This window comes from Heterocephalus glaber, unplaced genomic scaffold (assembly GCF_053883595.1).
Source record: "Heterocephalus glaber isolate CG9 unplaced genomic scaffold, H.glaber_assembly_v1.0 deba00000281, whole genome shotgun sequence".
NCBI classification, from domain to species: Eukaryota; Metazoa; Chordata; class Mammalia; order Rodentia; family Bathyergidae; genus Heterocephalus; species Heterocephalus glaber.
Genome location: NW_028258139.1, coordinates 23,157,985 through 23,302,163, shown reverse-complemented (window position 1 = coordinate 23,302,163; position 144,179 = coordinate 23,157,985). Strand labels below are relative to the sequence as shown.

The following is a 144,179-nucleotide window of genomic DNA, read 5'->3' as shown; positions in this document are numbered from 1 at the left end:
TATCTTATTTCTCCATCCATTTTGAAAGATAGTTTTGGAGGGTACATCAATCTGGGTTGGAGGCTGTTTTCTTTCAGGGCTTGGAATATGTCACCCCAAGCTCTTCTTGCCTTGATGGTTTGACCAACTGTTCTCTTCTTAAGTTTCTACTTAAGATTAATGAAAATACATGTTCACAATAGATTTGTACATACAGGTTGACTGTCCCTTTTCTGAAATTCTTGGGACCAGAATGTTTCATATTTTCATTTGAAATCCACTTGATCTGCAAAGAGGATAGCTACTCCTGCTTTTTTTTACGGGTTCCTGTCCCATGGAGTATTATTTTCCACCCTTTAACTTGCAGACTATGAGTTTCTTTTTGAATTAAATGTCTTTCTTGTATGGAGCATATTGTTGGATCTTGCTTCTTGACCCATTCTACCAGTATATTTCTTTTCATTGGTGAATTAAAACCATTAACATTGATGGTTGTAACTCATACATATTGACTTATCTTTGTCATGACTTTTTCTGTTTACTGGATTCTCCCCCTTTGGATTTAATTTCTTCTCGTGGCCGACGGATTCATTCTACTAAGCTTCCTGGGCTTGTGATCCTTGTTATCCTTTCCTAGGATATTGTCTAAAATTTTTTGGAGTGCTGGTTTGGTATTCATGAAGTTCCTAAGGTGCTCTTTGTCATGAAAGTATCTTATTTCTCCATCAATTTTGAAAGATAATTTTGCAGTGTACATCAATCTGGGTTGGAGACTGTTTTCCTTTAGGGCTTGAAATACACACTCCAGGCTCTTCTTGCCTTGAGGGTTTGCATTGAGAATTCTGCTGTGATTCTGATGGGCCTTCCTTTGCATGTGCTTTGTTTCTTTTCTCTAACTGCTTGTAGAACTTCGTTTTTCTGTTGGATTTCTGGAATCTTAACAATTACATGCCTTTGTATAGATTTTTTTTGATCAAGGCTACCTGGAGTCCTATATGCCTCACTTATATGTATGTCACGTTGTTTTCCCCTCCTTGGGAAGTTTTCTGCCGTCACTTCTGTGAACAGTTTTTTTATGTCATCTGCACTTTCTCCTTTTTCTTCATTGACTCCAGTCAGTCTTATATTATTCTTCTTTGCATCATCTAGCAGCGGCTGGATTGATTTCTCATGGTCCCCCTTACAATTTTAAAGAAGGTTTTCTTTTCCTGGTCACTAATTGAAACCTTACCTTCTATATCTGAAATTCTGTTCTCACATTGGTTCATTCTGCTGCATAGACTTTCAATGGAGTTTTTAATCTCCTGGAAGTGTTTTTGTATGTTTTATGGATTCCTTTTGTTTCCTATGTCGGGATTCCATCATGTTCCTCAGCTCTTCTATTTTTGATCTGTGTCCTCTCTAGATTTATTAATCATATCTTGCACAATGGGCACAATCTGTGCTGTTATCTGAGAAATTATTTCTGATTTCATTTTTTCCAGATCCTCTTTTGTTGCCAGTTCAGGGAGTCCAGGTGGTTGCATATCACAGTGTTCCATCTTATTTTCCTTTGAGGTTGTTTTAGGTGATCTGGACGTCTGGTTTTGAGACTTGTTTACATGTCTTCTCATTTCAACGGAGTTGTGGGGGGGCGGGCCTGGTGCTGGTGCCAGCATGGCTTACCTTGTCTCTGCTGGTGGGGGTGGTATGGCAGCCTGGAAGCCTCCTCCTGTGCACTGGGAGTGGCTCACCTCCTCTGTGCTGCTGGGGGTGAGCATTTATTATTTACAAAGCGCAGTAGGGGGCATAAAGGCAGATGTGAGGTATAGGGGGACGTAAGGCACCAATGAACCAGGCTCTAAAAGGGAGGAATGATGCTTTCTTGTGAAGGGCAGGGCACAGCTAACGAGCCACCTGTGTTATTTTTAGCTAACATTTGATCTTGGAGAATGACTGCACAGAGTCATAGTTCCTCAGCTGTTTTGTCATCTTGCTATTAGAGACGCCACAATCTCATCGATCATTAAGACCTCAATTGTGACCATTGGCACAGGGAATTCCATATGGCTATTCCATAGCCAGCTGAAAGCTCATTTAGCAAGTCACACGTAGGCCTTGGAATGACTCATGATTTTAGTCAATAGTCGAATTACAAGCCAATTTGATAATATCTTAAAGCCTGCTCAGTGCAGTTTCAAGCTGGTCTACTCCTGTAAACATGTACTAATAAAATAAAAATTGAGAAGAAAAAATTAAGTACTGAACTTGTAAAGCACCAGTCAGCTGCCTATCTGTATATATTTGCCTATTCTAAACATTTCCTATGAGCAGTATCTTATGATATGTGGGCCATTTTGTCTGGTTTCATTCACTTAGCATGTTTTCAAGGTCATCCATACTGCAACAAACATCAGACCTTTATTACTTTCATGGCCTAATAATACACTGTTGTGCCATATACCACAGTTCATCCATTCATTAGTTGATGAACATGTAGGTTGTTGCTTCTGCTTTTGTCTGGTTACATAATGCTGTGAGAATTGTTTGTATACAAGTTTGTGAACATGTTTTCATTTGGAGAATGTACTACAGTGGAAGTGCTCTGTGTAACTTTTTGATGAACTGCTAGATTGTTTTCCAAAATGACTGCACCATCTCCTACTAGCAGTATGTGAAATTCTGATTTCTACACACCCCACCAACGTTGTTTTTTGTCTTTTTTATGACAGCTATTCCAGTCAGAGTGAACTAACATCTTGTTTTAATTTGAATTTCTCAGTAATGATGTTGATCATCTTTCCATGTATATATTGGCCATTTTATGTCTTTGTAGAAATACCTACTCAAATCTGTTACCCATTTCCTAACAGAGTTGTCTTCATTGTTTCATATTAGCTTCCTAATGGGCGTAGGTAGCACTCTTGTCTTGTCCTGAGTCTGCTCTTCCCAATTAATTTTTTGTATTTTGCCAGGTTGGTCTTCATGAAGTACAGGAAACTCTCAGACTTTCCTACACAAAATAGAGCCCAAACTTCTTTGCTCAATATCCTAGCATGTTCTCCATCTAACTCCAGACATTCTGCCTCCCGAGGAAGGGACTGACCCTTGCCTGAGTCCCACTTTGGACTTGATGGACTTGAGGTGCCTGTGGGGCAGCCAGGTGACATTAACAAGAGGAAAGGTGAATATTTAGGGCCACAGCTGAGAGAATCAGCAGTGACTGGGAAGTCAAAAATCACATTAAAAATAAGAGAAAGTGAGATGAATGAGGGATTACAAGGTGCAGGACTCGTGAAAAACAGACACCTGGGCCATGTAGCTTTAGAAAAAGGATCTGCAAAAGGGTCCTGGGAAAACATTCTGAGCAATGGGAAGAACTTCTTGTTCAAGTGTTTGCCTGCTCCCTTTTTCAAAATATTTTCTTAGAAAAGGACTTGAGATCTGAAGATGGGCTAGAAAGCATATAAACTAACAGAGGAAAAGAACCTCTATTTCTCTTATCACTGGTTTATACTGTGGTGGGAAGGGGCGCATCAGAATCCTGTGCTTTCTGAGAAAGTATCACCCCTAATTTACCTTCTGGTTCTAGCTCTTAAAGACTCAGCCTACAGCGTAGTTGTGCTGTGAAGATTATTGTACTGAGGGTCTGGATGTCCCCAGCCCTCTGCATTGCTTCTGGGCTTGGAGAAGCAATGTAAATCCTCTCAGGTTACTTACTGCAGTTGCTGTATGAAAGCCCTTTGTCTCTGACCAACGTCGCCTCTGTCTCTCATCAGCGTCCACAACTGCACTAACCTGTGAAGTTGTCAGTGTTCTTGACTCACCAACAGAGTGACGGGGAGGTGGGAGAAGAAAAGGTACCAAACAACTGCCTTGGACAGCAGGAAAGTCAGCCAACTTACTAAGTAAAGGTTGAGTCTCCCTTGAGGTTTTATGGTCATGAACATCAAGTGAAATGAGTCTGCTCAGGTGCACTTTTCCCTCAGCAACACTCATCCTCATCAGGTGAGGCTGTGGAGGAGGTCACCTGTGTTGCTGGCCTAGCAGTGACTGCTGCAGGGAGTGGACACTTAGCTAACTTTTGTGGGGTTACAGGAAGGAAGGAGGACCCAGGCAGCAAGCAGCTTATTAGTGGCAGCAAATGCCATTGCCATCTGTGACATGCATCTGCTTTTCCATTTTAATGACTGATAAAACTTGGTATTTCTCTCCCTGTCTGTCTCTGTCTCTGTCTCTCTCTCTCTCTGTTTTCCTCCTTACCCCTTTCCTCCCTACCTCTCCCCCTACTTTTCCTCCCATGGTGTCTTGACACTTACTTCTTGATTTGCCAAGTTCAGAGCACTTTCATACCATGCAAAGGTCAGTAAACCCTGCATGCCTTAGAAGCTCTGCTTTCCCCTGTGTCTGCAGAGCAGGCAGAAATGCAGGATTGTCTCACCACAGGACCCATGAGTTTTGAGCCTTGAGAGCCAAAGACATGATGCAAACCACAGAGTCTGTGTCCCCATCAAGTGCTAATGGAGGCTTTTGTAGCGCTTTGCCTTTTTCCTGCTGTACAGTAAGATCTCTGTAACTACTGGATGAGTGGGTGGGTAGATGGATGTTTAGAACTTCAGTTTGGTTTTTTGGGGGATTTTTTTGGTACCTGGGATCGAACTCGGGACCTTGCGTTTTCGAGGCAGGTGGCAGAACCACTGAGCTAAATCCCTGACCCAGACCTTCAGTTTTTTATAATTATGATAAATGGTAGAGGGGGGCCTTTGCACTCCCAAAATTCCAGTCACTGGGATAAACCTTATTTTTAAAAACTCAAGTTCAGTGATTCTCACGGTGGCAAATAGCTGGGGTCTAGAACTAGGGTCACCCATTTTAGGGCACCTACCAGGAGAGCTGCCCTCTCACTCCACAGCAAGCATCATAAGTAGGTTCTTGGTGATCCAGAAGTCACTGAATATACTCCAATTGTTTTAATAAAAGAAAAAACGTAGCTTTCACTGGTTAGAAAGTTTGAGATATTTTTTTCCTCTGTCGTGTCTGTCATCTCACCATTACAATCTACTCATGCACCAGTATTTACAACTAAACATTTAGTAAAAGCAAACAGAGGTCACGGATTGGAATATTTATTGGGGAGCCATTGTGCACCTGGAACATTGAGAAGTATGTATCATCCAACCTCTCGTGGTGCCCCAGGCACAAGAACTGACAAACAGCAGGACCCATGTGGCCAGGCAATTCGCTGGCTCTGTCCCTCGGAGCCTCTGCCAAGGTTGCATTGGACAGACAGGACTGCAGGGCAGAACTGCAGGGTATGTCAGCCGTGCTCTCTGGGGTCTAACTTCCATGGGGCGGCCTGGCCACCACGGGACCAAGCGGCCGTCTCAGAAATCCGCTCCTTCTGAGGCCTTCTGTGTGAAGTGTGGCCTCCTCACTGTTCTCCTCAGAGCTGGAGCCAACAGAGGAGGCCGAGGACCCTCCCAGCACACTGTCCTCGCACAGCGTCTGCTTGCCTTGGCACTCGCGTCCATCTAGTGACTTCAGACTTTGGTTAAAGGAGGCGGAGGCCATGCACTCGGCCGCTGTCTGGTCACAGGCACAGAGCAGCTTCTCACACAGGCTCTGCCCTACACCTAGGAGGACAAGAACAGAATGGTGGGTGTGAGGCATCACACGGAGCACAGGACCTCCATGGTCGCCTGCTCACCTGCAGCCCTGCCCCACAGCCTGTGTCCCTTTCCTCCATGAGATCTAGGTACACTCTAATGGTAGTAATCCAGCCTTCCCCTCCACCAGGAATAACTTGTTTTCTCCCAGTGGACTCACCGTCCTCTACCTAGATTCAGCTTGGCATCTCCTCCTCCAGAATGCTTCCCAGAGCACCGGGCTAGAGGAAGTATCTTTCCTATGGGCGCCCATGAGCCCACCGAGGCTCTTTCTCCACAGCAGGTTACGAGATAATCACACTGCAGAGTAGCTGTCTACTTCAATTTCTGCTTTTCCATCTCGATGAACAGAGAACACTGAATGCGGACCTCACCTGTCCAGGCACCTAACTTTTATCCTCAGCTAGTATTTCCTGTGTTCGCATTGGGAACTATTTGTTGGCTGAAGTAGTTAAGTCTTTGGATGACCATTTCTCCGTTTGTCAGATGGAACTTCTTGTCTACCCTACTCTACTATTAGGTCATAAAATACAGGATGGTTATATGTAAATTATATGTAAATTTAGGGTAATATGTCTGAAAGTCTGCCCATTGAGAACAGACTTGTACTAAAAAATTACTTGTTTATCCGAAATTCAGATTTACCTAGGCTTCATGCATTCTTGTTTGCTAGCTCTGGCAAATCTGCCCTTTTTTAATGCCTAGATTGCATGCAAGAGGGTAGCTTGTTGAAAATGCTGGGCATAGATGGGCTTTCTGCAAACAGAGTCCTCTGTGTCTATAGTTTTCATTGAAGCTAAAGGACTATGTTTTGCATCCAATCTTACTGTGAAGTGTTCATCGTTTTTTCTGTTTCCACCACATGGCCTTTATCACCACATGGCCCCCAGATATGCTGGTTGCATTCTAGCAGGAAGAAACAGAAGGAAGAGAAGGTAATGTAGCTGGGGCCAGGGCAGAGTGAGACATACTGAAGCCTGGGCTCCAGGGTGACTGTGTCCTTCCCCTGCACTTACGATGGCAACAGCACATGCCAGGCACCAAGCGGCCTTCATTTTCCATCACCAGAACCTGGCACTTGGCCCAAGACCCAGTGCTCCCAGCTCAGAGGGCCCAGACCGCATGCTGTGCAGGGGTCCCACTGCAGTGCTGCTCTCGCAGATCCTGAGCTACTGGAGGGCAGAGAAGGAACCTCCAGCCCCTCGGTGTGGCCTCAATCTGTGTCATTCCTGGGCTCTAAACCCAGTCCTGGCTCCTCTCCCCTGTAGGAAGACACGTCACTGTCTTCATTTTGCTCATGGGTCTTTTTGAGCTTTTGATCTTATGCCTGCCTGTCCACCCCAGCTTCTCCCTCTACCACAATCAGGCCTTCATCTCTACCTTCTGCTCCAGCATTACAGACACCGTGTTACTCCTAAACTGCCGAGCACTGCTAAGACATAGTGTTTCTCCTTTCCCTTTCCTTGGACTTCTCGTTTGCTCTTTGACTCCTGTCAAATCTTACCACCCTGCCAACTGCTCCCACAATCTCGGGCCCTCCCTGGCATGCTGCAGACTCGAAATTCCTTCCCCTGGCCCCAGAACACCTGTCAGCACACACCTCAGGGAGCACAGAGGTGCAGCCTCTCTCTCCCTCCAGGGTGGGAGCTATTCCAGGCAGGGTCATGCAGGTTTGTTACTTTCCTAATCACCAGTGAGGGTTTGTTGGGGAAGGGGATAGCTGGCTGGATGAGTGCCATGTAGCACACAGCTCCCAGGACGTGCCAGCCGTAAACGACAGCACAGAGCGAGACGGCATGGTGAGAGACAGCAGAGGCGGGAGGAGAAAGAAGAAAGGCCCAGCCAGTGGCTTCCCAGACAAACACGAGGAGAACAAATGCTTTCAGGGCTCTTGTGAGATTTCAAGGGAAGCATCTTCTTTTAAGTTGCAAAGTATGAGGGAAATGTATCTTCCGTCATGTTTGAAGAAGGAAGAGCAGCTGAGTGTGTACAGAGCCAGCTCTAAAGCGAGCTCTGATGTGCTCACCACAGGGAGGCAATTTTCAGACTATCCCAGCTGGAGGCCTTGGATGCTACGGAAGAGCCCGGTTTCCACTCCAGGGAGGAGAGGAGCTGAGGGCCCTCCTCTCCCTTTAACCAGAGCTGCCCCTCTTCTAATGGGGTTCCTTAGAAGTCCTCATTGAGAAAGGGCCTACTTCTTAGGAACAGATGGGGGAAGGTGAAGAGCCCATGGGAGACCTCAGCATGTTTCCCAGTTCCCTTTCTTCTGCCTGTGTCACCTGGGGCCTCGTAATCTCTGCAAAGTGGGAGGAACATGAGCGCTGCCTCTCATGGGGTTGCCAGGTTGCTCCAGGGGCTTTCACCCAGCTTGGTGACTTAAGGCCACTGGCTCAGGCTCTGGAAGCAGAGCCAGGCAGTGGAACAGGTGCAGGATGTGGGTCTCCGCCTTGGGAAGAGCATGCAGTTGTGTTATAGATGAAGATGTGCTGGGCAGACAACCAGACGCTGAGCTCCGGCCGGCCGGATGCCCACCTGCAGGAGGGGAGAACTCACCGCCTGGCCAACAGCACTTACACTTGGGTGTGTGGTCCACGCACAGCACCTCAGACCGAGGACGCTTCTCCAGCAGGCAGCCCAGCCTCCTCACCTGCTCCAGGCAGCAGTGATGGGACAGGCAGCACCTAAGACCAAGGCAACCCTTTACCACCTGGAGCTCTGATACCCAGGCCTGCTTCTCCCACACTCCCTGGAGGAGCGGGAGAAACCAGTGCCTCCCACCCAGTGCACACGGTGCTGACGAATACAGCCCAGGCCCATTCTGTGTGGTTGGTTGGGCTGCGTACTGCTCAAAGATGTCTTCTCTAAGGCAGCATCCGTCACACTGGTGCACCTTATTATTTAGGGTTTTCTTCTTGTGGTCTCAGTATGACACCGTTGATGGCAAACATGGTTGATTTGCATTTTTATTACAGCAGCAGATGGAGTCTTTCAGGAAGGGATACCTGCTGTTTTTTCTTCTTACAGGAAGGCTCCCTGTGGGCTAGCAATGCCCCTACTGTATCCTGCCTTTCTCAAAGCAGAATAGCTGACCTCACATCTTCAGGGCACCCTCCCGAGCCCTCGGCCTCTATGAATAAGAACTGCTTCTGGGGCCGAGTCCAGCCCAGGGCCTCAGTGAGCCTGGGAAGGAATCGTATCTTGCTTTTAGATGCCCCCACCTGGCCGACACAGACCCCATCTTTAGAGTTCCCCAGCCAGGCCAGATGGACATCTTAGCATGGCGGCATGGCTCCAGCGTGTAGGAGCTAAGTCTTCTCTCTCCAACTCTTCCTTGTCCTTTAATACTCTCAGCACCCCTTGGAGACCTGCAGCTTTTTGCTTTTTTCTTCTTCTTCAGTACTGGAGATTGAACCCAGGGCCTTTGCACTGAGCTACATTCTCAGCCTTTTTAATATATTTAAAAAAAATTTTTTTTGCGGTACCAAGGATCGAACTCAGGACCTCGCACTTGCGAGGTAGGTGTGGTGCCATTGAGCTAAATCCCCAGCCCTATTTTCTTTTTAATTTTGAGATAAGGTCTCGCTAAATTTCCCAGGCTGGATTGGAAATTGCAATCCTCCTGCCTCATCCTCCCAGAGTGCTTGGATTACAAGTGTGCACCACCATGCCCATCCTCTCTTGCAGCTTTTAACAGTCCAGGTATCAGCTATACTGACCTTATTGCCTGCAGTGGGGGGACCACCCACCTCGAATGCTCACATTGCCCAGTGGCAAAGGTCAGTGCCTGCTGCACCAGGCTGCTGCCATACAGAGTCACAGGATCCCATGTGAACATTCGCCAGGATGGGGCGGGAAGCACTTCACATGACACTTACACCCCACAATCAGTGGGTCAGAGACCGTGGACATTCTCTCAGCAATCACTGATGTGGTCCCTAGTGCACCTGCAGTTGGAAACACACTCCTGGGAGACGCAGTACCAGCGTGACTAACCCCACTAGCAAGGGCTCCTCCTGTGGTGTTCAGTCTTCTGGTTTCTTACAATGGCTGCCAGGAAGCCATTTCACACCTCCCTTGGCTGACTGGTCGTAGTTCCTATTTTTGTGAAATATGGTCAATGTCGACCTTCAACATCATCCCCACTTCTTCTCAGAGACTGTAGTTGGCCAGGTTCCTATCTGGGTCTTCTCACTGGGCTATGGACTCAGGAATCTAGACACTGTTGGCATAAAATTTGCTACAGTTTCCTTTATTTCTTTTTCAGTAATGGGGACTAAACCCAGGGCATTCACACTGAGCTTCTTCCCCAGCCCTTTTTTATTTTTACTTTTTATTTTGAGACAGCATCTCACTAAATTGATAGGTTGCCCAGGGTGGGTTTGAATTTACGAACCTCCTGCCTCGGCCTCCCAGAGTGCTGGGATTATAGCCGTGTGCCACCATGCCTGGCTCAGCAAAAGCTTCCTTAGGATCTCCAGGTACAAGGTAAGTTTTGAAGGTTGCCCCCAGTTTCTAGCCCTGGAAGCCCACACAGGCTGGACAATAGCTCAGCCTGATGGTGAACTTGGGGGGAAGCACCAGGGTGGAGGTGGGCAGTAGGCTATAGCCCAGTAATCTTGCCCCCAGACACTCCTTGGCCTACAGCAGCCCATGTCCTCCATATTCCTGCCATTACCACATCCTTTGCCGAATTATAGTTAGCTTTGTCTTTTTCTCCTCTCAACTTCGACCGCGACTGTTGATCTTGCTGTGACAACCACACCACGGTTCACAAAGGACACACACCCTGCCCATGGCAGATCTTTCCAGTCTTTGAAGTTGCCAACTTTACTTTCTGAGTATTTCTCAAACTCGGGTGAAGACTCCCATGGTTTCCTTTGTTTCTTCTATTCCATTTGCTACATTGGGCAGTATTTTTGTCCATTTGTCCATCTCTTCACCAATCAAAACCTCTATTGGACCCAAGCATTTCTTTGTTTGTTTTTTCTGCATCATTTAGCTATAATCGTTTTGTAACTCCAGTGCCTAGCATAGAGCCTGGCACAGAATAAAACCACAGAAAATCCGGGTTGAATGCATTTATAAATGAATGAATAAGTTAATATATGCATTGGTGAAAATTCTTCCAAAAGTGATAGACACAAAACTTGGAAGTTTTACATAACAGTTGTTGAGAAGCTGATTTCCGTGTGGCCTTCTGCGGGCAAACCAAGGGGACAAACAAATTCTACATGTTAGTTACTGCAAACTGGGTCAGTGGGGTGGGGTGGAGTGTCTGCCCCTCGGCTGTCATAGGGGAGGAGCACTTGTGGTTTTGCTTAGGGTCTCTAGCCTCCCAAATCAAGAGATACAGATCTGTCTGTCTTGCTCTGTCCTAGATGAATGACCTCAGGTACATCACAGTAGGCCTCAACTGCTCATCAGGAAAATGGGCCCATATGCCATTAAGCCACTCTGCAAGAGAAGAAATGCACAGAGGAAGGTCTCCGAACCTAAAGCACAGTCCAGCGGAGACGAGGGCTCTGCAAGTGCAGGCAGTACTGGCGTCAGTTGGAAGCCTCCCTCACCCAGCCATACCTGTCCAGGGCATCCCTCGGCTCGCCTCGTCCTTCTCGGCCGCAGTAACAGCCATGATATTCGAACTCCTCTGGGCACCGGGACGTCAGACAGAAGAGCATCTCTCCAAGCTGCTCCATCACCTGAGTGTCATCCTCGCTTCCCACATGCAGAAAGGTGAATCTGTCGCAGGCTGATTGGGGACAAGGACTCTCAGGGGAGCAAGGGAGGCCAGAGCAGCATGCCAGGCTGCACAAGGACAGAAGGACACAAGGAGGCACCAGGGAACCCGGTCCCCCAGCTCGGATTGCCACTCTGCTGAGAGAATGGACTCTACAGGGTGCACTGTGTCTGGGAGAGAAAGCCTTTCCCGCCCAACTTCTAATTCTCCACCAGACCCACATAAAATCCCTGGAGGGCTGGGGTTGATCAGGACCAGAGATGGTCTCTGTACCACACAGTAACACTGGGCACAGCCTCGCCTCCTGGGGAGCCCTGTCCTCTTGGGCTTTGGGGGCCACATCCAGTTAGCACACTTGATGGGCTGCATTTCAGATCCTTTGATTTTTTTCTCCATCTCTGGCTTCAATGTGTGTGAGTCTGTCTGTCTGTCTGTCTTCCCCTATCTTCCTCCTCTGCTCCAGCTGTCAAGCGCAGCTGTCTTCAGAGCTCTGTGCTGGATTCAGAGCAGGCTTGCTCAGCTGTCATTCAAGTCCACCTCCGGGTCCAGCTGCCTGTGACCCTCACAGGAGGAGCAGGGCTCTTGGTCAGCATCAGAGGAGGAGGGGACATGGGGAGGACTGTGAGCTCCTGTCCCAGGCTTAGCCTCACAGCAGCAGAGCAGCAACAGACAAGCCGCATCCCCTTGAGCCCACTGTGCTCATTCAGGAAGGGGAGGACGCCTTCTGGTCACACCCATGAGAGGTCACAGTCGGAGAAGAAGGCTTAAGGTGCTCTGTGAAAGCCAAGCATTGAATCGGGGGCAGGGAGGATGGAGCCTCCTCTGATCTCTGACTTCAGCTTACCTCTGCTGGTAGTTTCCACAGGACGGCTTTCAATGGATGATGCCACCAACCCCGAAGAGTTACTGCCAGCAGGGCCAAGGGTCACAGCCTTAGCTGTGGCAACGATCTCAGCAGACCCTGCAAATGCACACCTTGCTGGCTCAGATTTCAAAGGGGCTTGAGAAGAGATCTGCTCATGGACACAGGGTCAATGTCAAGTGCAGATGGGTACATCAGAACATGAAATAATAGCAGAGTGTTCCTCACCCTCAGCTGGCAGGCATCAAGGCAGGTTCCAGGGGTCCACGAAGTCTACAACAGCATTCCCAACAGTCATTTTATGACTGCCTCAATGTGGACATGAGCAGTGATCATTAATTGTGACTGTCAATTTGACTGTACTAAGAAATTGCTAGCAGATTAGCAAAGCACATTTCTGTTTGTGTCTGAGGGGTGTTTCCCGAGGTGATTGCCATGTAGGCCAGCAAACTGGGGAGGGAGACACACTGTGACCATGGGTGGCATCAACCAATAGGCTTACAGCCCATAGGGAACAAAAGTGAGAAAAGGGAACCAGAGAGAAAAGGGACAAGAACACACCCTTCCAGGTCACACCCCGGGACCCCCCTCCTCATCCACCTCCTGATGGCAGATTCAACCATGAATTTGTAAGCCATGCGGTCCCTTTGCAAATGCCCACCTCTGAGCACAGGAGACTTTCAGGAACCTTCTACATCTACATCAAAATAGGAGTCTACTCTAGACCACCTGGAAGGCAGCTCATGAGGGGCAGTGTGGCAGCTGCCCAAGCCTGTGTCTGTGCCCTTTTACAATTGTGCACCTGCTGAGTGACTATGCCAGGGTGGCGAACCTATGGCACATGGGCCGCAGTGGATATGCAGCTCTCTCTCTGTTGGCACAAGAGCCAAGTCTATGAGGTTTTTTTTCTCTCTCTAAACTACAACCTCAGTATTCAGGTTTAATGGCAAGGTTGGCACTTGGTGATAAATGAGTGGGTTGGGGGTTGCAGTTTGGGTACTTGATCCCTAAAAGGCCTGTGGACTATGCTCCCATCAAGTGAACAGGCAAAGCAAATGGTGGTAAGAGAGTCAGCCACCTCACAGGACACGATTTTGTGTCCTCTGCCTCCACCCCTCTATTTCCTGATTGAGCCCTTCAACAGCTTCTCAGCCTATTCAGAATTAAATGCAGGTCCTTCTGTGACCTGAAGGCTGGTCGGTTATGTCCTTTGTCCAGTGATTCCATTTCTAGGCATCTGACCTGATGAATTAATCCTAAACAGGTTAGCTTAAATAAAGTGCACATCCATTATACATAATAACAAAAAGCTCTGGGAGGCTGCAGTAGGAGGGTCACAGGCAAGCCCAGCCTGGGCATCTTAGTGACTTACTGAGACCCTGTCTCGAAATAAGAAATTAAAACAGGGCTAGGATGCAGCTCAGTGTGAAGGCCCCAGTTTCAATCTCTGGTGCCTCATTAAAATAAATAGTTGTAAATATTTGGTTAAATAAATTATGTTTCCACATAAAGAATCATTATACAGCTACGACTCATGTTGCATAAAATATTTGTCTGGGAAGAGCATTACACTGTATTAATAATAGAACTCAGACTGAAAATCACAGCCATCAGATGAACTTGAGTTCATCCTATTTATGCCCATTGATTCACTTTGCGGGGAGGAGACTAGAAAAACTAGCTTCAGATATTAAAAGTGTCTATCTTTATATTGGGGAATTACAAGTGAATTAAATTGAAAACTAAATACAGTTTTCCGCATTTTTCTAAATGCATCTATCTGTTCACAAGATAATTTTCCATTTCTTCCTGCTAATGGATCTTTTAATTTCATTTGTGTACATTTTTATGGATGGGATGTAAAAGTAAATTGGTTTCAGTGATTGCTTCCATTTGGGGCATAGCCCCAGGGTTCATTTGCAATGTATTGATTTTGTAGATATACGGAACACAATGACATGCAAAAAGGCAGGAAGAACCAAGGATGCCTACCTGGAGCAGGTGTGGCCTCAGCAGCTTCCATGCCTTGCAGATCCTGTCTTGGCCCTGGAAGAGAAGAAGGAAGGGAGGCAGGTAAGTGCCACCTCGGGCCTGCAGCCGTTGATATTCTGAGGTGCAGGGGGCCCATGAGCTGCCCGCTGTCCTGGTCCACCTGCGAGAGTGACATTCCCTAAGACAGCTGGTGACATCAGGGGTCCTGCAGAGCAAAGGGACCCCCATCACAAAGGCTTACTGTCAGGCGGAAGCAAGCGAGTGCACTGAAAAACACAGGGACTGTGGCTTCTCCAGAATTTGAAGAGAAAAAAGTAAAAGAAAACATAAGTTTGAACAGAGGAGCATGTAGGCTACAGGCAGCAGAGTTGGAGCGATCGGCCTGGTTTTCTGTGTGACTCTAGGAAAGCCTCGGGGCCTCCCTCCGCGTCTCTGTAGAGAGTTCTCCGCAGCTATTAAGCTCCCACTGCGTGCCACATACTCTGGCAACAAGGGCTTCTTTCTATTAACTCAGTGAGAGACAACCCCACGAGTTGGCAGCGTTGTGCTCCCCCTCCTTCAGAGGGGAGGAAGGGGACACCCAGGAGAGTAAGGTCACTTGTTCAAGGTCACAGAGCTAGAAAGCAGCAGGAAGCAAACCCAGGCCACCTCAGGCCCTATGCTAGTCCACATTTTCACTTATGGCCGCGCCACACAGAACAGGAGATGGTGAGCAAAACTTTCTCAGGACAAGGAGGAGCTGCCTGCCATCGAACGCACCCCAAATCAGACAGTGACGGTGCTTTATGAAGATCGAGTTCACTGATGTGGACACAAATACCCTACCAAAGAGAGAGGATCTAGACCACCCTAAATTGGGACTGGTTATTCTCTTCAAAAACAGAGCCTGGCTAGTATAATCCCAGTTCTCTGGGAAGCTGAAGCAGGAAGATCGAAGTACACACCTCACCTGGGAAACTTAGTGATTTTTAATATATTGAAAAGGGGCTAAGGAGTTAGCTCAGTGAGAAGGCCTTGGGTTCAATTCCTAGCACTGCCAGGAAAAAAAGGGAAAGCTATGCACTCAGATCCAAGGACTGCTAAGCCAGGCCACCTGCACAAATGACACTGGCCCTTGTCTGTGACATGAGTCTGATGATGGGCCCTGCAGGGCCAGGGAGGATGTACTCAGAGAGGGCACGTGAGGGGTGTCGGAGCCATCAACACCAAAGAACCCATTTACTTATTCTGAGGAATCAGCAAAGAGTTATTATCAGTTACTTACCTTTGTCAATAAAGGATCCATGGTTCTAATCACTTCAAGGAAAGTAAGTGGTTAGGTTAATTCTGCTGATGTAATTTGACATAGATACTTTCAGGTCAGACCATGTGCCCCATAAGTCACTCCTGGGTCATGGGAAGAAAACAGTCTCACAGCCCAAAACCTGAGGTCAGAGGCCAGGCCACCAAGCTACTCACTGGATGACTTTGAATTTCTAAGCTCGCTGAGCCTTGGTGTCCTACATATTCTGTAAAATGGGTATAACAGGATCTCTTCCAGCCCCCACTGAGACGAGGTCACCAGAACTGAACCCCCCCACCACCCCCCCGGCCCGAAGTTCCTTCTCTTACCTGTTCTCCCAAGAGTGGTCAGTCTCTCAGCTCTGGTCTCAGCAGCCACTGTGAAAAGAAAACCCCTGGCTTCAGGTATGGACCCACTGGGTGCCCAAGCCAGGCAGAGGTCAGCTGCAGGAGAAATGGGTCTGGACCAGAAGAGAAATCCCGTGGCAACACAGTCAGGGACTGGCTGCTTGTTGGTGCTCAAATAGGACCTCAGGGCACAGGGACCAAGCCAGGGCCAGGCCTGAGTGCAGGCAGAAAGAACAGCAAGTGGCACCTCTGGCAGTGAAGTTAGAAAGGCCTCTGGGAAGGTACCTGTGAGGTAGTGTGGTCTAGAATTAAGGACAGAGCACTGTGGTCTCAGTCCCAGCCCTGCTACTCAGCTGTGTTTCGGACAATTTCTTTCTGCATCTCAATTAACTTTCTCAAAATGGAGATTGCACCAATTATTTCCTTGGACTATATGAGCATAAATGAGATTACATGTTTCCAGCAAATGCTCCAGCACTGCTTTTGTGGTATGTGCTGTTTTGTGGAGCTACACTAGAAGTCCCGGAAGACACAGGACCCGAATCTCCTGTCACTTTCATTTCACCCTCAGCCACACTGAGGAACAGCCACAGTCGTGCCTTTTCCAGGGCTGGTGAACTGTGGCCTGGCCCGCAGCCCATTTTTGTGAACAGAGTTCTCCTGCAGCACAGCGTCTGCTACTCGTGTAAATCATCTAAGGCTGCTTTCGTGCTTAAATAGCAGAGGTGAGTAGAGACAGATTCCACGGCCCACAAAGTCCAAAATGGTTAGTCTCTGGCCCTTTGAAGAAGTTTGCTGATCCCACTGTCTATAAATGAAGGAAGTGGGGCTTTGATCGGTTAAAACACTGTTCCTCAGTCACATGGCCGGAAAAGGTTCTATCTCATTTCTGGTTCCATTCTCAAGCCTCATTGTGTCCTTGCATGATGGCAAGGATGGTGACAAGCTCTGCTTCTTGCCCTCTCAAGCTCTCCCAGCCGGACTAGTGGGATTCTTTCAGAGCCTGTGATCAGGCGACCTGTCTGGGGGACACTGGCACGCACTGGCGAGGCCATGGGTGTGAGCACATGTGTGTACACCCACTCCCTTCCTCCAATTGGATCTTAGACTCCTTGGAGAACCCGAGTGCCTTTGCATCTTTCCCAGAGATAAATGCTGCACTTTCTTTATGCCACAAGGTGGTCAGAGCTAAGCCTGAAGCACTCAAATGTTGAACAATGTACTGATTTGTGAATATTTTGTGATTGTTCGATGGGGCCATGAAGCCCAAAGCTGACCCTGTGTTTGGAGCTGAACAATTGTCCCCAAGAGAATGGAACTTGCTGCTGTCAGTCATGCTAGGCATGGTCCTTGCTTGGGCTGAAAATACAGTGAAAATTTCCCTCTGGGCCTGGCCCCCAAGGCTTGGGTATGTGGGAGCTATTGGAGATGAGATGCCCTTCGCCAGTCGAGGGACAGTCAGGCATCAGCCAGACCATGGGCTTTGCTTCTGTCCTCCTGCTGCAGCAACAGTGGCAACAGAGGAGAGAAGGAGCAGACTCTGGGAAGTAAAGGGCAGATGACCTCCCTAGGGGCAGCTGATCAGTAAAAATGCGCACTTTGCATGCTGCCTGTGATTCCACAGGGTGGGAACCAAAGTATAAGACAAAGCTGAGGGAGTAGGGAAGAGACATGGGGGTCATGAAGAACCCAAGCAGGGGCTCTGGAATACACTGGAGTCTGCTCCATAACAAAGCAGGCAGGGGATACCTTAGGGGATCTGGTGCCAACAAGTCAGGGGAGGGCACAAATGAGAGAGAGATGTTGGGGAACAGCCAGCCCCCTTCTGCTCACCTTCTCCTGAGAGCACTGTCAGGCTGGTGTCCGTGGGTTCTGCAGGAACCACTGGGAAAAGAGACCCTCAAATAGAAATGACCAATGCAGCAAGTGTCGGAGAACAGAATGGGGACTGCTGGACCAAGGGAGGAGAGGCTGAGAAAGGTTCCACCAGGGAAAAACTGTTCCTTCTGTCTGAGGGGTCCCTCATGCTCTTAGACCTCCTGGAACATGGGCAGCCGGCAAGGCCAGAGCTCTGGAGGAGCCATAGCCACTGCTGGGTTTTGAGGGAGAAGGAGGTCTCTGCCAGACAAGGCTTAAAGGAATGGAAAGGCTGCAACTCCCAGGGTATTGCAATCCAAAAACAACCTTGTTCATGAGGGAGGGCAGATGGCAGAGAAAGAGAGCACTGGATCCAGAAGGCACAGCGATACAACATATATGCATACACACTTCACAGACACATTCATAGACCCCCACAATGCACCCCTATGTGCTGGCGCACACACACACACACACACACACACACACACACACACCTGCCCAGGCATACCCCACACACATGTACACACACACGTACCTATACCCTGACAATACCTGACACCTACACACACACACACACACACACACACACACACACACACCAGCTTGCTCTTTAACAAACACTGAACAGCTATTTCTGAGAGAGATGGCCCTGCCTGGGGAGAGGAGAGGTGATCTGCCACAGAGCATCTTGGACTTCCCAGCCCCAGGGCCCAGAGGCATTGGATCTGAAAGGTTGTGGACTCTGGTAAACAAGGAATGGCAGGTGCAAACTATATTCTGTGTTTTTCCTAAGACTCATATTTTAAAGAGAGACTCATCCTTTGCTTAGTTCAGCGGACAATTCCTAAGAACCCACCCTGTCCCAAAGAGACACACTTGGCAACCATCTTCCCCTCTACCAGCCCCACCAGACCCAGACTTCTGCTATGGGTTTTGGGGAGCATGTGGAGGAAGGGCGGGTGGCAGGATAGGTCTGCTCCTGGGAGGCCACCACATCCGGGAGCTCAGCCAGCACAAGGTCTTGTCCTGGTCGCACTGCATATTAAGGCTCTTGACTATCAAGTGAGAAGGGTGCACATCCTCTCTGGATTAAGTTTACACCTTGATCCAGTGCATGGCTAGGTCCATCTGTGGAGACCACCCGCATCCAGTAGCAAGGGACCGAGTTTGCACTAGGGCCAGTGGAGGGGAGATGTTTGACATGGGCTTATCTGAAATGATTTCCGGTCTCCTGGTCAGAGAAGTAGGGCTGGGCACAGTGCTGTAGATTGCTCCAGCCTTGGCCAGACAGGCTTGGCAGAAGACGTGGTTCTACCTGCTCTCACCAGCATCCGCCCTCCTCTCCCCTGGGAGCCCTCTTCCCCGGGAGCCTAACCTCCAGGCAGCAGTGTTGCCAGCTCTTTCTGGCTGGTTGTCTCTGAAAGGAAAACACAGAGGAAAGTCTGTTCAGGGCATGGGATATGGGGGTGTGAAGGTGTTGATGTTGCCATCTGCAGATGCCCAGCACTGGTTGGTCTCACACCAGCTCCTACACCCATCATCAGCCCCACCTTGGGGGCAGAGCCTGTTCTTCCTACCTGGAGTCTGAGCCAGGCAGAAGGAGGGGTCCAGGAGGTTCAGGGAGGAGTTGATGCTGGACCGAGCCAAGCACTCTATGGCGGCCTTGTCACAGGTGCACAGCAGGTGCTCACACAGGTCCTCGGACTCTGCAAGAGCAAGGCAGAGCACGGTGGCAAGATTCCCGCGAATCCCAAGAGTTCATGTGCGTTTCTGAATGTCACTCTCCTCTGCCTCATCATGTTCATGTCACTGCCACCTGCTTGGTTGGGCCGACCAGCTTGGGGTCACACCCAAGTCACCTGGCCATCCTATGGGCTTCACGACAACGGACTGAGAATCTGACCAGTCTCCACCTCTGCACTCCACCATCCACTCCTGCCTGATTGTGTCAGTAGCCTCCTAATCAGTCTCCTGGCTCCTCCCCTGTATCCAGTCTGTTCTCGTCCAGGAGCCAGAAGAATGTTCTGGAACTGTCAAGGGCACGGGTGTAGCTCCATGATAGAGTGCTTGCCTAGCCTTCCCAAGGCCCTGGGTTCAATTCCTAGTATAGCTCCAAAACAAACAAATGAAAACTCAGATCAAAGCGTTGTTTACCCGTTCAGAAGCCTCCCAGTGGCTTCCCAATGTCGCCTAGGAGATGCCAGAGCATTGTTTGCCTCCCCTCCGTCTCTTTCTTTTCCAGCACCCCTCTGTCCTTGCTGCTTCTCAAGCACACCGGGCACCCAGAGCCTCAGGGCCCATCCCTGTGCTCCCAGCTGGCACTGCCCTTCCCCCGACAGCCCCCGAAGCCACGGGATGCCTCCACCTCTTCCCAGGTCTTAGCCCAGCCCTCATGGCCTCTTCCTATTAAGGGGAGCCACCTTCCTAGCCCATCTGAGCTTTTCCCTGACGTAATTTCCTCCACACCTCGTTACCACCTCACATACTGTGTCACTTGTCTCCGGTAAGTGTCTGCTCCGTGAGGACAGTGCAGGGTCTGGAGGTGCCCCGCACAGAGACAATGGCCTTCTGCTGGTGTAGATGCTCAACACCTATCTGTGAGTGAATGGATGGATTCCGTTTTCTGTGCTCCCTGGGCACCTTCCCTAGTGGCTCATACCTGGCTCCCTTCCTTTTCTGCTGTTCCATGCTCCAGTCTGTCCTTGTGACCTGGCCTTGGGAGTCAAGTGGAGACTTTGGTTCTGTGATGCAGCAACTGTGTGACTTTGGGTCAGTTACCTAACTGCTCTTAGCTTTCATCTCCTTGTCTGAACATTGCAGGTGATGGTCCCCTCTAACAGGGCTGTCCGGAAGACCAGAGCTGCCATGTGCAGAGATCATGGGATACAACAGGCAGGTATACAGATGGCTCCAGCCTCTTACCCCCAGCACGCTCCATTGCTTCTCCCTTCTGTCCTTTGCCTACTCCCCTTCTTCTACCAGGATTGCCCAGAAATAGGAAACAAAATTCCCAGTGTCACAAAGTCAACAGTGTGGACAGCTGAGATTTTAATTTTCACGTGTCTGTGTCTAATTCTTACAAAGAGTTGCCACCATGAGCCTGTTTCTCTCAGAACTACCACCTCCATGTACGCTGCCAAATTCCTAACATGTGCTAAAAACTACATTAATCATTGTAAAGCACCACTTAATTTAATTTCCATAACATCTCCCTGAAGGAGGCTATGTCCTTCCCATCTTGAGTTCAGAGGGATAAGGTAACTGCTCCCCTGTTACACAATGCCTAAGCAGCAAGCGCTAGACCTTTTACAAGTCCTCAGGGTTGCTACAAGTATAAAATTGTAAGTCAGACACTTTTCAAAGTACATATGGCCAATAAGTACAAGGGAAAAGTTCAGCATCTTTGGTCATTAGAAAAATACAAACAAGTCAACACTGAAATTCCATCTTACTCCAGAAAGAAGGGGTATTCACCATGAACTCAAAAAACAATAAATGATGGCAAAGCTGTAGGGAAAAAGGAACCATTGTACACTGTTGGTGGGAATGGCAGACAGTACAACCACTATGGAAATCAGTAGGAAGAGTCCCCCCAAAATTAAAAATAGAGATTCCATCTGACCCAGCTATACCTCTTCTGTGTATCTTTCCAAAAGAGTGGACGATATCATACTACAAGGATATATGTATACCCATGTTTATGGCAGCACAACTCCTAATAGCTAAATCTTGGAAAGGCTTACATGTCCATGAACAAATGAAGAGCTAAAGAGAATGAGGTAGTTATACAGAATGGAGTACTACTCAGCCACAAAAATAGGTACATTTGAGTCATCTGTAGGAAAATGGATGCAGCTTGAGACCATAATGCTAAGTGAAATAAATTAGACACAGTAGGTTAAATAGCATATGCTTAGTTTCTCTTACATAAGAAACCTAAAGTCTAAGTCATTTAAAGAGTCAAGCAAGAGGCAAGTGATAGGAAACAGGAAGACAGTCTCTATGGAGATGGGAAGGGGATCTGGGGGACAGGGAGACAGGAGGGAGAAGAGGGGCAGGGCAAGTAAGAAGGAAAGGACCAAGATGTGGTAATCATATGTGCCAGTTCCCCACAGTGAAGGTACTTACTATGTGTTGCAAACGTACATCAATAAAAAGGGAAAATTGTAAGCCAGATTTTCTGCTGATCACGTATTGCTTCAATTAAAACAGATGGATTACACAGAGGTGAAGGTGCCACCCATCCTGCCTCAGGTGCCTAAGAGCCAGCATTGATGTTGCCAGCCGAGATGGTGATGGTGCAGGTGGGCCTGGAAGCCCTCAGATGCTCACCACATGTGATCTGCTTGCCGACACAGTCCACATCTGCACTGAGCTTGGCGGGGTCTTGGAGACAGCCCATCTCGGCGGCATCCTCATAGCACCTGCGGTGCTGGAAGCAGCAGCTGTTGGCCAGGGAAAAGGGGTGTGCTGAGAGCAGAGTTAGCGAGGGGAGAGGCAGCTGCCAGGAGCATCCGGTCTCTGGGTGGTCTGTGGTAGTGGTCTGCATGTGAACACACACACACATCATCATCATCATCATCATCATCATCATCATCATCATCATCATCATCTGCCACCTCACAAGCTCAGGTGGCAGATCTGTATTGCCCCTGTCTTACATGGGGGTGTCTGTAACCAGCAAGAGGGCCCTGGTTCTCAGAGCTTGGGATGTAGTCAAAGATGGCTCAGGAGGCAGTGAAGATTAAGCTTGGCCTGGTTCCTCATTTGAATGATAAATGTTTAGATGCTCCACTGATCACCACTTCCTGTCACTGTCCACAGGCAATGTCTCCATCTCTGCCTGGCCTCACACAGCACTGACTTCATTACCGCACCCCTGTTTGTTGATGGTGGCAGACGCAGCTCTATGATTTGCTAGGACTGACCAGGAAAAACAGTCAAGGCCATGTCGGGGTGTAACCTAACACTTGAAGGGAAAGTACTGACTCATGAGATGTCCTGGTCAAAGTTATGGATATCAGCAACTGTACAATAAATGGAAAGAAGAGGCAGATAGTCAGCAAAAATGACCTCCCCATTCTGTGTGTGATCCCTGCAGCACTTGGGGACAGGTGGTTTTATTCAGATTAAAAATCCACCTGTTTCTCTTTGTGTCCACACCAGGTATTTGGGATTTGCCACTTATGGCAGGCAAATGGAGAAAGAGGAAAGAGCAAGCCTTGTATTCTAAAGGTGAGGAATTGGTCCTGCGTGAAGGCTTGGCCTGGACGCCATCCCTTTGCAGTCATGAACAGGACAGCCTTTCCACAGGTCAGCTCGGGTTATCTCGGACAGTGTTATCACAGGGGACATGAAGGGGAGCACCGGGGTGGAAACGTGGCTTCTTTAGGGCCAGCGAGGGGAAGGAACTTCCATGAGGTCACACAGCAAGTTAGTGGTAGAGTCAGGGGACTGTTTTGACAGAGAATCCTAGTATACATCAGGCCCAGAGCAAAGTAGAGAACTAAAATACTATTGACCAGAAGAGGGTGTTTAGCTGCTTTAAGCAAAGAATGAAGCATGAATGAGACAATGGAAAGAATCAGGCGAGACTTCATTCTCTGCAAACTTTGACTGTAAATGGAAAACTGCTGGCTAAGGAGAGTGGGAGGCTCTGGGATCCAGTTGGCCTCGTGAGCCTTCAACAGTGTCTGCAGACCAGCCCGGGAGAAGGGTGGTGACTCAGTAGGCAGTGGGCACACAGCTGATGCCCAGCCTGGGAGTCCCTGCGTCTGGGCCATGAAGGGAAGGGTGGTGACTCTCCACTGCTCTTCCCCTATCAGGGAGCTTGCATTGTGGGGAGGGGGCTGCCCCCAACAAGCCACCAGCCCTGCCACTTCTGCGGGGGAGGGGGCTGCCTGGACTCTGAAGCCAGAAGTGGAGGATCTGAATCTGGTCTCCACTGATACCTGGGACTTGTCTGGGGCAAGTTATTTACCTCTCTTCAAAACAACTTTATTTATAATGAGTCTTGGAGATATTCACCAAGAATACAAGGGGTGATCAACATATATGGTTAATGTGTCAATTTAAACATTTATTAAAAGACGCATTGCTATTAATCTCCCTCTTGAAATATCCCCCTCACTTCTAAGACTCTTATCCCATGTTCTTGGTACTTTCTGAAGCAGTTCTGGAAGTCCTCTCTTGTGAGTGTCTGTATGAAAAGCAATCAAACCTACAGTGAATTCTGCTATTGAGGTGATCCAACTGAAAGGCAGGCTGGTAGAAACATTATGATGCGTCCTCATCCACCTTATTCTCCAGATCTGGCACTGTGCAACTTCTTGCTCTTCCCCAAAGTCAAAATGACCATGAAAAGTCAATGTTTAATCAATTCATAACATGGAGGCAACCATAACAGAACAACTAAAGATGCAAAAGAGGACTTCAGAACCGCTTTAGAAAGTGGCAAGAATGGTGGGATAAGTGTGTTCAAGCGAGCTGAAATATTTGAGAAAGGTTAATGGAAATGTATTTTTTTACTGTAATATTTTATAAAAAATTTTAAACACTATCTTTCTGTCACTCCTTGTAGGTAACATTCTTGCACATTCTAGGGCCTGTTCTAGGGACTTTATATTTAATGAGCTGGCTGTGAATGGAGAGTCTCAGGTCCGGGTCCCAGGCAGGACCCCTGTGCTGGGCTTGGAGAAGTTAAGATGAAGCCGACATAGGCTCTTCAAGAGGATGATGTGAACTGCAGGGCCTGAAGTTGGGCTGGCAAAGAACTCCCAATACCCAGACACCTTTTCAGCAGGAAGAGACACATGTGCTCCATAACCCGCCTAAGGTCAAGATGGTCACAGAGCAAGCTAACGCTGAAACTGGGAAGTCAGGTGGCTCTGGCAATACAGACAAGGCATCAGTGGAAAACATTGCAAAAAAGAAAAAATATACACAGACTGGTGAGGACTTTGGATAAGCCACTGAATTGTTCATGCTACCTGACCCACAAGAGTTTCTTGGATTCAAGGAAATGTCTATCTAGATCCTACTACCAGATAGGCACTCGATAAATGGTTGCAGTTATTTTTGGAATCTAGAGTGCAAATGCAAGGTCCTCTGGGAGTTTGGAAATCCCTGTCCCCATCCATCTAACTGTGCAGAGTAACCAAAATTTGGTTCAGCCCACTGTTCAGCCAGTTTGGGGTTATTGGTCCTTTGATCCTTTCTTTTAGGTTGGAGCCAGGGATGAATTCCTGTTTCATCTGTTTGACATCTAGGTTTAGAAGGTTGTTGTAACAAATAAGGGACATAGCAAAGGAGGGCCTGAAAGGAAAACGCACTCCCTAAGATGCCCCGGTCCTTGCAGAACCAACCTGTTCCCCCTGAATATCAGCGACCTTGAAAGTCGGGTTGCTTGTGGTTCCCAAAGGGGGAAACTGCTTTTTTGGTCTAGAGGCAACTTGCACTCTGTCTTGCAAATCCAGAAGTGGGACAGATTGGTTATTTAATTCTAAAGCCATTATTCTTTGTCAATTAAGAATATGTGACTTTTTAATTCATTGCTTTAATTATTTTTCATCTGGAGATTGTCAGCCTCGCCAGCCAGCTGATGCACCAAGGGGCTTCCTCCTGGGGTCAGTGCTGGGAGTACAGAGTGTGGCGAGAACCCCTCCAAGGACATGGAGGAGAGAGAAGGTGGGTGCTGTTCACCCATCCTTGCCTGTGAAGTGGGTGCAGGAAAGAGAGCCCCAGATGTCTGGGGAGCTCAGAGGCTGCCCTGGCACCTAGGAGTCAAAGCACACAGAGAGGGGTCCTCCAAGAGCAATGCCAGGGTGGCTGTGGGCCATCCAGTTGTCACCAAGGGGATTCTTTCCCTACCTGCTGTGAGCCCATACAGGTGAGAGGACCGGGTTTGGCCCCAGTGTAACATCAGCTGGGTGGGAAGCGATCCCCAAGGGCTCATTGTTGATGGCTTGATCCCAATACAGCAGTACTCAGAGGGGGCCCTAGAGGTGTGTACATCATCGGTGGATGGACACAGTAATGCAATCACAGTCCAGTGGGCTATCAGGAACTCATGGCTGGCTGGAGAACTGTGGCCCTTGCTCCTTCTTCTGTGGCTCTTCCCTACCGCTTTGCTTCCCGGATGCCATGTGCTAAGGAGCTTCCCTTCACCATGCCCTCCCACAGTCACATTTCTTCCTCAGAGCCTGAAAACCATGAACCAAATCTGTGAGCCACTAGAAAACTTTCCTCCTTTAAATTGATTTTCCCAAGTGTTTTGTCACTGTAATGAAGATCTGATACTTCATTGCCAATCTTGGTGGGGTGTTTGAATTTATACTGCCTTGAATGTAGGGACAGAGCACATCTGTATTGGCCACTTATTTTTTATTTTATTCCCCAGTAGACATTTCTGTCTTCAAGGCAGAAGTAGAATTCTATTGATCTCAGCCACAGTGCTTATATATTTCCTGTTTGGGGTTTATATTTGTTGAAAGTTGAATAGAAACCTTCAAGGTCACCTTAACTCTGGTGGCTAAAACTGCTTCATATGAAAAATAATTCTTGGAGCCGGGGATTTAGCTCAGTGGTTCCGGTGCCTGCCTTGCAAGCACAAGGTCCCAAATTCGATCCCCAGTAGCCTCCCCCCACAAAAATTCTTAACTTTGTTATGCAAAATATACAATTTTTTTTGTGGGGGGAGCTTGTTTAAAACTCATATTTCCAGGTTTCACCTAATGGTACCCTAAGTCAAGTGGCCTGGGATGGATTTCAGGAATCCACATTTTAATGGCTTGCTGAGTGGTTCTGGTACAGGTGGATCCAACCTCCGAGAAACACTGCAATGCAGCTTTGCATATTGGTCCTGACACAGGCTCCTGGTAATCGCTAGAGTAGAAACAGAACATGTATTCCATGGCAGAGGGAGAGAGGGAACCAGTCACCTGCTGGTTGGTAATGGAAAAAGACTTCTTCTGAGTCCCTAGTCCTGGCCACTCGCTACAGCTGAGCTCTGTCCAAGGTACCAGCCAGGCTCCCAGGTGCTCCCTGTGGATCCTGCTCACCTGTCAGGTTCATCCACAGGCAGCCCTTCCATCTCAAACCTGCAGGCACAGCCATAGTCCTCAAAGTCCCGGGGACAAAAACCAGCCACGCACTGCATGCCGTTCACGAATTGGAGCAGGAGCGGGAAGTTGCTGAAGACGGCCTGCAGCCAGCTGAAGTGGGGGCCCAGGCAGTCTGGAGGGGAGAAGGACAAGACCCCATCTCGTCAACTTCCTACATTTGGGACTGATGGGGCATCCGTCTCAGCATCGTAAGCACCTGCTGAGCACTCAGTGCTGTTCTAGAAACTAGGAAGCAGGCTTATAAGCCACGGTCCCACTGGTTGGCTACCTAACAACTATTTGTTTCTTCTTTCTTGATAACGAAAACTGGCAAGGGCTCAGAGAAGGTGAATCTTCTCCCTAAGTTTGTAATATGATCATTCTCAGCTGGTCATGGTAATCCCATGCTTCCATGCCAGTGGTTGGTCTAGGGCTAGCATATGACCCAGACCTAGCCAAAAATAAAGATAGATAGACCTGCAGACAGAGAGACAGACAGATGTCTGTTAAAGAATTCTGGAAAATATTCATTGTCTAATAGAGAATAAAGACATATAAAAAAGATCCTTTTTCAAATATATGTGTATTGTGACTGGAACTATAGCAACCACATCGAAACCATGAGACTCAAAGCCTAAATTAAACAAACTAGCAAACTAACAAGCCTGAAATGCTCAAGGTGGCAGTGGAGCAAGTTAGAGTGAGCCTTCTGGATCTCTGAAACCTGAGTTGAATTACTGCACCAGCTCTGGTACCTTCAGACCAGTAGAGTGAGATAATGAAGTGTCTATGATTTGAGGCACTATTAGTTTGCCAAATGGATCTCAAATGACACAGTGCTGGCACCATAAAAAAACCATAAGCCAGTGTAGAAAGAAAAGGGGTATAAACATACAATTTTGAGCACTTACTGTGTGCCAGAACTGCTCTAGCTAGTTTCAATAGAACAATAGTTAAGATTGATAGAGCGTTTAACATGTTAGAAGGAGTTTCCTTTGTCTACTGTGCCATAAACTTCATATTAGCCCTGCCAGGTAGATACTGTGTTTCTCCATTTCACAGGTGAAGACACTAAAGGTTGGGGACTTGCACAAGCCACCCACCAGGGATAGTAGTTTTCTCTAAAATTGGCAAGAAACAAAAATGGCCAGAAAACAATATTCAATGTTTCTGATTGTAAACTTCATGCTCATTCTCCCCATTCTCTATCTTGGTGATCAGGGGCCACTAGATGAGGTTACCTCATACTACTGATAATGAACAGAGTTGAAAGAGGGATCTGGGGAGATCAAGGAGCAGACTCTGGGGACCAGGTCTACCTGACTGTTCTAGTCTCCTCCCATCTCATTCAAACTTCCTTTTACAGGTTTTGTTTGCATAAAGCCTTGCCAGAAACAGAAATGATTCTATGCTGATGAACAAAGCCTCTCTGAAGTTTGCCCCTATATGTGTTTATGTACATAAGCTTTTCATTCAAGAATGCACTGGGCAGCTGCACTTGGTCATGCACACATTTCACATGTAGCATCACACCCAGCATGGTCCAACCCAGCAGCAGTTCCCACTATCCTCATTCAAGCCAATCATAGTCTCATCTTACTTTGAGGTGCTGTTTTCAGTTGGTGGTAGGGACCATCATGGTGTCCCAGTAGCTGCATAATAGATATAAAGTGATAAGTGGAATTGCTTGACAGACTTTAAAATCTTATGCTTCTGTGTGTACTTAGTAGGTGGTGGGGGATAAAACTACTTTGGTGTAGGGGCTCAGCTCTGGACTCAGAAGAGTGGCTCCCTTCCAGCTGTGTGGCCTTGGCCCAGTCATTTAGCTCTCTTAGGGTCACTTTTCTGTCTTATAAAACGGGGCACCACTCCCCTCCTGGCAGATCTGTAGGCAGAACAGTGAAGTAAGGAATATGAAGGCACATGGTAAGTCAGTGACTCACAGGAAACAAAACCATCCCTGCCCTTGTCAGACCCTATGACATGTCGGGAGTTGGGTGGGGAGGCAGCTACTCAGAGGCAGAGACAAGGCCCTGGTCATTTCCTCAGATTTCTTAAACATACTCCATGCCTGACACTTGGCAGATAAAAGCAATTTCTCTTTAACTTACCAAATATTTCAGCCACACTTTCCACATTCTTAAACACCCCATTGAAGATTGTGATATCTAAGTGGAAAAAAGGGAGAAGTCATCAAAGAGGCATGTTTTCTCCCTTTCCTTACTCCTTATCTAGCACAGTCAAACCTTTTCTCCTTTTCAAAGGACAAATTTGACCTTAAAGTAACTTTCTTGGATGCAGGTTACCATGGAAACCTGGTAAAGATGAACTGTGAACTATGTTGCTAGGCAACATTGCTCAGTGGTAAAATTGGCCCCTGGATGGTAAAGTGTATCGGGACAGGAAGAAACCATGAACTATAGCTGCTGTTGCAATATCCTCATCTTAGGGTCTCTAAGTCAGTGTGGTGACTCTTGTACCTGGGCTTATTTCTACTGGGCATCCTGGATAATATAGCTATGGATTTCACTAGGGATCTTGGTTCCTGAGGAGGATGAAGCTCCCAGGCCTTTGCTGCTCTGTGGTTGCTCTGTGGGAGACCCAGGCCCTCATCCCTGAGCTGCTGTGTGGAGTGCTTGAGGGCTCCACTCCTCCTGTTGAAGAGGGGTGGCAAGAGTCTACAGGTGGGTTCGACACCAACGAGACTACTGGAGAAATGCTTCTGAGGCCCCTTTGAACCACTTTACTCACAAATGTCACACAAGTAAGGGGCTGTAAGGTACATTCAGAAGGGTCATTTTCTCTGCCAATATCCTAGACAACTTTGTACGCAGGTCCCAAGAAAAGTTCGGAGAATTCTTACTCGTATTTTTTGACAGTCCTGGAGTCAGCTCCTGTGGGAGTTGTGGGGTATCCAGAGCATGGCCTCCTATAAATGAGAGAGAGAGAGAGAGAGAGAGAGAGGGAGAGAGAGGGAAGAACAGTCAGCACAAACATTGCTACCACCCCTTTCTGGGCAAGACACAGAGGTGACAACCAGAAAGACAGTGAGGATGCCTGAACATCCAACTCCATCCTTGTTTTGTCAGTGCCTGCCATGTGCTGGATGTGTATGGGAGCTCATAAAGGAGTGGCTGGGTAGCCCTGGTGTTTTGGGGTGACTAGCCTTCACAGTGGCATTCTGGCTGGGGATAGACAGATTTGGGGACTTTTTTGAAGTTGTCTTTGCATATGAAGCATACAATTCTATTTAGATGCATCTTTGTGTTGGAGTTTCTCAAGATTAACACCGGTGGAAAGAAGTAAAGGCGGGGAGGGGCCTCCCACGAAGAACTGTATAACTGAATATGAGGAGTTTCCCCATCATTGAAGTTATCCGGGATTCAGGCTCATCGCAGTTTCTGATCCTCACTCAAGTTTGATCCAGATAGTTTGGTGTGGGAATCATAAAAAATCATAAAAGCAGTTTGAACAAGCTCTGCAGCTAGTTATGAAGCTGATTGTTTTGAAGTCATACTTTGGACAATGTTTCTTCGAGGTATAATGACAATAGGGTGAGGGTCCCACACCCAGACTCGAATGTGGCCACCACCTGGCCAGCACTTCCTCAGGCTGGGCACATAGGTGAAGCCTGGACACAGTGGACAGAGATGGGAGCTGGAGCCCCAGTTTGGCCACAAACCTGTCCCCTGAAGGTTCATTCTCACATTTCCTCCCCTTGGTATGAAGCATGTGGGCGGTCAGAAACTGTCAGAAGACTTTTGTCTCTCTTCACCAAGTGGACAGCGGAGTAGCCCAGCCTGTCAGCTTGTCATTCTTCAGAAACCTTGTCTAACTGAAAGCAGCAAGAACAGGTGTTCATGGAAGCAGGTGAGGCGAACCTGCTCAGGAGGGCAGCCCGGGTTATGCCTGACGTGGTCCTGCTTGGCTTTCAATTCTCAGCCTCACGTGCAGTCTGTAGGGTTGGAAAGTGTTCTGTGGAGGTTGCCTTATAGACATCACAGTAGACAATGTTCAGCAGCATCTCTGGCCTCTGCCCACTGGGTGCCAGTTTTAACCTCCAGCCAGTGGTGCTGGGTGAGGGTATATATGCATGCGTGTGTGTGCACGTGTGCGTGTGCATGTGCAAAGGCACCACCAGTTAAAATCCATCAGCTAAAAGGAAGGGACCTGGGTGGGAGAGTGATCCTGGCAGACAGGGCCAGGGCCAGCTCTCTGGCCCTCAGCTCTGTTTTCCCTTCGGCTAATGTTCTGAAGCTGCCACTTTCATTGTCCTCTAATCAGTCTTTCCCTTTGGAGTTCCAGAGACCTGGCCAGGGGAGTCCCTGGCCCTCATTCCCAGCCTGCTCTGATCTAAGGTTGGGGCAGGTGCAACCTCCCTAGACTCCGGCTCATTCCCTGTGAAACAAGCGAAGCAGGGTCTGATGTCACCTGGGCCTTTCCAGATGGAAAGACGAGGACCCTAGACTCTGCCCGTGAGACACCCACTGATGCAGGAGAAGAACCGCCAAGGGGCAGCGTGTGGCTCAGAGGAGCTTCTCGAGGTCAGCGGGGGGCATTTGGAGATGATTTGGGGCAATAAAGAGTTTCTCAGGCAAGAAACATGGGGAAAAGGTAGAAGCAAAGAGATACTGCTGTGAAAATGTGCATCACGTTTGGGGGTCCTCAGTGGGTGGGCACAGCGGGGACCATGAGTGGCCTGGCTGAAACCCCCCCCCCCGTACAAATCTTTCCTCACTTCTTCTTCCAACCCTGGGGGACTACGGGCTCACTGCCAGTCCTCTGGCCTCCCATGCCCTGCACCTAACACAACACTTTTCATGCTGATCCCCAGCGATCCTTTATTTCTCTCTCCCTCCCATTAGACTGTGAGTCTCATAAGGCCAGGGACCTCCTCATTGCTGTGGCTCCAGGTCTGTCCAGGGCTGGGGTTCGGGAAGGGAGGATAAAGCTGTAATAGCAGAGGAGCAGAAGGACCAAGTGCCTCAGAAGAAAGGATTTCAGCTCTCGGAGGTTTGTCCTTATTGAAGGAAGGTCAAGGCTCCTGTGCTGTTCAAGAGAAGGCCTGGGGCCAATCGCAATGCCGCACCTGTCTCATCCTCCCCCAGGGGCCAGGAGATTCAGTAAAACTGAGGCTTGGCCCTGCATGCCCATGTCTCCTGACCCAGCATGGTGGACTTTCCCCAGTTTGGCCCCTGTGGCCTCTGCCCAGTCACAGCTCACCTTGGACCTCACACCCTGCCATGCTCGAAGGTTTCTGGCAGTGCAGACATGAAGTTTCTTCCCACCCTTGCTTGTGCTGTCCCCTGGGCCTGGAGTCACTCTTTGCCCTGCTAACTCCCCATGGCTGCCCCCAGCCAGCCACTCAGCAGGGCAGGCAGATCACTGAGGGCGGTCCTGGACTCAGGACTGCTCAGGCGACTCTGCCTAGGTGGCCTTGTGGCACTGTCCTTAGATTCCGCAGCAGTCCTGGGTGCCTCTCCCTCCCTGCAGCCCTGTTCTCCCTCACTGAGAGCTGTTCCATGCTTTCCCAGCCTTTCCTGGTGGCCACTTCGTTTTTTCATCAGAAGAGATTCTTCTAATGAAACTTTGGTGGGCTCCTTCTGGGATTGGTGTCCATTCCTTGGAAGACCTGGATGAAAACACTTTTGGGGGCAAAAGCCTCAGGAACAGCCCTTTCCCCCTTCAGTGTCCTATCTTGGTGGTGGTAGTGACTCACTCCCTGCAAAACTGGGGCTGTGAGTGCAGAACATTCAAAGCATACATGAATCTGTATGTTTGCATTTAAATTCTCTATGGCTACTATTTTTCTAATGGTAGATGTTTATTTTTAAGAGTAAAATCAAGGAATCCCAAAAGTCTTTGTCAAACAATTTTTAATAACAGGAGATATTTGTATTATTGCAATGTAGTACCAACCAGTGAAAGAGGAAAAAGAAACAGAGCAAGAAGAATAAGGAGGAAAATGTTTAATGATCTCAACTTTATGGAAAAATAGAAAAATGAAAAATGCATGTAAGTGGAGTGGGAGATGTTCAAGGGACAGTTTTGAGGAAAGGGAAATTTATTGCTTTTAAAATGTTAGTTAGCAAAGAAAATAAGCTTTAAAAAATTAGAAAAAATGGTTGTGGTGGGTAAAATATTATTTGAAAGACAAAACAGGGAAGAGACTGAAAGAAAAACTATGGAATACAGTATTTCCCATTTTTTTCCATCAGAAATGAGGCATGGAATTTGATTAGGCCTAACTGAGGTCTGGATAAAGACTGAGCTGCTGATACCAGCTCAGATTGCCTGGCAGTAGGACCCAAATCAGGGCAGAATGTTTAATCATGAAAAAGCATACAAGAAAGAAGGAAGGAATCAATGAGTGGTTGATCTGTGGTCTGAGAGGGAAGGACTGAGATGGACCTACAGGAAAGGCTTTGAGTCTTATGGTGAATGGGTAGGTTGTGATTTTAACTTGCAAACTTCAACCCACAGTGCAAACCTCTTGTACTGTTGCCTAACTTGGGTCATGGTCAACAGATGGTCAGTAAACATTTGTGGATTCACACTGCATCTTTCAATGCTGCTGTTGGAAGGGCAGCCCCTGAGTGGAGGGTCAGCATGTTGGTCCAGGGTTTCCCTCAATATGAGAAGTGTTATGGTTGGTATTTAGATGTCCCTGAAAGCCTCATTCACTCATTGGTGAGGCTTCTCAGTGGTGGCTGGATCTAGGGTGTGTGGATATGGATTAAGGGTGTGTGATAACTAAATTGGTTTAGCATAGTTCTGGGTGTGGGTAATGGGGAGCTCCTCTCTGGGTGTGGGTGGCACCAACCGATAGGCTTGTATCCTGGATGGAATAGAAAGGGAAAGATGGAAGGCAGGCTACTGCTGCTGTTCACTGCTTGCTGCCTTCTACCTCCCTTGCCATGGACTGTTTCTCCTCTGTGATGCCACTCTGCCATGCCACCCTGCCTTGGAGCTGATTATGGACTGAAACGTCTACAATCTGTGAGCTGAAATAAACTGCTTTAACTTTGGTTGTCTTGTATTTTTTCTCAGCAACAAGAATATAAATAAGACAAGAAAGAAGATAAAAAATGCCCACGTTATTGACTGATGCTAACTACTGTGGGCCCACCAGGTGGAAGGAAGAGCAGCAAGGCCAGGCAATTGAGAGTTGCACAAACACTCAATCAAGGAAGCAAGTAGGAAAGGGGCCAGAAGCTCAGGTTCCTAGCTGAGGCTCCAGGTGAACTTGACATTGCTACCCAGGTTGCCAAGGAGCGTGCTCAGGTGTCTTCAGGTTTTGGTGGTTTGGGACTCACTTTATTTTATTTTTTAATTTTTTGATTTTTTGAGATAAGGTCTCACTACGTAGTTCAGGCTGGCCATCAACTTACTATATAGCCTTGGCTGGGCTTGAACTTGCAATGATCCTCCTCCTTCAGCTTTCTGAGTGCTGGGATTACAGGTGTGCACCACCGTGCTTGGCTTGGGGCTCACTTTAGAAGGTGAGGATGGAAGTGTTAGTTTTTGCCATGGTGCACACCAGCCCAGGGGGAGGGAGACTGCTATATGTCAATGTGGTGGTTATAGGGCAATGTCAACTTGATTGGCTTTGGATCCACTTAGGGCATTGTTGGACCGCACTTCTTGGTGTGTCTGGGTGGGTCATGGAGGCATAACTTGGGCACTATATATAGGCCTTTGCCCCTTCTTCTCTAGTGTTCTTCTCCTGCTCTACTTCTCAGCTATTATGAACTGCAAGGTACACTGCACTTTTCTTCCATGATGTTTCTGCTTTGGAGACAGTCAACTGAACATGGACTGAATCCCCTGAAAACATGAGCCCCAAAACCTCTTCTCTTTAAGTTGTGGGTATTTTTATTGTGCCACAGTGACAAAAAACTGACTAAACTTGTCAGCAAGCCCAACATGCTGCAAGGAAATCAGCAAACCAAGGCACAGTAGCTGCTGATCACAGGTGAGCCGCACTTTGGAGTGAAGGGATGTTTCTAACCTTAGTCTCTAAGATCACCTTGCTCTTTGGCCCACCTCATTCTCTGCTCGATCTCCCATACCACACTTGCAGGTACTGGAGAGTGTGCTCAAAGATTAACAACAGAATGCAAGGAAACCTACAGGTGTTAGAATATTCGATTTCCATCACTCAGGCAGAAAGGTGAAAAACTACTAATAAGTAAATAGATGGAATTTGCTAATTCCTCCTAATGTTCCTATTTAGTAATTACATGCTACCCTGGAAAAGCGTTAAATGTCATTACTTACCAACCCAGGGAACCATTAGTGCACTGACTAGGAGAGGTACAATCATAGCAGACAGCACAGGACGGGGCTCAGGCATTGGCAGCAGCAGCATCCTGGGAGAGAGTACAGGGGGTTATAACAATTTCGCTCTTGGAACGGCACAAAAGAAGCAGCAGGAACCTTTTCCTTTCTTTGTGCTACAAGATAAGTGGTGAAAGGAGAAAGTCGAAGAGGGTTTCTGTCCCTGCTTCACCACTAACTAGCAGCTTGGCATTAAGGAGATCACGTTTGGCTGAGTCACGTAGAAGACGCCAAATCACCCCGCTGCAGACAGGCAGGTCTGCCCACACCCTGCCGAGGTCCCCAGTCCCGCGGAACACACGCCGAATCAGCCCGCTGCAGACAGGCAGGTCTGTGCACGCCTTACCGAGGTCCTGAGTCACGCGGAAGACACCGAATCACCCCACTGCAGACAGGCAGCCACCTGATTCCACATTACCAAGGCGCAGAGGACACCAGACCACCAGACCAAGGTACTGAGTCCCACTGTTCCCAGCCCAGAGGTAGGGGCTTCTGAGCCGTCGTCCCACTGCTCCTGGTCCAGAGGAAGGGGCTTCCCGGTCACCATCCCTCCCGCTGCTCCCAGCCCAGAGGAAAGGGCTTTTGGGTCACCATCCTTACCACTACTCCCGGCCCATGTCCCACCTCACCCAGCTCAGAGGAGGTAATCCATGCAGGTGCTAACAGCCCCCCGCCCCAGTCAAAATGAGAAAACACATAAATAAGTCTCAAAACCAGACTTGCAGATCACCTACAGCAACCCCAAAAGGAAATGAGATGGAACACTCTGATACTCAACCACCTGGACCCACTGAACTGGTAACGAAAGGGGATCTGGAAAAAATGAAATCAGAAATAATTTCTCAGATAACAGGAGAAATTGTGCCCCTAGTGCAAGACATGATTAATAAATCTAGAGAGGAGCTCAGGAACATGATGGAATCCCAACATAAGAAACAAATGGAATCCATAAAACAGTTGCAAATAGATTTCCAGGATATGAAAAACTCCATTGAAAGTCTACACAGCAGAATGAGCCAGTGTGAGGACAGAATTTCAGATATAGAAGATAAGATTGCAATTAGTGACCAGGAAAAGAAAAATTGCTTCAAAATTACAAGGGAACATGAGAAATCAATCTAGCAGCTGCTAGATGATGCAAAGAAAAATAACATAAGACTGATTGGGCTCAATGAAGAAACAGGAGAGAGGGCAGATGACATAAAAAATCTCTTCACAGAAATAATGGCAGAAAACTTCCCAAGCAGGGGAAAAGAGCTTGACATACAGATAAGTGAGGCATATAGGACTCCAAATAGCCTTGATCAAAAAAAATCTACACATAGGCATATAATTGTTAAGATTCCAGAAACACAACAGAAGAACAAAGTTCTCCAAGCAGTCAGAGAAAAGAAACAAATCACATACACAGGAAAGCCCATCAGAATCACAGCAGACTTCTCAACACAAACCATCAAGGCAAGAAGAGCTTGGAGTGACATATTCCAAGCCCTAAGAGAAAATAGCCTCCAACCCAGACTGATGTACCCTCCAAAACTATTTTTCAAAATGGATGGAGAAATAAGATACTTTCATGACAAAGAGCACCTTAGGAACTTTGTGAATACCAAACCAGCACTCCAAAGAATTTTACACAATATCCTAGGAACAGACATTGAGGATCACAACCCCAGGAAGCAAAGCAGAATGAACCCATCTGACATGACAAGAAATTAAATGGAAAGGGGGAGAATGCAACAAAAAGAAAAGGACATGGCAATGACAAGTCAATACGTTTCAGTTATAACCATCAATGTTAATGGTCTCAATTCACCAATCAAAAGAAATAGACTGGCAGAATGGGTCAAGAAGCAAAATCCAACAATATGCTGCATACAAGAAACACACTTAATTCAAAAGGAAACTCATGGACTGAAAGTTAAAGGGTGGAAAACAATACTGCATGTGACAGGAACCCAAAAAAAAAGCAGGAGTAGCTATCCTCTTGGCAGATCAAGTAGATTTCAAACCAACACTAATTAAGAGAGATGAAGAAGGACACTACATCCTTGTAAAGGGAAGAATCCAAGAGGAAGAGATGACAATCATAAATATCTATGCACCAAACAGTATAAACAGTATGCACCCAACTATATAAAACAAATACTAAAGGACATGAAAAGCCATATATGCACTAATATAATTGTAGTGGGGGATCTCAACACCCCACTGTCACAAATAGATAGATTAACTAGACTAAAACTAAGTAATGAAATACTAGAACTCAATCGAACTCTTGAACAAATGAACTTAACAGATGTTTACAGAGTCTTCCACCCCACAAAATCAGAATACACATTCTTCTCAGCTGCACATGGGTCATTCTCCAAAATAGACCACATACTCACACATAGACCATGTTTAAGTAAGTGCAAAGGAATTGAAGTTATCCCCTGTATATTATCAGACCATAGTGTGATGAAATTGGAGATCCATAGCAAAAGAAACTCAAAAAATTTCATAAATACATGGAAATTGAACAACACACTTCTGAATAACCAATGGGTCACAGAGGAAATTAAAGAAGAAATCACACAGTTCCTTCAATTAAATGACAATGACAATACAACATATCGGAATCTATGGGACACAATGAAAGCAGTCTTATGAGAGAAATTCATAGCAGTGAATATGCATATTAGGAAAACAGAACCAGCCCATTTAAAGAACCTGATGCTGAACCTCAAGGTTCTAGAAAAAGAAGAGCAAGACAACCCCAAAGCTCATACAAGGGAAGAAATTATAAAGATCAGAGGAGAAATCAATGCAATGGAGACTAAGAGAATGATACAAAAAATCAATGAAGCCAAGAGTTCGTTCTTTGAAAGAATCAACAAAATTGATAAACCTTTAGTCAACCTTGTCAGAAAAAGGAAAGAAAAGGCCCAAATCCATGCAATTAGGAATGAAAAGGGTGAAATGACAACAGACCCAGCAGAAATCCAGAGGATCATCAATACCTACTTCAAGAACCTATACACCAATAAGATGGACAACACAGAAGAAATGGACAGATTCCTAGATACATAGGAATTACCAAAGTTGAACGAAGAAGACCTAAAAATTCTGAACAACCCAATATCAAGCAATGAAATTGAAAACGTAATTAAAAACTTATCACCTAAGAAAAGCCCGGGCCCTGATGGCTTCACTGCTGAATTCTACAAGACATTTAGAGAGGAACTGCTGCTGCTACTGTTTAAACTCTTCAATGAAATTGAAAGAGAAGCAATCCTCCCAAATTCATTCCTGGAAGCAAGCATCACCTTGATCCCCAAAGCAGAGAAAGACCCAACTGAAAAAGAGAACTATAGGCCAATCTCACTAATGAATATAGATGCAAAAATCCTTAAGAAGATACTGGCAAACAGAATGCAGAAGATCATCAAGAAGATCATACACCCTGATCAAGTGGGATTCATCCCAGGGATGCAGGGATGGTTCAATGTACGAAAATCAATTAATGTAATACAGTATATCAATAGAGCCAAGGACAAAAACCATATGATTATCACCATAGATGCAGAAAAAGCGTTTGACAAAATCCAACATGCATTTATGATAAAAAACCCTACAAAAAATTGGAATAGATGGTCTCTACCTCAAACTGATAGAAGCCATCTATGAAAAACCAACAGCCAATATCATATTAAATGGTCAAAAACAAATCCTTCACACTCAAATCAGGAACAAGACAAGGATGTCCACTATCACCATTCTTGTTCAATATAGTTCTGGAAACATTAGCCACGGCAATTAGACAAGAGAAAGAAATAAAAGGAATAAAGATAGGAAATGAAGAAGTCAAATGTCATTATTTGCAGATGACATGATAATCTATATAGAAGACCCCAAGAACTCCACCAAAAGTCTTCTAGACTTAATAACCAAATTCAGTCAAGTAGCTGGTTACAGGGTTAACACACAAAAATCAATAGCTTTCCTCTACACGAATGACAGACTCATTGAGAGAGAAATAGGGCAAATAATTCCTTTCATAATAGCATCCAAAAAACTGAAATACCTAGGAATCATCCTAACAAAAGAAATCAAAGACCTCTTCTCTGAAAACTATGGCACTCTGAAAAGAGAGATTGAAGATGATATCAGAAAATGGACAGACATCCCCTGCTCCTGGGTAGGAAGGATTAATATAGTGAAAATGGCCATACTTCCAAAACTGCTATATAGATTTAATGCAAGTTCAATTGAGATCCCAGCAGTATAGACCTCGAGAAAACAATCCAAAAATTCATTTGGAACAAGAAGAGACCCAGAACAGCAAAAGCAATTCTAGGTAACAGAGACATGGCAGGGGGTATCACAATCCCCAACCTGAAACTCTACTACAAAGCTACTGTGATAGAAACATCATGGTACTGGCAAAGAAACAGACTTGAGGTCCAGTGGAACCGATTAGAAGATGCAGAAACAACGCCAGACACACTCAGCCATCTCATCTTCGATAAAGGAGCCAAACACCCTCACTGGAGGAAAGATAGCCTCTTTAATAAATGGTGCTGGAAAAATTAGGCTTCAACTTGCCAAAGACTAAAACTAGACCTGTATCTCTCACCATGCACTAAACTAAAATCAAAATGGATTAAAGATCTAAATATTAAAATAGAAACTCTGAACCAGTTGGAACAGAGGTTAGGTAGAACCCTTGAAGACATCGGTGTAGGAAAAGATTTTATGAACAAAACCTCAGTTGCCCGTGAACTAGCACAAACAATCAACAAATGGGATCTCTTCTTATTAAAAAGCTTCTGCACAGCAAGAGAAACCACCAGCAGTGTGAAGAGACAACCCACAATGTGGGAAAAAATCTTCACCTGCTCTTCCTCAGACAAAGGTCTACTATCTCGAATCTATAAAGAACTTAAAAAGATCAGATCTCTCAAATTTAAAGACCCAATCCAAAAATGGGCATCTGAAATGAACAGACATTTCTCAGACAAAGAAGTAGAAATAGCAAATAAATACATGAAAAAATGTTCAACGTCACTGGTCATTCAAGAGATGCAAATGAAAACAACGCTGAGATTCCACTTCACTCCAGAAAGAATGGCTGCTATCATGAAATCAACCAATAACAAATGCTGGCAGGGCTGTGGAGAAAAAGGAACCCTGCTCCACTGCTGGTGGGAGTGTAGACTGGTGCAAGCAATGTAGAAATCAGTATGGAGATACCTCAAAGAACTAGGACTGGAAGTCCCATTTGACCCCGCTATTCCACTGCTGGGGATCTTCTCCAAAGAATTAAAAGAATCATACCACAGTGATATATGTGCACCCATGTTCATAGCAGCGCAGTTTGTGATAGCTAAAACTTGGAAGCAGCCCAAATGCCCATCAACTGGAGACTGGATAAAGAAAATGTGGTTTTTAATAAAATAATACTCAACCATAAAAAATGAGAAATTAGAGACATTTATAGCTAAGTGGATGCACATTGAGGCAATACTCTTAAGTGAAATAAATAGGACACACATGTGTAAATACCGAATAGTTTCTCTTGTTTGAGAAACTGAAAGTGTAAATAAGGACTAAATGTATAATAGGTCATGTGAAATAGGAAGAAAAGGGGCAAAGGGGAAGGAAGTGGGAGGGCTAAGGGAAAGGATAGAAGGGAATGGGATTAATAGGAGAAAATGGAAAAATAGGAACAAAATCTTTGTAAATAGGGAGGACTGGAGGGGTTGAAGGGAGGGCTGGGCAAAGGTGAAAAACAAGAACCAAAAGAGACTATGTAAAGGTGCAAATTTCCAATGATGAATGTCATTCTATTGTATACCTAAAATGTACCAATGATTAGAATGAATAATCGATAATGAAAAATAGGAAGAAAAGGTCCAAAGGGGTAGGGGTAGTGGGAGGCACAGGGGAAAGGAAAGAAGGGAAAGGAAAAAATGATGAGAAATGGAAAAAATGGAAATAAAGTCTTTGTAAATAGGGAAGGGTGGAGGGCCTGGAGGGCTAGGAATGGGGAAAAAATAAGAACCAAGATGCATCATGTAAAGGTACAATTCCCAATGAGAAATGTAATTGTGCTGTATACCTACAAGGTACCAATAAAAGAATTTAATACAAAAAAAAAAAAAAAGATCAGGTTTGCACTTGGAAACTCCGTTTATCCATCTGTACAGTAGAAACTTAACGTAGAGCTCCTTGAGGACACGGCTGTGATTTCACTTATTTATTTTCTGGTCATTTATTGGAGGCCTGCTGTGTGTGGGTGTCAGGGATTCCTAATTTTTTGAGGACACCTTGGGCAGGAGGGCTTTGAATCACTCGCTCCACGTGTGAATACATTTGGCGACCGCGTGGTGGCGCTGCCTGCTAGCAAGCACTGCTTTCAGCAGCCTCTCTGCCTTGGCTCAAGGGATGCGCCTCACAGCTTGCTCTGGGCCAAAGGGATGAGATGGGCAGAGCCCGGGAATCCCTGTGCTCAGCTCAGTAAATACTTAGCTTCAGTAGATCGTCTCAGGCCTGTCAACCACACATTTAGTAGGGAAGAGGAAGAAAAGACCGGAGGATTTTAAAATAATTCTACTCTCTGGGAAATAACTCCTTAAGGAATGGAGGATGGTTGTTTCACTTGTGTATGTTCTGCTTCCGATTGTGTTTTTAGGACAAAGCATGAAGGGCAACACAGAGTGATCCGCACTCCTCCAGGGGCACATATAGGGCTGCCAGGGAGGGTGGTACATGTTGTGCACTACACCAGGATGCCCGCTAACGGGGAAACTGGGGCTGAAATAGAGCCAGCTCCTGAGCTGCCCCCTTGTAGAGCTCCATCAAGCTGGAGAAGGGAGCGTTTTCTGAAATGCGTTATCCTGGAGGTAAGGCTGCCCCGAGTCCTGGTTGCCATCGTCCCATCGGCCATGCGTAGGGCTTGGTATTGGGGAAGGTGAGTCAGGGGAAACACACCATGGACTGTAGGGTCGCTGCTCCTGAACCCATCCCAAGGCCGAGCGCGGCAGCCTCTGGTGGCTACAAAATGAATTTTGTTGAGTGAATGAGGGGAGGGTGTGAGATCTTTGGATGTCTCTCTCAGCTCGGGCACTCCTTCATAATCCGGCAGTCCGATTTTCCCTGGGCTCAACCCTCTGCTCGTAATCTACTTTAGCCACACAAATTCCTAAATCAGGTTCACTTTCAAGGTAAGACAGGTTCTTTGATTACTCTGTGGAGATTCAGCTCTGAGTGACTTATTCTCAGGCCTGAAACCAGGCTGCCAGGGAAGCGTGAGGCACGTGGAGCCCCAGTGGACAGTGGCCTCCCCTGGGGACTTCAATGACGGACACTGGAAGGCCATTCAGAGGAGCCAGCGACCCCTGCGAAGTCAGCCCCACGAGACTGCGGCCAAAGTGGCCTTGGGCGATTCAGTCAGTACCTGGCCCTTGCTCTGTCACATGGGTTATTTGTCACTGTCTCAGTGGAGGGAAGGCCGGGGAAGGGTGTGGGCATCATCTAGTCCAAATGCAAACTTTGCAGATGAGATCACTGAGGCTCAGAGGCTAGAAAAGGTGGCAAGAGTGCCCCTCTTCCTAGGGCTCTTGGCTCCCAGCCCAGTGCCAGTGCACTAACAGCCCCTACCCGAGAGGCTGCTGAGAGCCAGGGTGAGTCAGTCCGTGCGCGAGGTTCTGGTTGCAGGACCCAACGCGGAGAGTCTGCTGTAAAGCGTTAGAAATTGCTGTCTCGGCCCCTGGCACAGGTAAAGGCGCCGTGAGTAGCAGTGCTCCAGACGAAGACCTCAGTGCTGCTCCCTCCTCGCCTTTGAGGAATGAAGGAGGGCTTGGTTTACTGCAGCGGAGCCCTGCCCTTTTCCTCTTGCGACACAAATCTGAGGGTGGCCGCTGCCCGGGGTCTCCCCGGAGCTCGGAGAAGATGGGCTGAGGCACTGCTTGTTGGACTTGAGTGAGCAAAGGTGGCCTGAATACAGACAACCTTGACTCTGCTGCAGTTTATTTTTAAAAAGCAATTTATTTATTTTTTGGTGGTACCAGGGATCGAACTCAGGACCTTGCCTTTACGAGGCAGGTGCAGTGCAACTGACCTAAATTCCTGGCTAAAAAGCAATTTATAGGGTGGGGCCAATAGGGTCTTGTTGAATGGGATCAGAGTTTCGGTTGGGGAATATCAAAAAGTTGTGACAGAGGATGGTAGGTGCGGTTGTTCGAGTATGCGAGTGTAATGCGGTTGAACTATACACTGAAAAGTGGCTAAGATGGTAAATTTCGTCCTATGTATGTATATTGTGCCACAAATTTTTAAAAAGAATCTTTAGGCTTCAGGACCTTGTTTCTTGCATTTATCAGGTCTTTTTTTCTTCGTGTTGGATTTCCCCAAGAGCACGTCCCGCACATGTCTAGGAAAGGCACCCTGGGGCTTCCCCCTCAGCTGCCTGGGTTCCAGCTGGGCTGCGAGGCTGAGGGCAGAGAGCGCCACCCACCGGCCGACTGCCGCAAGGGGCTCTGCTGCAGGGGCGCCGTGCAATCCGTGAGCAAGGCCTCCAGCTGAGCTCCTCCAGGCCAATCTAATTTAAGGTTCTGCTCCGTGGACGCTACCTTAAGCTTCCTGGCCAGCCAGGCGATCCCAAATAAGCAGCCTAGTCCTCATTCTCTGTACATGCAGCACAATTATCGGGGACTTTGGCTCGGGAGGACCCAGGAGTGGCCAGCTCCTCCCTGAATGGGGAAGATCCTGAGGTAAAAACTCCTTGCTGAGCCAAGAAAAGAGGAGTCCCGGTGCCAGCCACAAGGTGGCAGCACGTGGCCAGTCCTGCAGGCTGCTGCTAAAATCCCTGCCCTTCTGTTGGCCTGGTGAAGTGCCCTTGTGCTGCGGCCAGCTGGAAGGCGCTGTCCTGGGCAGCGCTGTCCCTGTAGGGGGGAGAGGGACCCAGGCCTGGCCTTTTCTCTATGTCTCTGCTTGTGGGGTACAGAGCCATGCGCCTCACTGCCTGGAGCTCATTTCCCTGGCCACCAACAGGCGCCCAGAGGTGTCTTTCCAACAGGGCGCTGTGAAGACTAAGCGGGACCCGTCTGGCTGAGGCAGAACGCCAAGCCCTGTAGCTCTCCGAGCTCAGGGAGGGGTGACTGGGGGGACGACTGGAGTTCCACACCAGGGCCCTGGGGTCAGATTGGGCTTCAGGTTTCCAGGACCCTTGCTGATGTGCTATGTGGGATTTCCCCCCAGGGAAATTAGCCAGGTGCTCTCCGCCTGCAGCCTGTCTCCTCAGGCAAGAGCTCAGGGTGCCGCTGGGTTTCCGGCCACACCGGAAGTAACAGTCAGGGCCCCAACAGTCCTGAAGGTCGTCTTTCCTCCCTTCCTATCTGGCTCCTTCCGTACCTACATCCACTCTCTCTCTATCTCTCCCTTTTCCCCTTCCCTTCCTCCCTCCTGCCTCCCTCTCTTCCACCATCCATTCCACTTTTCTTTCCTCATTTCTGCCCTCTTGTTCTGTACTTCTCATCCTCCATCCACTTAACTTTGCATTCCTCCCTCCCCGCTTTCCCTTCCCCGCCATCTCCATCCCTCTCCCTCCGGCTCCCACACCTTCAAGAGAAACAGGAGCTTGCTTACCGTGCGGCGTGACTCAAAGACTGTTGGACCAGCGATGTGAGGCTCTGAGCAGATGGAGGCTGAATCCTTTATATATCAAGGAAAGACCCCTGGTCATGTGAGACCTACGCCCACCCCATCAAGGAGACAGCCTCTCAGGAAGGCTGGTGAGGGGAGGCCCCCTAATGCTATGGCTTGGCACAGGTGAAGGCTGCATAGTGAGAGGCCCATCCTGAGCCTTGCAGGAGATGGGTCTAATTAGAGAACAATGGCAGCCCTGTTCCATGCCACCCCACCTCCCCACCTGGCCGCAGGGACCCACGGGCTCAGGGATTATGTCTCAGGCCATCAGGCAACTCTGGGGGATGAAAGATGGTGCAAGTCACAGGGCTGCCTTGCCAGAGAAAGGGCTGGCTTTGTCTGTCCCAGTTGATTGTTCATCAGGAGGCTCTTTGGGATGGTTCTTATGTGCTCCTGACCTTGGACCTGGGAATTTGATGCCTCTTTCCTTTAGAGGTTTCCTGCCCAGTCAAGGGGTAGAATGGAGGAGGGCTTCATAATCAGATGTCTTAGGTCCCACTGCCAGCCCTGCTGTGGAGAGCAGTGTGACCTCGAACCCCTCACTGCTCAGTGTTGGCTTCCTAATCCATTAAATGGGTGCAGTCTGTGAGGTGGGAGATAGCTATGTGCAATGAGTGGTGTAGGCCTCTTCTGGGCCGGGTTCCTCTCCTCTGCTCTCCATGTCCCCTTGTGAATGGTTTTTGCTCTTGAACTTAGAGAACCGACCTTTATTGGGTGTCTAGCATGTACCACGAATTTCTCACCATGCTTTCCAGGACCCGCCCTTGCCATTCTATGGCTGGCTGTCAGACCATCGCTGGCTGCTCTGTGATCCTGGGAGAAATGGAGCCTTGGGGACCCTTTTATGGCAAGAACAATGGTACCATCATGCCTGACGCATTTGTCCAACCTCCCCTGCCCTGGGTCACCTCTGGGCACTGGCCACAAACCTCTGGGCCGCGGTTTCATCACCGTCTCCTGCAGAAGTGGGGCTCACAGACAGCTCCCCAGCCTGGCCGAGCCTCTGCACTGAAAGGCCTCTGAGACAACAGCTCTGAGTGTGGTAGGGCGCCAGTCTGCAGATCTTACCTGCTGCAGGCAGCCCAGGCCGCTCCTGTTTTGAGGACCGAGGCTGCTCAGCACTGGTCCTGCCCGTGCCCCGAGGGGACACCACCTCTGGGCTGTGGAGCCCAGGGGCACACGTGGTTCAGTGTGCACAATGTGTCTCCTAGGCTCAGCTGCCGCACAGTGCTGAGGTGCAGTCACAACCCACCAGGGAGCCCCCTCTAGGCCTTCTGTGGGTGTGGGAGGCTTCTCCCCAGAGCCCACACCAAGCAGCTGTCTTCACCTTAGCACTGTTACCCTGTTTTGCCAAATCATTCTCTGTGGTGGGTCCTCTCCTGCACCTCTCAGCCATGAAGGCTCTGCCCACTGAATGCCATCAGCACTCCCCAGCCCTCACCCCACTGAGCTGTGGCAAGAAAATGTCCCTGGATTTTGCCAAATGTCCCCTGGGTGGCTGAGCTGGCCCTGATTGTGAGGCACTGGCCTCTAATATCCCCGCTCCTGCAGCTTTCCCTTCTCTGTTGGTGGAACAGAGTTAGAGTCCAATTTCGCAAGAACTCAGGCCTTTAGAAAAGAGAATTGAAAATCACAGATTTTATCACAAGAGCAGCTGAGTCCGTCACTCATACAAACCCCACCCCATGGCCTGTGCAGAAAAGAGGAGACACAAGTACCATAAACTCAGACTCAGCCAGCAGGCAAGAGACACTGACATAATTCTCCATCCCCTCCTCCTCTCCCTCTCCCCATCATCCATCTCCCTCTCAGCCCTCCCTCTTTTCTTTGTCAGCAGAGCTCATTTGGCGGGGATGAATGAAACAGACGGAAATGCACCTGCAGGTGACTTGCAGACATGACATGACGTATGAGACCACACAGTCACCTCCACCAGTGAAGCATCTAGTGGTTCCACCTCCCAGCGCATCTGTTAAGCCATGCTGGCTGCACAGGCACGAACTGGAACTCAAGCTGCAGTCACCCAGAGGCCTCCCCTTGGCCCTGAGTCAGGAAGTACTCAGCTCAGGAGGGGCCCACCTTGGGCCCAGGGAAGGGGGTGGACTCTGATGATCGCCTTACGCTGTGGCCCTGGTTAGCCCTGCCGTGGCTGCCGCTGTGACAGGTGGCATGGTGGTAGAAAGCTGGTCCCACTCGATTTTTCCTGTGCTCGGAGCCTTTGCTCCTAATGCCGGGTCAGACCCTTGTCCACATTTTCGCTCAGTCATTATCTCAAAGAATGGGGCAGTGGAGTCTACATGGGCTGACCCTGAGCAAACAGCATTGCTTTTCGGTCCAGGCCAGCAGTCTGTCCTCCCACTTCCCTGTGATAAGTTACTCTGTAAGAACCAAGGTATCCTTGCCAACCCACGGTCCTTAATATCAGCTTCTTCCATGAGGAAGTTCTCATCAGAGTCATCCATGCCTAATGAAAGGGACTGTTCCTTTTATTTTGATCCAGGAAGGAGTCTCTTTGCCCTGGAAAATTTGCTGTGTCCACCTCATCTTTGCAGACTAAAGGGCTTTTTGCAGGGCCCAAAGTCATGATGACAAGTGTCTATGAATTAGACATTGGATAATTTTGAGGGTCTCTTTGGTGTTCTGGAAACTAAAAAGGAAGCTGTCGAAGTGAACTGGCAGGGAGGTACCTAACCACTCCTCCCCAGAGACTGCCTTTTACATAGATAGGGCCAGGACACTCACACGTCCTGTTTTGTACTTGGATTTTGAACAGAAAGTGACTTTTCTCACCAAAGGGCCACCATAGATCACCAAGGAGTAGAAAACTGAGGCCTGGGCAGAGTGTTAAGGTGGATCCCCAGGCACACCAGGACCAAAGCTCTCCCTGGCGAGGAAGGAAAAAAGGATCCATGAAAACAGCACCTGCCTAGTAATGCTTTCACAGAGCCTGCTATCTGAACTGGAGCACCAGCAGACATGGAAATAGTGACGAGGGACTTGACCTAAAAAAGAGAGCAAGCAGATTCTTTGATCCTGTAGCATCAGTTTGACTTCAGGAGGCGCTGGACCTGGAGTGAGCAAGTTCAGCCACACAGGCACTCCAGCCCTACATGGCTGGCCTTTAATAAAATCCTCAGACTCCAGGCTCATGTGCTTCCCGGGAGACCATGATCCATGCACACTGCTGAGGGGGGAAAGTGCAGGCTGTGTCACCCAGGGAGGGAAGAGCCCTGAGGCCTTGTGCCTGGGCTCTCCTGGGTGCCGCTGTTCATGCCTTTTACATTTGCAGGTGTCTCTGCATCCCTTTGCTATAGTAAGCGGTAAGTATGAATGCAGCAGTTGTTTTCACTAGTGAATCACTGAGCCAGAGGATGCTCTTGGGGACCTTGGAGGCAGTGGGATGCACAGAAGAGGAATGGAGACAAGATGTCAGCTGAGACATCTCTCTACGCCTCCTTCTGATGAAAGTTTCCATCATCTCTTACCTAAGGGTTTGAAAGATTCTCTAGATCCTGTAGTATGGCAAGTCAGATTAGTTGTGCATAATACAGTTTTAGTTAACTGAATAACAAAATCATATGTGCTTTTCTCCAGAGTATAGATTCAGTTTTTTTCTCTTCAATTTATCCTTTGAAGTCCTGCCCTTAAGTCACTGCAGGCATGGTGTCAGAGTTTCTGAGTTGGACTGGTGTGTTTGGAAAAGTGTGCACACCCTTGCCTGATTATCCATTACTGAATGGTTGCAAACATTATAGGGATTTCTTGAGCATAGACATTAGGTTCCCATGACTGAAGCAGGTAGGGGAGTACAGCGTCACTGCATTAATCGTGAGGCCTCTACCTTCAATACTGTACACAGGTCCAAAGGGCAGAAAAAGGGACAACTTCCAAAAAGAAACACTTTCAATCCATGGATGATCTAGCTGGAGCCTGTGTGATGGAGTTGGGACAAGCCCAAGGGGAAGAGTTGCTGCCTGAAGTCCTTGCTTGGTCCTCACACTGACTTGCAGATGTTCTCCAGGCATTTCTGCTTCAAGGCTGGAAGAGCAAGAAGGAGGAGTTCAGAGTGCTGAGACGGGAGCATTGGAGACTTTGCCTTGAACTCTGACAGGGACCAGGACCCCAGTCAGGGTGAGTTACAGAGTAAAAAGGACTCATGCAGGACCCCCTTGCTATTTAGCAAGTGAACGGAGGAAGGAGCCACCCATATTTCTATATTCTTCACTTACTGTTCTTTTCCCAATACCCAGTTAAATCTAACTCATCTCCCCAGTTTGCAAGACACTAATTTACCCTTATTAATGTATTATTCAATAAATGTAATCAGCTGTGTACATAGAGGTTTTAGTGTGGCAAGGACCAAAGAGAAGCTATTGACTTACGTATTTGCGAGATGCTCTATTCCCTCTCCCCATACCAAGTGAAAGGTTTTCTCTCTTTGGCTTCTCAACCTCTCACTCCCAATGCCTGGCTCTTGCAGGGCCTCGTGAAGGTAATGGTAGAAAGAGAAGACAGAACAAGTGAAAGGCTAAATCTGCATAACAGTGAAGGACAGAGCTGGGGAGGGTGGTGGATGCCAATAGTCCAAGCCCTTTGGGAAACTGAGGCAGGAGGATCAAAAGTTTGAGCCCAGCTTGGGCAACTTAGAGACTTAGTGAGACCCCGGTTCAAAATAAAAAATAACAAGGGCTGGGGACGTAGCTCAGTGTGATGGTCCTGGGTTCAATCCCCAGTGTCTCTGGGAGAAGGGAGTGGAATAAGCAGGGGACATGTATGGAAACAATGAGAAGCACCAGAGGCTTGACTTTAAGAGTTTTGAGTGCTAGGTTGGGAAGTGAAGCTTAGGGAGAGGCTGGAAGAGAGTAGCTTATGAGAAGCAAGGATAATTCAGGGTGAAAAGAATGAGGACAGCGCCTAACCAATGTTGGCGTGGGTCCCATGGATCCCATTTGATGTCCTTTAAGAACCATTAAGAAAGACTGAGCAAGACTTTCTTAAGAAAGACTAAACTGGACTTTTTGGGTTTTTGTTTATTCATTAACAGTAACACATCACCAAGACCGGGCCATATGAGGACCCAGTTCATACCTGGATTACATTAAAAAGGGATTTTCCAGAGTTCAATGTATTCTGTGATTTCTGGAGTCCTACAGCCCCCTGACCAGATAGCCCAAGTGGATGGCGCTGTAAAACACCACACTATTGACTTGGGGACCAGCAGACAACAAGCCACTTCTGTTCGTAGGAGTAGGAGGAAGAAACAAAGGTGACACCAGGCATTTCTATGGGTAGATGAGGCTTTGAAGCCATTGAGATGGGGCAGGGCACCATAGATCCCATGTCTAGGACTTCATGCTGTTTCTGCTCCCTGAATTATTTCTGTACATTTCCTGTTGGGTGGGAATTTCAGTGTTGATGTGGTGATTTGTCTTCCCTTCTGCTTTTGCTTGTCTTTTTAGCTTGCATGGAGGCTCAGAGGCTGAGTATCTTGCCTGAGTTCACATGGAGGGTAACCTTCTTGCAGTTGGCTGAAGAATCGGACATTGCCTAGGCCCTCTTCGTCTATGCTCAGTGGTGACTAGATGACCTGTGGAGGTCCTGAGATCCCAGCTGAGGCAGGACAAGCTCTCAGGGTCCCAGCACCTCCCTGGCCCATGGGAGATGTGTCACTGTAGTTACAGCAGGGTCAAGATGGGCACTTACTGTGCGAGTGGGACACCCTCTTCACCATCTGACAGATGAAGGTTGCGTTCTTCAGAAACCAGGAATAATACTCCAGGCAGTACCTAAGATTTAAGTCAGAGTTGGGAGCAATCACTGTCCCGTGCAGCTACTAGGGGACAGGCAGAATGAAAGGGGTCACTATGTAAATATGAAGGCATGGCCAGTTATCCCAGCAAGGACCCTTGTTCATCTTTGTAGGGTCTGAGAGGAAAGGTAAGGAAAGAGGCTGGATGGGGAAGAGCTCAGACTTTGGGGCAGGAAGACTTGTTTTTAGTCCTAGCTCCACTATTTATTAAGATGGCAACATCCTTGCCTAGCCTGATGGAGGTGTGACAATGAAATGGAATGAAACAACATGCCTAGATGTCCCTTGTCCCTGCACTGCAATGGCAGGGCCAGGAAGATCTAAAACTCTGTTGGAGCACCCACTATTATGCTAGGTGTTTGGATCAGATCAGAGCCACCAAGCCACTGCAGAGTCATAAACATCCTGGACCCAGCAGGAGCCACGGACACGTGACTGCCACGTGGGCACCAGGACAGAAAGCACCCTGCAAGGAGGGAAGGCTTGTCCCAAGGATGATGCTAAAGAACCTACATAGGAAAAATTTTCAAGAGAGGGCTATAAGAGAGAGAGAGAACTGGGGGGTGGGGGAAGAAGTTTAGGAAATCATAGTTTAAGAACTGACAAAATGAAGGGCTGGATTTAGGGGTCCTGCATGTTTTATTGTTTCTGAACAAGACAGTGGAAAGCCTGAAGAAACTTGTAAGAAGTAACTCGGGCACAGTCAAATGTTCTACCCCTTACTGTACCATGTGGCATCTCATCTGAGTAAGGCAAAGTACAGACAAAGAGGTTAATAAAGAATGGATAGAAGGAAACATGGGAATGGATCTCCTGCAGATGTGAAGGGGTCAAAGAGAACAAGGATAAAGGACAAGGGAAGGGGAATGAGCAGAATGAAGACAAGCCATGTACAGGAACCTAATAACCTCAATGAATAGAAACATCATGTGCCATAAACATGAACTGAGATTAATCCTATCAACAAGAATGAAAATGGGGAAGGGGAATTAGAGGAGGAGGGAGGGAAGGAAGGGGAAGGGATTAAAAAAAGAAACGAGGTGTACTATGTACATGGACCTACTTCTCAAGACGATTGTGAACTGTATGTACTGCAATCATTACTAGTAAAAAAAAAAAAGAAGTAACCCAGGTTCTTGAAAGGGTGAGGTTGTTTTGAATAGGAATACCTGTCAGAAATAGGGGTCCACCCTTGCAGCTGCAGTCACACTGAACATCCCAGTGACCATAAAATGCTCCATGCTGTCTTCCATATATTTTTTTTTTGGTACAGGGGATCAAACCCAGGACCTTGCACTTGCAAGGCAGGAGGTGGCACCGCTGAGCTAAATCCTCAGCTTTCCATCCTATCTTCCCATGTGCTTGTCCTATGGTCTGGAGTTGCCTCTCACGTTTTCTGCCTGGGAAACTCTCATTCCTCCCTCACACCCTATTATTTCCTCTGCGGTCTCTCAGCATATGATTCAGGATTTGCTACCACACTCGGCATGGCTGGCTTGAAATCTGTCTCTTTATATTGCCAGCCTCCCCACTACACAATGGGGATTATTCTGACTCAAAGGCTACCTTTTCCACAAACATTCTTAGGGCTCTATTTACACTATGAGATTCTTGTCTGGCATTCAGTGTTTGTACAGATGCTTCCTTCCTATAAATTTAAGTTCAAAGCTTCTCTCAGCAAATTTCTGCCTTCCTCACTTATTATCTCATGAATATTTGCAACGTGGATATTTTCAAATGTGATGTTTTCCAAGGGGCTGTGACTTGCAGATTTTTGCCTGGGTGCCAGACTTGCTTACCACCAACTCTATTTTACTTTGTGTTCATGACCATCTTTTCTAACTTTGAAATCTTCAGTTTCTGGACCTACTTATGATTTACTTCTTTATTCCCTGGCTTAATGTAGTACATGGCTGATATACCACAGAGACTTAATACATATTGTTGATTTAAAGAGTGAGAGAAAGATCTAATATAGTGAGCTGCTCCTAGATAATACAGGAAGTATTCCTTTGAAGATTTCCTCTCCTTTAGGACTCAGCTTTGCCATGGAGAAAGCTGAGCCTTGCTGCTCACACCTTGGGTCTATTGATCCTGCTTATTACCCCTCAGTATGGAGAGAACATTCACATTGTCTAAGGGACTCGAGATCAAGGCCAAAAAGAGGTGAGGAGACAGGTTGTAAGCCTGGGCATAAGACATAGAGAATGGACTTACTGAGGAATCTCATGAGCAGGTTTGAAAATGACATTAAAGCTCTGAGAACTGGCCTCTAGACCGCAGGCACAGGGGTATTCATCTTTGTTGTTTGGGTCTGGATTTACAGCCAAGAATAAATCCCAGAGGACAGAATAGTATATTAATATCTAGGGGGTAGGAAAATGTCCATGTTTAGACCTTCTTCATAATGTTGTCGGCCTTATAATTCTATTTAACAAGCATCTCATTTAACGGTCTGGTGACTGCTTGGGATTTATGAGAGAGCTGCAGTTTAGACAGACATGTGCTTTGGCCAGTCTGTCCCAGAAGATGTCACCAGGCTGAGGGCATTGGGATTCAAGAACCATTCACAAGGTCCGTGAAGTATGATGCTGGGATTTCAATTGGGATTGCATTGAATCCATATAGCAGTTTTGGAAGGATGGCCATTTTCACTATGTTGATCCTTCCTACCCAGGAGCAAGGGATCTCTTTCCATTTTCTGATATTGTCTTCAATCTTTCTTTTCAGAGTGCTGTAGTTTTCAGAGAAGAGGTCTTTGATTTCTTTTGTTAGGTTGATTCCTAGGTATTTCAGTTTTTTGGATGCTATTGTGAAAGGAATTATTTGCCCTATTTCTGTCTCAGTGAGTCTGTCATTCGTGTAGAGGAAAGCTATTGATTTTTGTGCATTGACCTTGTATCCAGCTACTCTACTGAATTGGTTATTAAGCCTAGAAGACTTTTGGTGGTGTTCTTAGGGTCTTCTATATAGAGTATCACATCTGCATATAATATCTCCAGTCATCTGCAAATAATGACTGGAGACTGGATAAAGAAAATGTGTTTTTTTAAAAATAAAATGGAGTACTACTCAGTCATAAAAATGAGAAATTAGAGACATTTATAGCTAAATGGATGCACATTGAGGGGATACTTTTAAGTGAAATAAATAGGACACACGTGTAAATACCAAATCATTTCTCTAGTGTGAGGAACTGAAAGTGTAAATAAGGACTAAAAGGTATAATATATAATGTGAAATAGGAAGAAAAGGGCCAAAGGGGAAGGGGAAGTGGGAGGGTAGGGGAATGGAAAGGAGGGAATGGAATTAATATGAGAAAATGAAAAAATGGAAACAAAGTCTTTGTAAATAGGGAGGGATGGAGGGGTTGAAAGGAGGGCAGGGGAAGGGGGAAAAATAGAACCAAGAGAGATTATGTAAAGGTGAAAATTTCCAATGATGAAAGTCATTATATTGTATACCTAAAATGTCCCAATAAAATAAAAAAATAAAAAAAAAGAACCATTCACAGCCCTGGTAAGTGGGCTGGGGATTTAGCTCAGTGGTTCGGCCACCTGCCTCCCAAGCGAAAGGTTCTGAGTTCGATCCCTGGTACCAAAACAAATAAACAAACACATAAACAAAGTCCTGGTTAGTAATTCTACCTGCCACAGTGCAGTCCATCTTCACTCCACTCTACTCCTCTGCACTCAACCCATTTCACCACAACCTAACTCAACACAGTTTAGTTTATCTCAATGCAACTTAGCTCAGCTCTACCCAAGTCAACACAATTCCCCTCAGTTCTACTGACCTTCACTCAGTTTAACACAAATTCAACTGAGCTCAACTGCAATTATTGGATCTGGCCTTGCACTTGGTTCTGGAAACACAGAAGTGAATCAGGCCCCATTGTAGCTGTCAAGAAAGGGGCAGTCTAGTACAAGACTCACTGGAGAGTCCATCCCTTGAGGTAGCCCCTGTCACCTGTCTGTGGGTAATTTGATGTATGGCTACCTTGTGACCTACAGAAAAAGCCACACAGAATAAGGAGCCTATAAGTACTGGGTGTGAAAATGAGCAAGCAGCACGGTTACCTCACAGACTCTGTCATAGGATTCCACCTCCGGCTCCCACAGAGGCATTGCTGGAAGAAGCGACACAGCTCCATCAGGCAAGGGTTGAGCTTCTGCAAAGCCAGGGTGATGGGGGCAGCTGTCATGGTCCCCTCTTTGAGGAGTGGCTGAGGACACCCTAGAAGATGTAACCTCAGAGCAGTCAAACCAAGAAGAGTTCAGCAAACATCTTTCCATGGTTAAGGTTTGTGCCAGGTCAAGATGCCCTTGCCTACTCTCAGGTGACTCTGAGACAGCAGTAAACAGACTGTGGCTTTATCATTGGTAATTTGAGGGTCTCAAGAGGTAGGTAAAGAGGTAGGGACCAGCTTCCTGGAGGAAATCAGAAGTGGTTTTCCTGAGGAGCATGTTTGAATCTAACAGGTCGAGTACAAATGCATCAGGTGGAGGGCCTTTCTGGTGGAAGGGATGGCTTGCTAAGGAGAAGTGGAGAATACTATGAGTCCAAGGGTATGGGTGTGTGTGTGTGTGTGTGTGTGTGTGTGTGTGTGTTTGTGTGCGCACTTGAGTGTGTGCAAAGAAGAGGGAAAAAAGTGCAGGTGAAAGATGAACCTGGCAAGCCAAGCCATTGTAGAACTGGACTCTGGATTTGTTGAAGATTAGTTATGTTGCAGTGAGTCAGATTTTCACTGTTGTTTAAATGTGAATTTTAGGAGAAGAAAGAAAATAATGAGAAGATTTTTTAAAAATTTCATCTCTGGGATCTCCCAAAGCTGGGACAGCTTCCTATGACAATACCTGTGCTTCCTTACGTGGAAACTAAAGAGACACATACCCATTATATAGGGCGGCTGGGAAAATTGAGTGACTCAGTTTACACACACATACTACCAAGTTCCTGCCACGCAATGATCAATAAATAATAGCTATTATTTTTATTAAAAATTTAAGAGGCATCTACTGTTTGCCAAGCTCTGCTAATAGACACCAGAGATGTAATAATGAATAAGAAGGAAGACAGCCTTTCTCTCACTGAGCTTACATGACGGTGACCTACAGGTTATGTTAGGATATTAACAATCCTCATACAGCCAAGGGGATGATCACTGTGAGAAAAATTATCTCTTGGAGTAGGCAAAAAGGAAACCTGGTGTCCTTGTAGTGCAGTTCTGATTATTGTCTAGCAAACCCTCTGTAGATTATCTGATTACACAGGGTGTGGACCTTTGACTGACATCCTAAACACAGAGTTTACAGCTCTGGAGGGGTAGAGGTCAACTGATAGCCATCATTCTTGTCTGAAAGCAATGTAAATAATACCTGTCTATAGCAATACAAACAAATTTTGTCTGATAAATGTACAATTGATATAGCTACAAGCTATGGGATATCAGTTAATGAACTGATTTGAAGTTTTGTTTATAAATGCCTGTTCATCAAGTTTCCTATTTAATGAGTGTTAACATCTTCCTGGTTTCCTATTTAATTAAGGAGTTGAATGATATCGTTGACATGTTGACACGTGTTCATTCCACATTTTTATGTCTTTTTTACAGTTTAAAAATTATAATTTATCAGTAATATATTAAGTGGAAAGGGAGCTCATAATATTAGAGAAGACTTCACAAAAACATTTTATCCTGAGTCAAGTAGAACATTAAACCCATCAGCACACTGATCAGTTTCCATTAATGTGTCAAGACATTTTTCTCTAATGTTTATTGAGTACTTGTTAAGAATCAAGTCCTAAACTTTTAAAATATGTATTGTCTCATTTAATTCTTATAAGAACTTAGGATGTAGCTATCTGAAGTACTATTTTATAGAAGAGGATGCTGAGGGCCCAAGTGACTGCATCTGACTCCCTTATGTAGCAGGAACCCAGCCTGCAAGCCCTGATGCTGGGGCCATGGACCAATCACCGTATTTTACTGCATTAACATAGTTAACATCTCCAAGGCTTGATTTCCACAGCCCACTCCTCCCTGCATCATCATCCTTCTCCAACCCAGGAACAATGCTCAGGAAGTCCACTCAGTCTTTCCAGTCCAGTCTGACCTTTGGTTCCCTCCTGATGTTCACTTCCACTGTCCCCATGTACTCTTGATTCTGTCTCTCAGCAATACCTGAGTCACCGGGTCTGCACGGTCACTTAGCTCCAGCCCATCCTCAGCACAAATGCTTCCTCACCACTTTCCCTGCTCTCAGCCTCTCCTCTCTGCAGCCCCAGAAATCCCTCTGCAGCACAAACCCAGTCCCACAGCTGTCTGCTGCCTCAGAAGAGGCCGTGCTCTTTGAGATGTGGCCCACCTTGGTGATTCTGCCCTTCCTCACCTCTCAGGGCTCTCAGCCATCACAACTGCAGCCACAGAGGACTCTGTTGTCCAAGGAAGCCTCAGTGCTTCTGGGCCACAGAAGCTAAGCTGAAGCTAAGCCTCTGAGAGGTGCATGTTGGAAGGCAGGGTTGTTCTGAGGCACTTTCTCAGGCAGACTCTGGAGTGATCCCTCCCTCCAGCAGCCATCTCCTCTCTCTGAATGCATGTGGTGTTTACCTTTCGCATGAACCTTATGCGTTCTTCCTTTCACTGCAGTTTTTGTGCCTAGTCCACATCTCGGGTTAGGTAACATGGAAGGACAAGATGAGCACAGGCTTCAGAATCAGATGCAGCTTAGCTTAAAACTCAGTCTGGGCTGGCATTGTAGCTCAATGGTAGAGAGCTGGCTTAGTGTACACAAGCCCCTGGGTTCAATCTTTATTACCATGAAACAACACAAAAAGTCTTGCATCTCTTTATCTGTAGGACTCGTCAGAATTGCATAATGAAGATAATGTTACCTACCTTGCAGAATTATTAGAGAAGGTAAAAATAATCCCATCACCATGTCTGAAACAGAGTGGGAACTCAGGAAATAATCCATTAAAGGAATGAATGAGTGATTAAAAAAGACTCTATTGATGATACTTTTGTGGATGTGCAGAACAGTTTATTTAAAGATAGCAAACTCTTTATTTTGTAATTACATCTTTCATTAGATAGATGATGAATGGATACATATGGAAATAGATAAATTGATAGATATAGGTAGACATAGATTGATATAGATAGCTGGATAGAGATAAGACATATCTATGAGATAATAGATGAGGGAGGAATGAGTGAGTGGATGGATAAATAGATGGAGATAGGGTTTTAGATATAGTTATGCATATGAACAGATGTAGATGATAGACATAGAGAGACAGAGACAGAGACAGAGAGACAGATACAGAGATAGAGACGTAGACATAGACGTAGACGTAGATGTAGACATAGACGTAGATGTAGAGGTAGACAGAGTCAGCTTGTTTTCTAGAACTCAGCCAAACACCAGCCCCTGTCTGCACTGCTGTTGTGTTTGCCTAGAACTCCTGGGGAAAGGACTATAATTTCCTTTGGCAGCATAATCATATCTTAGTGTCTGAAAGCCCCATTCACCATTCATGGCCTGCTGCAAGAGGCCATGGGAGATCTGAGGCGATAAGAACAAGTCGACTGTGAGGGCTCCAGCAATTTAATAAAGTCTGATGACATATGACTGAACAGTCCGGAGCATTCAGGAAACTGGTATAAAAAGGCAGGAGGAGGAGCCCGAGGACCCAACCAGCCTTAAAGGACTCACTTTGTTTCAAGTCCTTTCTTCGGGAAACTGGCTAGCAGAAAAGAGGACAGTGAGACATACAAAAAAGGTGGAGACAGCAAAATCCAAAGAAACTCAAGTTTCAGGGGGTGCTGAAAACTCAGCTACAGGCCCAGTGTTTTTTCCTTAGATCCACGAAAATTAAGCAGGCAGGGATGGGGTGAGCAGAGTGTCCCTTACAAGAGAACTACAGTAAATCACAGCCAGCAACTGGGGCCTGGGGTTGGAGTTGTCGTTCTTTCCTCTCCTCCCTGCCAGCAACCATGCCTATCCTAGTGGCCGCTGCCATATGCAAAGCCCCAGCACCTGCCCTACAGATGCTCAACCAAGAAGAGTTGACTGGATTAAATTACACAGAGCCACACAATCCCAGACCACTACCAAACACATTATCTTGCTTGACACAAAACCATGCCGAAATGAAAAAAATACCACATGATTCTAGTGCTCACATAATTGAAACTTTTTGCTTTCCAGCTGAAGAAACTGAATCCTGGCAGCTGAATGCTGGAAGCCACCTGACCAGTCAGTCAGTCGTTGCACTGAGATTTGCATCCTAGCCGTCTGACTCTCAATTTCTCAAACACACCCCTCTTTGTTACACTGCCCAACCTCCTTCAGAATAAACATGAGTGAAAGCAATGATGGGATGTTGCCACTCACTTGATGCTTGGTGCAGAGCCAGGACCCAGGCTGGCTTTTTCCCAGGGGTGGGCAGCCACTCTGCAGGGGGATCACCTGCACAAGGCAAGAACAGCCATTTGCAGATCAAAATGAGACAACACAACCAGAGAATCCAAAACCATTCGGGACAAATAGTTCACCGCCAAGGGGAAGTGATTTGTCCAGTTTAACAAGGCAATTTAGCAGCACAGCAAGGCTCATCAACCCTTCTTCTGCCTCTTTTCCTGAGCTCATTAATAAGGTCTATCACTGGCTTCCTTCGTGCACTGACACCCCACCCCTCTGTGTCCCTGTCCCCATGCTGTGTGCTTCCCCTGTGGCTTTGAGTTGCTTTTTCCAGTGGTGTGTTTGTTCTCACCTGTTTGCAGATCTTTCGGAGCTGGTGCCTTGGTTGGACTCAGAGTCTGCGTGCTAGCTGTGACTGTTCCTGGGATGAGAGTGAGCAACGTGAGCCTACACCACTTCAAGAGGAGCTGAACTGGACGCTACGCCTTGTGCTGCCCATTTGGTGCCAACCCAACCAGCGGTGTTCACTAAGCCAGGTATCGGAGGGTGCTAAGGATGTGGAAATAAGTAAGAAACAGAGCCCACCATGGAGGTTCTCTGAGTATAGAGAAGGGAGGAGACAAATTCCTCAGTTAGGGTAGGACAGTGTGATGGGCGTCACTGGGACCAGCTGATGTCAGTAAGATGTGCAGGAGAGGGACCATATTAAAGATGTGGAGCAAGAAGTGTGCAGGCAGGGGGCTTCTGGGCAAGTGGGAAATAGTCTTGGTGTACACACAGACCCCATCCCCATCCAGTAATCGGCCAAGCAATTATTTTCATGATGGACCATGGGCTCAGCTCAACAATTTTTTAAAAATCATGTTCTTAAAGTCTTGGTTTAAGGACCACTTCAGGACCCCATCCTTGGTGTCAAGAGGCTGGCCACTGGCAAAGCTAGTGAAGCAACCTTCTCCTGGGGAGCAAGGGGGAGGGGACTAAGTAGGCACTGTCACTGCGGGAGGAGAGGCAAGGAGGGTGAGACTGAGGAACAGCTGCCCAGTCCCTAGGCCCCAGTTTAGACTGAGACGTGGCTGGAGGGCTAGGGAGGAGAAGGGGCCGCCTGGGCCTGGAGTCAGAAGAGGGAGGAGGGGTGGGAGGCTGAGAAGTGGGTTGGCAGCAGAGCCTGGGCTCCACACCCCAGAGGTGGAAAACTCCTCCCTCCTGGCCTGGTGTGGGGTCTGCGGGTTTTGCAGTGTTGAGCTCCACAGGGCCCCTGCACCCAGCTGCCTCCCCAGAACTTTTCATTGTTTTGTTTTGAGACAGGGTCTTGTCAAGTCACTAAATTGCCCAGGTTGGCCTTATCCTCCTGCCTCAGCCTTCCTGAGTGCTGCAATTACAGGTGTGCACCACTGTACCCAGCCTGCGTCTTTTCTGCATTTCCTGCATTCTGTAGTATCCTTAAGGCTTGCTGCACAACGGTGTTTCTGTGTGGTTCTGAAGCTGAGCAGCCTTGGCCACACCCCAGCAGAGCTACTCACCTGTGACTGCCATTAACAGTCTGACTAAAGGCTAAAGAATCTAGGATCAGGAGGAAAGGGACCCTGGCCAAAGGCAGGTAGTGCTCTCCTCTGGCCACAGTGGCACTGGGCATGGGCAGGGTAGCAGTTGGGCCATTGACTAAGTGTTTCCCAGGTGCTGCACACTGAGCCCAGTGCCTTGCAGGCATCCCCTACTGTAACTATCATGGCAACTATGGCATCTTCAGTCCACTGATGGGAAAACCAGGACTCAGGTGAAGGAGACTGCCTCCTGTGTGCACCATGTCGGCATACATACATTCACACATATATGAATCACACTCGACAACTCTTCTCCCACTTTTGAGAATTGAAGCTTTTCTCCTTACATGGTTATATGTTATTTACACGTTTGCGTGTGATTAATGTGCATGTCAAGTTAAATTGTGTACACATAATGTAGAAGTAATTAACATAATCCGAAAGACAGTTGACTGGAGTAAACAGTGTCACTTCTCCTGGGCACTACTTAATGGACAGAGAAATGAGGAAAAGGAAAATCTGGACATGAGTTTTCATAAAGGATAGAGGGGGTGAGAGATTCTTGTGAGGAGGAAGTGTCCATTCACTCATCTAATCAGTCAAAAATGAGAAGAAAAGGGGGAAGAAGAAGAAAGAAAAAGAAGAGAAAATTTGCTTTATGATCATTAGTTATATTTCTCCCTTATATTATACATGTGTGTTATATTTCAAAATTTAGATTTTTGAAACAGACAGTGCTAGATTTAACTGGAAATGGGAGGTGTGGAAGCGAGCATCCTCTTACCTGAGCTTGGGCTAGCTTGGGCTGGGCTGCTGGGCCTGGCCATTATCCCAGCAGGCTCTAGAAAGCTCTCTGTGCTCCTGGCCTCTTGGGCCTCCGCAGATGTTGGTGTGAAGGAGTGAGTTTCCCAGGAAGGCCCCGTAGTCTGAACCCTCGGCGTGGACAGCATAGAAGCCCAAGGCTGTCTGTCCGTGGTCTCCCGTGGTGTCCCAGTCACTCTCCTGGTAGCTGCAGGTTGAAAGCCACAGTCATTGATACACTTGACCATTCTGACTCATGAATGAAACTGCAGAGCCGTGGAAATGCCACCAAGGGCAATGCAATGACTGTGCCTAGTGCTGGCAATCCAAGGGCTTAAACTTTACCAGAGCTGAAATAAATGACCCAGTGAACCTTGTTCCCTAAACACCACATTTTATAAAATCCTCCAAATCCCTTGGACATGCGGTCTACTAGAGTATGTATTTGGGGTAGGTAGGCTCTGTGTCAAATTTATAAAGGCCATTTCTAATCATGTGACATGCTGGAAAGATAGTGGGGCTTGAGTTGAAGAGGTCTGGAGACACGAACTGTGAACTTCGAGGCAAACTACCTCTGCTAGCTGTATCATTAAAATGGGGATAATACACATAATAATTCCTTTCTCACAACACCACAGGAGTATCATCAGTTAGGACAAATCTTCCCTAATTGGGCTTTCAAAAAATTCTTAAATGGTCTCACCTGGGCATGCCCTAACGAGGTCCTGAGCCTCGTGGAAGACGCCAAATCACCCCGCTGCAGACAGGCAGGTCTGCCCATGCCCTACCGAGGTCCTGAGTTGCACAGAACACACCGAATCAGCTCGCTGCAGATAGGCAGGTCTGTGCATGCCCTACCGAGGTCCTGAGTCATGCAGAAGACACCGAATCACCTCGCTGCAGACAGGCAGCCACCTGGTTCCACACTACAAAGACGCAGAGCACACCAGACCACCAGACCAAGGTACTGAGTCCCACTGTTCCCAGCCCAGAGGTAGGGGCTTCTGAGCCATCGTCCCACTGCTCCTGGTCCAGAGGACGGGGCTTCCTGGTCACCATTCCTCCCACTGCTCCCAGCCCAGAGGAAGGGGCTTCTGAGCCACCATCCCACTGCTCCTGGACCAGAGGAAGGGGTTTCCCAGCCACCATCCCTCCAGCTGCTCCCAGCCCAGAGGAAAGGGCTTTTGGGTCACCATCCCTACCACTACTCCCGGCCCCTGTCCCACCTCTCCCAGCTCAGAGGAGGTAATCCATGCAGGTGCTAACAGCCCCCCGCCCCAGTTGAAATGAGAAAACATGTAAATAAGTCTGAAAACCAGACTTCCAGATCACCTACAGCAACCTCAAAGGGAAATGAGATGGAACACACTGATACTCAACCACCTGGACCCACTGAACTGACAACAAAAGGGGATCTGGAAAAAATGAAATCAGAAATAATTTCTCAGATAACAGGAGAAATTGTGCCCCTAGTGCAAGACATGATTAATAAATCTAGAGAGGAGCTCAGGAACATGATGGAATCCCAACATAAGAAACAAATGGAATCCATAAAACAGTTGCAAATAGATTTCCAGGATATGAAAAATTCCATTGAAAGTCTACACAGCAGAATGAGCCAATGTGAGGACAGAATTTCAGATATAGAAGATAAGATTGCAATTAGTGACCAGGAAAAGAAAAATTGCTTCAAAATTATAAGGGAACATGAGAAATCAATCCAGCAGCTGCTAGATGATGCAAAGAAGAATAACATAAGACTGATTGGGCTCAATGAAGAAACAGGAGAGAGTGGAGATGACATAAAAAATCTCTTCACAGAAATAATGGCAGAAAACTTCCCAAGCAGGGGAAAAGAGCTTGACATACAGATAAGTGAGGCATATAGGACTCCAAATAGCCTTGATCAAAAAAAATCTACACATAGGCATATAATTGTTAAGATTCCAGAAACACAACAGAAGAACAAAGTTCTCCAAGCAGTCAGGGAAAAGAAACAAATCACATACAAAGGAAAGCCCATCAGAATCACAGCAGATTTCTCAACACAAACCATCAAGGCAAGAAGAGCTTGGAGTGACATATTCCAAGACCTAAAAGAAAACAGCCCCCAACCCAGATTGATGTACCCTGCAAAACTATCTTTCAAAATGGATGGAGAAATAAGATACTTTCATGACAAAGAGTACCTTAGGAACTTTGTGAATACCAAACCAGCACTCCAAAGAATTTTACACAATATCCTAGGAACAGACATTGAGGATCACAACCCCAGGAAGCAAAGCAGAATGAACCCATCTGACATGACAAGAAATTAAATGGAAAGGGGGAGAATGCAACAAAAAGAAAAAGACATGGCAATGACAAGTCAATACGTTTCAGTTATAACCATCAATGTTAATGGTCTCAATTCACCAATCAAAAGAAATAGACTGGCAGAATGGGTCAAGAAGCAAAATCCAACAATATGCTGCATACAAGAAACACACTTAATTCAAAAGGAAACTCATAGACTGAAAGTTAAAGGGTGGAAAACAGTACTCCATGTGACAGGAACCTGAAAAAAAGCAGGAGTAGCTATCCTCTTGGCAGATCAAGTAGATTTCAAACCAACACTGATTAAGAGAGATGAAGAAGGACCCTACATCCTTGTAAAGGGAACAATCCAAGAGGAAGAGATGACAATCATAAATATCTATGCACCAAACACTAGTGCACCCAACTATACAAAACAAATACTAACGGACATGAAAAGTCATATATGCACTAATACAATTGTAGTGGGGGACCTCAACACCCCACTGTCACAAATAGATAGATTAACTAGACTAAAAATAACTAATGAAAGAGTAGAACTCAATGGAACTCTTGTACAAATGAACTTAACAGATGTTTACAGAGTCTTCCACCCCACAAAATCAGAATACACATTCTTCTCAGCTGCACATGGGTCATTCTCCAAAATAGACCACATACTCACACATAGAACATGTTTAAGTAAGTGCAAAGGAAGTGAAGTTATCCCCTGTATATTATCAGACCGTAGTGCGATGAAATTGGAGATCCATAGCAAAAGAAACTCAAAAAATTTCATAAACACATGGAAATTGAACAACACACTTCTGAATAACCAATGGGTCACAGAGAAAATTAAAGAAGAAATCACACAGTTCCTTCAATTAAATGACAATGACAATACAACATATCGGAATCTATGGGACACAATGAAAGCTGTCTTATGAGGGAAATTCATAGCAATGAATACGCATATTAGGAAAACAGAATGAGCCCAATTAAACAACCCGATGCTGAACCTCAAGGTTCTAGAAAAAGAAGAGCAGGACAACCCCAAAGCTCATACAAGGGAGGAAATTATAAAGATCAGAGGAGAAATCAATGCAATGGAGACTAAGAGAACGATACAAAAAATCAATGAAGCCAAGAGTTGGTTCTTCGAAGGAATCAACAAAATTGACAAATCTTTAGCCAATCTTGTCAGAAAAAGGAAAGAAAAGGCCCAAATCCATGCAATTAGGAACGAAAAGGGTGAAATGACAACAGACCCAGCAGAAATCCAGAGGATCATCAATACCTACTTCCAGAACCTATACGCCAATAAGATGGACAACACAGAAGAAATGGACAGATTCCTAGATAAATATGAATTACCAAAGTTGAACGAAGAAGACCAAAAAATTCTGAACAACCCAATATCAACCAATGAAATGGAAAATGTAATTAAAAACTCATCAACTAAGAAAAGCCCGGGCCCTGATGGCTTCACTGCTGAATTCTACAAGACATTTAGAGAGGAACTGGTGCTGCTACTGTTTAAATTCTTCAGTGAAATTGAAAGGGAAGCAATACTCCCAAATTCATTCCTGGAAGCAAGCATCACCTTGATCCCCAAAGCAGAGAAAGACCCAACTGAAAAAGAGAACTATAGGCCAATCTCACTAATGAGCATAGATGCAAAAATCCTTAAGAAGATACTGGCAAACAGAATGCAGAAGATCATCAAGAAGATCATACACCCTGATCAAGTGGGATTCATCCCAGGGATGCAGGGATGGTTCAATATATGAAAATCAATTAATGTAATACACTATATCAATAGAGCCAAGGATAAAAACCATATGATTATCTCCATAGATGCAGGAAAAGCATTTGACAAAATCCAACATGCATTTATGATAAAAACCCTACAAAAAATTGGAATAGATGGTCTCTACCTCAAACTGATAGAAGCCATCTATGAAAAACCAACAGCCAATATCATACTAAATGGTCAAAAACTGAAATCCTTCACTCTAAAATCAGGAACAAGACAAGGATGTCCACTATCACCACTCTTGTTCAATATAGTTCTGGAAACATTAGCCACGGCAATTAGACAAGAGAAAGAAATAAAAGGAATAAAGATAGGAAATGAAGAAGTCAAATTGTCATTATTTGCAGGTGACATGATGCTCTATATAGAAGACCCCAAGAACTCCACCAGAAGTCTTCTGGACTTAATAACCAAATTCAGTCAAGTAGCTGATTACAAGGTCAACACCCAAAAATCAATAGCTTTCCTCTACACCAATGACAGACTCACTGAGAGAGAAATAGGGCAAATAATTCCTTTCACAATAGCATCCAAAAAACTGAAATACCTAGGAATCATCCTAATGAAAGAAATCAAAGACTTCTTCTCTGAAAACTATGGCACTCTGAAAAGAGAGATTGAAGATGATATCAGAAAATAGACAGACATCCCCTGCTCCTGGGTAGGAAGGATTAATATAGTGAAAATGGCCATACTTCCAAAACTGCTATATAGATTTAATGCAATTCCAATTGAGATCCCAGCAGTATACTTCATAGACCTCGAGAAAACAATCCAAAAATTCATTTGGAATAAGAAGAGACCCAGAACAGCAAAAGCAATTCTAGGTAACAGAGACATGGCAGGGGGTATCACAATCCCCAACCTGCAACTCTACTACAAAGCTACTGTGAAAAAAACAGCATGGTACTGGCAAAGAAACAGACTTGAGGTCCAGTGGAACCTATTAGAAGATGCAGAAACAACGCCAGACACACTCAGCCATCTCATCTTCGATAAAGGAGCCAAACACCCTCACTGGAGGAAAGATAGCCTCTTTAATAAATGGTGCTGGAAAAATTGGGCTTCAACTTGCCAAAGATTAAAACTAGACCTGTATCTCTCACCATGCTCTAAACTAAAATCAAAATGGATTAAAGATCTAAATATTAAAATAGAAACTCTGAACCAGTTGGAACAGAGGTTAGGTAGAACCCTTGAAGACACTGGTGTAGGAAAAGATTTTATGAACAAAACCTCAGTTGCCTGTGAACTAGCACAATCAACAAATGGGATCTCTTCTTATTAAAAGGCTTCTGCACAGCAAGAGAAGCCACCAGCAGTGTGAAGAGACAATCCACAATGTGGGAAAAAATCTTCACCTGCTCTTCCTCAGACAAAGGTCTACTATCTCGACTCTATAAAGAATTTAAAAAGATCAGACCTCCCAAATTTAAAGACCCAATCCAAAAATGGGCATCTGAAATGAACAGACATTTCTCAGACAAAGAAGTAGAAATAGCAAATAAATACATGAAAAAATGTTCAACGTCACTGGTCATTCGAGAGATGCAAATGAAAACAATGCTGAGATTCCACTTCACTCCAGAAAGAATGGCTGCTATCATGAAATCGACCAATAACAAATGCTGGCTGGGCTGTGGGGAAAGAGGAACCCTGCTCCACTGCTGGTGGGAGTGTAGACTGGTGCAAGCACTGTGGAAATCAGTATGGAGATACCTCAAAGAACTAGGACTGGAAGTTCCGTTTGACCCCGCTATTCCCCTGCTGGGGATCTTCCCCAAAGAATTAAAAGAATCATACTACAGTGATATATGTGCACCCATATTCATAGCAGCACAGTTTGTAATAGCTAAAACTTGGAAACAGCCCAAACGCCCATCAACTGGAGACTAGATAAAGAAAATGTGGTTTTTTATAAAATGGAGTACTACTGAGCCATAAAAAATGAGAAATTAGAGACATTTATAGCTAAGTGGATGGACATTGAGGGAATACTCTTAAGAGAAATAAATAGGACACACATGTGTAAATACCGAATAGTTTCTCTGGTGTGAGAAACTGAAAGTGTAAATAAGGATTAAATATATAATAGGTCATGTGAAATAGGAAGAAAAGGGGCAAAGGGGAAGGAAGTGGGAGGGCTAGGGGAAAGGATAGAAGGGAATGGGATTAATATGAGAAAATGGAAAAATAGGAACAAAATCTTTGTAAATAGGGAGGACTGGAGGGGTTGAAGGGAGGGCTGGACAAGGGTGAAAAATAAGAACCAAGAGAGACTATGTAAAGGTGCAAATTTCCAATGATGAATGTCATTCTATTGTATACCTAAAATGTACCAATGATTAGAATGAATAATCGATAATGTAAAATAGGAAGAAAAGGTCCAAAGGGGTAGGGGTAGTGGGAGGGGCAGGGGAAAGGAAAGAAGGGAAAGGAAAAATGCTGAGAAATGGAAAAAATGGAAATAAAGTCTTTGTAAATAGGGAAGGGTGGAGGGGGTGAAGGGAGGGCTAGGAATGGAGAAAAAATAAGAACCAAGATGCATCATGTAAAGGTACAATTCCCAAAGAGAAATGTAATTGTGTTGTATACCTACAATGTACCAATAAAAGAATTTAATACAAAAAAAAATGGTCTCACCTGTTCATTTGTATGGCAGAAACTAAAATCATCTTTTCCAAGTTTTACATACCGAATCCCATTGGAGGATTTTACACCTATGAGTTTAGATGGGAAGAATTGCCATCTTTAAACCATTCATATTTCTCATTCAGAACATAGTACATTCATCTATTTAAATATTCCTATACAGTAAGTCTTACTTAGGAACATTTGAGTTGCGAACTTTCACAGGTGTACTGTATAAGACTCACTTTGTCAGATATGAACGAATCTGACTCATTAGCTTTCCCCTGGGACAGAACTTGTTCATAAGTTGGGGAATTGCCGTAATGCTCTTATTAACATTTTATAGTTTCTCTTATATAAAGTAGCACTCTTCCTTCTCAGGTTACAACTAGGCATTTTATGAATTTTCATGTTTCTAGCAATGGCACCCTTTCCATATTATCCTGGAAAGTTTTCTAATTGTGTATCACTGGCATGATGCCAGTTATTGTGCAAATATTGTGTGGCAAATCTGAAAGTTTCCTAGCTAGTGAAGCTGATCTCCTTGCCCCAGCTCCTCTCCCTGCCCCAGTCATCCTGTTTTCTTGCTTGCCCGACACCTGTCAGTTCTCACCTCCTTAGCGTCTCCTGCTACGCTGGGTAGGGGCCCCTCACTGGCTCCCCAAGTACAATAGCTCTTCCGTGGCTGGATCATAATCACAGTTACCTACGTGTGTCTCCTTTCTGCTCTGTGAACTCAGGGAGGACAGAAAACATTTACAGAGCTGTGTTGGCACCAGCTAGCCTAGCGGTAGAAGCAATTGCATGTTTTGATAGGCTAATGAGGGGATGATTGAATTCTAACAGCTCTGTTCCTTTATTGGAGCAGACAATATTGACTCTTAATGAAAGTGATAACTCAGTGTTCTGTGATTGTATTTCCAAATAGGAAATAAGAGGTCAGTACGCATTTTGTGTGTGCAGAGACAGTCCTGCAGATAAGACAAGACGGTGGGGAGGGAGGAGCCTCTTGGTGAGACACTGGCCACTGAAGTCAAGTCACTAACACATTTTCTCCATCGCTGTTCATCTAGCTGCAAATCAGCCTAACCATGTCGTAGTAAAATGTTTCCTCCATTTCACCATTTCCTGTGAATTTCCAGCAGGGAGTGGTGGTGGTGGTAGTGGTGGTGGGTGAAGAGTATCAGAAAACTCACGGTAATTTTCACGATTTCTTGTGAATCTTAAAGTAATTCAGTATAAAAACCATAAGCATAAATGCTAGAATTACATCATTCCCACCACATTGGTGTCTTTTGCTTGAACTTATCGAGCTCACACCAGCTCCTAGAGAGCTGTTATTTAAAGAGAGCTGTGGTACAGCTTCAGGTGGTGGAGAAGGACAACAGGAAGGATTTCACTCACTTATTTGAGCTCCCAGAGGGAACAGGACGGAGATACAGCAAAGGGAGGGGATGTGAGGCAGCGTCTTACCGGAGGCTAGAAGGGCGGGAGCAGCAGTCCTCCAGGTGGCTGCGGTCCCTGTAGGAAGGTGATCTGTACGCTCTGCCAGCACTCTCACTGAAGCAGTAGCTGTCTCTCTCCAGAGGGGCGTCCCCAGAGCAGACAGTGGGTGTGCGGGGCTTGTCCTCAGCAGCATTTGCTGGATTTGGGTTACAGGCTTGGAAGAACTGGTGGTTACCCTGGTAGCTGCACCTGCAGGGAGATGACCAATGGCAGCCTCGGGTGCTTGACACTTTGGACACTAACAACAGCTGAATCACCAGAAGACCACTGGACAGCCAGAATATGGGATGCAGAGGTTGCAACCTCACTCTGAACAGTATCAAAGTCACCTGTTGCTTCTTGAATAACCACAGAAGCCAAAATACCAGTCTCCAAAAATGCTGTGTGATGGACCTCTGTGACTAGAAGGCAGAGTTGTTGGACCTAAAAAGTACAGCACTTTTAATGTGGGTCTTGGTCAGACCCTGAGCCTCAACAGCTTCTTTCAGCCACTTCACAACCCTCTGGCCACCTACAGCTCCAGTCTTTGTCTCTGGAAGAGGAATTAGGGCACCTCCGTGTGCTCTGCAGGTACAATGGGAACCTGAGGCAGAATTTGGAGGAATCAAGGCAGACAATATTTGAATGATGGGCCCCGTAAAGACAGAAGGGTAGATTTCAGAGAGAAATATAACCAAATGCTGCTGTTTGTTCTAGGAAGAAAAGAGAGAGAAGCTCAGATGTTAATTTTACCCTGGCCCTTCCCCAGGGACAGTGAAGTGAAGAGGCGGTAGAAGCATGGACAGGAGGATGAGAGGCTTCCCCTGCCCCGTAGGATCCCTTCCTCCCGGTGGGTGAAGACTGGCCTGCACCCTATGTTGGATTTCCATCTCCCGTCATCCCTGGGCAGACAGGGATAATCTATGCAACTGTGGGAGGTACCCTGCAGCTAGGTAATGGCCTACAGCTCTGTGCCTCTCTCTTGCCTTACTTTTGGGCCACCAGCGCTCACTGGTCTTCACCTTACTCCCGGACTGCTTGATGCAGGGCTGAGTGTGTCCCAAACTGTCACCAGCCAGATAACTGACAAACAGGCACATCATTATCAGTGTCAATTTGTAAGTACATTCTCCCTTCCCACTTATGTGTCCTGATTGAAGGAGCTCCAAAGAGGAGACAGAATTGAGATTAGCAGTGGGAAGGTCATGGAGAGAATCTGTCAGTCAATGAGACTGACTCAACCCTCAGATCTGGCCTCAGAACTGGCAGAAAGGGCAGCCCAGTATGTACCCCTTTCATCTGCTTCTCAATCAGCCTAGTCTCATATGAAGTGAGACTCCTTTCACAGCATAACCAAGAGATGCCTTACAATAAACAGAAATCAAAGTGGCCACTGAAACAGAACTGGATATTCACTGTGTTTCACATTTCGCTCCAAGAGATGCTGATGAAGAGCCAATAGGACAATGGGCAAGGGACGGTGGAGGGACCAAGGGGGAGCCACGCTGTGGTCCTAAAGGAGACTCTATCTCTATCTCCAAGCACCATTCACCAATGAGACTCATGCAAATGCTACTGTGATGCAACCTGGAGTAAGACAGCATCCAAACGTAGTACAACTGCTGTGTTGTAGGAGCAGAGTGCACAAAACTCAGCTTTTGACTGGGAGGACTTCAAGAAAGTGAAGGTGGTCTCTGAGCTGGCAGCTGACAGAAAACGGTGCTCTGATGGATAGAGACCTAGGAAGAAGCTCCTGACAGTGATACTCACATAAGCAAAGTCACATGGAGGGCCTGGGGATGTTTGCCATATCCAAGGAAGGACGTGGTTTCAGCGCAGAGACATCAAAGAACTCAAAAGAAAAGGGATGAGGACACAAGGGGCTTGAGAAATGTGGACTCCAGGCTAAGACTTGGGACCCTCTGCTGCTGATCCTGGGTTTCTGGATGGTGAAGAGACATCAGCCAAGTGGCATTTGAAGACCATAGCTTTTGTGGTAGTGGGTGGGTATTTTAGAGAAAGAGGAGAGTATGATGAAATGCGTTTGTTCAGAGATCAGTCTGGTTTAAGGTAGGTAATGAGGACTTGACCAAGATCCTCACAGACAAGTAACAGCAGAAACTTTATTCAGCTAAAATGCCAGCTAAGGGTAAGGGAGAAAGAGGACTTAAAGGTGGATCCCAAATGCTACCTATGACAGGGAGAAGACAGAAATGTGTGCAGGTATATGTGTGGGGTGGGTAGAGGATGGCTGAGTAGATGCTGGACATCATAGAGTGGCAATGCCTCTAGGACAGGATAAAAAAATCCAATATCTGCAAGAGTCAAATAATTAATGCAAGAAACAATATACAAGGACACGGGGGGCAGAGGGGACTATGGAAGATGGTGACAAGGTGTCCCTCTGAATGGAGAAAGAAAAAGAGAGCTTATTCAGCTCCAGTTGCTGGTAGCCACAGGGAAGAGGATCCAGGATGGAGAGGCCATTTGTTTTCTTTGCAAAAGACTCCAGAAATTCCAATAAATTATATATTTTTAATATATTCCAATAAATTATAATTAATTTATAATAATTGATTTATAAATTCCAATAAATTATATATTTTTAAGTTGTGAAATCCCCTGATTTTTAACACACTATAACTAAATCCACATAAAATACCTGAAGGCTCCAGAGGGATTTGGGAGGTTTGCACTCACCTAGAACACCAGACATGCTGCTCGTAAATGTGTAGTTGACGACAGGGGATTTCTCTGCCACCTCCCAGAAGTCAGAAAGGTTCCTTCCTGCAAAGATCACACCAACATCATGGACTCGTGTTTTCGAGTGCCCAAGGGTCCCCGGAGAGCTCGGCGAGGGCACCGCTGCTCACCTGCCTTCCCTGACATCACACAGATGAAGATGCAGTCGGACTCATTGGTCTGGCTCACTGTGGGATGAACCAGGACACAACAGGGCTTAGCAATGAGGCTGCAGCTGTAAAGCTTTGGTGGAAATGAAAGCAGGGCTGGAAGTGCCTAGGTCAGGAAAACAAGACTAACTCCGTACTCCCGAGGCAGCTTGAGTTTCTGGTTTCTTTTGGGTTCGTTTGGCAGGGTGGTGGAGAGGGAGGTGGTGCAGCATGGTGTGGTCGCCAGGAGCGTGGCCTCTGGGGTCCATTTCTGCCTCTTCCTAGCTATGCACCGCACAAATGAGCGAACTGCTTGGCTTCTCCAGGACTCCATGTACCCATCTTTAAAATGGTGAAAATTTAAATCCCATAATCTTTTATGTGCAATTCCCAAATTCCCAGATCTCTGTAACTGGAAAGCTTATGAGTTTGGTACCACCATTCATTTGGTGGCAAAATCTGTCTCGCCAGGCATGAGGCTGATAAAGTCTTTATCCATTCCACTTAAAGGGCCAACCATTGTGCTAATGAATGGAAATGTGTTTGGTTGCAGCAGGCTTCCCTGGATGTTGCTGGAGATGTTGTAGCAATATGGTGTAGACACTCAAGCAGACTTTCAAAAACTGAACCCTTCTGAGTTCCTAAACAGAATTGTCCCCAAGGATGCTGCTTAACAGGCTGTGAACATGTGGCTCCATGTTCCTCATGGGATGACCATGAAGATCCAATGAGATAATGTGTGTAAAGCGCTGATAGAAGGGCATGGTGAATGGTCATAATAATAATCAGTGTTATTGTTCGTGTGATACAATTAGTGTAGTGACCAAAGCAGGAGCTGAGAGCCAGATTTCCTGCATTTGAATTCTCTCTGTGGAGTAATCGTAGGCAAATTACTTACCATAGTTTTCTCACCTGTGAAATGGGAATAAATACAATAGCTACCGCATGAGATTGTAGCAAGAATCTAATGAGGGAACACATAGGAAGCCCTTGGGAGAATCCTTGAAACCCGATGGTATCTCGTGCAGTTTCTCTCTTGCTCTCTCCAGCTTATGCTCTTCCATAGTACAAAGCATCATCTTTCTGCTGAGATTGACTGTTGGGCTGTTGTCTATATCTGTGTTTTTCAAAGCGTACCCCTGGGGAAGTGTGACTCACTTGGGACTTTTAAGAACGCCATTATAAACAAGGTGTATCTTTTCAAACTGTACTTCAAGCAGACATTTAGGATCCATAGAGATCTGAGCAAAATGATAATCTTCCTTGGATCTCGCTTTCCTCATCTTTCAAAGGGAAATCCAGCCCTCCACCAGAAGCTGTTTCCTTAAGGCTGCCTTCATTCTCCTAACTCAGCTGTTGGATTTGTCCTCCAATTTCCTGGATCCCAGGAGTAGCTCTGATTGAAAGATGGTGCCTCCAAGTACTGTGTTAGAAACTAGACCACCCTGGCCCTTCGTCTAAATAGAGCCTACATAAGACTTCCTGAAAGCCTGACCTGCCTGGGGAAGCCAACTCTGCCTGACTCTGTTCTGTGGGCACCTTCCATTGGCATACCTGAGAGGAGGGAGGTGGACCTGAAAACCTCTGTGAGGGAGCCAGTGGAGTTCTCCGTGATGTCTATGAGGAGGGCTGTGAAATCTGCAAGACAGATGGGAGGTCTTGATTTCTAAATCAGAGACTGAGGGGAAATGTGTCGCATTTGGGTTTTCCAGACTAGTTTTGACAAGTTTGATTTAGTTCAATGTATTGAGTGATATTGAGAATCATATCTAGAAAACCTACTAATTCTAAAACAAAATTAAGAGGTCAATTTCAAGTGGGCATGAAACTTTGGGATCCACTGTTACCATCCTTTTTCTCTTCCATTCCCCTCTCCCCATTCCCCTTCTGTACTAACACCAAAGAGCCACAAAATGCTGCATTTGCTGAATAATGGTTTTTTTCCATCACTTTAATTATTTTAGAATACTAAATTCACATAATATATACATAAGTATAATTCTTGGGATTTTAAAATGCAATGTCAAATTTAGTGATGGGTTATACACTACCAACTATCAAAAGGGATAAACCGTTAATAATATCATCAGGAACTTCTGCCCACTTTGTTAAGAGGAATGATAGAAAAGTCTGGGAAATTTTTATAGCATTTCAGGCAGTAGAATGTTTGAGAATTTTCTCTCTGAACAAGGTTTGGTTAGGACCATTGCCTAATATGGTGGGCGTCACTGACCAGGAAAAATTCCAAATCTACTTCTAATCAAACATCTTCCACCTCCTTCTCTACTCATTTGAGGCTTTCCAGGACCCAACACATTCTTGTCTTCCAAAGCAAAGGAGATATTATTGTAGGATCATCAAATACTGATTTTCTAAGAGGACCACTGGATGATTTGCCATTGTGCCTTGTACAAACACATATGCTTCTTTTACTATAGGATTATGAATTTGGGCTTGAAAAAGCTGACTTGCAAACACAGAACCCAGATAGACAGGGAAAGGTTATCTGCAATCATTGGTTTGTGTAAGCAGCATGATTGATGGGCTGTAGACATTACCATGTGTGAGCCAGAGCCCCGATGTGATATTACAACATCTGCAGAGAAATACGTTACTCTCCTGGAGGCAGAAGTACTGGCAAACCCATGCAGGTGTACACAGGTGTCCATTAGAAGGGTGGAAAAGGTGGGCATCCTGATTTCTATGTCACATGGATGAAACTGAAGAGAGGTAGTGCTGTATGTCATTACTTCTTCCATCTATGTTCTTTCTATTTCTCAAACATCTCCTTTGCTTATTAAGTAATGTATCTAATAAATATTCACTGGATGTTCACAGAGTGGCAGACACCTACTAGGTCCTGGAGAACTTTGTGAAACATACAAAGCTAAAGTTACAGAGAAAGAAAGATTCATAAGCAGGCCAGTGAATCCACTATTAAATATTTTTGCACAAAAGCTATGAGCAAGATGTGGGAGCCAGACACCAACAATGAGACCAGGTTCTGCCCAAGGATCAGAGAGAAGGAGTGACCTCCCCAAGGTCCTGTAGTATGTGGCAGAGCTGGGGTGTGAACTGAGGTCTGCCTGGGCCAAAGCTTCCCTCTTCCCGACAGCCCCACTCCCACTTCTGAGCGTGCACCCTCTTGCTCAGCACCTGCTATCATCTTCCCTTTGGGAACCACTATCCCATCTGTTCATTAGACTTGGAAGAAAACCAGTCATCATGACTTCAAGGTATCCTTTGTTCTGATGAATCCATCTAATTTGCTAGCATTGCACATAGATGAATTATTTCTGATTATCTTCATGTACAAATCGAAGCTAAGGAAAGCCTTTTTAATTTTTGCCAATCCAGTTGGTAATGATTTAAGCCTTTCTCTTAATACTCAACGTTGGCAATGGTGTGTGAAAATTGATGCATTCAAACTTTGCTGACAAAAGTGTAAATTTGTGAAAGAGTTCTAGAAGAAAATTTAACAGTTTGAATCACCACAAAACTGTTTGCCCATCAGCCAACAATTTTCTTTTGAGGGCTTTATCCCGCAAATGTAAGTGGGCAAGCACTCCAAGTGACTGCACACAGATGCCCATCACATCACTGCTCATAAGTGTAAAAATATCACACATAAGCTATGCGTTTACCTCTGGGAGACAAGTTAAATAACAAATTAATAACTTCTTTCAATGGCTACCGTAAATTCATATGAAAGAGGAGGCATATTTATAGATATGGGAATGGATCATTTTTAAGATGTACTCTCCCAAATTCCTCTAGTAAGAGAACATCAAATCAGCTACATAGTGGTTTAATACACTAACTACATTCTCAAGCTTGCTTTGCAGATTTGTGTGGCCATGCTACTAAATTCTAGCCAAGGGCATGTGAGAAGGAGAAATGTGCAAGTTTCTGTGCTGTGTGTTTACATCAAATGGGGTTGCCTTCTGATTCCTTCCTCCCTTCCTTGCAGTTGAAGGTGGAGAGCAACACCTTGTAGAAGGCAGGCTACAGACCGACAGGGTGGAAGGAGCCTGGACCACCCACCCTACCATCAAACTTTCAGAGTCTGCTGACATCCTTACATAGTCATCTCCACTTCCTGAAGCCAGGCTGCTTTGGGATACTCATAGTAGCCCAGACTATCTTCTAAAATGTATTGCTGGGTATAAAGGATGGATGGGTGAGTGGCTGGAGTAGACGGGGAGGTTGGAGAAGTAGGTTTTTTGACAGGAGGAATGAATGGGTTAGACACGTAGTTTAGATAGCCTTGCATAATGTTCATCAAACATAAAGAGTGATTACCTATGGATGTTGGAACATCAGGTATTTTGGATTTCTTGGTTATACTTGTTCATGTTGCATAGCATTTTGACAACACAGTACATTGTTTTTTAAAAATCAAGAAAATTTAAATCACTTAATTTAAGGGAAAAAGGAGAATATATGTAAACATACATTCCAGGGAGGGCTGTATGTTAGAATTCAGAGTATTCAAAAGAAAATGATCTGACGACTATCCACAAAAACATCTTCCTCAAAGATTTTGAGTAATGGTCAAATGTACAGGATCTCACTGTAAAAATCTGAGGGGGATCAATGCCAGGTGTGTTGTTCCATGTTAAATTGTGGGGCCATCACCGTGGCTTATCAGAGGCATGGCAAGCTACTCATCCATGGATGCTGATCTATAGGATGAATTCAAATAGTTATTTCAAGAGTGTAGAGATGTGCTCTGCCTGGTGGAGCAGAATGATAAACTTTCCCAAGGTAGATGGGACTTCTTAAATTTTATTTTTATCTTTTACTCACTGGGGAAGGGATTCACCCAGCACAAAGCTTGGGCCTCAGCAGGAGTTAATGAGATGGTGAGAAAAATGTGATTATGAAGCTCTTTCTTCCTCTCAAATGTAGTTTTTGGTAAGATTCACAGGGTGCATTTAATAAGATAACAGATGTCAAGTACTCAGGCTGGTAAATAGTACTGATATTATAGTAAATATTAGTAATTATTATCTTTAAACTTTTCAGTGTTTGATTTAGAAATTCCACTTTGGGTAATCTATCTTCATAAAAGCATCTGAAACAAGAAATTTTATATACCAAGATATGCAGGACCATTTACATTATAAACAACCTAGAATTTACTCGGAAGCATGGCTGCAGCATGCTAGAAAAATGCTTGCATTCGTCGATTACATAGCCATCACGAATGCTTACAAAGAGCTTTTAATGCCATGGAAAACGTTTTCATATTTGGTTAGGTGGGGAAACAAAACTGGAGGCTCTGGTTGCCTTTGGCCCTTGCTTCACTCACAATCTACTCTTTCACTAGTAGTCAGAGCAATCCTTTTATGCATTTATGCATTGTTGCTCCTCTGTGCAAACAATCACTTCAGCTTCCTTGTTATTCACAGTGAAAATTAAAATACTTGCAATGGACCATAAACCCGTGTATGACCTGGACTACAAACTGCCCACCCTGCCTCTCTTGAATTCATTTCTCAGGATTCTGCCTTGCTCATTCATCCCAGCCACATTGGCCTGTTCAGTCCTCACTGTGCTGCCTAGGCCTTCGCTGGAGCACTGTTCCAAGAGCCTCAGTGGCGCCCCCTGCTGCTGAAGATGATGCCTCATTTCCTTAGAGAGCTCCCCACCACTCAAGCGTGGAAGCATTCCCCACCATCACGTCTGTTTTTTCCCTTCTCCCTGCTTTTTGGCCCATGGTCAGGCTATTGGTCCCTTTGAATTTGCAGCTTACTTTTTAACTTTCCATCCCCTCCTCCGGAATCTCAGTTCCATGCCATCAGGGATGTGTCAGAATTGCTTAAAGCAGAGTCCCATGCGTGTTCAGTAAAGAGCTGGTGAATGGATGAATTCATGGCTAGAGAGTAATTTTTACTCCTATTTTTTGGATGCTTGAAATATAAGGAATGTGTAATACTTTTAATTTTTAATTATACAAGTAACACATGAATTCACTTTCACTAAAAAAAAAAATCCTAATAATACAAGTCCCCTCTATTCCATAGCCTTCCACTCAAAAATATGGGCCCCATTTTTTCCGAAGTCAAAATGACCATAAGAAGTAAACATTTCAAATTGATTCAGGACATCTAGGCAGCCATAACACCACAACTGAAGACACTGCTGGAAAAGGACTTCCTGAATTGCTTCAGAAAGTGGCAACAATGTGGGATAACTGTGTTTGAAGCAAGGGGGAGTGCTCTGAGTGGATTAATGGCAACGTTTCTTTTACTTAAATTTTTTCTAAAAATTTAAACATTCACTGTATATTTTGGTCACAACTCATATAGTAGACTGTTTCCCTACTGGCAGGTATTTAGTTTGTTTCTGATTTTACAATGAAAAAATGCTGCATGAAAATTTTTCCTCTTCCCTTTTATGCACTCAGCTATTTCTCTATGGTAAAACCAAGAAAAAGAAACTTTCTGGGACAATGAATGTCTGCATATTTAAGCATAGTAGACATCACTGCATTTTCCTTTTTATGAAAACAAAATATGTATATAAAAGGGCACAAGGTAAGTTGGAAACACTGCAAGGCTTATGGCTGGCTCCACCCACCTGATAGGTCATTGGTCCGATTATTGAGACAGTAGCAGAATCTTGTGGGGAATTTGGCTGGGTCCACTGTCTTCAGATTAGAAACTGTGAAGAGAAAGGATTTGCACAGCGATCCTGACACCTAAGTTGCCCTGCAACTCCTCGCCCACCACTGTTGCCAGGAAGAGGAAGAGCCAGCCTGTACTCACTGTTGTAGACAGCCATGGAAACCTTGTGGAAGGCAAAGGAACTATAGGAGGTGATGGTCAGCAGGGAGAAGAACTGCTTGCTCTCTGTCCAAAGAAAGGGAGGAAAGGAAACAGATACCAAATGCCTGCTAATGAGGCAGTAAAGAAACCACACTACAAGCAAGGAAGCAGGTGATAGAAATGAACAGTATTATAAACAAATGACAAATATAAGCACTAAAAGGACAAAAGTTAAAAATAAGAAAAAGAAAAGCAAACCAAAATAAGAAATATAAAACCAAACCAAGCCCTTTTGGCCGGATGTTCTATCCAGAAGCTCTGGCAACTTCCTCAGAGTCCAGGTGTATTTAGTCTCCTGAGGCTGCCATTACAAATTCTCACACACTTGTTGGCTCAAACTACAGCAACTCAGGCTTTCAGTTCTGGAGGCCAGTGGGAATGCTAATCTAGGAAGGTGGGAATGTCCTGGATCCTGAACTGTAATGAACATCTCTAGTAACTTTTATTTGTGTAAGTTAGTACCGTGTGGAGGAGACAGGGCTACAATGGCCAAGCCTTTGGGTTTTGGTGCATGTAAGTCACCCATGGAGTCCATTCTGCCTCAGCTTCCAGAGAACAGCTCCACAGAGACCCTGATGCCGTACACTGGGTAGAGCTAGGGTCTGTGCCTCCTAAGCTCTTCGGGAGAATGGAGTATGCAACAAAGCTTGAATATCCACTACTCAGTTCCCTCCCATTTCTCTGATGGCAAACATCACCATTGCCACTTGGTAAAAACGCACATTTGAGTCCCAGCTAAAACCAACTGAACCAGAATCCCCAGGGCAGGGATCTGGGAGCTGTGCTATGTAATAGGCTCTGCAGGTGCTTCTTACCACGCAGCAAGTTTGGAAAGCTTTGGGCTAGATCATGGGCGTAGGCTAAAGTGACCTGAATTCCAGTCCTAGAGGCAATGCCAATGCTTCAATTTCTGCATCTGAGAAGTGGGCCTGACAGCACCACCTCATGGCAACATGCTAGGACTAAATAAGGTCTTGAAGCATGCTCCTTGGAGGTATGAGCCATGGCTTTGGAGTCTCTGCCCCATTCTGAAGCTCCTGCTGCAGAGCTTTGCAGAGGGCAGGACAGGGCTAATAGGACCGCAGGAGTCCTGCCAGGTTACCTGATGCTCCAGTCTTTTCCCAGTCCTCACAGTAACTGGATCACTCCCAGCTTACCACAAGCCTCCCAAGTTACCCCAGTGATGGCAGCTCTCCAATGAGCAACGAGAGCAGGACTTGCATCTTTGAGCTCCAAGCATTGAGATGGAGAGGGACTAAGTGAATAGGTATAGAGCCACCATGTAGAGATGTGCAGTTTGTACATTGCATGACCCTAGAGAATGCCATTCACATTGACCTTTGTTTTGAATCAGCATTCCTCATCCTTTTTATTTTGCATAGCACTTATCATTTCCTCCTTCCTATGCTTACTGGTTTTTGTTACCTTTCCACATATTAGAATTTGAGGTCCCCCAGGACAGGGATTTTTATCAGCTTTATTCACTGTTTTACCCTCATGGCAAAATAGTGCCTGGCACATGATAAATAATTATCTCTAAATATTTATTGGACAAAGTGGGGTATATATATATATATATATATATATATATATATATATACACACACACACACACACACACACACACATACATAATATAGGAACTAAGGGATACACTCTGGGGATCTTTCATTGTTTGCTGTTATTTTGCAAAGTTCTACTTCTAGATACCAATCTTCTGGCTTTGTTAGAAAATATTCACAAACTCATATTCATTATTTGCTAAATAAAAATTATTTTACTGGAAGCTAAAAGGACATAGAAGATTGGAATGATATTGTAAGCACTTTGTAGTACTCCATTTTTCAAAAGAGAGAAACACAGGATCACATTAAGTTAATGAATAATTATTGCTAGTTTGTGTCAAAAGCTTTGTGATTACACCACTGCCCATTGAGCATGTTTAGAGTGTGGTTTGCTTTGGGGATGGTTGGGGACCACTACTCCACCCTGATGCTTTCAGTCTCATGGTGGGTTAGGCAGGAGAATGTACTCTCCACCCTCAACCCTGGGAGAATGAGACACAGAGGAGTGATGCATCCTCCCCAAGTCACAGACAGGCCCAGCAGACAGGAGTGTACAGGAGAACAGGCCTGCGTGGTATGGACAGGTGGTTTACCTTTGAAAGCTCTGCTCAGCATCCTGTTCACAAACTCCGTCAGGTTAAGTGCAGACAGATCCACAGACCTTGCGGGCAACTCTGGAAGAGATGCAAGGACAGGGTCGGCAGCAGGCTTTTCCCAGCAGCAGCAAGTTTTTCATTTCCAAACTCCAGGTGGATAAGCTTTCTCCTTGGACATGTGCAGAGCACATACCAAGTGCCAGGCACAAGAATCCTAAGACAAGAAGCAGTTCCTATCAGGAACTCAGGAGGCAACAGCCAAGCACACGTGCAGTGGTGAAGACAGCACTCATTTCAGTGATTGCTTTATCTGTGCCTTTGCAGAGAGTGGAGATTGGTTGGTGGGAAGCCAGAAGAGGTCACAGGGGTTCTCCACAGCTCTGAAAGTAGAAGCCAGTACTCTGGCTGGGCACTGTTCCCTGGGAAGAGTTTTTCAAAACTCCATAATTTCAGTGCTTGGGCTCCATCCTAGCTGGGCTGGACTACGACACAAACATCAGTTTTGAAAAAGAATCTCCCCAGGTACTGGTAAAGTGCAGCCTTGGTTGGAGACAGTGTTGGGTTAAGACTCCCCCTCTCCCAGCTACTCTTGGAAGAGTGGGAAACAACAGGTGACCCGGTGGAAACAGCAGTTGATCCTCTTCTCTGTATTTTTACAAGCATTTTTTTAAAACTTTTGCTTTTTGTTCAGGTAATAATTTGAGAGGTGGTGTCATCCCCACTGTGGGGCTTGGGAACAGAGGTCCAGGGGCAGGGGAGAATTTGCTCAGCAGCCGGTCCTCCATGGTGTGGGCAGAGGGTAAGCTGGAGACTCACCTGTGGAAGCAAGAAACGCCAGCCCTTCCTCCTTCTTCTCTCCTCTGAGGACAGACCCTAGGAAGGACATTTCCATGAGGGAAAAGTAAGCCCCATCCGAGCCCTGGGAGCTGGGGAAGCTTTGGAGGCTCTGCGGCTCAGCAGTGTAGTCTCACTGGGGACACTGAGGAAGGCAGGTCCCAGATCCCCTGAGCTCACACCTGACCTCCAGATTCTAATCGCCTTGGCCTGGGGTGTGCCCTAGATACCCATGCAATAACAGCTATGAAAGCAGTTACAGTGTGGAGGCTGTAATCTACCCAACTCCTTAACTTGCTTGGGAAACAGAGGCTCAGACCAAGGAAGCAACTCCTGTAACTTTATACAACACAATAGTGGTAACCGCAGTGGTGGTTCTAAGCGCGGATGCTCAGACCCTGCCTCCTAAGAACCTCAGAGGAATGTCTCTCCCAGAGCCTCAGGTCCCTTGCCTACCATAGTTGGCAAATTGTAAACTATCAGATGAGAAAATATCAAAGGCAATTAAAAAATATCAATGGCATTCATTCATTCATCCGTTCATTCATTCACCTAACAGATACTCGACGAGGGCCTAGCATTATGCTAGGTGTTGGGTGTGAAGAGGTTAACTGGAAGTGATCTAGTCTCCACACAGAGCTTCCTGTCTGTGGGATCGGCAGGAGGACAGTCATAGGGAATGACAGGTGAAGAGCACCAACACAGAACCTCAGGTGCCGTGAGCATTGTACCAGGGCCTCTTCCTGGGCTCAGTTATCTCCAGTTGGAGGAGGTATAATCGCACTGCACCTGCGGCCATCACTGCTGCCCAACTGGATTCATGTGCACTCAGATGGAGAGGGGCTTTGTGGCCATCTTACAGAAGGAAGGGCGGGGTACAGAGAGCTTGGAGAGTGCACCGACCATTCCAGAGCAGGGCAGGGATTAGGGCTGGACGACTTACCTTTTGGGCCAAGCAAAGCCTCATCTTTTTCCTTCTTAACACCCTTGATTCCAGACACTGGAATAAAAGTCCTCATCAGTCACATGGTAACCTGGAAGTGCAGCTCACACAACCCACAAAATCCTCAAAATCATCTTGCCCAATGCTCCCTGGAAGAAGGAGGAAACTAGGACCCAGAAAAGTGAAGAGATGTGCCTAAGTTCTTCCTGGGGCTAGAGGCTGAGGGAAGACTGAAACACAGCCCTCACTCTCTGTCCCTGTTACTTTCCCCTGCATTTCACTTCACTTGATGTCACTTTATTGAGGTAAGAACATGTAATGTAAGATCTACCCCTTCACTAATGTTTAAGTGCACAATGTAGTGATCTCAACTATAGGCACCATGAGGTACAGCGCATCTCTAGAACCTATTCATCTTGCAGAACTGAAACTTCACACCTGTTCAACAACAAATTCTCCATTTCTGTCCCCTGCATCCTGACATCCACCTTTCCACTCTGTATCTGTGACCTTGAGCTGTACTTGAGATCAGGCAGTATTTGGCCTGCACTGCCTAGCTTCTTGCACTTAGCATGGTGTCCTCCACGTTGCTGAAAAAGGTGAAATTTTCTTCTTCCTAAAGCTGAACCTTATTCCTGTGTGTGTGTGTGTGTGTGTGTGTGTGTGTGTGTGTGTAATTTTCTTTATCTGCTCATCCAGTGATGGACATTTAGTCTGTTGTTATGGTTAGAGTCTAGATGTCCCCCAAAGCCTCAGGTGGCCATAGGTGGCTTTTTCAGAGGTGGCTGAATCTAGAGTGTTCGATGCTGGGATTAAGGGCATGTAACCACACTGATTAGTTTGGCACCACCCTAATCCTGGAAGTCTGGACAAGAAAAAGGGACAGAAAGGCTCTGTCAAGGTGCCCTTGCTGCTTTTGCTGTCTTCTGCCACCATGAACTGTTATTCCTCTGCCATGTGCCACACTGCCTTGGAACCAGCCCATTGTGGACTGAAACCTCTACAAACTGTGAACTAAATAAACCTTTCCTTCTTTAACTTTGGATGTTGGGTATTTTGTCTCAGCAGTGAGAGAAAAGTAACTAAGACATCTGTCCCCTCTGCTTTTCAAGTACCCTGTTGAAACTGGATCCAGTCAACTGGTGCTTGCTTAATCCAACTTGACCTTTTACAAGTTATCGTGGTTTTGGGTTAAATGTCAGAGATTCTGGGGTTACAGGTAGGTGGTGGTTATGAATCCCTTAACCCGCAATAAGGCTGCAGGAGGCAGAGGGGTTGTGATTCAACAAGAGGCAGTTTGAGACAGACATGAATTATGAAGCTGGCCCAAAGCTGTCAAATGACCTGTTCTGTGGCTTGGGAGAGGCCAGCTCTGCCCTGGCATCCTGAGTGGCGCTGCACCCCGCATCCACCATGTGGTGGCTGCTCTGTGATCTGAGGGAGATGTCACTGGCCTTGCTGGGTACTTGCTCAGGCAGCAGGGTCCTCGCTGAAGGTGCCACTCGTGCTGACCTGGATTCCAGACCTCCAGCTGCAGGGAGTGGGGCTTGTGGGATTCTTACACCTTCCAGTCACAGTGATGGACACAGGCCGGTCTTACTGACCAAACATCGTTCTTCACCAGCAGCCCTGTTACCACCTATTTCCACCACCCCTTTTTAAAATTACAAATCCTTGGGCAGACTTGGTAACAATCGTTGAAGTGCAAGCTAAACACATCTTAAAAAACACATACCTCTCAATAAGACATTATATGGGAGAAATTTTCAAATAAATTGCCAGTAGGTTATATAAATTCATTGTTCTATTTACGATAAAAGACCTTTAAAATAGAAGGTACTTTACACTTTTCATAATTCACCATGCTTAGCATCTTTTCACCTTTTATCCTTTATCATTATTAGTTCAGGAACTGTTCTCATTTAAAGAGAAGAAAATAGAAGTCTCAAACACAGTAATGATCTATGGGAAATGATCCTACTTATACATAAATATTAGTACAGTTGCTGTCCTTGGGGGAAGAGAGACAGTTAACTGGGGAGCATGTTTACTTTATGTTTTTGTACTTTTCCTATGTGAATAATGTGACTGTTCCAATCATTTAAAACAAAACTTAGAAAATAAAGATTAACTTCTACTCCTCCAAAATGAAGCATATCAAAAAATTATCCTGCCTGTTTATCAGAAACATAAGAGCAAAAATACAGTCTCTGACCCCTCTGTCCTTATGGTTAAAGGTGTTCACCATCCGACAGCACAGCTGATTTCGTACCATCCAAAAAGGAAAGGCAAAGAAAGATGAAATTATCACAAAGGTGATGCTGGAAAACAATAATATCTTTCATTGTAATATCGTCTATCACTGATAGACTGTTACAGTCTACGTGGATTTAATAAGATCCTGAGAATCCAAGTATTCAATGAACCATAAAGTATAAGAAGCTCATAAAACTATTACCATGACTGTGAGAGTGTTCAATAGAGGCGGGATTTATGGCAAGTGATGGGAAGGCTCAGAGAGGTCAAAGGATTTGCCCAAGAACAGAGAGCTAGGAGGGATGACCTGCTCATTTACCTGTTATACTGGTAGGCAGGACGGTCATTCCCTTCTCTTCCTTGGCTTCTCCTCTAATGTCAGGCACTGAAGTAAAAACAGATTTCATCAAAGAAGCTATAACTCAAACATAAAATCAGAGAGAATTTAATCCAAATTATCTTTTGTAGATGAGAAAGTTATGATCTGGAATTGTGATGTGATTTGTTTAAAATCCCACTTTAGTTTGCTGATTCATTTAATCATTATTCATTTAGTACTTACTGGAGAACTATGGTAACATTAGTGATTGACAGTGTTACTGAGCACCAGGATCTGCTAGGTGTTGTGTGTGTTGAGGAGGCAGACATAAAACAGTGAAGGAAAGGATAAAACACAAACAATGTTGAATACTTGCTTAACAAGTATGGGGACTGTGAGGGTGGGAATGTGGCTCATGAGTGGATCATGAATAGACAAGAGAAGAAACAGAGAGCTGTTGAGGAACTCCCTCAGAGGTCCAGGAAGCAGAGGATGGTGCCTTGGGCAAGCATAGTAACAGTGGAAGTGGAGAGAATTCTGTGGCATAATTGAGATTCCACCACAAAAAGTCAAGGGATAAAATCAGGAATGGAATTTGTGATTGCTATTTTCATCAAACGCATTTCAGATTCTGCGTTGAAATGTTGGCTAGTGAGATTCTTAAGGAGCAATGACTACCCACATATATAGCTGTGGCAGAGACACTTATGGAGCTGGCCAGACCCACCTGTGTTCCACAGGAGCAGGACACTGGCCAGGCTCATGCACAGCCTCATGGGAAGACCATGTAGCAGGAAGCTCGGCATGGTGTGGTGCTCCAGGCCCCTGGAAGCAAATAGGCAATCAATAGAGGAAACAGTCTTCATTGTCTAGCACATTGATGAAGAATATGCCTTGAGAACGGTACCCAGGAAGTCATTACATTATGAGGTATGATAAAAATTCAGTGAATGTTTGCTTCTTTTTTAAATATTACAGTAAAAGACACTTATTAAGCCCCCTCAATTCCTCCCCCTCACTTTGAACACACTTATCCCATCATTCTTGCCACTTTCTGAAGTGGTTCTGGAGGTCCTTTCTTGAGTGTCTTTAGTTGAACTATCCTGGCTGCTTTGGTGTCCTGAATTGATTCAAAACATTGTCTTTACGATCATTTTGACTTTGGGGAGGAGTCAGAAGTCACATGGTGCCAGATCCGATGAATAAGATAGACAAGAGCAGAGTGTAATATTTTTACAGGCCTGCCTTTTGGTTGCATGGCGCTCCACAGCAGCATTTTGATCACACCTCATAAACACATGAACAAGTATTTTCAGCACTGGTTCAGCAAGTAGCAAGAATTGTAGGATAAGAGTATTCGAAGTAATAAGAAGTATTTTGAAGGGGTCAAATGGCCATATGTCTATTGCTGTAAGTTTTAGAAATTTAAGTATTCACTGTATATTTTGATCATCTTTTGTAAAATCTGAAAAAGATTTTGTACTAATTAAAATAGATTAGGTTATGCTGAGATTAACCTCACAATCCATTTGCTTACTGCAAAAACAAAGTTGTTTCTTGTTTATAATCCATATTGACTGTAAACAATTTGATAAAGAGCTCTCTTGCGCACAGTCATTGGGGGACCCTTGTCATGTGGTAGATCTCCATCTAGTAGCCCCAAAGCTGTGTGACCGATTAGCCACTGAGTCATTGTGGCAGTGGAAAGGAGAGAGGTGGAGGAGTACACACCAACTCCTAACTGCTTTGTTGGGAAGTGACAAGTTCACTCTTAGTTACAGCCTATGCCAAAATTATACCTCTGACCCTGCAGGACTGGAGGAACCTGGGAATGTGGGAGAGGGCTGCATGCATGAGCAGGGAGCATTAATGTCTATTCCTAGAGACCATCCCTTTCTGGATGGGCAATATGCTCCAAAAGCAGCATCACGACACACATAAAGAGGAAAATACTTAACACGTGAACACAGGTGAATATTTGAAAGCTTTTCCATCTCTGCAGCTCCCCATGCCAGCCGTTCTCCTGGGGATTTGCTATGCAGAATCAACATAGTAGTCAAAGCTGCAAAGCTGAGACTAACGAGAATAACGGTGAGCATTTATTGATCATATTTATGTCACACAGAATGCTGTCCAATGAGAATTATCACTTGATAACTATGTGGAGGTGTTTGTGTAATACCCATTTAACACACTGGGTGAACAGACTTGATTGGAAAGAGCACAAATTTGGTTTTGGTAGAATATGGAATAAATCTTGAAAATGACTTGGGAGGGGAAGAAAAATGAAGAGAATGTGCACTGGGGCTTGGGAAAAATATTTCAGGAACTTTACATCTGCATGGAAAATTGCATTTGAAGAAGTTTTGCTCCATTAGGAATAGAAAGCCACTGTGGGGTTTTCTTGAGATAGCTCAGCAAACATTTTGGCAGATTTTTAATGATTGGTATGTACCTCATTGGTGTTTGTTGTAAATGCCATCCAAGACAAAGATGGGCCTTACAAAGAAGCAAGAAAGGGCTTTCTTAGAGTTTTCTTATTCTTGTAAATCTATTTACTGTCTGAATCTTAGTTTTTATTATCCGTGAAGTAGTGATAAGAGAACTTAACTCACAAGGTCTCTGAAGATTTAAGATAATGAATCCACACCACTTAACCCTGGGTCTGGCACATGGTAACTCTCAGTTCTCACAGGAGGTCCCCTGGTCAGTTTGGTAAAGCCTTAACAGACTGCTGCTGACTGACAACTTAGGAAGAACATACATTTATTTCTCACACTTACAGATTCGGGACATTCTAAGAGCAAGGTGCTGGCATCCGCTGTGGGCTTCTTACTGCAAGCTCCCAAGGCAGAAAGCAGGAAGGCAGGAGAGCCCAGACCCACTCCCCAAAGGTCTGCTTAGAGAGGCTTTAATCTGGCCATGATAGCAGGGCCCTCATTACCTGTACTCCTCCCCAAAGCCCTCCCCTGTGTCCTGCCACAATGCTGTTGGATTGGGACTGAGTTTCCAGCACAAGAATTTTTAGGGACAGATACAAACCAGAGCACCAGGGATCACTCTCAGGTTGGTGACACAGAGAGGGACTCATCACTGACTTTCCCTTTCAGTTGTTTAGTGACTTGAAAGAGATAGATGCGTGCCCAACTCACCCTTGCAGAAGAGCGGGGAGACAGAGAGAGAAAAAGCTCAATAGAGAAACAAAGAGAAAGAGGTTGGTGAGCCCAGGCATTCTCCTCAACAAGGAGGTAGTGGGCAGGTATTCTGTCAAGATGTGCAAAGGTTCCTTCCCTTGGTACCTCAATCCCAGTGGGACATAGCCTCCCCTTTCTGAGCCTTGGGTGTAAAACGGACAGTCAGGGTTACCTTGAAGCTGTTTCCTGAAGCTCAAATAAGATCATGAAATACAGTACCTCATGTGATCTCTGAAATAGAGTGCATATTCAGAAAGCTTAAACCCTTTCTCATTTGCTTATCTTTTTCTCTCTTTTTTCCTCCTCCTCTCCTTCCTCTTCTGTGTCCATTCTGGGGCTCGGCATCATAGTAGAGACCCATGGCAAGAACAAATATAAATTATATTAGAAAAAGTATTTCTCTCTATCTTTACAATGGATACAGATTCTGCTTCATTGCACTAACCACACTCTTCCATTAACATATTAGAAATATTATTCTGAAACTACAATTTCTATTGATGTTGTTTACAGAGAAAAAAGCTTTTTTTCCTGCAGCTCAGGTTTTAATTCTTTGCCAGTGGTTGAAACTATGTGTCTGGAATAAGTTTGGCAGATTTAGCAAATGTAAACACAAGGCACCCAGCTCAACATTCACTTGAGATAGACAATAAATAGTATTTTAATATATCTCATTTGAAACAACCCTTGTCTGGAGAATCGGAGGGTTTTATTGGAGAACTTCACACAGCTGATGGGTGGGCTTGGCCTTGTGACAAAGCTGAGGACTTCTGGTCTCCCTCACTTCCCCCTCTTGCAAGCCTGGAGCACTTTGGGACAGTCTAGGGTGGGGAGGAGGTAGATGTGTTGGCTACTGTGGTATGGGTCTAATTGGACCTTCATTCACTCAAAAGAAATAATAATTTTGGGCACATGGCACAGTTGGACCTATGGCATAGTTGTTGCAAGCATTGTCTCTGGGGTCAAACTACTTAGGTTTGGTTAATGGCTCTGCCATTTGCTAGGTATCTAGGTTACTAAAACTCTCCGTGCTTCGGTTTCCTCACTTGAGGCTGTCATAAGGACTAAAGCATGTGATATGTGTAAAATGCAATGGCCAGCATCCGGCACAGAGCAAGTGCTACAAGACTATTTAACAAATAAACAAAAGTGATGGTGCTTAATGAAAGATGGTGTTCTAGTAGGCAAGCAAGACAATGTTGTCCATGTGATGGAGCTACACTCCTCAAAGTTATATTCTCCAAAGACTTGATCAGCTTTGCAAAAATTTCCCCTACAACTGAGTTATTATTTCACCGCATCCCCATGGCTATTACTTATTATTTGCAAAACATGACAAAATGTTGTTTCTCCAAAGGCACTTGCAGAGAAGTACGTCATGTAACACTGTGACAAAGGTAATGTATCGAGACATCAGAATAACCCACCCCAAAACCCGACGCTGTGGAATACGGATTATTTTGAGCTGAGGGCCACGCGTGCAGAAAAAAGCTTTCTGAGGTCCCCCTGTGTGTATGAATTTCTAAAAATTACAGACTGTCATTAATCCCTTCTCCCAGGAGAGTTTCAGAGCCTTGAAGAACACAAAAAGTTGGCAGGAAGCTGGACCCACACAAGTCAATCTGCATAAAAGAATTCTTATCTTCTGTGAGCTTCCCCATGTACTCAGCTTCCCACAGTGTACCACCTGCAGAGGCTCAGAACCTTTCCCCATAAATTTATTGACCTTTAGTTAAAATGATGTGTAAGCCACCTTGTCTGATTGCCTCTTTGGGATTTTCATTTCATTTCTCTGAGGTTTGTCATAGCATATAAAATGAACCTTTCACTTCTGTTAATCTATCTTTTGTCAGTTCAATTTTCAGAGCCCCATGCAGAGAACCTAAGAGGATAGAGGAAATAGGTATTTTCCCCCTCCCCACAGTACAATGTATTAAACCTCCACCCTGGACACAGTGTCTATTATTTTACTTTCTCCAGCTTCTGTTGGAGAGAGACATAGGTAGATCCCGTTACACAGAAAAAGTCCTGAGGATCAGAGGTGAAGTTCGTCAACCCATGGCCACATGTCTTCTAAGTGGAGAACTGGGATTTGAACTGTGGTCTTCCAGACACTAAAATAAAGTCTGGGACCCCTTTTACCTTACTCCATTTTACTCTCCTGACTACAAAATAGCATCTTACAGTGTCACTGAAGGGATCTGATGTTGAAAAAAAAAAATAGGTCATTCCAAAGCATTTCGGTGAGCAGGATGGGTTAGAACTCCACTCGCACTCCCAGGAGCAGGGCTGAGAGGTGCAGTTGTGACTGATGAGCCAAGAATCTGCCCAAGAGCCTCCTGAAATTAATTCACAACATGTCACATTTTATCAGCACCAGTCTTGGAACTGGGAATAAGAATGGCTGGGTCTAAACCTCCAGGGTCTTAATTAAACTTTGCACTAATTCCAATTAGCAGACCTCACAAATCAGCTGACAGTTTAACCTGACAAGCAAGCCTGCCTTTCTCACTGTACTTTGCAGCTGAAAGATGCCCATCAGATGCAGAAGAGTCATGATGTGGAGTGGGGTGGAGAAACTCACACCTGGTCCTGCAGCCCCAGTGAGTGCTGGATGCACTCCACACCTTGTCTGGTCCATTCACTCTGAAACCTTCCAGGTCAGTGTCCTGAAAAGGAGCCAGAGGCTTGGGGAGCCTTGGTAGTTCCTAGAGGTAGGCAGCCCTGGATTTTAAACTCAGGCAGCCAGCTACAAAGTCTGAAAGAACACTGAGAAGTGAAGGTCTGTCCTTTTTAGAAAGAGCCAGCAAAGCAAAAGAAGTGAAGAATCTATTGTGAATTGACCATCTGGTATGCCAGGAGTAGTCTATATGGTAACCTATGAGTTCTCAAAGCGACCTGCTTATTAGATGCCAGTATTCCAGAGGACCAGACAGCCCCAGGGCATATAGCCAGCAGTTTATCTGTTTGCAACCAAAGACCGTGGCAGACTTTGGGTGAACCCCGGAAAGAGTGGAGCTTTTTAGTGCTGTCCTCACCACAAGCCATGTTTACAACAGCCCTGTATTCTCACTCCAATTCTTCGGATTAAAGATTGTGTTTTCTTTATCATAGATGTGAGCATGCACCATCTTCCCAGCTTATGACTGCACTGAGATCCTAATCCATAGCATAAGGGGCAAATGCAAGCCAATAGACTATGATCGAAGGTGGAGTCTTCACTCAGCACAGTGCAGATACAGGGGGATAGAAACTGCTCTCGTGTCCCTCAGCACCCCAGAGCCTAGAGCTTGGAAGTTACCGCAGATGCAATCCTCAGCTGTCAGGAAGGAAGGGAACCCAAGGAGCTTAAAGTATCTACAGTATGTGACTTACCTATCTTCTGAATAGGATGAATGACTTCAAAGCACATAAAGAGCCTGAAAGATTAGCAGCGAGGTCAGAGCCATGGGGTTTATATGAGTTCTTAGTGAAAGATACAGGCCTGGGGGTGCTTTAAATCCTCTGGGGCGGGGAATGGGATAATAATCCTACCAAAAACTCTGAGCAGTGAAAGAGGATCAGCTCTATTGGAGAAAAATGCCTGTGTGATAAACTGAATGAAATCCGTGAGCAGAATGATAATGCTGCAATTCAGCAAGGGATGGGAAAATGTTCCCGCACTAATTACTGTACTGAAGGAACAGGATGGGCCTTAGCAGGTGATGACCGTTCCTTCCTGTCCTTCAGGCCTGCAGGCCCAGCATGCACTGGAGTGGGGCCAGCGCTTGTCTTCTAAGGGACTGGGGCTGTGGTCAGTGTTGGCAGCTGCCTGGAATAGGAAGTCTAGGCCTGTCCCCTGCCTGTGTATGTGGCCTGCCAGCTTGGGAGGCTGTTACAGTTGGTTGTAAAAGACAAAAGAAGTGTTTGGTTGACATGTAAAAATTACATGAACAAATTTCCGTGTCCACCCATAAAGTTTCCTTGGAACGTGGCCACGATCATCCCCTGATGTATTGTTTGCTACTGCACTGGGGAGACAACTGCAGAACTTGGGAGTTGCAACAGAGACTGGATGGTCCACAAAGCCTGCAGTATTTAACTCACTGGCCCTTTACAGAAAAAGTTGGCCAATCCCTTGCTGAGAAGAGGCCACGCCATCAGATTCCTTCTACACCTGTGGCCCAAGTTCAAGTCTGACCATGCCATCTAGGCTATAAAAGGCACTTGATGCCACCCTTGCTTCCTGGTCTATTTCTTTCTTTTTTCTTTTGCAGTACTGGAGATCGAACTCAGGGCCTTGCACTTTGAGGCAGGCGCGATGCCACTGAGCTAAATCCCCGGCCCTTCCTGGTCTATTTTTAAACAACTTGGTTGAGGTATGATCGGCATATTGTTAAATTCACTTGTTTCAAGTGTTCCTGATTTTTAATAAGAGCCAAGTTGTGCAGTGATCACCACATTCTGGGTTTAGAACATTTCTAGTAAGATTCCTGTTGCGCCTTCCTGGCTAATCCACACCTAGCTCCACCCCCAGCCTCAGGAACCACTCACCTAATTTGAATCTTTGTAGATTTGCCTTTGCAGAATAGTTCATATAAATGGAATAATACATGTATCATCAAACAAATCTTCTTAAATCTTGAATCAGGTCATTCAATGACTTTGTTTAAAATCTTTCCATAGTTTTCCCCCTGGCCCTAGGTTAAAACCCTAGTTTGGCCCACAAGGACTCACATAGCTGCTGCATTCCTAAGTCCTTAGCCTCATTTCCCCATGAATGCAGCCACCCAGTGACAGCCCCAGGCCCTTTGCAGTGCCTTTTTCTTCTGTTTGGAGTGCTCCTCCTCAGTCATCTCAAATGACCGACTCCTTCCTCGCCCTCAGCTGTGAGTGTAAATGTTGCCTAGAGTGGAGCATCTCACCAGAGACTGCTCTTGTATTTCCTCCGCGCATGATCATAAACTCTAATTATTGTGTTTATTAATTGATTTGCTTCACTAAGATCGGTTTTCCTGCCAAAAATGTCAGAAATGGGAAATCAGGGCTCTCGTCCCTGTATCCATTCACCATCATACCCAGGATCTAGTGGAATGCTTGACATTTAGTTGAATGGATAAATGAATGAATAAATAAATGAATGAATGATTATTCAGCTGTGCTTTTGATAAAGCCTCCTAGGTCTTTTGTCCAATGTTCTCTGCACCAGCGCCGTCGGAGAAAAAGACAATGTAAGCCCCGGGTGCCATTTTAAATCTTCTAGTAATCATATTTAAAAAGGAACAAAGAGAAGCAAGTGAAATTAATCTTTACAATATATTTTCTTAAACATAATACATCCAAATATTATCATTTCAAGAAGTAGTCAATATTAACAACTTTTCCCCCCTTTTTTGTACCAAGTCTTCCAAAGCTGGTGTGTAGCTTACATTTACAGGACGTCTTGGTTAGGTGTAGCCAGATTGCAGGAGTCCCACCATGCTGATAGCTGCCATAGCGAACGTTGTCTCTGTGTAAGATCAGGGTGATTTTCCTCAGCCTTGAAACTGACTGGACTTGCAGGCTGGGGTCCCTGCCCTCCAGACACATGCATTTCAGTATGGGAGATTGTTACCTCAAAGTCAGTTTCATCTCTGCGAGGTAGGGGTCATGATAGTGGACACTGTACAAGAGTATTATGAGGGTTTACTGGTCACAACAAAGTCTGACGTATGGCACCCATATGACAACTGTTACAATTCTCTGCCTAGAAAGTCTGCATTTCCCAACTTTTGGTTGGAGCTTGTGTGGCTCCATAGCTGTGTGGCTTTCAGTACTCTGCTTAATCTCTCTGAGCCTCATTTTCCTCATACTTGAAAATATAGTAAAGATTCCTCAAAGTAACAGCATTCATTCTGAACTTGCAAATCACTTAGAAAAGTAAAGCGTTACCAGTATATTGACCTTTAGTATTCGGAGAGGCTACAAATCCCACTGAGACTTCAGTCTGCCATCCTAGGTCTGACCACTCTTTCTGGCCCTTCTCCCCAAACCTGTATTCTGCGGTCTCTGTGGTGGTCATACCCTACATTCTGAGCTCCCATCTTTTTCCTGATTCCTTGGGAAGGTTTACATTTTGTTACTTTCAATTCTTAAATCAAGAAAAGATCTGAAATCAAACGTTTTCATTGTTAATTGGCACAATTTTTCTGACCTGAACTTACCAACTGCAACTGACATTTGGCTATTTATTTTCTCTTTCCTCTACTTAGTGTGACCGTTCCTGTGCTTTGTTGCAGAAATGTTACATTTTGATCATGAGTGGCTACACCAGAGCCTAACAAACAGGTCCGTGGCATGGACACAGTACAAGTACTACAACACCTTTTAAAAATCTGAACAGTTCTGAATTCAGACATCTCACTGCTCAGGGGATTCAGAAGTCCCTGCCTTCCCTAGGGAAAGCCCTGCTCTGTCCAGCTTCACATCTCCTCCCGGTGTTGCTGACATCTTGGCTGAAGGGAGGCCTGCAACTGTCTGGTCTGAGCTTTCTTGGGGGCCTTGCATAGATCATGCCTTTTCGGTTTCTACATTTGATGCCTGAGTATCTTGAGCCCTACAGACTCTGGCAGACTGCCCCTCTCAGTCCCAGGACTATCCCTAAAATTTGTCCAGGAGCAACCTTTCATATGCAAACCAAACAACTGGAGCCATCTCCCACCACCTCCTTTATTACTCAGGGCCTCTGATCCTCAGAGCCACCATTCCTCTGCCCTAACTGTCCCCAGGCTGGGCACAGGCAACCAGGGAGGTCCTACACTCCCGAAGCCCCTGAAAGTCCAGGTCTGCTGAGCTTGCTGTTTATTCTAAAACCTTGGCTCTCTTGGCCATTGTCTGCTGCCCTCCCTCCTAAATGACCCCAGTACTCTGCTGAGTGGCCCCCTGCCTGTCCTGCCTCTCCTCCCCTGAGGAAGTGTGAGTAGGCTTCTTCCTGCATGGCAGTTCTTTCTCTGTCTACAGATCTTATCTGACCTATAAAACCAAATCCTGAAGCCCTTGAAAGAACCAGCCACTCTCCTGCCTCCAGGACTTCTTCCAACAAACCTCCCAACTAATGACTTGGTCTGAGAATATACAACCAAGAGGGCTTCCCATACCTCAGCCCGTGCACACCCTCCCTCCTGCAGCTGGGACCCTTCTACTTCTATGCAGGCTTCTTTCCTGCTCCTAAACATGAGCAGGCTGGGCTCCTTGCAAACACCCCACCATCTCTTGCAGCAACACTCCCCCTCAGCACAAGCTCATTCTCAGGAGCACGCCAGCATGCTGTTATTTTCCCATTGGAACAAAGACCAAACCCCATTTGTCCTTCCTTCCCTTGCAGCTCCTTCTCCATTCCTTCCTTTTCCTTTTTGGTGGAACTTCCTAGATGAGTTATCTCTACTCAATGCCTCCAGCTCTCTCCTTTTCTCTCTCTCAAGCCACTCCCTTTGTAGGTGACATCAGCACCCCACAAACACTGCTTTGGCCACTGTCACCAGGCTTCCATGTGGCTGACTCCTTGTCTCATGTGACCTCTCAGCAGCATGTCGTGCCATTGGTTTCCACTCCCTGGATGCTCTCTGAAACTGGCGTCCCCAGTGCCACACTCTTGACTTTCCCCCGTTTTATCAGCTGCTCCCGTCCAGCCTCCTGAGCTGGTTCCTTCTCCCTTTCCTGACCTCTTGATGTTGTGAGGCTCAGTCCCTCAAAGCTCTCTTCTCTCTCCAAGCTTGTTCACTAGGTGATCTCACCCTCTCTCAATGGTTTTAAATCTTATTTAGAAGAACTTGTATGGGTGGATACAGATACAGACGTAGATGCTATAGATGCTACAGACACAAGTATAGATATATCTTTGGTCCTGAACAGCCTCCTGAACTCCACACGCAACTCCCTACTGGACATTTCCACCAAATATTTCACATACATTGCAGATTTCACAGGATGAAACCAAGCTCACATTCTTCTTGTCAAACCTGCCCTTCCCCGATCTACCTGACCTCAATTATCGGCAACTTCACTTACCCAGGTACTCAAATACAAATTTTTGCCATCAACCTAGATTCTTCTCTTGAACTTCTCATCACCTCCATCAGTAAATTCTATCATCTCTGTTCTAACAAACTCTCTCTACTGCCTCCACTGCTCTTGCTCTGTCCAAGCCACTTGTGGTTCTCATCTGGGTTATCCCCAATACGATACTGCCCCTGACTAATTTCCCCGCTTCTATCCTTATCTTGTTTATTGCATTACCAATACAGTAGCCAGAGAAAACTTTCTTTTACATAAATAAGATCTTATCACCCCACTACTGAAAGCCCTGCAGTGGCTTTCCTTCTGACTCAGAATAAAACAAAATATCCTCCTAATGGCCTATGAGGACCTTTATGATGTGACCGCTATTAGTTATTACTTCCCCTCTACCCCTCTTTTTTCTGCTAACTATCCTTACCCTGCCATGGCCTGAGGCTGACCTGCCCAGAATCAGAAGAGAGACTGTTGGGAATGTTTTCCCATCTGATGTGAGGAAAAGACCCAGTACAATCAGACTTTTCTCAGGGGAGACACCTTACACGTCCTCAGTGTAAGGAAGCTGCCGGGTTCCTGGTCAACCTGATGCCCACACCAATTGTTGGAAGACGACATTATTAGGAACAATGACTAGTTCCCAGGAGTATCTGGGATGTGAGGTTATGAATGGGCTTTTGCTTCATTTGTGCACATGGAAAAGGATTTTCTCAGGGATATAATTTTCAGCTCTGTCTCTGTGTGTCATGCAGGTGCCTGACACGTAGGTTATCTAAGTTTTGTTGGGGGAGGAATATGTCTGTAAATTGAGTGTTAATCTTTAACTGCAGTCAGCCATAGGCCTTTGCAATGATAGCAGTAGTCCATGCAGCTGGATGATTGGCTTCTGGTAAAAGAGCAGTGGTTGTCTGCCCTGGTTCCAAAAGGCTACAGGCGCTGTTCCTACAATGTGCCATGCCCTTGGGCAACATCATCAGCTCTCACCGTGTTGGCCAACTCTGTCCTCTGATGCACAGAGTGAGGCATAACACCTTGGCTGGGTCTTTGTTCACCTCTGTATATGGAGGATTTTAAAGTGGGCTCATGTTGCCAGATGCTGATCATCCCTGCCCCAGACCTCCTGCCTATCTTCAAGCTACCTGGCCCCGGGGTGGACAGTTCTCAGCATGTGGAGAGCCCCCTACCCCAGCCACCCAGGTCTCCCTGCTTCTTCCTGCTTCTTGACCTAAGGGCTTTAGCAACTTGGAGCTTGCTCTGCTGTCACACAAAGAAACTTGACAGCGTAGGGGACTGAAGACTCCAGGGGAAACTTGCAGAGAACAGAAGGCAGTGGACAAATGCCCCAGATTCCTACTTCCAGTTGGGGTAACTCTTTGGTGCATTTTACACAGGTTCTCAGAAGGATCTCAGAATTGAGCCTAATTGCTCTGAAGAATTCACTCCCTAGGTTCTGGCTTTGCAGGGTTGAGTGTGCAAGAGGCTTCATGCTGTTGTTAGCTCTGTTTTATTATACCCTTGCATTGAATAGTTCCTTTGGAAATGGCTCATCAGTTAAATGTATTCTTGCCTCGAACAAAGCACTGGACGAGGCAAGCCAACAACGGTGCCAAAAGTTTATTTGAAAAGTGAGGGGTTGCTGGGCATGGTGGTGCCAGCACCCAGCAGGCTGAGGCAGAAGGACTGCCGCGAGTTCAAGGCCAGCCTGAACTATATAAGAAGACCATGTCTCAAAACCAAACAACAACAACAACACCACCAACAACAAAAACCAAACAAAAACCAAACAACAACAAAAACCAACAGGGAAGGGGTAAGGGAGAAATTCACTTGTGGGTGGGAACCCATGAAAAGTTTATATATGAGGTCCTGGGACTGATGTGGCACTGCCAGAGGATCTTGTAATTAACAGCTCTTGCTGATTTTCTCAGTCAGCTGTGCCACCCCCTACCGCCTATTCCACCCTCTCAAGTTGATTCGCATAAACGTGAAACAGACTTTGTAAAGACATCTGAAGTTTGTAAAACATCTGTTTGTGGACATCTCCAGAGTGTTTCCAGTGTGAGTATGACTTCTTTTCTTGCTCGTTCTCTGACTATTGGAACCACCCACTGTACAGTTGCTGGAGAAGCATTTGGGGCAGAAGCTAAGTAAGCAGACTTACGCTTCATTAAAATGACCATAGACATATCCGCCCCCATCTAGTTAGCAGGTCCCCTTACTCAAAATAAAAGGTCCTAATGAATTAGTCATTAAGAATCCAGGCTCTGGAATCAGGCTGCTCCAGTATGACTTCTAGCTCTCTCACTTACTTGCTATGTGACTTTGGGCTGAGATGCTCCATCTCTGGGCCCAAACATTCTCGGACTCTTCCAAGCTCAATTCTGTTAGACATAAGAATAATAGGTAATATTTACATATGGTGGACATTTCACTAGGATTTTCCTAAATTATCTTATTGAATCTTCACAATAAACCTGTTGAGTTTGGAACTGTTTTTAGCCTCACTTTGTAGATGGGAACACTGAGGCTTAGAGAAATTTGGTCTGGTGCCCAGAGTCACATTCAGGATTTAGGGTACCGAAAGGTTTAAATAGTGAAGCATCACAGTTGGATTTCTTTTTTTAAGGATGCTTGTGTCACAGCACTGTAGGAATAGATTGGGATGGAAGGGATCAGAGTCAGACAGACCAGGAAGGAGCACTAGTGGCAAGAAGAGAACCTTGGAGAAAGCAACAAGGTAGAAACCATGGACTGTGTGCCATGAAGGGTTGGAGGGGCCAAGGCTGAGCATCTGACTTGTGGGCCTGGATGGGCCTGTAAGAAGGGAACTGGAGGTATAAGGAGGTATAAGACCCATGGGGTAGTGGGTGGGCTGCTGGGAGAAGGGCGTTTGTTACTGAGGAGGACAGAGAATGCAACTCTGCCAGTGAGAGGAGATGAGACCAGGGGCTGGGGGAATCTTGTCAGTCTCTGTTCTTTGTTCCTCTGAAGGTAAAATTCCAAAAGTGCATCCTGAAAACGGCAGTGGAGATGGGATACAGAGGTCAGAAGGGAGGACGACTGACCACGGTAAGAGATTCCCCACTGACACATGATTGCCTTGACTTAAGAACAAAAACTTCCAGGCGCTGCAGTGTACCCTCCAGGCCTTGTCTGCCTGGACTGGTCCCCTTCTCCCTACCCTAATCTGAAGCACTCTAGCCTCTTTACAGTCCCTATTTCCCTAGGAGTATAAATACCACTGAATTGTTTGGCACAAGCTGTGGATACCATGACAACAAGAATGTAAGAAGGTAATTTTCCTTTAAACAAAACTGACCTTGTCTCATGCCTCTAGGATTTCCAACCTCCTGGTCCCAGTGTCTGGCAGGCCTCTCTCTCCCACTCCCTTCTTCTTTGTAGCCCTAAATACTCAGTGCAGTCCTCACTTTCTGTAAGAAGTCTCCTTTGATACCTCTAATACCTTGAATATGATACCTCTAATACGAGTCAGTGCCTCTGTATTTTCATGGTACTCTCGATTATATCCTTCAGCACACATCTCACAGAACTGAAATGACCTGAGGGTCAATGTATTTTCACCATTAAATTGTGAAACACTGTACTTACAATGCTTGGCACATGGTAGACATCTAATTAATATTTTCTAAATAAACAAATGTTTCTTTAGCTGAACTGAATTGAGTTTTAGAAGAGAGAGAGAGAAAAAAAACGATTACAATCAACATCCAGATGAGGAGGTGATCAAACTGGCTTACCAATAGTCCAGATCATAATAATGACATACTCAGGATATGTTCTTGGTTGGTGCACACTACTAATAGGGAGGCAACTCCAGCCAACACTCTGCAATTAAATTGATGCCACATATGTACTTGTAACTTTAGTGACTCAGAGGAGGAATATATGGTTTATTGATTTTATTCCTTGGGCAAGTACACTTTATCAGATCTTGTCATCATTCTATAATAACAAGAAATCAGTAGGATCAATTGTAATATCCTTGTGGTGAGAAAAGTGGTATGTTCAACACAGCCAAAGCACTCATGAAGACTACATTTCCCAGCACCCCTTGCTAGTTTTTAGTATCACTTGACTGAGTTTGGCCAATGAGAATGTGAATATAAGTAATGAATCACTGAATCCAAAGCTGTTAGAAGGTGGTATAACTTTTTTTCTTTTTGGTACTGGGGATTGAATTCGTGACCCTGCACTTGAGAGTCAGGTGTGGAGCAACTGAGCTAAATCTCAGGGCCCTGATATAGCTTGTCTGTATTCTCCTTGCTGATCTGGCTCAAGTGGAGGACCCCAGCATGCCAGATCCCATGACAGAAGTAGCCCAAATCCAAACTTCACTGTTTGGCACTTAGTTAATCTTCACTGTACTGTGGTTTGAGCAAGAAATAAATCTTATCTGTTGTGTTAGGCCATTGGCATTTGTAACTTTTTCTGTTGGAGCAGCCAGTATTATTTATCCCATTGAAAATAATTTCTTAAAGCTGTTTTGAAGCAAATAACATTACTCCACATAATCATTGAAACATCTATTTATTAATAAGTGGTGCAGTATTTTATTTTAAGATAGAACATAAAAAATCAGGTAAGAATTGTTTGCATAATATATGGAAATTAACCTATTAAAGTTGTTCAAATATTGGACAGAGCCAGAATATAAATTACACATACAGTTTAAAAATTACAGGAAATCATATTATAAAGAGCACTAAAGGCCACTTGTGGAATAGTTGTGTTCCTGTGTAAGCCAGAATGTGAAGAAATCCTACTCTTAGCATGGAGACAAATCCAGGGAGCAAGGCACCAGAATTCTATGCCATAAAAAGGGTCAAAGGAAATACAACCCAAAATCAAATACAGCAGGCTCACATCATGGAAAACCTCAATTTTTTCTTCGATGATTTGCATTTTCCATCATTGCTACATTAGAAAAAGGTGAAAAGATAGTCTTATCCCATCTGAAGCAAGATGGAGATCATGTTTCTTTTTAAAACCGGGAAGGACTGGCAAATGGATGAATGCCATCTGTCTTTCTAAGGTGATTTTCCAGGATATGGCTAAGCCTACTTTGCCTCTCCATCAGCAAAATGTCTGGTGCTGGACAGAAGAGTGTCCTGCATCTTGGACTTGGCCACCACTTGGACTCTTAACCCTCAGAGGAACATGGGAAGGCAGAGCTGACCTCCGTCCCTTGGAAATGTATTCAGAGGAGTAACGAAGCACTGGCTCCATTACTGAATCTGGTTGGCTTCCATTGATCTTTTAATATCGAGAAAGAGAGAAACAATTGTTCCAAGCCTTTGGCCTCCCAGAGAACACTTACAAAGACTAAACTGTTTCTGCAGGATTTCAAAGCCCCGAAATGAATGTTCAGTGTAGAGACAAAAGACCAGAGTCAGCAGAGACTTGGAGACATTTGAACTAGTTTGGTTAAAAACAATGACAGAAGATCCTTGGGAACAAAGAACAAAGGGCATTTGTAGGGTTATCTGCCACCATTAAACTCCAAAAGCTAATGAATTCCAACATGAACCAGGTGAATAATTCATGTGGCATCGTTTTCTGCCACTGACAGCTAGATTGTGAAACCACTCACTCAAGAGCCCAGTGCAATAGCTGGCAGACGTGGTCAATGCTCTTCTCCCCAGAAATCCGAAGGTCTATAATCATTTTGCTTTAACGCTAACTGAACAGAGGAAGGCTGGGCATTGTGGGAAAACACAGGGTGTGATTGTGGACTATGTCTATTGACCTGGGAGGCTTGAGGTGCAGAATAAGCTTTGGGGTACATAGACTTTGGTTAAAACCCTAGCTCTTCCTCTTGTAATGTGACCTTTGGCAATGTCTTTTCCCTTTCAGCTCTGAGACGCAGATAATAACATCTCTTTCATGGGTTTGGAAAGAAGATGGGAGAGTCAAGACAGCAGTATAATGTCATGTGCCACTCATAAAGAGAGCTTAGGATAAGTTTCTCTCCCCTTCCCTGACCCCCACCTTGAAGACAGAAGAAGAGAATGGAACATTGAAATAAAACATGCTGTCAGTTTTCATTACTCTCAGGTTTCAAATTGCAGCCCATTTTTGACAAACATAAGAGGAATTACAAATATATTCCTAAGCACCAGCTAGCTCTTGGCTGATTAATTATAAACCATTCTCAGATCATTCCTATATAGACCCCATTACTTTCACTTGAAATTTATTTTAATCCCAGAACAGTGCTATTTGGAGGAAGAAGACATACATTGAGTGGTAGTTTCTAAAATTACTGGGCCAACTTACTGCCATCCAAGACCTTGACCGTCTTTCTTTTTGACATTGGGATATTGGTTGAGACTGACCCAGGAGAGCTAAATACCCTACCACTAGTTTAACAAGGGCACTAGGGAGTGCTGCCAAATTCTGGCAAATTTGTTCCCAGCAAAACACAAATGGAAACCGCCAATGGAGAGACTCATTTGAGCCAAAGAGGCGTGTTGCTTCTCAGACTAATATTTGAGTCACACAAATATAAGATATCTGACATCGAATCTTGTTTCCTTCTTTGTAGCTTTTGGAGAAGGCTCTAGAGTACTTGGCTAACTTGGGGATCCTCTGGAACAAAGTGAGAGAGACTAGGTTGTGCTCAGGTGAGGCCCAGGGATCCCAGAGCAAAGGGACGTTTTTGGTAGGACCAGCAAGTTGGGGTAATACAGATTGCCCCAATGTAATATCCCATTTTCTTAAATAAAACCCATACAGAAATCCTGCTTAAATGTTCTAGAGATGAGAATACAACCTGAGGTATAACTCTGGAGCTGAGTGAATCCAAGTGATGGAGCAAAGAAGTGAAGCAGTCCAAGCTTGGCAGGACAGGGAAGGGACAAAGCAGAAGTGACAGAGGAGTGGAGAGTAAGAATATCCATGGTCAAGGGGCTGTCTGCTCAACTGCACCCAGCATCAGCAGGTTTTTGTTAGGCCTTTTGAAAGCTGCTATAGTTTGGAAGAAGGAACATTATCATCTTTCAAGACATAGCAGCAGCAATCAAATCCTAGAGATGGGAAGACTTTTTAAAATGTGTCTGGTGGTCCAGAAAGTATTTTTTTCATTTTCTGAGCTCAACAGTGACATTTATGTTGCACATCTGGACCAAGAGTTGAGAAATCTGGGCTTGAGGTTTATTCTGCTACTTGGTCACTTATTCAATCCCCAAGAGACAAAGTGTGATTGCTTGCACTTGGACCCTGTGCTTCCTGCTTTAGAAAGACCGCTGGTTCTTCAGGACAATCAAGGCATCCTTTTTCTCTGATGCAATTATGTCTCCTTCCATCTATAATAATAAGCCAGAATACTAGTCACAATTTTTCTACAGGGATGCCTGAGGTTGTTAGAGGGTGGAAATACATTCCCCTCGAGAGAATATGAGCAGGGTTTAACTCTTTCTTCTGCAAGTCCTCCCACTCGCTGTGAGGGCTGTCTGATAGCCATCCTGCCATAGTTGACTTGCCTTGTGGAAACACGAATCCTTTCATGTTCCTCGGTTCTTTTTGGGCTTTACCTCCTACGAATCATCCTTTGAGAGAAGAGTGCAACAGTGGCTTTCTATGTCCCATGGAACTTCCCACAGCCCCACCATGGGCTCCAACCTTCCTGCTTTCTTCATTGCAATATTCCTTCTCTTCTGTATTTTAATGGAAAAAGTAATCATTTTTAGATGTGGAAGTGCTTGATTTTGTCATGTAATACTTGGGATCATGTCTCTATCATCCTCTTTTCTGAAAAATATTTTCCAGTGAAGGTCTAGAGTTAATCAGTAATATCAGCAACTGGCAATGGAATCAACACATACTATAAAGCAGGGACATGAAAAACAGTCCCATGTATGGTTCAGTTGCTAAACTGGGGCTGTATATATAGATTGTCTCATTTGAATGTCAAAACAGGCCAAAGAGTCACATGTGTTTAAATGTCCCCAAATACAAATTTTTTGTCTATAGATCATCTCTATATCCTTCCTATCTCTTTGACACTACTATACAGGCTTTCAAAAATCACAAGAGATATGCAGACAAGCAGGCCCTAACATGGTCAACTGCAGCATCTGTGAAGAGGCAGTTAGTTCGGGTTTGAAAGGTGTAATATCAGTAACCCAAGCATAGTGAGTTGATTTGGATGCTAAGAGAGGATTTAGTCTTTAAAAAAGTTCACCTTGAAATGAGCAAGCTTTCAAGGACAAGTGAAAGTAAATTCTCAATGATGCCCCAAGGCTCAGAAAACAAAGAAAATCTTTATAGTCTTAGGTGCCTTGGACAATAACAAAAGATGAAGAGCAGCTCTGTGGCATCTTTCAGATGGCAAAGGTTTGAGGAGTTCAGGCTGTGTTTGGTAGCACTATTGCAAGTGCAGTTGACTTCTAAGACCCTGAACGAATTTCTTCTCTTGCCCTCAAAGAATTGGATCTACAGGTTCTCACAGGTGGAGTAGCCTGTTTCTCTTCAAACAGATGTTATAACATGACCTTTACCATAGCTTCTCTTGGTCAGCACAATGCAGTAGAACTCCATCTTGGCAGGAATTTAGAGAGGAGAAAGCTGATTTGCCTAAGGATCTTCTTCAGATACTGCTTTCTTGCACTATAAAGTCCAAAACTATAAAGTTTAAAACACTGAAACCAAACTCAAAGTCCTCATTCAACCCTTCCCTGGGGACGATGGGATCATTAACATTTTGATGGAAAGTTTTCGTTCGCACTTTTTCAGTGTTCAACTCTCAACTGGTTCTAAGCTGAGAAACATCCCTGTTGGTAGAGCTGCCTGTAGGATGAAATAAGATATTTCTCATCCTCATTGACATAGGTTGAAGGGTCCTTCGACATTTATGGGACTTGTAACACCAGATTTATTATGGCAGAAACTGGTTTTCTAATCTCTGAATTTCTGTTGCACAGTTCTCCATATATGGTGGTGCTTAATAAATCTTGTCAAATGAATAAACAAATGAATTTTTCTTTATTACAATCTCATTAGAGTACCATGGAATTATGAAAATGGTTTTGGCAAATTTTGAGTAGATCTTGTTATATTAGTTTTTTCTACAAGTAATTACTTTCTTACAGTGTCTGGAATTGCCTTAAAATAGGACAAGGATGCATAGTTGTTGATTAATTAGTTTGTTTTGATCTTTATTCTTTGCAGGTCTCTTGTTATGTTTTCATGAAACTAGGAGTTTGTAGTATCAGTGTCATGTCTAATAAGTCTGAATTATCTGTTCTAAGAACCAATATAGAACTTCCTTAATTTGGTATATATGCTGGCCTTGAACACATGGTGACCCTATAGCCTCAGTCTCCCTAGTGCTGGGATTATAGGCATGCACCACTGCTGCCAGCCCTTCAACATTTCTTTCTTAAACTTTTGGTGTTTGCTAGTGTGCTAATATTTGATGGTTAAAACTCACACTTGATCTCAAATAGTTTTTTCTCAGCCTACAAGATTACCATTTGCCTAACATTAATAAGTTGATTTATTTCATTCATTTTTATCTTGTTAAAATATGACTTCTTAATTTGGGGGTGGAGCTAGGAAATCAAATCCAGGGCCTTGCAAGAGCTCTACCACTGAGCTATATCCTGAGGTCTGAATTACTTAATATATTAATTTTTGGGGTGCTGAGGATAGAACCCAGGACCTCATACGTTCTAGACAATGGCTCTACCACTGAGCTACATCCCTGCCCCACCTCTTAAATTTTTTATGCCATATAACATGCAGAATCCAGGTATATACCAGTATAAGAGGATCAGTTTTACCTGAGAAAATCATTCCTAGTTTTTATGATATATTTTTTGTCAATATTTTCCTAGGTTTTGGCTCAAACTGCAATGATATCTTGGACAAGCTGTGGAACTGCCAGTCCATGCTATAAGCCTGAGGCTTGCTGTTGGATTGTGTTCTGCTGGATTCACTCATCATGTGGTTTCTTTATCTGAAAAGAGAAATTCCATGGAAATGCATGCTGTTTCTTCCCATTGCTTGTGTTGAATCCCAGAACTGGAGTTTGTGCCTCTTCAGTACCAGACAAATGGTAAGCAGGCAACTTGAGTATGTTTGGTTTGTTTTTCTAGAATATAGTTTTTGAGAAAAAAATAATGTCAAAGCAGAATTATTCCAAAGGATAATTTTTTCTTTTGTTTTCTTAGATGAGAAAAAACAGTTCCTAATGTTCTGATCATTCATCCATTCATTCATTCATTCATGAGCTAAGTATTTGGTTTGTGTCCACATTGATGAAGAGAACTCATTAGATGCTGGAAAATCAACACAAACCCAATTCCTGCTATCTTAACCTTATTAATTATCAGGGAAGCTAAATTTCCTACCTATAGTTTAAGAAGTGTTACAAGCTCCCATTTTTGGCAGGTTATTAAAATAATGTTAAGTAGTTTATCTAATTTTAGGTCTATAGTAAACATTTTCAGCATGGGAATGAAAGGATCTTACTCTTGAACAAGAACCCCGCTGAAGTCCTGAAATAAGGATCTATTTGCAAAACACGGATGTTGTTGGACTCCACAATAATATTAGTATGTTAGAAAGAACAATTGGTGTACATGTGTAGAGTTTGATCTGTGTCCCCTTTTTGTTTGTTTGTTTCCAATAACTTGAATACATAAAGAACAGCAAGGGAAGATGAAAAGCAGATAGCTAGCACAGTGATTTCTGGTTAAAAGAGCCTGGGAAGATTAGAGCCAAGCCCCAAGCCCCTAGGAAAAGGTACATGTTTTCTTAGGTTACAGCCCAGTGGCAGTAGTGAAGACATATTAAGGGGAGTGGGGAATGAGGACCAAATGGCCCATGCCCTTTGCCTTCCAGTTGCTGAAAGCTCATGTGGAAAACTAGAGGGTAGAGGCTTCTTGTCCGGTATGTATGATGACGCTTGCATACTTCCTGCCTTGGACTTCGGGGTCAACACCCACCCATTCATGGGACCCTCCATGTCAAACTTCTTTCTGTCATCTACAATGCCAGCGTTTGTTTGGAGATTTCAGGTTTTGGGGTAGGCTTCTAAAGTCAGGGGTCAATCCTTCATGAGTACTGTATTCTTAGCCTTTTGTACAAGATTCACTGGTGTGTGAATTAAAAGGAACAAATCTGTGAAGAATTTTCTCCAACACAGGGCAGGACATTGATGAAACCATCAACTAGATGATTGCTATAGTGACTACAGCTCTTTACAAAACTGTGAGGGAGAACTTTGATGGCAGTGGCATATAGATTCTTGCTTAGACCACTTTGATCCTCTTGATGGTCACCATGGCAACCAGCCATGGCTTAGGATCATGGAAGGAGTGTGAGAGTAATGCTATAGTGTTGTCATTTAGTGACTGCAGCCCAACCAGAAGTCTTTCCCATCAGAGTTTTCAGAGAGTAGCAACATCTCCTAAGAGGCCACAGAAAGGCTTGTGCCCTATACTGACACTTGTACAGGACAGAGCCCTCCATGTGTCTGCTTGCACTTCAGAAAATCTCACAATTATACGTAGGGTCAGTGCTTCCATTGGCAAAATCTGGTGGAGTAAGATTGGATGAGTTTGGAAAGTTTGCCTAGTTGCATATATCTTGCATGTATTACTCTTTGTTCTGGGTCCCAAATGTAATGCAGCAAAGAAGCATGTTTCACACTAACAGCAGACATTCTCTCCTGCTGGATAAACTGAGGATTCCTTCCCACACAACACAGAGTGCCAGTATTTGGCTTTCATTTCTGGGTCCCAGAGTGCAAATGGCAGAGTGGTGTCATGAAAGGAGAGCAGGGCAGAGAGGAAGGCAGCAGCCAGGAGCTCTGAGTTCTGGCTCTCCACGGTGTCATGGAGTGGCCCCAGGTAAGTCACTGTACCTGAGTCTAAGATTTCTCATTGCTAAGATTAAAAATTTGGAGGGCTGGGGATTTAGCTCAGTGGTTCCGCTGCCTGGCTTGCAAGTGAAAGGTCCCAAGTTTGATCCCTGGTACCAAAAAATAATAAAAACTTGGAAGACATGATTTCTGCATGCCCTCTTGTTTCTAATTTTTGCTTTGCAAGGTTATTTTGCATTTAAATAACACAGGGAGCAACATGAGTTGGAATCTCATTTTTTTTTATAGTTGGAACCTCATTTTGAAGACGCTGAACTTGGATCCTGCCCAGAGGGCCACTCCACTGCTAGTAAATTTCATTATCTTTGGCTACATAAATTGGTTAACTATTTTAATTTTTGTGTTTGTGGGATGTGTGTGTGTGTGTGTGTGTGTGTGTGTGGTTTCTCCCCACCAGTTTATAATACATGTGAAATGCTGTAATAGGGATTATCAATGCCTTTTACAGATAGGGAAACTAAGACACAATACTGGACAATGGCAGAGCAAGTGAAGTCCCTTTGAGAATTTTTAAATTTTTTTTCTGGCTCTTCCTTAAGAAAATAAGTTTTAAATTCTTCATTTTGGAGACTTAATGGCTATCTTGTACCTTCCCTCATGTTTGCTCGGTCAGCAGCCTCATTAGTATGCAACGTGTTCTTGTTGAGAAAATTATTTCTTTGCTTTAGAAAACAGTTAATTCCTGGAATATTTTACACGGGGTGGGGGTGGGGATTTGAGGAAGAACTTAAACTATATTCTCTGCTTACCAAACCAAAACCCCAACCAGTCAACCAAAGAAACAAACAGCGCGGCTCATCAGTAATCTCTCCCTGTACTGGTCCAGTCATGACTGAAAGTAGGAACAGCAGATAGAGGTGTATCCTAGAGGAGACTAGTGGTACCACTTATACAGTGTCGAGTCATGCAAACCATGCTGAGAAGGAAGCGGCTTCGTTGCGGTGACCGGGGAGGAAGGCTGAGAACCCGCGTTGGCCGGGCCCTGCGCACGCGCATGCACTCAATGCAGCTACTGGCATCCCCGCCCGACGGACGCGCAGGCCGGGGGTCAGGGAGCTGTTCAAAGTCTGTGTCCATCGCAGGGAGTCAGCCAGTGACCCCTGTTAAGTGGGCTTGTTGGAAGGGGTCCATATGGAATCTGAAATCCCGTCCCCCGTGGACGACAGAGGCATGGACCCGCTGGGCGTGAAGGGGTCTGTGTCTGTGTCTGTCTCACCCTCGGCGAGGTAGCGCTTCTCTCTCATCCAGCTGGAGCCTCCACCGGGGCCGAACGCGTAATCGTCCCTGTCCTGAGAGATGCTGAAGCCACTCGGGGACCGCTCCAGCTCCTCGTGGTTGACCGACATCAGGGACAGAGGCGTGTCGCTGTCCCGCGTGAGGCTGCGTCTCTGCCGCGGCGAGACGTGTTCCGAGTAGGGGCCGTGCGGCTCAGCCTGGGAGTGGAAGCTCACTGGGGAGTCCAGCAGGGTCAGGATGGGCAGGACGGTGGGCCTTTCTGCATATGAGCTTGCCGAGGAGGGAAGGGCGGCCTGGGCCTTGGCAGAACTGGGCTCCCCTCTGGGCAGGTTCACGGGGTCGTGTGCAAAGAACCCGTAGGGGCCAACCTTGTCGAGGGGCACCTGGTGGAAGCTGTAGGGAGGGCCACGGGGCCCTGGTTCGGAATAGTTGCAGAGGATGGTTTTCAAGTCGGAATACCTGCAGTCCCCCTTCTCCCCTGCAGCGGGCGAGCAAGTCCCCTTGGCGGGGTAGTACTCAGAGACCTGGACCTGCAGCCGCTCCATGTGCTGCATGTGCATGTCCACCAGGAAGTCCAACTTCTTCCCCATGTCATGCACCTGGAACAGACAAGGATTGGGAATCATTGCTCCCTGGTGGAGTGTGGGGTGTTGGTACTGGTTAGGAGGAAATACTACAGCTATTTAGTGTTAGAACAGGAGAAGCCTTGCATGTCTTAATAACAACAGCAACTAATAATTTATTTTTTGCCTCCTACTAGCAAGGCCGGCATACACAAGGGCTGATCAAAATATAGTGAATATTTCAATTTTTTTAAAAAGACAATTTGTTATGGTAAAAGATACAGTGCCATTCATCCCCGTCAAAACACTCCTCCCACTTTGAACACACTTATCCCATTGTTCTTGCTATTTTCTGAAGCAGTGCTGGAAATTCTCTTTCATGAGTGCCTTTAGTTGTGCCAGTGTGGCTGCCTTGATGTTCTGAATTGATTCAAAATATGTATCTTTCGTGGTCACTTTGGCTTCAGGTAGAGCCAGAAGGTCACATGGTGCCAGATTTGGTGAATAAGGTGAAAGAGGACACTTTCGAGTTTTTATGAACCTTCCTTTCCATTGGATGGCCCACAGCAGCAGGAGTCACTGTTGTTTCTTTTTTTTTATCATGCTTCATAAAGTACACCAAAGAGGACCTCGAGAATTGCTTCAGAAGTGTCAAAATGATGGAATAAGCGTCAGAATTGGGGGGGGGGCATTTCAAAGGGGATTACAAGCAATGTGTCTCCTACTGTGATAGATTTAAAACATGTGAACACTACCGTATACTTTGGCCACTCCCTGTGTATTACTGGCAATCTAGAAACAACCTAAGCAAAGGCTTTCTGGGAGGCAAAGGTTGGCAGTGACATGGTTTGAAGGTGAGTGTTACAGGCCTTCTCGTCCACCGGAGTAGAAGGTGCCCTTGCCGACACTCCTCTCTCCAGTCAGGGAACACTTCCTCAGGGGCCTGTGATTGTTAGTGTGTTTTTCCTACGTGAGGACATTAGCCTTGGACATGCAGGGCCATGGTGAGCCAGAGGGGGCTTCTGGGAACTGCAGCCCCCGTGTGCACCCTTAGGTAGTGGCGGAAGCTGACCAGATCTTGACTGCCTAAAGGAGGAATTTCTCTGGACTTTTGTGAGTGCATTGCACAAGTGTGAGTTCCGTGTGCATGTGTGTGAGGTAATACTTCTCTGACAATTCATAGTTCACTGAGAAACAGTGCAATCAGGGAAGGGACCCATCTTACCTGGCAGATGCTGTTGTAAAGCACTGGACCAGGTGATGTCCCAGAAGGTGTCTAAACCATAATACTAACTAATACTCAGCCGCTACTAAGTATCTGACTCTGTTATGCAATACGCTAACTCACGATTTTCTCAACCCCAGGAGGTGGGCATTATCGTTATCTCTGTTTCACAGGAGCACAAACAGTGGCACCGGGAGGTGAAGTAACTTGTCAAAGGTCATGAGTTAGTAAGTGGGAGAACTGAGATGATGAATTAAAATTTTAAAATGAGAGACAGTATTTTTGTTATATCAAAATAGAATAACCATTCAAATGTTCTCTCATCTCCCCTGCATGGATTCAATTTTGGTTCATGAATAAAATAAAAGGATGGGTATGAATCCTAGAGGACACTGGCAGTGCCATTCATCTAGTGCAAAATCAGGCAGAAGATGCTGGAATATAAGCTGCTTTACGGCAGACAGAAGAGGTGAGTCAGGAGGGGTGCTGTGAGAGAGTGGGTCCCTCTGTCCACCCTGAATGAACTTCAGCCATCACCAGCCCTCCTCCAGGCCACTTCACAGAGGCCAGCAGCTGATAGGGACCTGCTAAGAAGGACTAAGGACATGTCAAGTGGGGGACATCAAACTAACAACTTTTAAGGGACCACCATGGAGAATCTGATCAGTGGTGACCATCTGTTGACCGTTCACTGCATCAGTTAACATTCTAGGTGATTCACCTATATCAACTCCTTTAATTTTCACCACTTTATGAAATATTAAAATCCCCATATTGCAGATGAGGAAAATTGAGGCTCAGAACAATTAATTGCAGGCTAACTGGGATTTAATGCCCATATGCTTTTATGAGGGGTAAGCAGTATTTCTCAAGTATCATTTCTCTCTGTGAACAAATGGCACTTGGAAACAAATTCTGGGCATTTGCTTCCTGGTGCAGGAGAGGAAAGACCTACCTGTCTTTCCACTTTGACAAACTTTCCCATCATGCTTTGGTCTTCCATTTCTGCCGTGGACGTTCTGGCTACAAATGGTTCATTCCTAAGAAAAAGCCAACAATTCTTATGAGATCACTGTATCTGCTTTTGCTTTCCAAGGTCATTTTGGGTGGGTAGATCATAGCCCACAGATCCATCATGGAAATGGCCCACTCAATGCTGGCCACAAGGAGTCAGGGATAGCCCACCTCTTCCGGGCTTCAGCACTGTAGATTTCACGCTTACCTCCTCCACTGTAGGACATTTGGAGCCAACTAGGGAGCTATGATTAAGGAGGGTATTTTAAAAATACTTTTGTAAGACAGGGTCTCACTAAGTTGCCCCAGCTGAGCTTGAATTTATGATTCTCCTGCCTTAGCATCCTCTAATAGCTGGGATTGTAGGCAAGCGCCACTGTGCCTGCATAAGGAGACTTCGATTTGTATCAAAGTTAACAAAGCACCTAACAGTGCCAAGAGTGTTTAATTCCTTTAAATTAAATTATTTTGGCTGTCAATTCCTGACTGAAAGAGAACTTCAGTACTGAGTGCGTTTGTGAGAGTGGGCAAGGAGTTGTATGATCTCTGAAATTCTATGCAGTACACATATTTCATCCAGCTCATTTTATTAAGAATGGAAAAGAAAGGTTGAATATGCAAATGATGCTAATAATGATGCTGGTGGGAATGGGGCTCAAATGAGTGCTGCATCTTCTCTTGGGCTAGGCATAATTAATAGCTGCCTAAATTCCCGTTAGTTTGTATACTTTTATATTTTATTCATTTGAGAAGCTTTAGGGAGCCTCATTATTACTCAAAACCATTCAGCATGAGTACTTTCTTGGTAGTTGATTGTTCTGTCTCATAAACCGTTGGTCCTATTCTGTCTCCTGTCTGTCTTTGGCTGCTGATCTTGAAAGAAAGCAAATGTCAAAAACTAGTGGTCCATGTGCTACTTGTAGTACACCAGTATTTTCTTCATCCTGCATAGGTTTTGAAAGATCTCAAAATGCCATCTCAAAAAATGGAGAATGGTACAAAATATCTGGATACTCAGGTTTCTTAAACAATTGGACTCTCTGGACACAAGATGCTCCTTCCTAAGATCAACAAGAACAGAATGGAGAAACAGTTGCATCCTTTAGCTGGGGCATGCACCTTCCAGGCCCCCATGGCCCCTCAATCCCTGTCCCATTCCTAAAGCTGGAGCTGAAGGGCAGAGACCTTTTATCATCATGTATGTGCTCTTGCTTCTTTTATAAGAGGGAGGTGTATAATGTTCCATAAGCCAGACTCTCACTTATTTATCTTGTTGCTTCAAAGATATTTGGGAATGAAGAGATACAATCATAAGCAGTAGACTCTCCAAAGGGTGCTTCCTTGTTCAAAATTATGAGACATTTTTTGGAGGCAAAGAGCTCTCTGGATTCCAGCAATGTCAGGCATGTGAAATCTGCTTGCTTTCTCTGGCTATGTCCTAGGAGCTGAATCAGTCAACAAAACCAGCTGACCAAGACTGCCACGGAGTCTGCTAACATAATGTATTCTTCCTATCTCAACAAAACTCATGAGTCTCCTCTTTCTTTACAATGAGAAAAATGGTGTAACTTTTTTATTTTCAAAAACCACCCTGGTCTAGGAAGAGGGTGGGAAGTCTTTTGTACAGAAATCTTTCAAGGCCCACAAAGTGAAACAGGCTTAAAACGCTCTCCTCGTTTTATTTAGTAGAGTGACAATTTCATGTACGTCAAGAACCTGGGTGACATTTGGGGGTGGAGACCCTCCATAGGCTTTGTGCTCTGCTCAAAAGCCCCACCTGGGAGACTGCTGGGATGGGTAGGTGAATGCTGCCCCTTTCTGAGACTTCTTGTGTTTTGGAGTAGATGGAGGTCCAGGGGCGAAAATCATATCTATTCTGAAAAAAAGCAAACAAAAGGAGTATTAAATTGCATAAAATCTTGCCTAGCAGGAAAACAAACCATTCTATTCCCTCTTAATTCAGATGCAGGGTTGGAATACCTGAAAGAAAGGAAGAGAGACAGATTATATACATAAATATATATATATATATATTTATATAGAGAGAGACACAGAGAGAGACAGAGAGAGAGAGAGAGTGACAGAGAGAGACAGAGAGAGAGACAACTTACAATTTAGTATAGGATTATCCTTTTTGTCTTGTGGTATTGAGGGTATTTTCTCACCCCCAGGGAGAGGAGGGAAGACAAACCGCTGAGATGGCATGACGACTACACCTTGTTTCTTCTTACAGGAAATGTCATATGTGTGCTGTGAGCCTATCTCCTCTTCTATTTCTTTTATCCCTGTCCAAATCCTATAATTAGAGAGTTTTAGCACCAAATTCTCCGCTCCGTTTTCAGCTGTGCAGGTCCCTGCTGCTTCACAGGCATCTCTGGCCATGAGGATGGTCCAACCCTAGCCCCAGTATTCTGCTTCCATTTCTGTGTAGACCTCAGCTTCCCCTGCTTGCTGGGACCAACAGAGAGAAATGTTCCCCATCGTGCTGCAGGGCTGCGGTGAGGGTGGGAGAGGCAGTGGGACCACCAAGAGTGTGCAACCAGAAGTGGTTGTGGTCACTGTCCGTCCTCTGCAAACCCAGCCTGGTGTGGCTGCTGACATGGAACCCATCATGCTGAATTGGCCTCCTTCTAAGTCTGGAACATAACTGCAATATCTAGCGAAGCCGGGGATATGCAACTGGGTCAGCCAGGCAGTCAGCCTCTGCCCACAACTCTTAGAAGCACATTTTCCTGATAAATATGAAAAACAATGGCAGCGTAACAATCCGTTCTATGCTCATGAAATTGGCTGATACTTTTGGAGTCTGGTGTGTCTCAGACCTCACGCCCCCTTCCTCTACCTCTCAGTGATCCATATTTGCAGAAATAACAGTATGCTGGGCTGAACCTTCATTCACACATCCATTTGTTCACAAGGCAGTGAGCACCAACTCTGTGCCTGCCACTGTGAGAGGTAAAGTTGGTACCCCAGTTAGCTAGCTCACTAGTAAGCATATCACTATCCTGGTAGCATTATTAACTTCCAACTCCTTCAGCATGACACCCCTGTTCACCCAGCAGGACCCTCCCTCCAGCAGGGAAACTTGATTTAGTTGAGGAGGCTAAAACCCAGGAAGGACTCAAGTCAAATCTAACTGTGTCAATTTTCTCCAGGTCTAGGTCCCCTATACAGGACAATGTGTGCATGTCATGTATATGTCTGAGTAAACATGAGGGTACACTCTTGTAATTGTAGCATATATATTATAGGTATGTATATTATATAGTGTAATAGTAATATCACAAGATCTAACTAAAGCCTATTCAGTAGATCCTATAATGATATTACAGGTAATGTACACTCCCTTCCCACACATATATTGATACATTACAGGATATCCATCTGTCTGTCTGTCTGTCTATATATTTATTTGACCTTATGAGCTGGGTAACTTGGGGCTGACCTTTTGCCTTTTTAGCTTCAGTTTCCTCATCAGAACCATAGCAACTGTTATATGTGAAGCACACCATAAGGAGGGTTCTAAGGGACAAAACATGTGTAGGCAAAGACTCCAAGTGATAATTAATAATTGCACATTGATGCTATCTCATATCTTCACTGTTACATGTAACACTGGAGTATTTTGTAATAAGGGCAAACAAGTCACATTTATAACTAGCCAGCTGGCCTCAGTTTAGTTGATCCCAGATTTGTTGGGTATATCCAAAGCATCACTGCACCTTTTCCAAGCTGTCAGGCATGATCAGGATGCTGCCCTTGGCCTTGGCAATGTCAGTGTCTTCACATCCGGTATGATCTGGTGCTTGCTGGCCGTGACCCCAGAGGACTTGATGAGCGTTTTTGTGCATAAAGCTTCTCCCTTGTGCTTTGGATTATTCTGAACACCTTTCACCTAAACTCTGAGGCTCACATGGCTTTAATTTCTGAGTGGCCGGACAGCACCATCCCTCCAGGTGACTTGAGGTCAGGTGGCGGCCTTACCTCGTCTGAAGGTACTTTATCCTGGAGAGCATGTCGAGATGTCCTGCAGAATACTGCTCTATCACATCCTTCACATCATAAGGCCTCAAAGTTTCCTTGAATTTTTTTTTATAGAGACGGAACTGTAGAATTCTGTAAGGCAAAGCAGAGGTGTTTGTGCATCCTGAGTAGAGAATGGAGGAACTGTAACACAAGGCTAACAAACTCGGGGGCAGTGGAGAAAACAAAGAGAAAAAACTCAGTGAGGATAACTTCTGGTTTAGGGCGGTGGCCTGACCCATCTGAGCCATACACACTTCGTCTGCCTAGTGCCTCTCCTCCAGGATTTCCTGCTCCTTCAATCACTTGGATAATGACAAAATTGTCGTAGGTTTCTGTTGCAAGTATTAATGAAAGTTGGCATTTATTGAGCATTCCTCCCATCTCAGACAGTGAGCACAGGGTCTTATGTGCTATCTGCTAATATATCACTCTACGAAGGATGGGCTCAGCCTCAGAGAATGTTCTCATCTGGCCAACCCCAGCCAGCTCACAATGCCAGACCCTGTGCTGATAAGTCTCAAGCTCTTAGTCACTGTCCTGCTGCTCTCTATTTGAGGACAGATGATGATACATCTCCTCCTCGATAGCCTCTTTGGTACTTAGCTTTGAACTCCTATAACAGTTAGTTTCTACTTTCTGAGTTTTCTTGGTTCCTTGTGAAATGGGAAACCCAGAACCAACAGATGAAATTAAATGCTCACCTCCATCTTTCAGGAACTAAAGTTGGGTCACCCCAATGGCTGATGTTCCTTGAGTTCTCTATGTTGAGGACAACTCTTGCTGAGTATCAGATCGGCTAAAACTAATAATCATGTCTGGAGGGCCTCTCCCACCCCAGGCCCTCCTAGTTCATACTTGCAGGATTCTTTTAAATGGTGCATTTAAAGTTCATTTTCCTTGACCTAATCCATGGCTCCAGTTTCTAAACACTATTTTAGGATATTGATTACAGCATCGGATTTACTTACTATTCTTCCTGACTTTATGTCATTTTATAAGCCTGCTCTTTGCCTATTTTCACCTAAGGTAGGAGTCATAAACTAAAGCTCATAGGCCAAATCTTTCCCTTGCCTATTTTTGAAATTAAAGATCTATTGGAACTCAGCCATGCTCATTCTTTCATGCACTCTCTGTGGCTGTTTCACATTGCAATGGTGAGCTGAGTACTTGCAACAGAGACCCATGGACCACAAAGCCTAAAATATTTGCTATCTGGCATTTTAAAGAAAAAGTTTGTCAATCCTTGAATTGAGGCAGCAATGAAATGGCAAATGAGGAGAAGACAGAGACCAGAGCATGGAGCATCTCAATAGTGCCTCCTTCTCAGTCAACATAGATTCACTAGCTGTTTCTCTCAGGTTGAGACCCTCCAGCCAGGTATGGATCCAGGTAGGTGTGTTTTCATCCAGCTGTTCTGTCACATCACACATGATGGTGTGGCGAGGAAATGGGTCAAAGGTTGTGCTTCCCTGATCTCCGGGGCTGGGACTCTTGCTGAAAATATCATGACTGGGGTTTGGAGAATGGACTTAGTTTCTAGAATCCCCTGCCACCCTTATGAAGTAAGCACATGCCCATATCCCAATCAAATTTAAGTAGTAACCTACTTTTTGATTCTCTTGAAGAATTCTAAGGCAAACCAGAAATAACCAGGGTGGCTTATGGTCTCCTCCAATACAGACAAAAAAATTGATGATTTATTATCTTGCCAAAATGCTAATTTAAAGGAATTATATCGATGGAGAGAGGCAGAAGATAAGCTATTTTGAGTAACATGCCCACAAAGGAAGACAATTCCACATCAATACATCTTCTGTTCTGACATCCTTTAAAGCAAATGGTGGCAAAAGTCAGTTGAACACAAGCAGGGAGGCTGTGGGCGCATTTTTATAACCAGGTAATGGCTTGCTGAAGTAGGAAATACTGTTCTGAAGCAGCATCGCTCATAGAGTACTTAGTACCCAGGGAGCCTGCCTCAAGATTACTGGAGGAGCTTCCTGACCCCACAGAGTCTAAGAATACCTTATAAGCCTTGTGCTTTGAGAGTTAAGCCATGGCCCCAGAGGCTCACAGGTAGGAAAGAGAGTCCTTACCTGACAGCCCGGATGGCAGCCTTCAGGGTGGGGATCATGTCTTCTATGAGGAAGTCGTTCCCATAGCCCCTGTCTTCAACCATGGGATCGCCAGTTCCAGCATCTGGGGGGGCAACAAGTGCATCAGCAGCAGCCACAGCACAGCGAAAGCCTGGGGGATCAACTGCTAAGCTATAGTTTCTAAGTCGCAGAGTCTTTGTTTCCACCTTTTGGAGCCATGCCACAGCCTCCCGCTGTGACATCACACAGCCTTCCTTGGGACCTCTAATCTACTGTGCTGAAGTCAGTCAGAGGTGTGACAGGTGTTGTGAGGGGTCGGAAGGAGGTGAGGGGAGTGCGACCATCCCCAGGAGCCCTCTGAAGAGCCATAGGCACATGGGGAGCCTCGGCGCCAGTCAGGCAGATCTGAGCTGGGGCTCTTATTCTGTCTGTCTCTATCCTGGGGACCTTGGGAGCTCACGTTCTGAGCCTTCCACCCCCAAGAGACCTTGGAGAGGACTGAGTGACATGGGTGGCCTCAGACACTCAAGAGACTTGCTTCCTGCTTGCGCTTCTTTTTCAGAGTGACAGAGGCACATGCAGCCATGGCCTCACAGTCCCTCAACCTCAGCGCTTTCCTGACACCTCTCCCACCCTGTGGGCGTGAAGGCACCCATCTCCAAGCTTGCTCTTAGCTCCTCTCTATCCTTCAGTTTGACTCCCAGGACCACATCTGGAAACAGTGGCGATGTGTCCCAAGGGTGCCTGGAGAGGCCTGTATGAAGAATGGAGGCGGTCCCTGCCCAGGAAAACAGCTAACTTGGGAGCCTACGGGAGGGAGAGGCTGTGCTGTGGACTCCAGAGCTCTTCAGTAGAGAGGGAGAGAGGAAGATGGAGAGCTCAGGAGAGGGCCAAGCAGAGGAGACAGAGCAGAGCAGGGGGAAGGGTCTGGACGTTACCTTCAGAGCTCTGCCAGAAAGCGTAGGCTTTCATTCGGAAGGCGGTGCGGAAACGCTCTTTATTGTTTAAGCCAACAGGCTTTGGTTCTTTAGAAGGACTTTCTTCTATGGCATCTACATTCAGAGGGGTAAATAGCTTTCCTTTAGTATTGCTACCACGAGGATTAGAAAGGCGAACCCGATCCAAGAGACCCAGCTTTTGGCTACAAAATAAGCAAAAGTGAACAATTTTCCTCCTTCAGTGTAGGCTCTTGTAATTTCCCATCCCTCCATAAAGACTCACACATTGTTCTCCAAGGGTGGAAAGTGCACACCCACAGTGCTAAGTCTAATTTAGCAGGTTGAAAATGGACAGAGAGTGGTTCAAATCCTAGTTCAACAACTTACTAGCAATTCAATCTTAGGCAAGTTTCTGAACTTCTATTTCCTTATGTGGCTCAGTGGAGCTTAAATGAGATACGGCACACACAGCAGTCTCCCCCCATGCACAAGGTTTCAGTTACCTGCTGTCAACCACTGTGTCAAAATAGCACACAGTGCAATGAGGAACTGAGATACTTTGTGAGAGAGAGCAAGCACATATTCACATAATTTTTACTACAGTATAGTTATAATTATTTAGTATTAATCATTGCTGCTAATCTCTTATGGGGGCTCATTTATAAGTTAAACTTTAATCACATAGGAAAAGTTATAGTATATAGAGAGTTTTGTGCTGTCTGCTGTCTCAGGCATCCCTGCAGGTCTTGGAATGCAGCCCCCACGGGTATGAAGGTGTTACTGGAAAATGCCTTGCTCACAGCATATGCTGCAAAGATGTGGTGCTTTTTCATGTCCCTCATGTCCCTCTACTTAGCATTCCTGTCTTTCCTTTTCACCATTTCATGGTGCCCACACAATGACTCAGAGGGAATCCTTGTAAAATGACCTCAAACAGAACTGAATGACAAATGACACAAGACAGTCACTTTTAACCTGCTGTCCACAAACAGATCCCAATGAGTAGAGTCTATGGGGTCCATTAGCTTGGATCAGAAATATTACATCTTTAAGTTAAAATTTAATTAATTTTAAGTCTAATTAAAATTTAGCATCTCTTAATAACACATATAGGCAACAAACTCCACCAGTTTCCCCAATGTCTGTCACGGCTTGTGTCTAGATATCACCCCAAAGCCTCATGTGGTCATAGGTGTGCTGCTGGGATCAAGCATGTGATGCTGGGATTGCTTCATGGTGTGATGCTAGGACTAAGGCTGCCCCACCCTGGGTGTGAGTGCTACCTGCCCTAAGGTTGTGTAGTCTGGATAAGATATAAGGGACAGAAACAGGGTCACTCCTCATTACTTATAGCTTGCTGCTTGCTGCCTTCTGCCTGCCATGAACTGTGTCTCTTCTGCAATCCCCCTTTGCCGCCACACTACCCTGCCTGGGAGCCAGTCCACTATGAAATGAAACCTCTACAGACTGTGAGCCAAACAAACCTTTCCTCCTTTAACTTTGAGTGTCTAGTATTTTGTTTCAGTAATGAGAAAAGTAACCTAAACAATGTCTATGACTTCCCACAGTGAAATCAGATAATTTCATACTCGGTCATGTTAGGGTATTGTTTATGCTCATCACTGCTTCAAGTTTATGAGAGCATTCAACCTGCCAGTAGGTCTTGCCATTAAGTTCATCACTAAGAAGCACACAGTTGACATCTCAAATTTTTAAGTAGATTGATAATTCTTTTTCAATATAATCAGTTTTTATAGCTGTATATTACATTTTACTTTGTATTACATGTTATTATTTTGAGGAAGACATGGTCTTTGCCATACTGTAAACAGGGTCTTGGCAACACAAAATAAGTTAATAATAACTCCAGTATAAGTTGCCCTTGTACAAAAAGTCAGTTGCCCTGAACTGGAAGCCATGTGCTCCCTTCCCATGTGGCTGACCTTGAGCAAGTCTGTTACCTTTTTGAGACTCAGTGGCCTCATTTGTAATATAGGGATATGTGCTACCTGCTTCAACCTGGTTGTTATGAGGTGACATTTGCCAAAGATTGTGCATACAACCAGAAACATAGTAAGTGCTCTATAAATATTAATTTCTTTCCACTATTTTTCGGCTTCGGCCCCCTGACCTGGGCATAGGTGTGGTACTTTCCAGAGAGAGTCACATTGCATTCTTTTGCACATCAGTGATTGTGACTCCATTCCATGGCTTACTCTCCATCAGCCCTGCTAGGCACACAGTGGGCACTCAGGACTCATGGGCAGAAGGAGAGGGTGAATGGATATGGGTGGTCTAATCAGTTCTGCATGGGTCTGGAATATTTCTGTATTTTCTGAAGAGCGTCTCTGCTTATGGTAGCCACATGTGTCAACCAGTACAGAGGTTGTGTTGGATCTGCAGAGGCGAAGAGAGAATGCACTCCCTGCCAAGCTGCTGCTCTGTGCTTTCGAAGTACCAGGTGCTCATCTGTTAAGGGGGCCTAACAACACCTGCTTCCTAGAAGTCTGGGGAACATTACACATCATAACTATAAAGCTTTTGTGCACAGCCTGGTAACGAGAAGGCACTAAGAAATACCTGGACAAATGAATGAATAAATATATGAATGAGCAATGAGCAGTTGTTATTCCTGACTCCCTACAGACCCATTCTCTTTCACCTGGTACTGTTTGCAGCTGTTTGATTGAAGAACTCCATTAATAACCAGCCCAGGCTAAATTTAGAGAGATACCAGTACCGAACCAGCTCCATCGTTTCTGAGCTGAAATAAAAAATTTTGGAGTTGCTTTTCCAACCGGCATTAGGTACATGACAAGAATGACATAGAAAATATCAGGGACCATAAGCTGACAGGTATGGATAACAGGAAGTCAACTGAAACCATTGGAGGCAATCCTGTCCAAGAGGTGAGTAAGCTAATGGGTCTTTGGAACAAGCACTTTTCAGGCCCTTTTCCTTCCTAGGCCCTGTCCCCCGGCTTGCTGTTCCTCAGTTTGAAGTGGCTCCCCCTTTCCATCTATGCCAAATCCTGTGCCCACCTGCAAGCACGCCTTGCACACTGTCCTGCATGCAATGCCCTCGCTTACCTGCTCAGCCAACCTCATTATTGACCTTTAAACCTATGGCTCAGTGCTCCCTTTTGAAGGTTAGGTACGCATCTTGTGCTCCAAATATAGGTTGTGTTTTCCTCTGTCACATTACCTAACACACTTAAATACAGTGTTGTCCCCCTCCCAGTACAACTTCCGGTTTGGCACATCTGGAAGCTCATCTCATCACTCAGCTAGTGGGCTTAGGGGCAAAAGTAGCCTAGGTGGAGACATATTGATAAAGCATGTAACCTAGGGTACATGTGCTCTCTGGTCCCCAGCTTTCTTGTTCCAAAATGATGACCTCTGCCCAGGCTGCATATAGCTGATTAAGGGGTAAATGGGGTAATTGGTGTAAAGTGCTGCACCTACTATCTGAAATACAGTCAATAAATGCTGGCTGTCATCACTATCTTGGTAAATAATCCTCTTCCCACAGAAGCAGTAGAAAGCTGATGACATGTGTGAAAAGGGTGGATGCAATTTCCTCAGCCACAGAGAAAGATTTTTGTGTGCGTTTTTTTTTTTAAAACATGAACTGAAATGAGTTTTGGGGATTTATATATTACAGCATTTGACAGTACTTCTTGATCCTAGTCTCAAAACACACAACCCTGTCACTCTGCTCCACCTCACTAGGAGACAGTCATATGAGAAGCTTACTTCTAAATAAACTAAGCAAGACAAAATTAATGGCAACCACTATGTCTTGACTTGAAATTTCAGCATGATTGTTGAACATCAGAATGATAATGAGAAGAATCTCTTGGTTCTATTTGTGCTGGGATTTAGGATTCATTCCCTTGGCATTTCAATACTTCTGTATTACTTTGGCCATGTTCACAGATGGCACTTGAGATGGTGTTAAGAATCCAGATGCATCAGGCACAACTCAGAAGCTTCAGCTCCGAATTACTCATAGCCCTCGCACCTAAGAGGCTTACAGAATTCTTCCTCCAGCAAAGTGGATGATCATCTTACTTGTTAATTATATTCCCTGAAATTCAAGACTCCAAAAGATAATCAAATGCAAGGCAAAGTTCAACCCTGAAATTAAAAACCCATCTCTACCCCTCTTCATATGGATCTCAGTGCACAATTCAGGACTTGTTCTCAGAGGGTACTGCAGATCTTGCGAGAAAAGCACTTCTTGGAGCGGACATCAGATTTCCTCAGAAAGCCAGAGTAATTGTAAGCACAAACAATTTCAATGAATTAGAAAATCTGTAAATAGATGGAGTAGGGGCAGAAGGTAAAATTAAGGTTCTGGCCTGGCAAATAGAGTCCTTGTCCTGAGCTACTGCTTCATCTCTCAGTAGCCATGGAACTCCAGTTATGTTCAACCCACAAAGTTTCTGGCCATTCAGGAGTTTGCTCATGCTGTGACCTCTACCTGGGAGAACCTGTATCTCCTCTTTCATCTAAAGGACTCTTTATTTCTGTCTAAAACTTGGCCCAAGCATCAGCCAAAGCTCACATCTCAGCACATCCAGATGTTCAGTGTGAAGACTAAAGTGAATTTGACACCTACACAACATGGCTGGGCACACTTTAGACTTTACTCACCCATGACACTTGGCCACCATAATTAGATCTTTGACTCACTAAAGACCTTCTCACTAAATCAGTGGTTCTCAACTTGGGATGCTCTTGATTCCTCAGAGGATGCTTGGCAATGTCTAGAGATAAATTTGTTTGAAGCAACTTGGGGAGCACTACTGGCATCTAGTGGGTAGAGGCAGATGTGCATTAAACATCTTGTAACACACAGGACAGACCCGCCACAAATAATTATCTGTCCTCACTATTGATAGTGCTGTGGCTGAGCAACCAAAACACAAGCTTTGGGGCCAGAAACTATCTTGTCTAATTTGTGTATTTAGCATCAAGATATCACCGACCCTGGCATACCACAAGTATGAAATCCATTATTATGATGTTGAATGAAAGAAGGAAAGAATAAAATATTTAATCTTTTGATGAATAAAAGCACCAAAACTCAGCTGAGCACAGGAATGCTGTGTATTAGAAAGAGTGTGGACTTTGGAGTAAGAGAAATGGGATCAAATCTGTACTCTGTAGTTAATATTTAAACTCGGAGAAGTCATCAACTCAATGTTTCGTTTCTGATTCAGTGTCTCCATAGTAAAATGAAGCTCATGCTATTTTTTACTCAACAAAAATGTTTTTGACACCTTATTAATGCTGGGCTCTAGTAACCTGTTGAGTGTAAAGGGAGACTAAACTAGACACAGTTTCAGCCTCTTGCAAGCTGAAGCTCACTTAGGAAGACACATAATAGGTAAGCAGATGCACACACTGCTGGAGCTCGGACCAAGAAACAAGAGCGTGGGATGGGGAGGAACAGGGGAGCAGCTTTGGTAGGAAAAGTAGGGAAGGCTTCTTGAGTGGGTGGAAAACTAGCCAGAAAGCCCATTTCAGTAGTCCAAACACCGAGGAATGAGAAGAAGCCAGACTTCAAAGAGAAAGGGTAAAAGATTTCCAGGCAGAATTGCATGCCGGTTAAAAGGCATGGGTTTTGGGCTTATGACACCAAGGGGAGGGTGTATGACACACTAAAGGTGGGACAGAGCAGCACTGCAGAAGCACTAATAATGACTTGCAAGAAAGGTAAAGTATTTCAAATTTCTATTTAAAATACATATTCATAGAGGCATTAGTCACAATAGCAAAAAAGTAAAAGCAGCCCAAATGTCACCTACCAGTGGATGAATAAACAAAATGTGCACACATGAAATGGAATATTACTCAGTCTTAGGAAGGATATTCTGTCACATGCTGCAAGATGGATGAAACTTGAGGATACTATACTAAGCAAAAGAATCTAGTCACAAAAAGACAAATACTATGATCTCACTTTCATGAGGTATTTACAGTAGATGGAACACACAGAAAAAGAAAGTAGGTCAATGCTTGCCCAAGGCTGGGGACAGCGAAAATGGGGCATTGTTGTTTAATTGGAAGAGTTTAAGTTTTACAGAGCAAAAGAATTCTGGAGACTCATTGCAGATTAATGTGAATTTTTGAAGTACTACTGAAGGGTGCATTTAAAAATAATTACATTTTATACCACCTGTATGTTACCAGAATTAGTGTTTTTTTCAAATAAAAGGATATAGTGGCTTCTTGATGGAGAATGGATTGGAGTAAAACAAAAAGAAAAAGAAAAACAAAACACAAGAGATGAATAAAGAAGCCACTGAAGTTTTCCAGGCAAGAGAGGCTGTGGACAAGGGTAACTGCAATGGGAAGAGGGAGGCTAGAACTTTCATATGTAATTTGGAGTAAACAGTAGTAATCTTCCTCGATGGAGTGGATGTGGGTGGGGAGGAACTACTCCTGATTTCTGGATGTACGAGTGTGTGGGTAGTGATGCCATTTTCTGAGCTGGACAAGACTCGGTACAGAGATGTGGAGAACAAATGGAAAGGTCGAGTTTGGGACATATTACTTCGGATAACCAAGAGGCATTCCGTCAAGTGGAAAGTTAGGGCCTTGTCTATCTTATTTGTTGCTATGTTCTCAGACCCTAGACAGGGTTCTGGTACAAAGGAGGGGCTTGATAAATGCTCAGTAAGTGGGTGAGTGAATGAATGATGGGCAGATGGGTGCTTGAAGGACAAGACACACTGAAATAAAAAGCAGAGTATTTTGAAGAGGTAGTGTTATGGTTAGGCTAACATGTACCCCCAAATTCTCCTGTGTTTTTAAGGTTATGAGATCATGGGGGATGGGATTAATCCATTGATGCATTCACAGTTGAATGTGCTGTTAGGAGGTGGGGTGTGGCTGGAGCTGGGCCACTGGGGACATGACCTGGCAGTGTGCGTTTTCATCCCTAGGTCCCCCTTCTCTCTCTGCTTCCTAGATGCCATGGGTTGAACACTTTTTCTTTTGCTGTGCCTCTCTGCTATCTTGTTTCTTCCTTGGAGCCAGCCAACCATGAAGTGAAACTGAGCCAAAGCAAAGCTCTCCTCCCAAAGTTATGGGTGTCAGGCATTGTGTTGCAGTGATGAGAACATGAGCAAGACAGGCAGTTGGCCTGTCTTACACTGTTTGATGTGAAAACTCGATGCACAGACTCAGTGAGCAGCCTGGGCAGCCAATCCCACCTGTTGAGGCCAGGGCCCCAATTTTATTCTGTCCTTCCTTCTTTCTTTAATCTTTCCAGATGGAAAGGCTAGGGCTTTGCACAAGATCTGCAGCCCCCTTTTAGAAGGCTTGACTAACACCATGGCCTACTGGACAGAAAAGGCAGGCAGGTGAACACGTGTCACCATTGAAATGCGAAATCCTTGGGGCATCAGTGCCCAATTTTTCTCTCTGACAAAAGCATATGAATAAAAGTTGGTATCTTGTCTTTGTCTCATGGGAAATCTTAACTGAGAATGAGATGACAAGGAATATAGAGTGGACAGCCAGGACCTGGAACTTGGTGGGCCTTTCCAAAGAGAATCCATGTTGCAGGAGAAGAGGGAAATGTCTTTCCTCTCTCACACTGTTCCTGGTAGATCTCAGAGAACCAAATAACTCACATCTTGTGTGTGGTGTTCAATTTTTATGTATAAACTTGACCAGGCTAGGGGATACCCAGATAGCTGGTAAAACATTACTCCCAGGTGAATCTACGAGAATGTTTCCAGAAGAGACTAACATTTGAATAAGTAGACTGGGTAAGGAAGATCCATCATCAACAATGTGGACAAACATTATTCAATCCACTGAGAGTCTGAATAGAGCAAAAAGATAGCGAAAGGGCACATTTACTGTCTCTGCTTCAACTGGGCCCTGAGCCTGCCCTGGGACATCACTGCTCTTGGTTTCTGAGTCTTTGGACTTTGGAGCTTACACCAACAGTCTCCCCACTGAGCCTTTGGGATTTTGTGGCTCACTTGGTTGCAGGCATCATGATATGGAACCCCTTGTCTACAGGATCACGTGAGTCAATTCCTACAATAAGTCTCTTATGTAAGTCTATTTATAGCCCATCTGTTCTGCTTCTCTGGAAGACCCTGGCACTCTACCTTGTTTGTAGTTCCAAAATAAATTACTCTGTAGAAGAATGCAAACTCACAGTTTATTTCATCCTTTTGTGCATTTTGTTTGGGGCATTGGTGTGCTATTGTTTAACTGACCTAACTAATTGCCATCTCTAGGAATTTTTCACATAGAAAAGATGGCCTGGGAAAAGATCTCAGGTCTAAGCACTTCATGCTTCGCTAGTTTGAAGATGAAAGATGAAAGAGGAAAGAGTGAAAGAACAAAATTAAGGCCTCAATCCCTTCCTTAGCTCAGTGCAAACCTTCTCAGCCCTCAATAGAGGCCAAAGGAAAGCTCCTGAGCAGATTCTCTCCTGACTTCTTGTTCCAGGTAGGCGATAGAGCTCCCAGCCTTTCTGCGAGTGTCCCCTACACTGTGCCTGTGATGTCCCTGTGGGAACACTCCAGCACTACAGCATTCTTCTTTGTATGACACATCCAATTTGGACCATGAGTCTGAAGGCTATGAATTACTGGGCTATGAATTCCATCCAGTTCTCCATGATTGTTCAGGGCCTGCCACAAAGCAGGGCTCTGCATGCTCAACTTTTAGGTTAGGGAAGGAAGGAAGAAAATAAGAAAAACTGGAAGGAGAAACAGAGAGACAAGGAAAGGAAGGAGAATGGAATGGATGGAGGGAGCAGGGAGAAAAGAAGTACACTGCAAAATCAAGATTCAAACGTATATCCATCTAGCCTCTGGCTAAGCTCTATACCACGGAAAAATGACTCTGGGTACAGAAAACAGAATTGTGGGTGCCAACTAGGGTAATAATGACAATAAGAAAAGCAAACCCTTAAGTGCTATTTAGCACAGTCCTATTCTAAGCAACTAATTATTCCCACAGTCCTGGGAATAAGCGGTCTTATTACAACCATTACATACATGAGGAAAAGAGCATAGAGTTCAGTAATGAGCCCCAAATCACCCAGCCACCAAACAATGACCTTTAACTTGCAGGGTCTCACTCTGCAAAACAACACGAGTTTATGCCTGCTACTGTGGACACAAGCTCATAGCTCACAGGACCTGATGTGAGTTGTCCTAGCCCAACTCTGCCTTCTGGTGGTGAGGGAGTTTGGCTTGGTTAGCAAGTTATTCCCGAGGGGCTGGCTGGACTGGGAAGCAGGAGGAAGGATACAGTGGGGAAGAGAGGGAGCCAGGGTCATGGTTGGACTGACTGCTGGGCTGGAAGGAATCACATCAAGATTGTGAAAAAACCCTAATGTGTGAATCTGGGTCTCTCTCTTTCGGACTGGTTTGCAAAGTTAGCTCTGCTGAGTTCAGTGGCCGTTTGGTTTGGGTCAGTGAGCCTGAGAACCTATGAACATGGTTCTAGGACATTTGCATTTGGTGCTCTGAAGACACATCTAATGTGAGAGTAGAGAACAGAATTTTTTTCTGTTGGTCTCCTAAAAAATTTCCTCCCTGTATCCAAATCTCCTGTACAACTGATGTACTACTTTATCAGCACTAATCTCGAGTAAGCTTTTCCTGCATGCCTCTTTATATTTATAGCTCTCATTCCAGCCAGCCTGTGGGTACTGTTATTATTCCTGCTTCACAGATCAGGGCTTGGGACATACAAAGGTTGCATGAGTTGCCCCAAACCACACAGCTAGCAAGAAGAGGAGCCAGGCTGTGATGTGTGAGAGTTTAATTCTAATGTCTATTCTCATTGCCTCACTATTTCTATGACTACCTCTTAATTCTACCACCTGATTATTTTACATCCCCAGTGACCGTGGAGAAAAGTGTACAGATCTGGAGGGGGCCAGGCAGACACAGGATCAATCTCAGCCTCTGTATGAGTTGTTTCACCTCCTTGGGTCCCAGGATCCCCACTGGTATGTGGCTACAAATGAAATCCAACCTTCTCATACATGTCCATCTCAAAATTATGTGTGCTGGATCTGCTGACATAGCTTCCTACCATATACAAACTCATGATGCTTACCTGGGTAGGATATAGAAGGTGGAATTGTGTTCTCCTCAAAGTAAGTTCAAACCCTAACCTTATACCTTTCAATGTGATCTTTGCAGATGTAAGCAAGTTAAGATAAGCTGATTTTGAGATAGGGTGAGTACTTAGTCAAATTACTTGTGTCTTTGTAAGAGAAAGGAGAGGGAGACACACACACACACACACACACACACACACACACACACACTCAGCAGGGAAAAGACCATGTGAGCGGAAGACAGGAATTGCAGTGATGGGTCTACAAGCCAAGGAACACCAAGATTGGCAGTGACCACCAGAAGCCAGGAAGGGGGAAGGAAGGAGGAGGGATCCTCCCCTAGACCTTTTAGAGGGAGCATGGTCCAACTGACATCTTGGTCTCAGTCTTCCAGACTCTTAAAGTGTGAAAGAATACATTTTTGCTGTCTGTTGTAATCTGTTATGAAAACTATAGGCAACCGTTGAATATCCACCAAGGACAGTTGAGGAGGTGGATAAGTCTGTTTTCAGGCTTAGAAATAAGTCAGGAGCTACAATAAAGCCTTGCATACTAAGGAATGGGATGGCTATACTTAGAGAACAGGCTGTATGAGGTGTAGGGAGGACTGTCCTTTCTCACATTTTTGTAGTCATAAAAACTTTTACACTTGTAGAAATTGACAAGAGACCTCTTACCCTTTGCTGGCTTCTCCTTGTGGGAGAAGGTAAATTACTTACTGGAATCACAGAATGTGTGCAGCAGCCATGGGCCACCCTTTTTTGATCAGGCAGGTTCTACATTAACTAGTGTTCACCCTCCAGCTCTCCGTGTCCTATGAATCAGACAAGACATAACTCCATGTGGCTAGCTGGGACAGCATCTGCTCCCAAGGACAGACTTGGTGGGAAATATTATGACCTGTCACCCTCTGAAGCCAACCCTGCTTTATTCAGCAAGCATAACTTATACTAACACCTACGTCTATGTCCAAATTAATTCCTAAATCAGAGGAAAAAGGGTGTTATATGCTCACCCAATTATTGGAAAAGGAAAATGGCAACTAAGTCTTCAAGATAAGTCAGAAATCACTCTGCTGATAAACTGAATTGGTCCACATCTCCCCTCTGCATGCTACTTTAGCCTGGGCCAGCGTCAGAGGCCCTGGAGGGAGGAGAAAGTACTAATAACTGGAATAGCATTCAAACCTCTTGTTTTTCCCTGGGTAACAATTTTCTCATCAGTAGAATTGGGGGTTTGGATTAATTGATCTCTAAATTCTTGTTCACCTTTAATAGCCACTGATTCTAGGGCATGGAAGGTGTTTTACTGCCGACATCACCCATGACTGTGAAATGAATTTCAGTGGCTGCTGTCATGAGGGGAAGGCCAAGAGGAATGGTGGCATCCGAGCACCTGTCCCTTCACTCCACCCCAGATCCTGGCTCTGTGCCTTGTTTAGCCTTTACAACCTCCTATCAGCTGTGTGAGCCAAGAAAGAGAAGAAGAAAACAAAACGAGCCAAGGAGACACCTGCAGTAACTGATGAAGTCATTGTTTTCAACAACTGCAGGAATTAGCACAATCACTGGGACCATGAGTTATGGACCTAGACAAATTGGATCCTATTCCTTCTCTAGCTCCTTTTTGAGCTATATGACTTTCCACAACCACTTACCTCTCTGAACCTCAGTTTCTGATCTACTAGATGACAACTAAGAACAGTATCCAGCTCATAGGGTGGCTATGAGGATTGGATGTGCTTAGAACTACATCTGGCAAACAATGAAGGTTCTTTATAAGTTACTGTTGTTATACTTGAATTCTTTGATCCAAGGAATGATTCTCTAGTAAATTTGACAGCTCTATAATGGGAAAGACATATTCATAAAGTAGAAGAAAATAAAGCTTTCTGGGACACTGTTTTCCACTTTCCAAAAACAAAGAATAGTCTCAAAGGCTGTTGTTCATATTGAATAGTTGGAAAATACAGATTGAACAATTGGGCTCAAGGAAGCAGTTGTTGTTGACACAGTTACCTGTGTTGAGAATTCAAAACATGTTAGTTTCTACCCAAAAGATGTCCTAAACTATCAGCACTGATGCCTATCTACTGAATACTTATAGTCAGTGCTCAAAATGATGACCTAAGCTCAAAACTACCAATTTTATCTCCCACAAGCTATAGAAAAAATAAGGTTCAGCATAGTTGAGTGTTGGTGCTCTTTAATGTGATGTTATTAAGAATTGGAAATTTTCTGTGTAGAATTTATGCTCATGATGGACAACTATTGTTTTTGTCAGCTTGATGTTTCATTCCCCATTCTTTGGGAGAAAAAAGAATTTCCCATTTCCACCAAATGACTCTAATGGAAGTTGCCAATCAGACTGTTTTATATCTGCACTCACCCACCGCAACCAGTGGAAATGTGGCCCAGGAGTTCTTCAGTGGAGTCCTATGCTCTCTAAGCCACGGAGATTGTGTCCAAGGTATAAGTATTTGAGTGAATCAGGGCATTTTGAATACTTCCCTGAAATGTTTCCAACTTGTACTCCATGAAGGATAGGTAGAGAGAGGAAAGAATATATATTTGATACTGTTGGCATACTTAGCTTCATCTTTATGGAGAAAATCCGCAGAGAGTGCAAAATCATCGTTGAAAGAAAAGCAGAGTCAAGTGATAAAGAGAGAAAACTCAGAAAGGTCTCATACTGTGTCCCAGGGTCCCTATCCTCTTTAACAGGCATCACTGTGAGTCACTACATGTCCTCCTTTGGATAAGATGGTACAAGTTGTAATAATATAAGTTGGGTTCATGATACTTGTAGAATGAAGAGCTTTTCCATCCATCAATCCCTCATCCATTCGTCCACCAGAGACAGGGGAACTGGCAGTACATTGAAGTAGCAGCCGAAGAGAAAACAAGCACACAGCTACAACTTTGGGCAACAAGATGGGGAACATAAATCAGGCTGTCAATTAAGTGAGTGAACCACTGCAGTCTTTGAGACAGGATGGCAGGATGATGCACTGATACACAGGATGAGATCATTGCGAGCAAAGATAGCAACAGATCTGACTGAGAACTGACTGTAAACATCATTACACCTTCACTGCAATCCATTTCCCTAATAAAATTGCCTTCCAAAGGGAAGTACACAACATATTTTTAAAAGCACATTTGGGGCCATGTACAAACTTACACCTGTGCAGTAACTAAACTCTGGGGAATCCTGATTCCTTTTGGAAAAAATATGATGAATAATTATTAATGACATTCCTTTGGGACTACACATAAGTGAAATGTGGTTTTTGTTAGATGGTTCTCCATCTGTGGAGGAGCTCAGCTTTCTGTCTGCAAGGTATCAACTTCTCTGTGTCTTTCCTTGGGTGGCCTACAGGACAGTCAGCTTTGTCTATTTTCTATAATGAACTTATCTTTAATTTGTGCTGTTGCCTCAGTTTTAAATTTCATTATCACTGAAACAAGGACCCACAGTAGCTGTGACACATCCATCCACCCACCCACTCATCTACCATCCACTTTTTCACTACATTGATATCTATAGCAAGTCGGCTACATGCCAGGCTCTTTCAGTGCCTGAAGTCATTCAATCTAGTGGAAGAGACAGATAAGAAATATATTATATTAGGTAATCATCAGTATTAGCAAGGGCTTGGCAGCAGGATCAAGGGGATGGAGATGGACAAGCATAAATGGAGGGTCAGGGAAGGTCACATTCAGGAAGTAGCATCAGGCAGAATCTCAGAAGTGAGTTATGTATGAAGACACGAGAGAAGGGAGAACATGTAGAAGATTGTGTATCTGTTGGATTAGCTGATCTACACTCAAGCACAGCAAGAAGGGCAGCAGTCACCTGTGATGCAGAGGGATGTGCCTGATACAGCACAAGGAGAGTAAAAGCCCACCCTGGGTATGTCTGTGTTTGGCGGAGGTGTAACTTCTGTGAATGCTTGAGATCAATTTCCTTGTAAATGAAATAGAGGTAGGATACTTCTATTAGGTCATTCATTTATTTACCAGAAAATATTTATGGCATAATGTTAACCTCAAGGAGCTCATATCCTATCCTAGAGGGGAAGAAGCCCCTCTAGGATTTAAAGAGTATATATTTATGGGGGTCTGGGGGGCTTTATTAGGGAAGCTCTGAATCCTCCCTAAGGATAACCATAAGTGGCACATAAGAAGGAGGTGTTAACTACTCTGCTCACATTGTTATGGGAATCTAGGATGACGTGTAAAGTACTTGTCTAGTACCTATTAAGCCCACAGTGAAAGTTGGCTCTTTTGCTTCTGATTAACTTAAAAACATAGACCCTTAGAAAGAAGCAGAAATCATCAAAGCCAGCCTCCCAGGCATTGTAATAATTCAGCTGGGCTTATTATGTCTCAAACAAGTCCATGTAAGTCAAAACAGTCAAAGGCAGCCCTAAAGCAACAGCTTTATAAGCAGTTATGGGCTTGAGTTCCTTCCAGCAAGCTAAGAAGTTTTTTCGTACTCCAAAGTACACATCTGGAACTGTTAGATGGCAGAGAATACAATTCTTCCCTCAGGTGGACAAACAAACAAATATGTGGGCTGCCTATGGCTAGAAGGAGGCAATAAGGTGAACCTCACATCTGGCCGGGACAATTCAGAAGTAATAACAAAGCAAGACTAGAGCACCAGTTGTTTGGCAGCCCATTGAGGAAGCCGGTCATAACTTGACAAAGGAACATCAGCAAGTATTGCCCTAGTGTACATGGACAGTGCTGACCATTCTGCAGGCACCTTCTCCTTGCCTTAGGTAAAGACGCGGGGTCTTCTTTTGACAAGTCACCTTGCTTCCTCCAGACCCCATGCCCCATCTTCAGGCCGTGCAGTTGTACTCTGCACCTGGCATCTCACCTGGCAACTGGTCAGGCCCACCTGACTACTGGTCGGATCTTGGGAGAGAGGCAGCAAATGGCTTATATAACTGACTCTGCTCTTCTCAGAGGAGCAGGAGCCAGCAAACATCTGACACCTCTAGCCCTGAGAAATCATGGAGTAGATTTTTTTCTGCATCCTTAGCAGAGTGGAGGGTGCTTGAGAGGGAGGATAAGAGCAAGTTGATGACTGGATTTTAGGAAACCCCTTTTTCACAGCTGGAGAAACATCCCAGGAAGTCTCAAAATCCACCTACTTGATTCTTAATTAAATAGGAACCACCAAATCTAATTCACAGTGACACTCTACTTCTACTATGATTTCCCCCTTATCTATGCTTTTACTTTTATGGTTTTGGCTGCTTACAGTCAACTATGGTCCAAAAATATTAAATGGAAAGTCCTAGAAATAAGTAATTCATAAGTTTTAAATCATATGCCATTCTGAGTAGTGGGATGAAATCTTGCCCTACTGCACTCTACCACTCTACCACTCTACCACTGGGAAGTGAATCATCTCTTTGCCTAGAGCATCCATGCTGTATACACAACCTATTCATTAGTTCATAGTGTCTCAGTTATCAGATGACTATCAGGGCATCACAGTGCTTGTGTCCAAGCAACCCTTTTTCTATGTAATAAAGGCCCTAAAGCACAAGAGTAGAGATGCAGACAATTTGGATATACTAATGAGAAGCTATTAAGTACTTCCTTTAAGAGAAAAGGTGAAAGCACAATAAAATATTTAATAGAGAGGGGGAGCATATTTATATAACTTTCATTATGGGACTTGTTATAATTGCTCTGTTTTATTACTAGTTGTTGCTATTAATCTGTTATTGTGCCTAATTCCTAAATTAGACTGTCAATTAGACTAAGCATGTACAAGAAAAATAGCAGTATTTATAGGCTTCAGTACTATCCATTGCGGCTTTACCTATCTACTGGGGTCTTGGAAATGTCCCTGAAGATTAGTGGTGACTACCCTGAGTTCCAATTTGGTTGAATTTTGTTCGTGTCTATATAGAAAAGGCTCTTGTGGTAGATTAAATAATTCACTTGCAGTGTGGGCATATACCTAATTCAAAACCTAGCTGATCACAAGGGAATGAGCACAGGGAAGACTCTGTTAGGAGCCCTGAGACTCGGATCACAAGGATCCTGAGACTCTGGTGCTCATGGTTTGTGTGACATGGGCTGAACCTGTCTTCTTGGGGCTCCACAGTTTCTGTAATATCTAGAAGAGATCATCTGGAGTGTCTCCCTAGTCTGCCTCTGTGAGCCATGCACTGCTGCAAGTTCCCCAGCTAATGTCCCCTGGTCCTGTCATTGTCAGTCAACAAGCCCTCCTCCACCATCTCCCCAACTGCCCCCAGAGCCCAAGCTGTCTTCAGACAAGAAGCCGTCTGTCCACTGAAAACAGAGCAAAATGCCTGATTCCTGTTTCTGCTTTGCAGTTGACTGGTGCTGTCTGCAATTGTTTCCTCCTCTTAGGTTATGTATGGAGGGAACATCAGGGAACCACAAGAAGACTGCACACAGCTTCGCAAAGGTCAGCTTCCTCAGCGGTTCCCCTGCAAGAAATCCAGACTCCTGTCACCCTCTCTGCCCAAATTCTGTCAGTTCTAGAAGGACAGCATTAGGCCCAATGCCTAGGAGAGCAACTGAAAGCCCTCACCAGTGTTTGCCAACAATTATAGTTTAAGTATTGTCAGGGTTTAGATGTAGAGTGTCTCCCCAGTCTCGTGTGTTTGGAAGGCCATTAAATCATGAGGGTGCTGTACTCCTCAGTGGGCTCATTCCCGGATGACTTCAGTAGCAGAATGTGTTGTTAATAGATGGGAGGCCTCACTGAAAGTAGGTCACTGGGGGGGTGACCTGGAAGGGCGTATTTCGGCCTTTGGATCCTCCTCTCTCTCTCCACCTCCTGGCTGCCTTTGGGTGTTCAGCTTTTCCTCCACCATGCCTTTCTGCCTTGCTGTTTCTGCCTCAAAGCCAGCTGAGCATGAACTGAATCTTCTAAGAACCATAAGCCAAAATAAACCTCTCTTCCTCTAAATTGTGGTGTCATGTATTTCCCAGTAATGGGAAAGCTGACTAATATATATCATATATATTATATACATATGATATATATTTATAAATGTTTGCAAGATAGTCTTTCTTTACAATCTAGAGTAGCGTCCATCATTCCCGTCATTGGGGGATTTTCTGAGATGGGGAGGAAGGGAGGATAGGGAAATATTGACAACCTGGAGGTTCCTCTCATCTCAGCAATCTGCAGTCTACATGGTTTACTCAGAAACCTCTGCAGTTGTGGTGATTGTGAATTGCATCATTCTGATTCTCCTTCTGGAGGACCATTTGTGCCATTAGTATTATTCAGACTGACTGAATTTTAGTCTTGTGTGACCCTGGGGGAAGGGTCTGAGCCCCAAACTCCTCATCCACAAAGACGGATTTGAGGTTTACTGGGCACTGAGGCTGTGAGGACCAAAGGCAGCCACACCTGCAGAACTCTAGGCACAGAACCAGCCCAGAGGAGACATTCAGGCAGTAGCTGCTGCTGTGATTCCGACTTAGTAGCCCTGAATTACATCTGCATGAAAATGGCAGAGGAATTGGTGCTCAGCAACAAGAGTGAGCCCCAGGATGTCACGTTGTGAGCAGCATGGACACCCAGGGGCCATCCACCATCCGGAACTGACACAGTGGTGGGAGGAAGGGGATGGTAATTAGACACTCACCTGGCTGCTGCCTCCAGCTGTTCTTTCCTAGAAAGAGAAGAGGGAGAGAAAATAAACAAAGCATAAATGGCATGGAATGGCTCCTTCCCCAAAGTCTGCTCCAAAGCTTCTCTTAGAAAGTGATGGAGGAGAGAAGACCTCCAGGACAAGATGGTGAGTATGGAGAGGAACTGTGGAGAGGAACCAAGGAGAGAGCCAGGCTTCCCCAGGCAGACTCAGGGCCCTGCTGCCGCCATATGGCTCTGCATGCTCAGGGTTCTTATTCATCTATTCATACCGAAAGTGGTTTGCTGAGCACCTTCTCTGCCCCAAGCCTCCTGCCAGGCTCAGAGGGTTTGTTGATTGATGGGCACAGAGCAGGAAGCCAAACCCTAAGAACTGGGCTTCCTTCTCTGCTCCCTCATGTACTAGCTGGATCATACAAAGCAAGCCAATTAATTTCAGTGATACCCTGATTCTTTTCAAATCAGGTTATGAAAAATGAAGTTACTCCTTCTGCTTACCTTTTAGAATAGCCTAAATATTAACTAAGGTAGCATGCATGAAAACAGATCCAATATTATTTGGCCACAGGGATGACAATTGGATACAGCCCCTTTCTGGTCACAGAAAGAACAAGTTCCAGGCACGCAATGGACTGTGTCTGGCCAAGTCACTTCTACCTCCCGGGCTTGAATCTCCTTATCTCCATTTCAGTTTTAATATCTAACATTTTCAGGGCTGGCATGGACATATAGCTATTAAAATGAACATTAAATAAAATTAAACATGAATTGCCTCAATTGCACTAGTAACAGTCAAATGTTCAATAGCCACGTGTGCCCAGGGATTAATGTTGAGCAATACAGCTGTAGAATATGTTACGTTAAATGCATCTCACTGTTACTTTTAGGGAGCCAAGTAATGTACGTGTTCTTCTGTTGATGGGAAGCAATATCTATCTAGTTTTTGAAATCTGCCCTCATCCCTGTTTTCATATAAGAATGTATGAACTATCTCTAACCCCAGCAACTTCCATTCCTCAGATTTCTACCAACCACTGTATAAGTGCACACATTCTTCACTAGCCTACACATCAGAAGACCTGGATTTGGTCCAGTTATGCCCACTATGACCTGTGTCTTCTGTAAGTTCTTGAACTTCTTGAGGGGGGGGAATGGGTCTCAGCTTCTTCTTATATAAAATGGAGTTTAGACTTGAAACATCATTCATCTCTGGTAGCCTCAAATTAGCACCAAGAAGGGAGTTCATGTACGGTACCATCGCTGCGGATGGGCTACACAATTTCATCCTTCAAAACCTTTGCCAGAAGTTTAAACTGGCCCGGACACTGTGAAAACAGTCTGGCCGTTCCTCGATAAGATAAACACAGAGACACTGATTCTACTCAGAAGTATATACCCCCAAATAACTGAAAACGTGTCCACACAAGGACATGTCCCTGAATCTTTAAGGCAGTGTTGCTCATGAGAGCTCAAGGATGGAAATAGCCCCGATGTCTGTCAGGTGATGAATGTATGAATATAATATAGTATATCTACTGGGATATAATCCAACCATAAAAAGGAATAAAATTCTAATACATGCTACAACATGGATGAAACTTGAAATTTTATTCTAAGAGAAAGAAAGCATACATAAAAGACAGCACATGATATGATTTTGTTATTATATGAAATGTTCAGAATAGGCAGAACCAAAACAGGAAGTAGATTAGTGGTGGCAGGGGCTGGGAGAGAGAAGGAACCAGGAGGAACTGCTAATGGGTACAGGGTTTCTTTCTAGTGCAATGACACTATTCTGGAATTAGATAGTAACCAATGTTCCGAATATACTCAGAGCCACTGAATTATCCATTTAAACAGGGTATGCTTTTTGGTATGTGAAATCCTCTTCTCTCTCTCTCTCTTTTTTTTTTGTTTTGGTACTGGGGATTGAACTTGGGACCTTGTGCTAGCTTATTTAAAAAATAAGCAAAAATCCTTCGGGAGGCAGGTGAGGACACACTGGTGTATTGTCAGCTGGTTCTTTGTCACTAACATATGCTGTGGGCTGGAATTCAGGGACATTCTTTTCTTAAGGGACTGCTTTGTTTTAGAATGGTTGCTAAGTGTACTTCTGTAGTGGTTTTATATTTTTGTCCTTGAAAAAAGAAAGAAAGAAAGAAATGTTTTCTCTTAGTTTAAAAGCCATTCCCATATCACAGCAGCTGTCTGAAGCACAATGTAACCCTTGGAGTCTCTGACAGCTAGGACAATGCCTTATTTATAATAAATCAACCCAAAAGAACAGGTCCTTTGCCAAGGCCTTGGGATGCATAGCAAATGAAAATCGTCTTGATTCTGCATCCAGCATGACTGCACATGCTCTTGTTGTTTTTTTTTTAAATTTTTATTTACTTATTTATTTTTTACATGCTCTTGTTTTTGAGTTCAAGGCCATTCTCTTAAGGCGAAGCTACCTGCCCATTCTGCCCATGCTTTGGTTTGTGCTACCCCAAGCTCCAAGCAGCCATGTCAACTTTCAGCCTGCAGTGTTTCTGCCCTTGGTTTTTTTTATGTTGAAGTTTCATTATTTATATACATTAAGCATATTATATATTTTATATGTGGTGAAGACAATTCCTATGCACTCAAAAAAAGGAGAGCAACACTATGGTAGGCTATAGGCAATAATAATAATAATAATAATGATAAAATGTTGGCACCAAAAGGAATGATATGTTATATAGTATTCAGAATAATTAAGTCTAATAACAAGTTGGAAGACACAGAGAGTAACCCTAAGCTTACCTATTTATTGAAGAGTTGATTCATCTCTCCACCTCTTCTATAAGTCATTGATCTCTTTTACTTATTCTCCAGATCCTTTCCCTGTTTCCCCCCCTTGGCCTACCCTTCATTTCCTCTCATCCTGGGCTCAGTACTCATTTGCTAGCTGATCTCCTTGCCTTGAATCTTGAACTGGTCTGATCCATCTTCTGCTTTCCCCCTTCCCATCTTCCCTAAACAGGTCTGATTGTATCATTCTCTGGCTGCTACGGCTTCTTGTTGCCTTCACAATCAGTTAAATTCCTTGCTAAGTGACCTGTGGCCCTCCATGGACCAGCCCAGTGCTTAGCTTGTATCATACAAGGGGCTCAAAAATGTTTCAAAAGTGGCTTGTACCTTCTGCAGCCCAGGAGAAGTAAATGTGCAGTGGGAGGCCAGGTGGGAGAGATCAACTGGCCTGGTTTTGTGGGGTCCTGAAGTTCATCATCAAGTTTTAGATTTTAGTCTGTGTCATACTCACCCACTGGAAGGTTTTATACAGGGAAATGGGTCAAGAGAACCCAAATCTCTTGGATTTCCTTAAATCTTTACCACTATCTGGTGATGAGTGGTAAACTGAAGGGTAAACTGAGGCAGCATTCAGAGTCTGGTCACTGAAGAGCGACTCATCTACTATCAGTCATACTATGGCCCATTAAAATGACACACTTGATAGAAACGCATCAGAGCAGGTCCCAGCCCAGAAGCAAACTAACTGTCCCTCTGTTTCTTCCCAAGGGTTCTGGGAGACCAGCATTCTACCCACAGACTTAAAACCCAAGCTCAGTATCTGACACCTGAGAAGGACTGTTCTGATTTAGAAGCTCAAGTAAAGAGACTATGGGCTTTGGAGGCTTTTGTATAGGGATAACATGGTCAAAATGTCCAAAGTTTCACAGCCTTGGTTCACTTATCTGTGCATAGAACCTGGTAACATTGACCTTCAGGCTGTCTCCAAGTGTGCACTGGGCCATTGTGTCAATCACCTAAGGGTGGGATTCACGGTGCATGGTGTGGGGGGGGTGTCATGTTCAAAATGGTTTTACTACCAGGCCTTCTGGTAGATGCTGGATCTGCATTTTCAAAATACTCCCTCCATTCTAATGGACCTTAACATTTGAGAACCTCTGACTTATCTCATAGCATACCTGTAAGAATGAAATGAAATATGAACTTGGATACTTGGAACATGGACATTCAACACACTCTAATTTCCATCTCTCTTTTCCTATATGCTGGTCACAGGAAGAGGTAATCTTTTCCAAGGTCTATAATTCAATCTTTCATCTCTGAGAACACCAAACAGCATTCCCCGGTCTCCAGATGATTTTTCCTGCCTTCCTCTTCCACCTTCCCTTTCCTGAAGCTCAGAGTGGTCTGTGAGTGCAGGCTACAGCCAGGTGGGGGGAGCACCCAAGATTGCTAGGGTGGTTGATTATGCTACTCCTACTTCTTCAGCCTCTAATCCTACTAACATGTTGATTGGACCTTTTCGTAACAACTACTTCACCCTGCCAAACAGGTGACATCTGGTTGCAAACTAAATTTACCTGGGGTGGGGGCTTATGAAATACTGATACTTGGGTTCCAGTCCTAGGGATTTTGACTTAATTAGTTTGGAGTGTGGCCTAGGGATCAAGATTGTTTTAAGCTCCTAGGTGGTGCTAACATGTACCACACATTGGAAACCATTCTCCTATTTCCTACATCTTGCAGGAAACCTTGAGGCCATGACACTAGTACAAACTACACAGACCCCAGGAGGGAAAGTCAGCCACACCCTGAGCATTCAGACAAGTGGCCACTTACCTGAAAAATGGAAAAGAGACGACTGATTCATAAAATCTCCAGGTTGCCACGAGGTCAATCCTATTGGGGTTGGTAGCATAATACCTCCAGGCAGCCTGAGAAGAAAAGAGGGCCAGGAATGATGTGACATCACCTGATACATGCTTAAGCCCTTGAGTCCTATGGATTTGAAAGTGCCTTGAGCTACCACTCAGAGACACTGAGGTTCCTGGTTTGTTGTGTCTCCTTTGGGAAAAGAAACTTCCTGATCATCTTGGAACTGGTGTTGTGCTGGGTGGAGGTTAAGGGAGATGAGTTAGAGTGGACAGTGAAAAGGGCATAAAAATCCCTGAAAAAATATTTCTAGAATATTCTCTTTCTAGAATATTCCCAGAACCTTCTCAAATAGGTAAGAAAGCAGACAAGGTCTTTTGCGCCACTTCTGGGTACAAAGAGTGCCCAGGAAAGGAGGTTTGGATCCTAATGTGTTAGGACCTCTGAGATGTTCGAATGGTTTGGGGTCTGGAGGGGATGATGGGACCGACTCTTAGAGATTGGGACTGGCCTAGAAAGTTACTATGTAGGACGTATCGTCATCTACCAGGTTGGTTCAGATCCACACAAACACCCACCACAATGGACACAAGCTCACAAGTGGGTGGCCATCCCCTGGGCATTCAAGTAACTACAGGTGGGACACTATTTTCCTATTGGCTGTGCTCCCATGCTCCCAACAACCCATAAAATCACGATGCGGGAACTCCTTGTAAAGTGTAAGAAGGAACTCTTTTGACCTGTTCCTAACCCACAGAAGGGGAGAGATGGTGACAGAGAGTGGGGCCGGTGTCCAGAGTCTACTGGTCCCTCATCATTGTCTGGGTAGGACAAATGGGCAGAATGGCTCATTATTTCACATGTAAGAAATATCTTTGTTTTTCAGATTAGGAGCTCTCCATCTTTGGCAGATGTGAAGAGACTGCATTTCTCCCTGTAGCTTACTGGCTAAGCAAAAGGACTGTGGGCTGACTCTTCTCTATGGGATCCTAGGTCAGCTTGGAGTGAGAAGCAGAATAAGAAAGAAGCCTACATATCACAGGCCTAAGCAAAATTCTCTACTCCAACATTAGCAGGAAAAGCTGATGAGTTCACCCCCGAGTCTTACATTTATTTCTTTCTTGGCCTAGAACTTGGATGGGAGAGTATTAAGATTGGTACCTTCAGCACACACAGAGAGGTCACGTAGATAATCATGGCTATTGCCCACAGGCACCCACAAGTATACATGTGTAAGCAGGCCCACTCCTGCCTGGGTGTGCACATGCATGTGCTGGGACACACACACGCACACACAGACACACACACACACACAGAGTCGTGGGACCCATTCCAGTTTATTTGCAGGCAGACAGACCTGGATGAGCTCAGCAGCTGGCTTCCTCCTTTTCTCAAAGTGCTTCTGACGGTGCTGCTCCTGCACCTTGAGTGCCAGTCCTGACCCCAGGATGCCCTGGAGAGAAAAGCCAGACCACAGTCAGCCCCACCCCACTCCCCCCAGCCCCTCAGCCCCACCTTCAAGGCAGCAGGTGATGAAGGCCTCAGTGGCTCCGTAATGACAACATTGCACGAGAGGGGGAGGGGTAAAGAGCCTTCCTTCTTGAGATGATAGGGAGCTGGGATAAGTGGAATAAATCCGAAGTCAGGAAGGCCTGGGTT

At 45.1% G+C, this 144,179-nt stretch overlaps 3 protein-coding genes across 3 annotated transcripts in view; all 3 read right to left on the bottom strand.

Annotated features, from left to right (window-relative positions):
• Nucleotides 1-5,068: 5,068 nt before the first annotated feature.
• On the bottom strand, nucleotides 5,069-32,050 carry Oc90 (otoconin 90). Its single transcript, XM_087184947.1, has 12 exons — nucleotides 32,029-32,050; nucleotides 28,917-28,973; nucleotides 26,764-26,965; nucleotides 22,037-22,149; nucleotides 19,282-19,410; nucleotides 19,080-19,121; nucleotides 14,216-14,269; nucleotides 12,230-12,322; nucleotides 11,899-11,922; nucleotides 11,202-11,373; nucleotides 8,199-8,305; nucleotides 5,069-5,591 (listed from the first exon to the last, which is right to left on the bottom strand). The coding sequence occupies exons 1-12, from the start codon at nucleotides 32,048-32,050 to the stop codon at nucleotides 5,296-5,298; spliced, it is 1,311 nt and encodes a 436-aa protein (XP_087041073.1). The 3' UTR covers nucleotides 5,069-5,295.
• A 14,405-nt stretch (nucleotides 32,051-46,455) lies between these two features.
• Nucleotides 46,456-86,679, bottom strand: Hhla1 (HHLA1 neighbor of OC90). Its single transcript, XM_087184941.1, is given in 16 exon segments — nucleotides 46,456-48,870; nucleotides 50,536-50,618; nucleotides 54,721-54,877; nucleotides 59,041-59,115; nucleotides 59,420-59,488; nucleotides 61,393-61,617; nucleotides 69,625-69,846; nucleotides 72,337-72,423; nucleotides 72,510-72,566; nucleotides 74,082-74,165; nucleotides 79,113-79,196; nucleotides 79,301-79,384; nucleotides 81,519-81,599; nucleotides 82,338-82,379; nucleotides 85,862-85,939; nucleotides 86,601-86,679. Coding segments are annotated over 16 exon segments (1,551 nt in total). The 3' UTR covers nucleotides 46,456-48,826.
• A 23,014-nt stretch (nucleotides 86,680-109,693) lies between these two features.
• Nucleotides 109,694-144,179, bottom strand: part of Kcnq3 (potassium voltage-gated channel subfamily Q member 3) — a 310,711-nt gene continuing 276,225 nt past the window's right edge. The window contains exons 7-15 of the mRNA XM_004837934.4: nucleotides 143,878-143,973; nucleotides 142,488-142,582; nucleotides 137,869-137,895; nucleotides 120,099-120,301; nucleotides 119,161-119,263; nucleotides 117,026-117,157; nucleotides 114,819-114,917; nucleotides 112,983-113,067; nucleotides 109,694-110,838 (exon numbers count right to left, since the gene is read on the bottom strand). Coding sequence (XP_004837991.2) covers nucleotides 110,107-110,838; nucleotides 112,983-113,067; nucleotides 114,819-114,917; nucleotides 117,026-117,157; nucleotides 119,161-119,263; nucleotides 120,099-120,301; nucleotides 137,869-137,895; nucleotides 142,488-142,582; nucleotides 143,878-143,973 — 1,572 coding nt within the window. The 3' untranslated portion in view covers nucleotides 109,694-110,106. The remainder of the gene's footprint in view (nucleotides 110,839-112,982; nucleotides 113,068-114,818; nucleotides 114,918-117,025; nucleotides 117,158-119,160; nucleotides 119,264-120,098; nucleotides 120,302-137,868; nucleotides 137,896-142,487; nucleotides 142,583-143,877; nucleotides 143,974-144,179) is intronic.

What these genes read in the sequence shown, in the direction of transcription:
- Oc90 (XM_087184947.1), bottom strand. Translation starts at nt 32,050, where the DNA reads ATGGCAGGGTGTGAGGTCCAAG. An exon ending in CGGCAAGCAGATCACATGTG is followed by an intron (nt 19,411 to 22,036) that starts GTGAGCATCTGA and finishes TTGCTCTTGCAG; the next exon opens with AGTCCGAGGACCTGTGTGAG. An exon ending in CGTGGACCACACACCCAAGT is followed by an intron (nt 5,592 to 8,198) that starts GTAAGTGCTGTT and finishes TTGTCCTCCTAG; the next exon opens with GTGTAGGGCAGAGCCTGTGT.